Source organism: Hippopotamus amphibius, chromosome 10, assembly GCF_030028045.1.
Source record: "Hippopotamus amphibius kiboko isolate mHipAmp2 chromosome 10, mHipAmp2.hap2, whole genome shotgun sequence".
Taxonomy (NCBI): Eukaryota; Metazoa; Chordata; class Mammalia; order Artiodactyla; family Hippopotamidae; genus Hippopotamus; species Hippopotamus amphibius.
The window spans coordinates 66,840,763-66,984,941 of NC_080195.1; the positions used below are offsets into that span (position 1 = coordinate 66,840,763).

The 144,179-nt window shown below is 34.0% G+C and overlaps 1 pseudogene; it reads left to right on the plus strand.

The window, feature by feature from the left end:
* The first annotated feature begins 76,745 nt into the window (after positions 1 to 76,745).
* Positions 76,746 to 77,223, plus strand: LOC130830531 (ragulator complex protein LAMTOR3-like; annotated as a pseudogene).
* Positions 77,224 to 144,179: the final 66,956 nt, after the last annotated feature.

A 144,179-nucleotide genomic window follows, 5' to 3' on the forward strand; every position in this document is an offset into this window, starting at 1 on the left:
TCAGTTCCAACAAGATCTAGATTTTTAAAACTTTAACATGTGCATTCAATCTCCATCTTGTACATAAAACTATTTGAGTTTATTATATTAAGTAAAAAATATTCTTAAAAATTAGTTATTTATTGTGAAACCAGTTACCACTAGAGAAAAAAGAATCAATATGCTCCAGGCTAGCAGCCTGTAGCATTAAAAAAAGCAACAGGTAACAATAATTCATATTATAAAAGAGAATTCCAAATGTACTTTTCTTTAGATGATATAAACATTTCTAGATTTATTAGCCAGCTTGAAGTTACCTTTATTATACATTTTGTTTACTCTTTTACATAATTTTTAAAGACATATAAAGTAATACTTTCTTTTTTTAAGAACTTTTATTGAGATACATTTAACATACAATAAACTGCATATATTTAGAATGTACAATTTGGTACCCCAATCTCCCAATTCATTCCGCCCCAACCCTCCCCACTTTCCCCACTTGGTGTCCATATGTTTGTTCTCTACATCTATGTCTCTAAATACTTTTCTTTAAAACTTGCATTTTGTGTGTATGTGTGTGTGTGTGTTTTACAATATTGAAAAAAGTTAAATTTACTAGCTCACTTTGAAAGCAAATGTATGTTCAGTGCTTGGAAAATATACTTGAAATTGTGGGATGCCATCTGTCCAGAAATGTAACCAAATGTTTCCTAGGCAAATGTATAAAATGTATTGAATAGCTATAAGTTTGTATTGCTTTTATAAAATATAAATATTACTGATTGGTTCTTGTTTGATATTTGTACAGTGCATCCTATGTGTCTGGAATAGTTTAAAAATCATCTTATGTAATTTGCATAATAGCACTTTAGTTAGGTATTATCCCTATTTTACAAATTTAAGGATTGTAAAGACTGAATATATCTTGTTCAAAAAATACAAAGCTCATTAAGAGTTTTACTTCTGTTTCCAAGCATTAGCTCCTTCTAATGTTCATTTTATTCTGAGTAAGCTTTTTATTTCTTTCTGTTTTTGAATAGTTGCACAGATAATAGAAGACAGACACTACTTTCCATTGCTCTTATTTACAAATTGGCTGAAATTATAGTGTAGAAAAATGTGTAAATGGAGCATAGTTAAAAGGGAGGAAAACACACATCTAGCTAGCAATCGGGGCATATTAGTAATAATATTTTAAAAAATGAATTTATACTACTTCCTACATTTAAATACACTTCTAAAACATTTTCACAAAAAGCCTGTTAAAAAAAGGAACAGGCCCCAAATGTAGTCACTGTGTTAAGCCCATGTCACCAAATCAAGACAATACCTAACCTAACTGCAGTTTCAACCTTCCCCAAGAATGTAATCCTAACCAATCAACCTAAAGTTTCCTGGTCAGCAGCAGTGAGGTAATCCACCTAATAGACTCTTTTGACCCCCAAAGGAAGGTGACCTTGCCTGAAATAATCTTTTTTCACTTTGTGACTTCCTTGTTCCCCTTTCTGTCTCTAAAAACCTTTCCCTTTTCTGTAACTCTTTGGAACTCCTTTCTATGTGCTAGATGGGGTGCTGCCCAATTCATGATTTGTTTAATAAAGCAAATTAGTCTTCAAATTTACTTAGTTGAATTGTGTTTTTAACAAGCCTTTTAGAGAAAGAAGGACAACTTGATTTTAAAAGATAGTTATTTTTAAGGTTGATTACTGTCTACAGTAATGTGGTTTGGAAATCTGTCCCACCGTTTTCTTTCCTTGTGTCCATACTAGTCTCAACTTGTAAATAGTTCATTTGGGGTCAAGATTTATTAAAATGTCCTTGATTTTACTCACAAATCAGATTCACAGTGTAGCATGTCTTAACAACTGCCCAGGGATATTACCATAGAAATTTGGGTGGGGAAGGGAATTGGGAATAATGAAAGATTATTAAAAAAGAAGGCAGTAGTGAAGGAGAGTAAGCAGAAAGGAAAAAAAAAAAAAAGATTTGACTTGATAATAGTATAATTGAAAATGACCCAAACTCTGAAATTTGGGAAAGTGAAAATTAATCCAATTTCATTTCTGTCTCAAGATATCACTTATTGTTACAGAAAAGCTTATTTCTCCTTCCAATTACAGTGTATATTCATGCTCCTGTCTTTTACCACTTTAATTTTACAAGTCAATGGGCTAACAATTGCCTTATCTGCTTTAGTACAGATTGCCTGATGCCCTTAATGTTTTTTTTTTTAATATTTTCCTAACTATTCCTGCATTTTTCCGTATTAATTTTATTTATTTATTATTTTTGGGGGGTACACCAAGTTCAATCATCTGTTTTTATACACATATCCCCATATTCCCTCCCTTCCTTGACTCCCCCCCTTCGAGTCCCCCCACCCTCCCCGTCCCAGTCCTCTAAGGCATCTTCCATCCTCGAGTTGGACTCCCTTTGTTATACAACAACTTCCCACTGGCTATCTGTTTTACAGTTGGTAGTATATATATGTCTGTGCTACTCTCTTGCTTCGTCTCAGCTTCCCCTTCACACCCCGCCCCCTCCCATACCTCGAGTTCTCCAGTCCATTCTCTTCATCTGCATCCTTGTTCTTGTCACTGAGTTCATCAGTACCATTTTTAGATTCTGTATACATGAGTTAGCATACAGTATTTGTCTTTCTCTTTCTGACTTACTTCACTCTGTATGACAGACTCTAGGTCTATCCACCTCATGACATATAGCTCCATCTCATCCATTTTATAGCTGAGTAATATTCCATTGTATATATATGCCACATCCTCTTTATCCATTCATTTGTTGATGGGCATTTAGGTGGCTTCCATGTCCTGGCTATTGTAAATAGTGCTGCAATAAACATTATGGTACATGTTTCTTTTGGGATTATGGTTTTCTTTGGGTATATGCCCAGGAGTGGGATGACTGGATCATATGGTAGTTCTATTTGTAGTTTTTGAAGGAACCTGCAAACTGTTTTCCATAGTGGCTGTACCAACTTACATTCCCAGCAACAGTGCAGGAGAGTTCCCCTTTCTCCACACCCTCTCCAACATTTATTCTTTCCAGATTTTGTGATGATGGCCATTCCGATTGGTGTGAGGTGATACCTCATTGTGGCTTTGACTTGCATTTCTCTGATGATGAGTGATGTGGAGCATCTTTTCATGTGTTTGTTGGCCATCTGTATGTCTTCTTTGGAGAAATGACTATTTAGGTCTTCTGCCCATTTGTGGATTGGGTTATTTGCTTTTTTGGTGTTAAGCTTCATGAGCTGCTTGTATATTTTGGAGGTTAATCCTTTGTCCGTTGTTTCATAGGCAATTATTTTTTCCCATTCTGAGGGTTCCTTCTAGTCTTGTTTAAGGTTTCTTTCGCTGTGCCAAAGCTTTTAAGTTTCATGAGATCCCATTTGTTTATTCTTGATTTTATTTCCATGATTCTAGGAGGTGGGTCCAAAAGGATCTTGCTTTGATGGATGTCATAGAGTGTTTGGCCTCTGTTTTCCTCTAGGAGTTTTATAGTGTCTGGCCTTATATGTAGGTCTTTAATCCATTTGGAGTTTATTTTTGTGTATGGTGTTAGGAAGTGTTCTAATTTCATTCTTTTACATGTTGCTGTCCAATTTTCCCAGCACCACTTATTGAAGAGGCTGTCTTTTTTCCATTGTATATTCGTGCCTCCTTTGTCAAAGATAAGGTGCCCATATGTGTTTGGGCTTACTTCTGAGTTCTCTATTCTATTCCAGTGATCTTCCTTTCTATTTTTGTGCCAGTACCATACTGTCTTGATCACTGTGGCCTTGTAGTATAGTTTGAAGTCAGGAAGCCTGATTCCACCAACTCCATTTTTCCTTCTCAAGATTGCTTTGGCTATTCGGGTTCTTTTGCATTTCTTGCTCTAGTTCTGTGAAAAATGCCATTGGTAATTTGATGAGGATTGCATTGAATCTGTAAATTGCTTTGGGTAGTACAGTCATTTTCACGATGTTGATTCTTCCAATCCAGGAACATGGTATGTCCCTCCATCTGTTTCTGTCACCTTTGATTCTTTCATCAATGTCTTAAAGTTTTCTGCGTACAGATCTTTTGCCTCCTTAGGCAGGTTTATTCCTAGGTATTTTATTCTTTTTGTTGCAATGGTGAATGGGAGAGATTCCTTAATTTCTCTTTCTGCTCTTCCATTGTTAGTGTATAGGAATGCAAGAGATTTCTGTGCATTAATTTTGTATCCTGCTACTTGACTAAACTCATCAATTAGTGCTAGCAGTTTTCTGGTAGAGTCTTTAGGGTTTTCTATATATAATATCATGTCATCTGCAAAGAGGGACAATTTTACTTCTTCTTTTCCAATTTGGATTCCTTTGATTTCTTTTTCTTCTCTGATTGCTGTGGCTAAAACTTCTAAAACTATGTTGAATAATAATGGTGAGAATGGACACCCTTGTCTTGTTCCTGTTCTTAGAGGGAATTCTTCCAGTTTTTCCCCATTGAGAACGATGTTGGCTTTTGGTTTCTCATATATGGCTTTTATTATGTTGAGGTAATTTCCTTCTATGCCCATTTTCTGGAGAGCTTTTATCATAAATGGATGTTGAACTTTGTTAAAAGCTTTTTCTGCATCTATTGAGATGATCATATGGTTTTTATCCTTCAAGTTGTTGATATGATGTATCACATTGATTGATTTGCATATATTGAAGAATCCTTGCATCCCAGGGATAAACCCCACTTGATCATGGTGGATGATTTTTTTAATGTGCTGTTGGAGTCTGTTAGCTAGTATTTTGTTGAGGATTTTTGCATGCATATTCATCAGTGATATTGGTCTGTAGTTTTCTTTTTTTGTGACATCTTTGCCTGGTTTTGGTATCAGGGTGATGGTGGCCTCGTAGAATGAGTTTGGGAGTGTTCCACCTTCTGCAATATTTTGGAAGAGTTTGAGAAGGATAGGTGTTAGCTCTTCTCGAAATGTTTGATAGAATTCGCCCGTGAACCCATCTGGTCCTGGGCTTTTGTGTGTTGGGAGATTTTTAATCACTGCCTCAATTTCCGTACTTGTGATTGGTCTGTTCATAGTTTCTATTTCTTCCTGGTTCAGTCTTGGAAGATTGTATTTTTCTAAGAATGTATCCATTTCTTCCAGGTTATCCAATTGATTGGCATATGATTGCTTGTAATAGTCTCTCCTGATCTTTTGTATTTCTGAGGTGTCCGTTGTGACTTCTCCTTTTTCATTTCTAATTCTGTTGATTTGTGTCTTTTCCCTATTTTTCTTGATGAGTCTGGCTAATGGTTTATCAATTTTGTTAATCTTCTCAAAGAACCAGCTTTTAGTTTTATTTATTTTTGCTATGGCTCCCTTCCTTTCTTTTCCATTTATTTCTGCTCTGATCTTTATGATTTCTTTCCTTCTGCTCACTTTGGGGTTTCTTTGTTCTTCTTTTTCTGATTGTTTGAGGTGTAAGGTTCGGTTGTTTATTCGATAATTTTCTTGTTTCTTAAGGTAGGACTGTATCACTGTAAACTTCCCTCTTAGAACTGCTTTTGCTGCATCCCATAGGTTTTGGGTTGTTGTGTTTTCATTGTCCTTTCTTTCTAGATTTTTTTTATTTCTTCTTTGATTTCTTTAGTGATTTCTTGGTTCTTTAATAGTGAATTGTTTAGCCTCCATGTGTTTGTATTTTTTGCAGTTTTTTTCCTGTAATGGATATGTAGTCTCATGGTGTTGTGGTCTGAGAAGATGCTTGATATGATTTCAATTTTCTTGAATTTGCTGAGGTTTGATTTGTGACCCAAGATGTGATCTATCCTGGAAAATGTTCCATGTGCACTTGAGAAGAAAGTGTAGTCTGTCGTTTTTTGGAAGGAATGTCCTATAAATATCAATTAAGTCGAGATGGTCTAATGTGTCATTTAAAGCTTGTGTGTCTTTATTTTCTGTTTGGATGATCGGTCCATTGATGTAAGTGGGGTGTTCAAGTCTCCCACTATTATTGTGTTCCTGTCGATGTCCCCTTTTATAGCTGTTAGCATTTGCCTTATGTATTGAGGTGCTCCTATGTTGGGGGCATAGATATTTGCCATTGTGGTATGTTCTTCTTGGATGGATCCCTTGATCATTATGTAGTGTCCTTCCTTGTCTCTTTTAATAGTCTTTACTTTCAAGTCTAATTTGTCTCATATGAGTATTGCTACTCCAACTTTCTTTTGACTTCCATTTGCATGGAATATCTTTTTCCATCCCTTCACTTTCAGTCTATATACATCCCTTGGTCTGAAGTGGGTTTCTTGTAGGCAGCATATAGAAGGGTCTTGTTTTTGTATCCATTCAGCCAGTGTGTGTCTTTTGGTTGGAGCATTTAATCCATTTACATTGAAGGTGATTATTGATATATGTGTTCCAATTACCATTTTCTTAATTGTTTTGGGTTTGTATTTGTAGGTGTTTTCCTTTTCTTGTGTTTCCTACTTAGAGAAGTTCCTTTAGCACTTGTTGTAAGGCTGGTTTGGTGGTGCTGAATTCTCTTAACTTTTGTTTATCTGGAAAGCTTTTGATTTCTCCCTCCAATCTGAATGAGATTCTTGCTGGGTAGAGTCTTCTTGGCTGTAGGTTTCTCTCTTTCAGGACTTTCAGTATATCCTGCCATTCTTTTCTGGCCTGCAGAGTTTCTGTAGAAAGGTCAGCTGTTATCCTGATGGGTTTTCCCTTATATGTTATTTTTTGCTTTTCTCTTGCTGCTTTTAATATTTTTTCTTTGTGTTGAATTGTCGTTAGTTTGATTAATATGTGTCTTGGTGTATTTCTCCTTGGGTTTATTCTGTATGGGACTCTCTGTGCTTCTTGGACTTGGTTCATTATTTCCTTTCCCACGTTGGGGAAGTTTTCCACTATAACCCCTTCAAATATTTTCTCAGACCCTTTCTTGTTTTCTTCTTCTTCTGGGATGCCTATAATTCGAATGTTGGTATGCTTAATGTTATCACTGAGGTCTCTGAGACTGTCTTCTAATCTTTTTATTCTTTTTTCTTTTTCCTGCTCTGTGGCGTTTATTTCCCCCATTCGATCTTCCAACTCACTTATTCATTCTTCTGCCTCAGTCATTCTGCTGGTTATAGCATCTAGAGTATTTTAAATTTCAGTTATTTTGTTATCCATTGCTATTTGTTTTTCTGAGTTCTTATGAACTTTTTCTTGTACTTTCTCTATTTTGTTATCGAGATTTTGTATCATTTTTACTATCATTACTCTGAAATCTTTTTCAGGCATTTTTCCTATTTCCTCCTCATTTATTTGGTCTTGTCGGTTTTTTTCCTGCTCCTTTGCCTGCATGGTGTTTCTTTGTTTCCTCATGGTTGTCCAACCTTTTGGGGTTGCTTGTCCTGGTGATAAAGGTGTTTATAGAAGACTGTCCAAGCCTCAGACTAATGTTCAAGTGTTGGATTAAACAAATACTAAGTCTAGGAAACACATACATGTAAAAGACACACAATTACTGAATCCATTAGGACATAAGGCTCTAGAAAGACCTGACAGAACCCCAGTGTGCTATCAGATACTCAAAGAGAAACCCAACAGAAATTGACAACTGAAACAGAACAAATCAGAGACAAAAGCAAAAGCAAACAAACAATCTAATAACACCTTACACATACAAAGACTAATCCAGGGAGATTTGGTAAGCTAGGATCAAATATAGAAGAGAGCTAGAGTACCATCAGACAGAATGGAGATTCTCAGAATGAAATTAGACAATTGTACTAAGAACTAGGATAAAGACAAAAACCTAATATTAAATACCAAGGTGGTGCATCATCTGGAGAATAGAGCAAGGAATCTGAGCAGATCGATAGTGTTGCTTATAAGTATGTTAAGATAAAATAAACTAAAAATGGATGGAAGAAAAGGGAACAGAATAGCATAGTGTGGAAATATGCAAATAAAAAGAAAGGAATAGAAATGTATAAAAAATAGGGATGAAAGGAAAGTATGAGAGATATATTGTCCGTACTACCAAAAACTTAGCTAGAAATAGAAGTATACAAAAAGGCAAAAAAATAAAAATAGAATAAAAAATAACATTAAAAAGGTTATGTTATAAAACTTGTAGATCCCTTAGGACTAAGATTGTAAATAATAAAGGAAAAAAAAAAAGTCCAGAACTGATCCCAGAATGGACCAGTTCAATAGGATTGATACTAATATTTCTGTTTCCTTAGAATCTCATCTGTAAGTGTCCTTCTCCTTGCCTTGGGTTTTTTTGCATTATTCTGTGACCAGCTTAGCTTCCTTTATTGTTCGTCTGTAAGCATCGGTGTGTGGGGAGGGAGAGGGTACCACAGTGGCTCCTTTCCCTGGGAGTGAGTGAGCAGTGGCGCACTGTTGTTTCAGTCGGGCTTGGAGGTGCCTGTTGCAGAGGGACACTGGTGGCTCAGGCGTAAACAGAAAGTCTTAGAGTTGGGCCTCTCTTGGTTTTTTTTTTTTCTCGGCAGCCTCCCTGCTGCCCTGTTCAAAGGGGTTTTAATCTAGCCCTGCCCAAGTGCCTGAGGGTGCTTGTTATCCCTGAGCGCCTTAGATGGCCCACAGGGCGTCTCTCCACTGCCTGTTGCAGAGGCACCGAAAGAGAGGAGAGGGGCTACGGCCGTGGCTCCTCCCCACTGCCCGTGAGCCTGCAACATCCAGCAGCCATCATGGCCGGGCAGCTCTCAGGGGCTGGCGCTCCTCGCCGTGGATCTCTTCCCTCCTGTCCTCTGTCACCTTACTGGCAACAATGTTTCTCACCCTGAACCAACTCTTCAGTTCCCACGCTTCCGCTCCCAGACCCTCTGTTCAGCTGTGGATCGAAGTCTCGGTCCGGGAACGCTGAGCTGCGGTGCAGACCCTCCATGTGTTTCTCACTCCCTCCCATCTGCCACAGCTCCGCTTCACCCTCTTTGAGCCATCATAGATGAGTACCTACCAGTTATGTCGGGCTCCTTGCGGTCCTTTCTAGTGTCCGAGGCCATCTGCTGGTGTTCAGCTGGTTCTCTATGGGAATTATTGCATCCTTTGGTGCATTCCCAATGCATCTGTGGAGAGGGATGCATTCCACGTCCCTCTACTTCACCGCCATCTTTTTCTCCACCCTTAATATTATTCATGGATAATAGCTAGGCTGATGATGAGTCTTCCATTTGTTTTAATTCCTGCTATTGATACAAGGATTGCTTCTCTGGGCTGCTGGAGTGGCCTTTTCTCTCATTGTTACCACGTGGAGCTAAATCTGGCTCCATGTTAGATCTGTTTCTTTGACTTTAACCTTTGCTTTTCGTTGCTTTTGTTATTGTAATCATACATGATGGCCTGCCTCCAGGAACACTGCCCCTCTGCCTGAATATTGAACTAAAGCGCCTCTATACAGCCCACCTGCCGACAATCTGCCCTGCCCACCTGTGTGAATGGCTGAAATTAACATATCCCCTCACTGAGGCTGGTTATTCCCGGAGATCTTTTGTAAGACTGTTGGCCCTTTAACTTTACTTCCCCACAGCCCCTCCCTCTCTGGTTCTATAAAACAAACTAGCATCCAGACCCCAATAAGATGGTTTTTTGAGGAGACATTAGTCTGCCATCTTCTCAGTTTGCTGGCTTTCTGAATGAAGTCGTATTCCTTGCCTCAACACTTCGTCTCCCATGCATTGGCCTGTCGTGAGGTGAGCAGAACCAGCTTGGACTTGGTAACATCATCACAAAGATTAAGGTCCTCCATGATGACCATTTCTTCTTAGTTAACTAGAGACAGAGATACTACAGTCAACCTGTCAGTGAACTTTTCGGTTACTAGCCAGTTAATCACCAGCATGGAAATTCTGCTGTTTTTCTGTAGCATAACAAAGCCATAGTTTTAAAACACTGATTGCCTCTTTGTACCTCAAAATGTTACCTGACCTGTATTTTCAACATAAAAATTTCATTGATTTGTATAATAACAGCTTCCATTTTTAACAGAAAGGTATAGAAACACTTAATGGCATTTGCACATTAATCTATGTTAAACTGTGAAGAAATTCTTTTGGAATGGAAAATTGCAGCCATATTAATACCTTTCTCTTGTGCTATGAACAATAAATGCCAAGAGGCTTTTTCCCCCTTAATGATTAACTGCTTTTTGGAAAGTGCTGCCATTTACCACATGCAAATTTCTTGCTTTGTAGATCAGATGTGACTAAAAACCCTAGGTGGTTGGCTCCTGTGAATAGATTTAGAAAGTACTAATTATAAGACTAACATACTACAATCATGCTTAATTTGTGTAATTCCCTTAATGCGGGATGAGTGAACTCTGTGCAGCAAATTGAGATGGCAACAAAAGGATTTTTACCTTTTGTCTGTGTACATTGCTTGTAGGATAGGATTGAAGGTGGGGAACAAGAATTCTTTGACTATATAACCATTTAAAAAGTTATTTGTTACAGTCATACAAATAGAACTGGATTTTGTGTATCTTAAAGTAGATTTTTAATTTAATATTGTATTTTTAAAAGTACCTGGATGGCTAGTCACTGTGGATGATTATAATGGTTACCTCCATCACAATTTAAATATAATTTTCACTAATTTCCCCTTTTAAAGGTCATAATACAAAACACATAAATATTTTATGTTATAATTAATAATATACATGCTAGAAATTAAATATTTCTGAGTAGAATATGAAATGGAAATGTTATGGATTTTTGTTATAATTTTAGTAAGTATATAATTACATCAGCTAGAAGAGAGAAATGAGAGAATGAAAGATAAATATTCTGAATTGTAGTTTCATCAATATAATTTTTTATTTCATAAGAAAACAACCAAAACAACAATTATCAATTAAGTTGGGTGTTACAATTTCAAATGGGCTAAAACCTAATAAATTGTAGGAGAGTAAAGAATATGCTTTACTTAAAGGAGATAAAGGTATAGATTTTCATGTTATGGTAAAATTCAAATAAGCACATAGAACTGTGAATGCATTATTTCAGTGGAACTAAAGCTCCAAACATGGACATATGCCAAAAAGGCTCTTAAAAGCAGTAAAAACAAGCTAAGCAGTTGGCCAAAGCAAACATACAATGAGAAGATCCCAAAAATTAACTTAAAACAATTAATATTTAGATAGCATGATAGAGATGACATTTAGTGATTTCCAAACAAGAAATTTCTAAAAATAATAATATTTAAGCCAGGTCACATATTTTGTACAAAGGGAACACACAAACATGCACATACACAGATTATTTATAGTATATTTTCATATGGAGTTTATTATCTTTTGAGATTCAACTCCTTTAGAATTCTTTTTGAGATAAGCAATTATATGATGAGATGTCTAACCAAACTACTATACTGTTATAATGCAATAATTTTAGAATAATGTCTATTCTTAAAGACTGTCAACAGATTATTTTGCTTAGGATTTGTCACAAAAGGAGTTTGCCACATAAAAGAACTATTTTTAGAAATTACATAAGCCTTACAGTTGGGAGAAGTATTTCAAAAACATATTCATTTACTCAGTACATATTAAATTAGGGAGTACTGTATGTTATGCACTATGCTGGGGGCTAAATGCCAGAAAAAACTAAGGCATAATCACAATAGATAAAAGGTATTATGTATCAAATATGTGCTAGTCACTGTGTTAAGACCTTCATATATTTATTTTATTAAATTCATTATATCTTAACAATTCTGTATGTAGTCGGTATAATCATACTCCCATTCCAAATAAGAAATTTAAGACTTAGAGAAGTTAAATAATTTTCTCAAGATGAGCATGAAGAAAAGTCCAAGATAGAAAATGTAGGGTCCAGAAACGCAGGTTATAATTTCAAAGCAGAAAAGATTAAGAAATAGGGTGATCTAAGCAGATCTACTGGCAGTACAAATATAAGTTTAAAAGTATAAATCAATAACTTTATTTAATTCTATGAAAATTAAATACCTTTGACAAGATTATGTATAAACTTGTAACTGAGAAAAGGTCAATTTGAATGTTTCAAGAATTTTTTTTCAACCCACCATAAGGACTAGTACCCTTAAATAATATGCTGTCTCCACAACCTTGTCCTCTGGTGATCTGAAAAAGTCAATCCAGTTTCTAGGAAATAATTACTAATGCCACATGCCTTCAGTCTCTTAATAGCTGCTCATGAAAGTTCAAAGCTCTTTCCACCTGCTTTAAGATGGGAGGAGCAGAAGGATGAAAGATTACTGACTTTAGGTCACATAAAAGGAGGGTGGACACATGGACTTTCCCCTCAATTCCAACGGCACGCTTGCAACAGAATCACTGTATTATATATTCAACTCGCATATCATATCATACTGACCCACTCTGGTTTATTCCTTAGACATCTTGAAATTTGAGAAGCAACGTAAGAAATTACTGACAATATATCTTCTCCACCTTGTTATAACCACCTTCTCTTTCCATCTGGCCTCACATTTCCAACAGTAAATTCATTCCTTTGAGTTAGAGCACAATATAGGGGCATTCGTTGCCACCGCATGCATAGGTTAAAAAGGCCACACTTTGACAGATGAGAAGAAAACTCCTATTGGTAAGCTTTTAATCATTAACATGGATTATCTATCAAATTTTGAATAAATTACTTAAGTTTTAAATTTCTCTTTTCTCCACCTCAAATGAAATAATAGATGAAGGTGATCCCTTCAAGTATTTCTAGAAGTGATATAGCAATAATTCATGAAATTAGTTAGTAAACATAAAGGACCCAGGACTCACCATCTATTCATAAGAGATGAATGAAAGCAGGTTCTCTTTACTATTTGTAAGGGAAATACATAACACAAATGTTAATAGGGGTGTCCTCAGTGAGTTTATTTCAATAATATATAGGATGGGAGTAATAATCATAGAGACTCCTGTTTCTTTCAGGTGTCAGACTCTTAAAGATAAAACAGGAAAAGGTAGAATCTTTTGTGAAACAATCGAAAATGTGTTTGCCGCTTCTCCACACTTGGGAATAGAGTTTTATTCACCTACTTCCAAAGTATGAATAGCATTGGGGGTTGCTTGAGCCATCAAAGAGATGGAAGTGCTGCTGACCATTATAGACAGTAATTTTATTTGCTTTTACTGGCCACAATTCTGCAATATTATTAGTGAACAATTTGAAACTTTGAATGGACAGAATTGGACCCAGAATTAGGACTCAAATAGCAAAAGTTACAATTATGTCTTTTTTTGTATAGGTTTTTTGTCATAGTTCTTCTTATAGAAATTCAGACTACAGTAGAAAACACTAATTCCTTCTTTTAGAGATGGTTCAAGATGGCAGAGTAGAAGGACATGTGCTCACTCCCTCTTGCAAGAGCACCGCAATTACAACTGACTGCTGAGGCATGATGGACAAAAAGACACTGGAAGTCACCAAAAAAGACACCCCACAACCAGAGACAAAGGAGAAGCTGCAATGAGATGGTAAGAGGGGCACAATCGCAAGAAAATCAAATGCCATAACTGCTGGGTGAGAGACTCACAAATTGAGAGAACAGTTATACCACAGAAGTTCATTCACTGGAGTGAGGGTCTGAGCCCACGTCAGACTTCCCAACCTGGGGGTCTGGCAATGGGAGGAGGAATCCCCAGAGAATCAGACTTTGAAGGCCAGTGGGATTTGATTGCAGGACATCCACAGGACTGGGGAAACAAAGATTCCACTCTTGGAGGGCACACAAAAAGCAGTGTGTGCAACAGGACCCATAGGAGACTGAACCAGACCTACCTGTGTGTGTTGGAGGGTTGCTTGCAGCGGTGGGGGGCAGCTGTGGCTCACTGCAGGGACAGGGACACTGGCAGCAGGGGTTCTGGGAAGTGCTAATTGGTGTGAGCCCTCCTGGAGTCCCCCATCAGCCCCACCAAAGAGCCTGTAAGCTCCTGTGCTGGATCGCCTCAGGCCAAACAACGAACAGGGTGGGAATGCAGCCCCAGCCATTGGCAGACAAGCAGATTAAAGTTTTACTGAGCTCTGCCCACCAAAGCAATGACCAGCCCTACCCACCAGCAGTCCCTCCCATCAGGAAGCTCCCACAAGCCTCTTAGTTAGCTTCCTCCACTAGAGGGCAGACAGCAGTATCAACCAGCATCAGCAGTATTTTGTTGTATGGAACTGAAAACCACACCCACAGAAAGATAGAGAAAATGAAAAGGCAGAGGACTTTGTCCCAGATAAAGGGACAAGATAAAACCCCAGAAAAACAACTAAATGAAATGGGGATAAGCAACCTTCCAGAAAAAGAATTGAGAATAATGATAGTAAAGATGATCCAGGACTGTGAAAAAAGACTGGATCGAAAAAATGCAAGAAAAGTTTAACAAAGACCTAGAAGAATTAAAGAACAAACAAACAGAGATAAGAAATGCAATAACTGAAATGAAAAATACACTAGAAGGAACCAATAGCAGAATAACTGAGGCAGAAGAACGAATCAGTGACCTGGAAGACAGAATGGTGAAAAATCACTGATGCAGAAAAGAATAAAGAAAAAAAGAATGAAAAGAAATGAATACAGCCTAAGAGACCTTAGGATAAAGTTAAATGAACCAACATTCACATTATAGGGGCCCCAGAAGGAGAAGAGAGAGAAAAAGGACCCCAAAAAATATTGGAAGAGGTTGTAGTCAAACACTTCCCTAACATGAGAAAGGAAATAGCCACACAAGTCGAGGAAGCACAGATAGTCCCAGGCAGGATAAACCCAAGGAGAAACACACTAAGACATATAGTTGTCAAATTGACAAAAATTAAAGACAAAGAAAAATTATTAAAAACAACAAGTGAAAAGTGACAAATTACATACAAGGGAATGCCCATACGGTTAACAGCTGATTTCTCAGCAGAAACTCTACAAGCCAGAAGGGAGTGGCACATATATTCAATGGGATGAAAGGGAAGAACCTACAACCAGGAATACTCTACCCAGCAGGGATCTCATTCAGATTCGAGAGAGAAATCAAAAGTTCTACAAACAAGCAACAGCTTAGAGAATTCAGCACCACCAAACCAGCCCTACAGCAAATGCTAAAGGAAGTTCTCTAAGTGGGAAACACAAGAGAAGAAAAGGACCTACAAAAACAAAACCAAAACAATTAAGAAAATGGTAATAGGAACATACATATTGATGATTACCTTGAATGTAAATGGACTAAATGCACCAACCAAAAGACACAGACTGGCTGAATGGATACAAAAACAAGACCCATATATATGCTGTCTACAAGAGACCCACTTCAGACCTAGGGACACATACAGACTGAAAGTGAGGAGATGGGAAAAAATATTCCATGCAAATGGAAATCAAAAGAAAGCTGGAGTAGCAATACTAATATCAGATAAAATAGACTTAAAAAATGTTGCAAGAGACAAGAAAGACCACTACATAATGATCAAGGGATCAATCCAAGAAAAGGATGTAACAATTATGAATATATATGCACCCAATATAGGAGCACCTCAATACATAAGGCAAATGCTTACAACTATAAAAGAGGAAATGAACAGTAACACAATAATAGTGAGGGACTTTAACACCCCACTTACACCAATGGACAGATCTTCCAGACAGAAAATTAAAAAGGAAATGCAAGCTTTAAATGACACAATAAACCAGGTAGATTTAATAGATATCTATAGGACATTACATCCAAAAACAGCAGATTACAGTTTCTTCTCAAGTGTACATGGAACATTCTCCAGGATAGATCACATTTTGGGTCATAAATCAAGCCTAGGTAAATTTAAGAAAATTGAAATCATATCAAGCATCTTTTCCAGCCCAACACTATGAGATTAGAAATCAATTACAGGAAAAAAAAATTGAAAAAAACACAAACACATGGAGGCTAAACAATATGCTGCTAAATAACCAAGAGATCACTGAAGAAATAAAAAATACCCAGAGTCAAATGACAGAAAAAACACAACAATCCCAAACCTATGGGATGCAGCAAAGGCACTTCTAAGAGGGAAGGTTATAGCAATACTATCCTACCTCAAGAAACCAGAAAAATCCCAAATAAACAAGATAACCTTATACCTAAAGAAACTAGAGAAAGAAGGGCAAACAAAACCCAAAGTTAGTAGACGGAGAGAAATCATAAAGGTCATAGCAGAAATAAATTAAATAGAAACAAAGAAAAAAATAGCAAAAAATCAATAAAACTAAAAGCTGGTTCTTTGAGAAGATAAATAAAATTCATAAACCTCTAGCACGACTCATCAAGGAAAAGAGATGGAGGACTCAAATCAATAAAATTAGAAAGGAAACAGAAGAAGTTACAATGGACACCACAGAAATAAAAAGCACCATAAGAGACTCCTACATGCAACTATATGCCATTAAAATGGACAACCTGGATGAAATGGACAGATTCTTAGAAAGATATAACCTTCCAAGACTGAATCAGGAAGAAGTAGAAAATATGAACAGACCAATCACAAGTAATGAAATTGAAACTGTGATTAAAAATCTTCCAACAAACAAAGTCCAGGACCAGATGGATTCGCAGGTGAATTCTATCAAACATTTAGAGAAGAGCTAACACCTATCCTTCTCAAACTCTTCCAAAACATTGCAGAGGGAGGAACACTCCCAAACTCATTCTATGAGGCCACCATCACCCTGATACCAAAAGCATACAAAGATACTACAAAAAAAGAAAAGTACAGACCAATAAAAATGATGAATTTAGATGCAAAATTCCTCAACAAAATACTAGCCAACAGAATCCAACAACACATGAAAAGGATCATCCACCATAATCAAGTGGGGTTTATCCCTGGAATGCAAGGATTCCTCAATATACGCAAATCAGTCAATGTGATACACCATATTAATAAACTGAAGGATAAAAACCACATGATTATCTCAATAGATGCAGAAAAGGCTTTTGACAAAATTCAACACCCATTTATGATAAAAACTCTCCAGAAGGTGGGCATAGAGGGAACCTACCTCAACATAATAAAGGCCATATATGACAAACCCACAGCAGACATCATTCTCGATGGTGAAAAGCTGAAAACATTCCCGCTAAGATTAGGAACAAGACAAGGATGTCCACTCTTGCCACTACTTTTCAACATAGTTTTGGAAGTCCTTGCCACAACAATCAGAAAAGAAAGAGAAATAAAAGGAATCCAAATGGAAAAGAATAAGTAAAACTGTCACTCTTCACAGATTACATGATACTATACATAGAAAATCCTACAATGCCACCAGAAAACTACTTGAACTAATGAATGAACTTGGTAAATTTGCAGGATACAAAATTAATGCACAGAAATCTCTTGCATTTCTATACACTAACAATGAAAGATCAGAAAGAGAAATTAAGGAAACAATCCCATTCACCACTGCAACAGAAAGAATAAAATACCTAGGAATAAACCTAGCTAAGGAGGTAAAAGACGTATACTCAGAAAACTGTAAGACACTAATGAAAGAAATCAAAGATGACACAAACAGTTGGAGAGATATACCATGTTCTTGGATTGGAAGAATCAACATTGTGAAAATGACTAAAGCAATCTACATATTGAATGCAATCTGTATCAAATTACCAATGGCATTTTTTACAGAGCTAGAACAAAAAATCCTAAAATTTGTATGGAGACACAAAAGACCCCAAATAGCCAAAGCAATCTTGAGGGGAAAAAAAAGGGAGCTGAAGGAATCAGACTCCCCGACTTCAGACTGTACTACAAAGCTATAGTAATCAAGACAATATGGTACTGGCACAAAAACAGAAATATAGATCAATGGTACAGGATAGAAGGCCCAGAGATAAACTATGGTCAACTAATCTATGACAAAGGAGCCAAGGATATACAATGAAGAAAAGGCAGCCTCTTCAATAAGTGGTGCTGGGAAAACTGGACAGCTACATGGAAAAGAAAGAAATTAGAACACTCCCTATCACCATACACAAAAATAAAGTCAAAATGGATTAAAGACCTAAATGTAAGGCCAGGCACTATAAAACTCCTAGAGGAAAACACAGGAAGAACACTCTTTGACATAAATCACAGCAAGATCTTTTTTGATCCACCCCCTAGAGTAATGGAAATAAAAACAAAAATAAAGAAGTGGGACCTAATGAAACTTCAAAGCTTCTGCACAGCAAAGGAAACTATAAGGAAGACGAAAAGACAACCCTCAGAATGGGAGAAAATATTTGCAAATGAATCAACAGACAAAGGATTAATCTCCAAAATATATGAATAGTTCATGCAACTCAATATCAAGAAAATGAAGAACCCAATCAAAACATGGGCAGAAGACCTAAATAGGCATGTCTCCAAAGAAGACATACAGATGGGCAAGAGGCACATGAAAAGGTGCTCAACACCACTAATTATTACAGAAGTGCAAATTAAAACTGCCATGAGGTATCACTTCACATCAGTTAGAATTGGCATCATTGGAAAATCTACAAATAGTAAATGCTGGAGAGGGTATGGAGAAAAGAGAACCCTCTTGCACTGTTGGTGGGAATGTAAATTGATACAGCCACTATAGAGAACAGTATGGTGGTTCCTTGCAAAACTAAAAATAGAACTACCATATGACCCAGCAATCCCACTACTGGGCATATACCCAGAGAAACCATAATTCAAAAAGACACATGCACCCCAATGTTCATTGCAGCACTATTTACAATAGCCAGGACATGGAAGCAACCTAAATGTCCATCAACAGATGAATGGATAAAGAAGATGTGGTACATGTATACAATGGAATATTACTCAGCTGTAAAAAGGAACGAAACTGGGACCTTTCTAGAGACATGGAAGGACCTAGAGACTGTCATACAGAATGAAGTGAGTCAGAAAGAGAAAAACAAATATCGTATATTAACACATAAATGCAGAATATAGAAAAATGGTACAAATAACCAGTTTGCAAGGCAGAAATAGAGACACAGATATAGAGAACAAACATATGGACACCAAATTGGGAAAGCAGGGTGGGGGGTGGGCCTATTGGGGTGGCATGAATTGGGAGATTGGGATTGCCATACATACATTACTAATAAGAAAAATAACTCAAATTTTACACTTTAAATATATGCAGTTTATTGTATGTCAGTTGTATCTTAATAAAAGTTCTAAAAAATAAAAAAGACATGCTAAAACAAAAAACAAAAAAACTACCTCCTTTTTTTAATTGTAACCTTTGGGGCTGCTGCTTTTGGAAACATTCCAGTATTTAGTTGTCCTTTATTTTAATCTTATTTCTTATTTCTGTTATTCATATTCTGAAAACATGCTCCTCCTTTACTTCCACAAGTGCATCTAACTGTTATATCCATAAAAAACCCATATTTAGAAATAATGCTAAATAAACTTTTTAAATAGACTTCAGCTTGTTATCATATTGTGTGTTCCTGAGTAAACATCATCTTTTTTTTTTATTTTTTCAAAACAAATGTGTGTCTTGGTTGTGGCTGTTACTTTTATTATATAAAAATAGCCTATTATTTATATTCTATATTCGCACTGTTTCTCAGGCAGCTCTAGTTTTATTTATCTTATAAATAAATGGGATAGTTCATGCAGTGTACCTACGACTTATATAGAAACATTTTATTCCTAATTAAGTTTTTTTTCATTTTTCTAAATTAAGAAATTTTATACTATGTAAGCCAATGCTATCTTTCTATCCCACCAGGTAAAATAAAATTGAGAATAAAGATCTTCCATTCACAAAACTATGACACAATCTTCAGTTTTGAAAGTGGATGGTCATAAATTATTTGTGATTACTGATCGGGAGTGATACTACCTCTTCAAAATAGCATTATCAGTGTGCTTTACTTAATATACAGAATAAAAATGAAAAAGAAAAAGAATTCAGGCATAATTTATATACAGTAAAATTCATCTTTCTGTGTGTAATTCTTTGGGGTTTGGCAAACATAATGTTTGTCATTATTACTGTTAATATAGATATATGACATTTCTATCAACTTTAAAATTCTGTTTGCTACTATATACTCAATCATTCATCCTATCCCCAGCTAAGGAAAATACTAATACCTATAGTTTTGCTTTGAAAACTGTCATGTAAATAGAATCATACATTATCTAACTTTCTAAATTTGGCTTCTTATACTTAGCATAATTCATTTAAATTTTATTCATGTTATTGCACAAATTAAGATTGCTACTTTAAAAAAATTTTTTGTATATATATTTTAAATTTATTTTATTTATTGGCTGCATTGAGTGTTCATTGCTGCATGAGGGCTTTCTCTAGTTGTGGCGAGTGGGGGCTACTCTTCGTTGTGGGGCAAGGGCTTCTTATTGCCATGGCTTCTTTTGTTGCAGAGCACAGACTCTAGGTGCATGGGCTTCAGTAGTTGTGGCACATGAGCTCACTAGTTGTAGCTCATGGGTTCTACAACACAGGTTCAGCAGTTGTAGCACACAGGCTTAGTTGCTCCATGGCATGTGGGATCTTCCCAGAACAGGGATCGAACCCATGTCCCCTGCATTGGTAGATGGATTCTTAACCGCTGCACCACCAGGAAGTCCAAGCTTGCTACTTTTTTATTGCTGAATAGAATTCTTCCTGTGTATGTAACACAGTTTGTTTATCCTTCCTTAATGAGGGTATAGGGGACAAACATTTTTCCTCTGCCCTCCCAGTTTCTTTTGGCTGGTGCATTAATTAAATTGCCATAAGAGACGTTAACAGGTGAAAAGCAAATTTAATTATGTACGTATAGGAGCCCCATAAGAATATGAGACCCAAGGGCAATTTGGGCAATTGAGGCTAATAAGCCATCTTGAGCTAAGAAATGGTTTAAGGGCCTGAGTTTTCAAAGGGGAGGGAGGTAATCTGCAGGACAATAAGAAGAGGAGATGTTTAGTAATTAGATGTTTGCCCTGCCATGCAGATAGGTCATTTGGATAAAAGCTATCTCTGGTAATAGCGCTCTCTCTGAAAGAGCCAGGACCTCTGTCTAAGTTCTTTGAGGTAGCTAAGGTAGAGATAAATTTTTATTTGTTTTTTTGGTTTGTGTGTGCGTGTTTGTTTTGTTTGTTTGTTTGTTTGTTTTTGAATCTGCAGGGTTTTGATTGCCTTCAACTCAAAATAGTCCACATGCCAAAGCGGCATATTTAGGGGTCACTTATTCTGGTCCCCATCAAGGGACATTTGCATTGTTTCTAGTTTGGGATAAATATTAATATAACCTCTATAAACATCTGCATATCCATTTTTGAGAAACATAAATTTTTATTTTGTTTGAGTAAATTTCTGTGAGTGGGATTGTTAGTTCATATGGCAAGTGCTTGATTAACTTTATAAGAAACTCTCAAACTGTTTTCTCAAGTGGCTGTACCAGAAAAATCAATGGTCTTATTCATACTAATATCTCTAAATTACAAAGAAGTATAAGACTTCAACATTCATTCTACAGGTAGCTATCTAGCTATCTTTTTCTGAAACAAATGATCAGATCTATTTTCTTTATTTTTGTTGTGTAGATTTCTGAAAATATACTAAAATAGATTATTTTATTTTGGATTCCAAAATATATGTATACATATATACACTGATAGATTAGTTAATAATATATAAGTAATTGGTTTACATTTTAAAATTTATGCTTCTGAGGTTTCAGAATACTGATAATGTAAGACATATTCAACACTACTATATTATGCTTTATAAGTGTTGTTGATAATATTGAATTTCTTAAAAACACTACCAAGAAAGCGTTAACAGAATTCTTGACCAGTGCTGTTTCCATTAGATAATAGGGCATACTTGTCATATATGTCTTAAAGTAGTTATGATGCTATTTAATTGGATTGACTATTAAACATAACTCATTTAATATTTGGACAGAGATAAAACAGGATATTCTATCAAATTATAAAGCAACAAAAGAAGTAAAAACCTGGCCATAGCACCAATTGTCTTGGAACAATTACATCATGGTATATTTGCTTGAATTTTCCTTCTTTGAGATGCTGGAAAATGACTTTAGGAAGAACCTGGAATGAGGTTTAAGTGATAGTAAAGTTGGATTCAGTATAAGGTATTATGTGGCAGATGGGCCAGAGATGAGCTATGGAGAAAAAAATGAATAGGAGAGTGAGAAAGTAACCTTGGAATTTTAGGCATAGATTTTTTTTTATATATAGTATAAGAGCTGAAATTTATAGTTGATACACAATAAAACATGAACATTTGTAATATTTTATACAAAAATTTTTTGAGGTGGAGAATTTTTAAAAAATCACATTTCAAAATATTTGAATATTTTAGGAAACAGATATACTTTAAACTGAGCAGAATAATGAGAAAGGGCAGGGAGAGTGTCCTATAAATCCAGGCATGTAAAAGTGCAACCAAACTGCACTGAGTACCAATCTGATGAATTTAGGACCACTTGTCTTTGTGGTCCCCCTGCCACGTTCCAAGTGCTGACCCGCACTTAAACGTGGCAGCTGCAGCTATTCTGATATCTGTGTTTATGGAGAAAATCAGTATCTGGTCCCTCACCACAACCATAAGAACTTGTTTATAGTCTATACTACACCTATATTATGTTAGGCTCAGTTGCTTATAATCCTACAAGAGCATATCAAGATAAATTCACCCTCTCATATCTTTTTTTCCCTAGATAACTGAATGATGTGTGGGGTTCTACCCCTTCCATGAACAGTTGAGTATTTTCTGCTGTATAGTTATATTCACAATTCTCTACCTTTCATGATACTGACCTCTCATTTTCTCCCTTCTTTCCCCAAATCTACCACTCTGCTGTCTAAAACTTTTTCTCTAATTAACCACACCACTTACATCCATGATATCTCTCAGAGAGTTCTTCCATTTCTTTGTCATAAATAAACTTATATGTACCTCAAAGACCATTTCTCACATAGCACTGAAAATCAGCAGTTTATTTTCTTATCCTCATTACTCAGAGCTGAGAGCTCACTTAATTGCTCCCTGATACCTCTTTAAGATCTCTGTTCCATCAATTTCTTAGAAAAACTATTTTAACTCATAGTTTTTATCACCATCTCAACTTCTCTGTTCATATCACAGTCTCAACATGGACAACTCAGCCATGCACACTGGCCTCTAGTTCCCCAACCTTTTCCTATCTAACAACCATTTCCATTACACTTCAGCCACCTGCTTCCAATAGAGCGTCACTGATTCCATGAGCTCAAATATTCTGCTCTTTTCATAGCATTCCTCTTTCCTGCTTGTTTTGCCCAACCACTCTAATTACAACTGTTTCATAACATGATTGAAACTTTAGTTCATCTCATCTTAACACTTGCGTTACACCCTAAAGTACAGTGTCAGTTCTAATGGTCCTAGCTCAGGGTTGCTTCTTGACTTCTGTCTTCTCATTTTAACTATTTATCCAAAACCAAATGTGACTAAACCCAAATACCTGCCATCTTGCATTCTTTTCTCATACCACCAAAAGGAGTGACACTTAAAAGAAAAAAATAAATTATACTATGGGACAGACTGCTAACACCATGTGTTCATTCTTCACTTTATGCGATAGTGTATTAAACCTTCTCTTGTTTCTCACACATCCAAGTCTTTTCCATTCCTCACTGAGAAAAAGACCCTGTATTCAGAAACAACGGAAGCTGCCAGATGGGAACTACTTTAGCTTCCTATAAAGAGATCTGCCTCCTCACCTCACAGTCATCCATAAACTGTGTATTGCTTGGCACTGGAAACCCTTTGGTGAACAAAAGAAAGTCCATCCTCATCCTTATACATTTTACTTGAGAAAAAAGAAATTAAATGGACAACAAATATACACTTTTAATCATAAGTGCAACACATTAAAAAATACAGGTTCTATTGCAGAGTAACATAAAGGACCTTTCATAGATTGGGTGGTGATCCTATAAGTTTCTAGAGGAGTGACATTTAAATTTAGTCCTGAAGGATGAGTAAAAATAATCATGTGGCCAGTGGGAGGAAAAGCATATCAGAAAAATGAAACAGCATGTGGGAAGGCCTGAAAAGGAAAAAGTTTGATTCATTGTAGAAACATTTAAAATAGCAGTGTGGTTAGAGCATAGGAAGTGGAAGAGCTGCATTAGTTGCCTATAGAGAATTCTGCGGAGCAACAATCTGGGTAAAGCACGCAGATTAACATTGTCAATTCTGGGATAAGCCTGTGTTGGAATTCTGACACGAGCCATCCCTGGTCGTTTGGGCAAATACTTTAATCTTCTTGTGCCTATTCTGTGCTTTTATGAAATAATGATGATGATGATATTAGAAACTGCATAATATTAAGCATAAGGTAGCTATGAAATATAAATTATTTAATATATGTAGAGTACTTAGAATACATGCAGGTACTTAGTACCTGGCTTAAGTTAAAACTAACAACAAATGTTAGTTTTTGCTGTTATTTTTGTTGTTGTTTGAGTTCATGTTAAAGACTTCGGTTTTCATTTTCAAAGCCATGGACAGTCATCAATGAGTTTAAAGTTGGAAAGTAACATGATACTATTGACATTTTCAGATATCGCTTGGAATGATTATAAAGATTGGACTGAAGGAGGCAATGATAAAATCTAAGAGGATATTAGGGAATCGATGCAGTAATTCATCAGATAAATGATAGTGAGCCAACACAAATAATTTATGGGTTAGTGTAGAGTATGTACATTAGCTAATGATAACAGTTTAAAGGTTAATGTAGTGTATGTACCAATCAGAGAGAAATGAATTGATTTGAAATATATTTTTGTGCTAACAGGTACCAAACTTGGTGAATTATTAGATGTAGCAACTTAAGAGAGGTGATTTCAAAAAAATGATTTCCAGGTATTTTGTTAATGGAGGCACATTTATATAGATGGAAAAAAATAAGGCAACTCCTTGAGGGGCTTTTCCTGCAGAATTACCTCTTTGAAAATTGAAAAAAAATAAGGCTTATTTTCTATTCTTCGTGTTTGTTTCCAATTGCAAGTTCTTCTATATTTGTAATTATGAGCTGTTTTTCTTACTCTACCACTTTTGATGATTCTATATATCTACCATATTAGAATATGATGTCCTTTCTAATTAGAGAATGATTGCTATTCTTTATCTTTTCTCTTTTGTTCCAAATATATTCACAATAAAATTCAGGAAAGTGATATATGCCAAAGCCAATAGCCATTTAACTCCAATTCTATTTTTAAAATATATGTGTAACTGTGATTATTTTAGGTAATGATTTTGGTTTCCTGTTGCCTGTAGCTACTAACCTGGCCTCAAAACAAGATGACCAGAAGCCTAGAAAAACATAAACAGGGATGAACACAGAGGAAACTTGAGAAATACCTCCAGATACTGGATGGTGTCATCCCAACTCTATCACCAGAAACTTCTCTCACAGACATATATGTAGTCAGTATATTTGCAAGAGCAATTGGATTAGTTGTGTCCAATCAGGCGACAGAAACTTCACAATAATATGTATAGGGAAGGTTTAATATAAGAAATGATTAACACTAACAAGGGATTTGATTAATGAGGGCTTTCCTAGGGTATTAGTCATGATCCTCTGGAGAAACAGAATCAGTAGGCCACAGAGATAAAGACAATGAAAGATTTATTTTAAGGACTTGGATCATCAGATTGTGGGGGCTGCCATATCCAATATCTGTAGGGTAAGCCAGCAGGCAGGTAATAGTTTATGTTGCAGTTTTGAGTCCAAAGACTGAAAACTCAGGCAGAATTTTTCTTCTTCAGGAAATATCAGTCTTCTTGCCTTAAAGCCATCAACTGATTGGATGAGGCCCACCCACATTATGGAGAGCAATCTGCTTTACTTAAAGACAACTGATTGTAAATTCTAATTGTATCAAAAATACTTTTACAGGTACATCTAGAGCAGTGTTTGACTAAACATCAGGTCAGCATAGTCTAGCCAAGTTGACACACAAAATTAACCATTATGACCAGGAAGAAGTAATTGAGAACTCTAAAGAATATAGGAATAGCAGATATAAAAAGTAGCCAGTACCCTCTGAGATAAGATAGAACACCTGAAGAAGAGAGCTTTCTGTCCCAGGGCTGAGATCCAGACCTTGTTGATGAATGAATGGCTGTTCCTCACTGGATGGCAGAGAAACAGCAATGTTGCTGCATCAGTGGACCTTTCTTGAAGTTTGTCCTCTAGATTGCCATGGAACCTAGAGGCATGTCACATCAAAGTCATTCTACTGTGAAATTGCTGGAAGGGGAAGTCAGGGGAAGCTACAGGTTGCTGGTTGCAGCTGACTGCCATGTCTACAGGAGCTGGGTACTGTAGAAGCTGCCTGTGCAGCAGGAGCAGGGCACTGGAGAAACTGCTCTCCCCATGCAGTAGCCACATGCTAAAGAAACAGCTTGTGCTGCAGTGCCAGGCACTAGAAAACTGTCCACATGCTAGGAGTGGACACTGACAAAGCCTAATATACTGCAGGAGCCTGCCAAGAAAACTTTAGAACCATGAATGAAAGGCTCTGATTATTGTATTTATCTCTGTCACCCTTTACTGACAATGCTTTACACACTGCCAGCTGACAGAGAAAAGCATTTAAAAGGTTGAGATCCCTCTTTGCAATGATAAGTGGATTTGGAATTAAGATGCAATAAATTAAAAACTGTCATAAGCATTGTGTGTAGTGACTTGTGGAAGCTACTCCATGCAACAAGACCTGCAATTACAAAAGCAAATTTAATGAAGAGTTGCATGGAATTGGGTCAGCAAATGTGTGCCTTGTAACATTTTCTGTATTAGCTCAATATAACCAATATCTATATATCAGGATGTTTGACACAGGAAAGGGAAACTGATGCTGTCTGCAAGATTTTCCAGTGCAAGTATGTGGATACAGAGACTGGGATTTCCAACAGTGAATACTTGGATTATATTCCTATGGTCTCTGATTTCAAAATGCTGCAGTTCCACCCAGTGATCCTCGTGTCCATAGGATATATTAAGTAGAGCTGTCTATGGGAAAAAATATCAAAAAACATCACCAATGATGTCATTGTCTTTCAAATAGATCTGTATTTGAAAATATTGAGGCAGGCAGATACAAAGAGCTAAGATTATTAAACTGGAAGAACTAATTGAATTCAAAAAGAAAGAGATTATCAGAGTTAGAAAATACACAGCAAAGATTTCTCTCCTACTGACTCTTTAATTCAGAGTCAGGACATGGAATTGAACTCTCTTAACACAGGACTAAGGGGAACTGCTTTAAATTTATTTCAGCTAAAGAAGAATCCCATTAGTGGGAGATCATTCTCAAAGAAGCAAGCAAATTGAAGTGAGATTGAAGAAACAGAAATGGGGCTCTCCCACAGGACTAAGCAGATATAGAGCACCCTTTGAAATCCTCCTTTACATAGCCTCACTTTCCACAAGGATCAGTGGGTGGAACTGCGGCATTTTGAAATCAGAGACCATAGGAATATAATCCAAGTATTCACTGTTGGAAATCCCAGTCCCTGTATCCACATACTTGCACTGGAAAATCTTGCAGACAGCATCAGTTTCCCTTTCCTGTGTCAAACATCCTGATATATAGATATTGGTTATATTGAGCTAATACAGAAAATATTCATACAATTGAATTCTTTTTTTTTAATTTGTATTTATTTTTTTATTTATTTTGTCTGCATTGGGTTTTCATTGCTGCACGTGGGCTTTCTCTAGTTGCAGCGAGTGGGGGCTACTCTTTGTTGCACTGCACAGATTTCTCATTGCGGTGACTTCTCTTGTTGCGGAGCATGGGCTCTAGGCATGCGGGCTTCGGTAGTTGTGGCATGCAAGCTCAGCAGTTGTAGCTTGAGGGTTCTAGAGCACAGGCTCAACAGTTGTGGTATATGGGCTTAGTTGCTCCATGGCATGTGGGATCTTCCCGGAGCAGGAATTGAACCTGTGTCCCCTGCATTGGCAGGGAGATTCTTAACCACTGCACCACCAGGGCAGTCCCCATTCAATTGAATTCTTAAAGAATATTTTTAAAATCCACTAATGCACAAGCCCTGTATTTTTTTTATTTCCTTTCAGAGTCAGATATATTTAGCATTTTCCCATGGTATATGCACAGCTTCTCACATCAGGAACCTCTAGTTCCTGACCCCTGAAGACTAACAGCACAATTAGCAACAACACAACTCATAGACTGTTAGAGGGACAATATACTGGGTTGGCCAGAAAGTTTGTTCAGGCTTTTCCATAGCGTCTTACAAAAGCTGAATGAACTTTTTGGCCAACAGTATAAAATAGTATTTTACTTGCTGTAGCACAATACTGCACTTTCTCTTACTGCAAAACTAAATGTCAGTCCAGGATTTCTTGCCTTGTGGAATTAAGAAACTTTATTAAATGGAACATGAATAAAGTCATCTATATTTTAGTTTACCTTGGTTTTCTGGATGAGAAATGATAGCATTTGAAATAGTATTTGGCAGACTTTCCTTGAAGTGGATCATAGGTTTTCCTTTTTATCCCCCCCTCTTTAGAATATCTTTTTATTCATCAAAACACTCTACTTGTAACAGATCTGAAATTATGCTCATTGAAGTTACACAAAGTGGAGTGGGAAATGGATTGTGAAATCACTCGGCAGCACATAGTAGAATAGGGTGCAGATGGGGCTGTATAACAAGACACAGTTTTTAAAGCCAGATCTCAATGATCTATTTCCCTTTAACCTAGATTTTGGTTAAAATAAGAGTTTACATTCATGTGATTTTTTTTTAGTCCTAATATTCTAGGATATGTTTTGGTGATAAAATATTATTATTCTAGTATAAAAGTGGGAGAACAGATGAACTAAGGAATTAGTAACTTCTGATAAATTGTTCTACTGTTTGATACCTAGTTAATGAGATATAAGAAGAAGTTAGGAAAAAAAAAGTTAGGAAACAAAGATGTTAACTCTTTCTCAGTGAAGGTGAAATATAAGACACCAGGAAGAAATATCTTAGACATTGATGGAGGGACCCTTCTCTGTTATCAGTATTACTATTTTTATACTCCAAACTGCTACTACTCAAGAACAGTAGGAAGAGGTCTTCTCTCCAGTCTTTGACCTTATAGTCACAGCATTCTCCCATTCTCTGTAGATCTAAGTATTACTTTATTCTAAGTATGAGAATTTTCCAGTAATAGATAGTAGGAATAAACAGAATAATAGAGTCTAGATTCATTCAATTTAAGAGAATAAAATTTTCTGAGACTCTGCAGAGAGATTCATTGGCTCTGAAATATTTTATTGATTTTCCTCAGTTGCTTAATTCATAACCTAATATCATTCTGCCTATATCCCAGAGATGAACCAACATCCCTCTCCTCTTCCTTCCTTCCTTCCTTCCTTCCTTCCTTCCTTCCTTCCTTCCTTCTTTCCTTCCTTCTTCCTTCCCTCCCTCCCACCCTGCCTTTGTGCCTGTTTTTAGTCTAATTTTAACCCAGCTCTTTCTTAAAATTCTGTTTCTAAGCTCTTGAGTCATAAAGAGCTATGGCCCCTTTTTTTCCTTCTTATAAATTTTAGCGAAACTCAGATTAAGAGACATACAGATTAAAATACCTTTTATCGCTATGTCTCATACCTCACTGCTCTTTTCTGGAGGAATTCCGATGCCTGCTTCTCTCTTCTGAAATATCCAATTCACTTAATTTATATATCCCACACAAATGTGGCTATTTCAACCACATAACATAATGTAAAAGGTATAGTTAATGCAAAATATTCATTGTTACAAATCATGTAATACAAAAATTTCATTACATTAAATACTTCCTTAGTCACTACTTGTGATGCCTAACTCAATGTTTTCCAAAAGTTTTTCAACAAATTATTAATTCTCTGAGATGCTTTCTGGAAAATAAGTTCTACGTATAAATAATTTTGGGGAAAAAAATCCTGCCACATCCTCCTCTGGAGATTTACAATGCCGCTTAAAACATCTGATAAATACTGAAGAAAGGATAGTTTATCTCAAACATATTTGACCATCGAACACTTTTATTATTAATGCATATAAACAATGTATGACTCATTTCTTGAAATCTATTTATCTCATTTGATTCTTATCAAATTCCTGAAATAAGACTAATACTATAATCAATTTATGGATGGAAAGTGGGATTAATAGATATATCAAAATTCTATTCAAGGTGGATTTTAGTAAGTGGAAGAGGTAGGATCTGAAGCTTTATATGTGTAATTTTTGCTTCTTACCTTGTCTCCAAAGCAACCAAAAGCTACCACAATTAAGTTGAACTAAAATGTGAGATGATTTTTTCTTTTTCTATGATTAGATTCTGCTTAACCAACTGTTAGCCTTGAATATTCATTCGTCTCTTCTTACGAAGGGCTGACAAGTCACTTTCACTTCCCTTCCAGAGAGGAAGTCTTAATAAGTTCATTAGTCAAAGCCCAACACACTCTTTGAGCCAGGTTTGAGAATAATAATGTTCTTTAAAGAAAGGAGCATCACTCCACCCTTTCTGCCTCATACATTAGTCCTGGCTTCTAAGAATAGGCTTTGCTCTCCTAGGACAGTCATTCATGCATCCTATCCATGCAGCTAATGAGGAAGCTCAGGATCTGCTCTCTAGACTCAGTCACCTCTAGTTAAAGGAGAAGTATGTTATACCATGAGCCTGGCAAGACTTATGAGAGAGATCCTATACTGGGGCACACTGGAGTGCTTGTACAGATGTTAATAAAGAATATTTCACTACATTTTAGCTACTGCTTATTGTTCCAATGGCCACATTCAGGAGGGGCCAGTAGGATTTAAGAGTCAAATTTACACTTTGAATCTGAGCACATACTCACACCAGGCATTATGACCCAGGGTATGACAAAACTTAAATTATAATCATTGCCATTACTAATGAATAGTTATTATCTGCTTACTATGCATGAGGCAGCATGATAGATAATGTAAATAAATGACGTCCATTTAAATCAGAGCCTCTCAGCTCTATGCCTATCAGGATCACCAGGAGAAATTTTAAAATATGTTTGAATCCAGCTACGGTCAACTTGAAAATGATTGGTTTTTACTCAAAAACTACATTTAAGATAACTATCAATTCAAACTAACTTACAAATAACTCTGGTAACCCTTTTACTTACAAATTATAAACATATCTCTAATACAGCATCATTGAAGAAAATTAGTTACATTCCCTGAAATATTATACACAAAATGACTTTGTATATCTTTAGTTATAGTTACATATATATTTTCCTTATGGATAACTATTACTGAGATAGTTAGTAAGTTTGATCACTACTGTCCTGGGTCATGTTTGTAACAGTGCTGAAAAGTCAGATTATATATTTCCCATTACAAAGACCTTGAGCTTTACAACCCTTATCAACAACTTTAAAGTACTAGGATTTTACAGTAAACAAAAAAAGTTGACATGCTTTTATTCGTTCTGTTACTTACAGAATGCCAGGAAAATTTCAAAGTCATAATAATTATTATTGTGAAACAGAATAGGCAATAAAATAAGGCTTTATTACTGCAGAAAAAAACAAAGAATTGTACTTTCTGTAAACATCAGTCCTACTATTATTGCAACAAAAATGAAAAATAAAAAGTCACTGCCTCTGAAAAATAAAACAGTAGACATTACAGTCTTGAGACCCCACATTTAAATAATATATTTCAGCATACAAACATCTAAGTAGCAAGTACTTTACTTTCATGTACATGGTTTTCTTCAAAGATGTGAAGGTGCTTTATACTCATTATTTCTGTAGTCCCCTCAGATTGCATCTGAATTAACCCTCATTATTTACAAAAGTGATACAGTTAAATATGAGTCAACTGTGTGTTCACATAGGAGATTCATGAAATAGAAAAAAATGAAATTAATTTTTAAAATTTATCAAACAAAAATAGCAAAAAAATTCAATACAAGTGTATAAGTATATCACTTAGATATACTTATTATTAGATATTCAGAATTTACTTACATTAAACCCATTGTTAACAAGTAACAGTGAATATTAAAACATTAATTCTCAAGAACCAAAAACATATTCAAAGCAATTTTAGCACTCACTAAAGAGTATGTCTACTTTGTGCATATTATCTATGCATGTTTATTTTATTGACAAATCCATTAAGGAATTGAGAATTATTTATTTTCTCTGGACTGGGTATCTTTATTTATCAAGTTACAGAGTTATACTAAATTTATAAAGTCTAGTCCATTGCTAGGAATTACAGGATTGCAATGATGTGATTTGCATTGAAAATTGACAGTGTAGTAATCATAAAACTCTGGTATATACACCCTATAAAAATCTCAAAAAATGAAACCATTCCTGATCCTCACTGTGCTATAATCCTCACATTATGTGTCTTATGTTTTGTTATAACATTTATATCCATTCTCTTACCTCTGATCTTTACTGCCAAATTCCTCCTCTACTGTCTTATTCATTCCCATCCCAATTTCTACCTCCTGTATTGAACAATCATTATTTACTATGTGCTAGCTTTCATCTGTTACTAAGATAGACATAATAATAGTCCGAAGAGGAATGCAAACACTAAACATAAAAATAAATTATTTATTCAAATGTTGACAGTTGTTTTGAAGGAAAGTTAATCTGACCATGTCTAACAATTCTCAACTTATAGTTTAATGAGTATCGGGGGAGCTTCTCTCAGGGGATAATATTTAAACAACATTCCAAAGTATGAATTGGAATTAGCTAGGTAAAACAGGTTGAGAGAAGGGAGTGTTCCAAACAGAAAATAGTAGGTTCAAAGACCTTCAAACGAGAAGAAGTGGAGAAGGAAAGATGGAGGTGAAAGAGGACATAATAGACTGGAGAAAGTCTTTGAGAATTGTGATAATAGAACATTGATGATAAGTTTAGAAATTTAGGAATGACAAGCAAATAATAAAAGGATGGATGGTGGAAACAATGAATGGGGATGCATGCTTGTGTATAGCTAATTTAGTGGTTAATTAAATTTCATAATTAAAAGAGGTGAAATATTCTTATCCATGTGAAACTCTAATCAATGAATGAACAATTTTAGGAAAGATTATGATAGAATATTCTTGTAAGTAGAACTGCACATTTAGGTCATTCATGAACATGAATATTGATGAATAAATGTCCTACAAAATAATGGACATTTTAACAATACAGTTATGTATTTACTTGCAAATATGTAAAGTGTAAACTGTTTAGAAAGTATCATGCTAGTAAACTGTTTTCTCTGATTCTTTTTCACATGGCAATAACTGTTCATTTAATTTTTATGACTCATTCTTCCTTTGGTTATCTAATCTTTTCTCCTACTCAGTTTTCCCTCTGGTACATATACACATATTACCACATACCAAAAGGTATTTTTTGATCTATCCTGCTAAAATTTCCTGTGCTTGGTTGTTGTACAATACACTTACATTGGAACAATAATCATAAACTGATTTAGAAAGAATTTAAGCTTCTTTAAGTACCAATGGTAAATGAGTAATATGAGCAAATGCCAATGACACTTCTTTAGCAAATAGAGAACAATAGCATTTTATTTAAATTTTTAATGAATTAATTAATTAGTTAATTAATTAATTTATTTATTGCCTGAGCTGGGTCTTCATTCCTGTGGGGGGTGGAGCTTTCTCTAGTTGCAGCGAGTGGTGGCTACTCTTCATTGCAGTGCATGAGCTTCTCATTGTGGTGGCTTCTCTTGTTGTGGAGTATGGGCTCTAGGAGTGCAGACTTCAGTAGTTGCGGCACATGTGTGCAATAGTTGTAGATTGTGGGCTTTAGAGCACATGCTCAGTAGTTGTGGCACACAGGCTTAGTTGCTACACGGCATGTGGGACCTACCTGGAGCAGGAATCGAACCCATGTCCCCTGCATTGGTAGGCAGATTCTTAACCACTGAGCCACCAGGGAAGTCCTAATTTTAAGTTGTTTTAAAAAACAAGTGAGGACATCGAATGCTCTTTAAACAGGTATGTTTAAATAAATAGGTGCCAGGTCCCAAAGATGAAAATGAGAGAGGTAAGATACAAATGTGGAATTTTAACTTGCTATCAGTATTAGTGTTATCAAATGGGTGTAAAAGTAAAAATAATTATATTTACCTCCAATTATTTTTTCTAAATTTGTAGTTACAAAAATTAAGTGATTTTTAAAAAAATTAAATAGAAGTGGAAAGAAAATAATATTCATTTATACAATGAATTAAATAATGTAAAGGATTAAAGAAGTTCAAATTTGTTTTAGATCTTTTGTTAAAAGAAACTGACACTGAAGGTTGGTGACATAATAATTCATGAGGATTTCTTAAATGGTCAGAAAAATATAGAACAGCAAAAGCTTGTATGCTTCAGCAAAATTTGTCATTAAATGTTTTCATGAAAATAAGATTGATATTAAAGCAATATTGCATTTCAACCAAATTGCTATAATTGTCCAGAGGTAGTAGTCAGATCCAAAGGAGGAATCTGTATGTCCCTAAATTGGTCAAAAATTTTGAAAGAAGGATAGGTATCCTGTTTGAAACTATGTTATGTTAAATTTTGTCAAGGAACTGTCCTATGCTATGTGGACTACAGTAATAATGATGAAAAAAAAGAGAATATTTATACTGGTTCTGAAATTTGCTGATGAATAAAGAGGGAGCCTGTCCCGATTTCTTTCAGAGTTTTTGTCAAGAATGATGTTGAATTTTATTGATTTTTCCAAAAGATATGAACTAAATAGTCATATGAGTTCTTATATCTACTAATGTGATTAATTACATTAATAGATTTTCTTGTATTGAATCATTCTTACTTCCAACTTTATGCTATACAATTTTTCCTGTTTAGTAATACCCTAGTCAGGATTTTTCTTCATTATCTGTGAGTGAAATATCTGTAGAATTTTTTAGGGAGCTACTATATTCCTAAGATTTGGGTATTTATGGCTTGTTCTCATCAATATTGAAATCTGGAAATTTTTAAAAATCATTCCATGATCTGGAAAAGTTTAAGTACTTGGAAGTACTGGTCATTTGAGGACTCCAATTATGAGTGTGTTTGATCTCCTCTGGCCATGTTCAATACATATAAATTTATTTCTAAATTTGCTTTTATTTTTAACACCTTATTTTTATCATGTTTATCTTGTTTTAGTTTGAACTTCCACAAAAAGCAAACTTTGAGGCAAAATTTTGGGGGCAAGTCATCTATTCTCAGAAAATACAGTGAAGGAGTGGTAAAGTGAGATAGTGAAGGAAGCAAAAACAAAAGAAGTGTGCTGATGAGTGGGTTTCAACCATAGGCAACTGGGGCTTAATCTTTCAGCCAATCCTCTGAAAGACCGTGTAGAATATACCTCAGTGTGACTCAGTGTGGGTTGAAAAACCTGAGGTATTTTTCCACGTTTTTTTAATCTCTCCTTGGTTGAAGATATCTCCTGAAGTATTAACAGTCTGGCATGCTGGCCTGCCATAACCCAGGCACAACATGTTTCTGTGGCTAAGGAAAGCAGAGAGAGATGTACATGCTTGAGTTCAGGAGCCATAAGTCTACACTGGATCTGTCCACTAACCACAGGTGACCCATGTCTTCAGGCCCATGAGGTGAGGGTATGTGCTCCATCTCTTCATTTGTTTTCAGACGTCTATTCTTCTTTTGCTCCTCTGACCCCTTCCAATTAATTACCTTTCAATGCTGTGATTATTTTGTTTTTCTTTCCTATCATTTCTATGCACCTATTTCACTGTTAATTTATTGCTTATACTAGCTTGAGTGTTTTCTGTTAACTTCAAAGAAGCCCTGACTGATGCAAGGTGATATGAAACAATTATTACTGCTTTCTAGGTACACATTTTTCACCCTGATTCCAGGAAACAAAGTTCTTCTCAGTTACTTCCTACCCCATTTCTATTCTCCTTTGCTAGCTCTTTTTCTTCTTTACTATTAAGTAAGAGAACTCAGAGCTCTGCTCTCTGTCCCAATATACTTGCTACTTAAAATCACTTAATATGTGATTTCTACAGAAATTTTTGATATCTCAGCTAACTTTTCCCAACTCCATTACTTCCAGTCAACCCTGAAAGAATAAATGATACCACCCAGTGGCTTCAATTTTTAAAAAATCAAAGATTCATACTTCTTCTGTCTTGATAACCTATATATATTGCAGAACAAGTCCAGATACGCCACCTCCAAAAAAATCCACTTTTCTTCCTTCGGCACTACTATTACCACAGAGCAATCCCATCATCTACTTCCTAGACCATCACAATAGTTTCTTGATCAATTTTCCTTTTTTCATACTGATCCTTCCTGGAGTATATTTCAACACAGCAATGGAGTAATCTTTTTTAACCTTCTGCTCAAAACCCACCAGATCCCCATCATGCTCAAAAATATCATCCAAACCTCTTACCATGAACTACAACTCTGTAAATACTGTTCTCCTCCTGGTACACTCTGACCTTCTTTTGGCTTCTTCCTCAGTGACATCAGATTAAATTATATTACATTGCACCTGTCCTTGTAAAATACGTTATAGTACATCCATGTGAAATGTCAACAGAACTAACATGCATCACTCTGAGATTTAAGAGCCAACATGTGCTTCATGCGCAATTCTTTTTTTCCTGCCATATTGAGCACTGATGCTCCACATAATGGCTGCTAACTTAGCCTAGGTTCTAGAATTAAAAGAATATTGAGCAGAGGTTACCTACCCCATGATACATGTATAACATATGAATGAGAAATAGACCCCTATTCATGTAAGTCACAGCATAAACTTGTGTATATTGGTTGATAAAAAAAAATTTATTTCTGTCATAAGACACTGTATTTGCTATTCCATCTGTCTGGAACCATCTTCTCTTACAGGAGACATGAAGTTCTTCAGTGGGTTTTACATGAAAAATTTAAATGAAATTTAAATGAAAAAAACATATGCGCAAAAAGAAAATGACCTAAAAATGGCACTCACTCTCTTTAATGTAAAATCAGCACTAAACATTTTTACAGTTATGATTATAGGACGCAACATAAAAACTTGTGAAAAATGTAAAAAACTAAAAATTGGCAAAATTGAGACGTGGTTAGAAGGAGATAGGAAGAAATGGAAGAGTTTATAGTAAATTATTTTCATTTCAAAGCATCAGTTGTGGGACTTCCCTGGTGGCACAGTGGTTAAGAATCTGCCTGCCAATGCAGGGGACATGGGTTTGATCCCTAGGCCAGGAGGATCCCACATGCCGAGGAGCAACTGAGCCCTTGCACCACAACTACTGAACCTGCACTCTAGAGCCTGTGAGCCACAGCTACTGAGCTCATGCTCTGCAACTACTGAAGCATGTGCATCTAGAGCCCATGCTCTGCAACAAGAGAAGCCACTGCAATGAGAAACCTGAGTATTGCAATGAATAGTAGCCCCCGCTTGCCACAGCTAGAGAAAAGCCTGTGTGCAGCAACAAAGACCCAATGCAGCCAAAAATAAATTAACTAAATAATCAGTTGTTTCTAATTTTAAAAGGTGTCATTTAGAAAAATAATTATGCCACGTTATTTTTAAAATTATTATTATTAGTTTTCTTTAGTAGTAATTTTAAATTACTACTATTAGTTTTGAGAAGTAACATCCATCCTCTGAGATGAGGTTACAGTTATCTTGGGCAATTTTTAAAAGAAAAACATCATCAGTTTTTTTTTCTGACTTTAAGTTTTAAGTATTATGATACCTTTTTATGAGCACATTCATGTATTTTCCTTTTTCACTATCCATCTTTTTCAAAATATAAAAATGATACATTGATGAATGTATTATCAATTTCAGAGTGATTAGAAATCTTTTCTTATTGTTTTTCCTACTTAAATACCTTATAATGAGAATGTTTCCTGTTTGGAACAATAATGCAATGAGTTTTTTTTAACTGAAGTGAAAGAGAGAAGAGCGGAAGAGAGTCATGTGAGTTAAATCCCCATCTTTCATATGGTTAGTAGAATCTGTATACAGTCATTAAATACTTCTTAGAAATATAAAATTACCACCAGAGTACCCTTGCAAAATGATGTATATTGACAACAGGGAGTGGGATAATGGATTATTATTTTTATTATCTATAATTACTACTGTAGTATTTGATTTGCTTTTTCCCATGTACAGCTTATTGATTTCTTTGTAAATACATGTTCCTACCAAGAAAGTAAACATATAAACTTTCAGCCTATCACAGTAAGTATACGTGGAAAATAAGTTCACTTGGTGAAGTTGTACAAAAGGGAGTTAAATGCCAATGCTCCACCAAATACTTGTCTAGATCTGGGGGAAAAAATTAGGCTAATTTCTTATTCTAAGCAGGCTTGCTGTTGAGCATTACTCATGTCTATACATCCTCAGTTATCCCATACATGAGATAATTTCAGCTTTGCAAAACACCATGATTTTACAATGCTTCTATGAGAATGTATTCTTGCCCTTACTCTACTAGATCAATAATATATATGTGTGTGTGTGTGTATATATATATATATATACATGTGAGTTTATGCACTTTTTCTTATTGTAAAGTATCTAATAAAGTATACACATGTATATATTCATATAAATTTTAGGACAGTATGTGAAGTAATACCAATATTAAAATTAGCATCCGTTTTGTTATATTCACATATGAGTTTACTGACATTACAGACTATATTTGATAACATCAAATTCCTACAGTGTGTATTACTATTTGCATTTTGACTAATGATTCCATTACTAGTTTTATGCTGAGTATGATTTAGATGGTCTTGGAAGAGGAGTACAAAATGCAGGATGATCTGCATAGGGCCCAAATTGTTAGAGAGAAAAAGTCCTTCACTGAAAGTGAGGCAACCAAACCACAATATTCAGAAGTGGCAGAGGCACAAGGAGGGCGATCTCTACCTATGACTGTGGCATAGGAACAGTCATAAGGGGTGCAATTGCCCAACAGCAGTTATTATTGAAACATAATATTTTCCCACTAACCACCACATCCATTTGTCATGGCTAAGAATGACATAACAGTCTATGTCCTCTTGGTTTCAGGGTAACTAGTATGCACGCTTTATCTCCTTTTGTTTCATAACCTCAGGAAAGAACAACTATTAATATCTTTCTCCTAGAATAGTAGAGTGAAATATGGCTTTTAAAGTATGGTGGTAATATTAAGAGTTTCTGTTTAAGATGAAAGATGATGTCACTAAGAAATTCAGCAGTGGGTCTGATTGCCCTTTGCCCTTATCTATCTTATGAGGACAAAGTGATCAGTGTTACAATCTTCTGCCTATTAATATGGATTTTTCCTGATGAATTCCATGAACTAAAGAAAGTCTTTCTTTTCCTTTTTTCTGTTCTTCTTTTCTTTCTTTCTTCTTTTTTACTTTAAGGCATACACCATGATATAACATCTGTTATGTAATTCATGTTCACCCTGCCTGCTTCTGCCTTAATCTGCAATCACTCTTGTCCCACATACCATCCACATAATTATTAGTGTTGCCACATGAATAAAATATGTCTGCTAAACCTGACCACAGCTGATTGCTTTCCAGGGGAGAGAATCTGACTCAAGCATGGAAATGAGAGTCCTTTTCTGTGATGTTCATAAAGAGAATCTAAAAAGAAATGTCCATCTCTCTCTAGAAGTGAATTGACTGTAAAATTTCTACATGGGGGTTATTGGCAGCCGTATCTTCCATACAGTTTGAAGAAAATTTAATGAGTGGAAATTGAAGCAGTCTCACAGAGAGAATTAGTAAAGACTGAAAGAAAGACATGGTGATTTTAACTCATAACCATTGTTCCTAACTTTTAACTTCATCCCAATTCTCCTTATAATACATTTTCTTATTTCTTTAAGCTATTACAGGTCAGGCAACTGTTGTTTGCAGCCAAAGGAAAACTTACCATAAATTAGATGTATGCAGAATTATTTCCTCAAGAATAAGCTCTTAGAAGATAATTAAGAAATTTCCAGTTAAATTTTTAAAAGCGTGTCTTCCCACTATAGTACAGAAATCCTTAGTCATATAAGGAATACCTCAGTTAATAATGAAAAATATAGTAGCTATTAAGGTACATCTGGGTCAGATTCCCAGGAAACAGCTCTGAGATATAGATTTGTGTGAGGTTTATTGGAGGCTATTCTCAGGAATAATACTTAAAAGTGGGAGGGGAAAGGATGTTGGGATGGAGGAGAACTTGAACTGTATCGCAATTATGATATAGGCCTCCGCGGATCCCATGGGGAGCTATCGAGCCAGACGGTCTTCAGAATATCTCCAGTTGAGCTGAAGAATAGTTGGGGCTCATCCCCATGTCAACCAGTAATTGAATGCAGGCAGTGATTTTGGTTGAGGGCAGTTCCTAAAGCTGCATTCAGCTATGAGCTGTTAGTAGACGAAATGAGCAACTTATACAAAAATTAGTAGGTAGGTCCTGAAGCAGGGAATTTGGGGCAGCATATCACAGTACCCACTGCATTAGATACAGTAGCATCTCTAGTTCTTATTTAATTTCTATTTAGCTAATGATTTAAGATAATTGCTAATGTTAATTAGCAATACATTGTCCTGTATGACTCAGCCCAGTGTAGTAAAATGTGAATGGACGAGGGGTAGACAACCAACAATCAAGCAAATAAAAAAGAAATCATTTTGTCTAGCGGATCTTTTACTTTTTCATCTGATAATCAGGGATGGAATGTGTAGAGAGAGTGAGGGTCTGTAGATTGGCAAATATTTGGCATATCCAATGTCTAAATAATTGATGTTATCTGAACCTAGGATAATTTAATTCCTTAAGAAATGTAGAGACATGTAATTTTAAATAAGAGAGATTCCATAGTATATAGACCTTTACTGCTGCTTGTTTGACTGTAATGGCATTTATTGTAGGGCATATGTGAAAAGAGGGATGAGGGCCAGAATGGAAGTTAAATGTTGCACATATGTCCTGCAACATCCTCTGTACTCACTTCTTCAGCCAATCCAGCCTTGTGACACATAAAAAATTGTTTTATTTAATTAAAATGTGATTTCTTCTCTGACTTTTTCCCCATCTTGTATTTATTTATCAGGAAATATAGAATAGGAGCACAATGATTTTTCATGTTTTGCTCAAATGCACAAGTTCTATAATGGAAAAATTATGATAGTTTCCAGCATAAAAATTTCTTTGAACATTGGCTGGGTATTCTCACTAAACAGTCTTCACTGATATTCTCACTGAATATCATTACTTTAAAACTCCTCATGATTCAAAAACCAAATGGTGTAGAAACACTTCATTAGAACCATAAGGTCACTGTGTAAGAAATTTGCTTACCTGCATTTTGGCAATGGTGAAAGCATAATGATGGAAAGTAACATTTGCAAAGCATTAGAATGTAGTGGGAGAGTTCAGTCCAAAATTCATGGACTTTTAAGCTTTGCAAAATTAGTCATAAAAGTCTGAATTGTTCTTAATATTTTTGTAAAACTAAAACAAATTGCAGGGATTTTTTTAGTATTTTATGAACTAGAGGTGCATTTTCTTTTTAAATCAGAAATTAACTGATTTTAATGTCTAATTTTACCTGCTGATAAAATGTCTTATTAAGCAATATTGCTGTTGTTGTCATTATTTTTAACTAAAGAGCAAAAAAGCCTTTTGTTAGTTAAAAATCACTTTGTTTGATAGAAATGGCATTTCAAAGCATAAGACCTAGGGGCAAAATAATAAAAACCAGTTTGTTTTACAAGTTTGGAAATTGTGGATGTAAAAAAAAGGACTTTAAAATCTAAAAACTAGAGTTATAATTCTATTTCTGCTATGAAATAACTATGATTTGGCAGGTCACTTAAAACATTTGATCCTCTGTAAAGTTAGATAATAGGATAAGTCAACTTGAAAAATCTCTTTAAACTCTACTGTTTTTTGATTTTTCAATTTCTTTGGCATTCTGTTGTCCTTCTACACTCCAGTACCTCCCTCTGGCCCCAGATAAAGGAGTAAGGAGGAGATCATTTGGAACACCTCTGCTTTCATGCACACTTCAGCAGAACAATTAATTTTACAAGATTCAACAATGTCCATTTCTCACCATTCAGACTCATTTATTCATATAACAAATGTATCTTCAGTAACTTCTAATTATCATTGTACCTGCTAAACTCCAGGAACAAACCACAATTTCTTCTTAAGGTGCTTATAGTCATGTAGGGGAGTCAAATATGCATACATAAGTTATAGTACCCAGTACTCTATTTATAATTTGCAAGAATGGAAATGTGTGCAGCATTCATAAAAAGCACAGGAGAAATGTTGGTTAACTATGAAGAAGACATTTGGGGGATGTTGAGTGAGGAGACATAGGCTCCAGCTTCTAGGAGCATAACTCTTGCTTAAGGTCCTATTGGCATTTTCTTTCAGGGGAATATGAGATCCCAGCATAGTGCCAACTTCATCTCCAATTCTTATAGATTACCCACAATAGAGATTTGAAAGTTTGTTTTAGTCCTTGGTATTTAAAAAATATTTGCGGCAGAACCCAATCACAAATAAGAAAGAAAAAGAATGTGTTTTAAAATTATGATAGTTTCTGAGTAGCTTCTTTTAAACTTTTGAAAAGTAATTTCAGGTAATTTATTCTTTATGAAAAAAGTTGACATACTTTGAGAAAAATGCAGAGTATGGTGTAAAAGGACAATCCAGTCTGTTTTCATTAACTGTCTTTTTTATCACTTATAATGCTTCTTTGTATACACTCTTATCCATTTTCTTCTGTAGGTCCTCAAAACAAAAGCTCCTGTGTTCTGTATATTAACTCTGACAAAGGGTCCTGAAATTTCTGAAACATCCATGTTCTGGAATCCAGTTAGTGTTAAGTCATTTTACTCATTTTACCCAATCGCATAACATTGTGCTGTTCTGGATTCCATCTTAAGGGCATTTTAAGTTCTTCAAAAAAGTGGTTAGTATAAATAGAAAATAGAAAACAATGGCAACAAGTAAAACATTTTATTTTTAAGGAGAATTTAGATGTTAAGCATGTACATGAAAGCTAAGATATGTTAGGCGCAAGTCTTCAAATAAATTATAATTTTTATAAAGACTATCTTTGTGTCAATCCAACAAATTCAAACCTGGTGCATTTTCTAAGTATTTCATCTCTCTATTATTATTATTTTTTTAATTTAATCACTCTGCTTGGTGCTTCAAAAGATAAAAAAGAAACAAAAACATTATTCTGTATCTGAAGACTATATCAGTTTTTACATGAAACTCTGATTTTATATGAAACCTTGAATATTTGGCACCCAATCTATAGTGTATGTTTAAACTTTGTGAATGTATCTTTAGAATCTAGAGATGTCTTCTCACTTCATATTTCTCCTGAAGTCATCCAGTTCCATGACTTCACTCGCCATCTGTAAATACACGACTTCCAAGATTTTATCTCTAATACAGAAATGTGTTAAAAAATTCAATGCACTGTAGGTGACTACTTCACATCTTTACTTATATGTCTAAGAGACACACAAAGATTTCATTTATTGAAAGATGAACTCCTAGTAACTAATCCCAGATGTACACAAAGAAACATACACACCTGCGTAGAAACAGGCACACATACAACAAATGCTCAGCTGGTACAATGTTCTTTATGTCAGTAAGTATGGTGGCCATTAAAGCATTATGATTATAAAATAAATACATGATTGTTGTAGAAAAATTGCAAAGTGTAGAAAAGTATAAAAGCAGTGATATCACCTGTTATCCAACAATCTAATATTCAGCATTTTCAGGGTTTTCCTTTAGTACATTTAAACAGCTCTTTCTTGGTCCTTTATGCCTTAATTGTGGCATTTTCTTATTTTTTGGAGGCAACATATTTTCAACTCTTTTTTAAAAATATAAATATATGTTAATTATATCGATATAATTAAATATATTCTTTAAATATATGTTCGAATTAATTTTTTCTTTTTAATATTTTCTATCTCTTGTACTTGCTACATTCTCTTAAAGGGTCCAATAACCTCTGTCTATAATTTCATATTTAAAAACAAGATAATGGAATGATTAACTGAAATCTCCATTCAATAGTAGGATTCACTTAAGGACAGCAGATAAGAAATAAATTACTATTCAAAACAGGGATACCTCTAGACCATAAGTTGCCTTTGGGCAAATTAGAAAAAGACAGCCCTTTCTCTAAATAGAGGTAGCACTGGCACAAGGCTTAGGAAGCAGAGTGTGAGCAATGCTTTACTTTCACTTGCTTTCTTGTCCAAGCATGTTCTACAGGGCACAGCCTGCACAATGTATGCTATGGCCCTAAGGCTGTGGGAGCCTTAAATTCCAGAGTGACATTATGCCAACATTCACTTTAGCTGCTCCCTTCCCCCAAGAAATTTAATTAAATATCTTTACTGAAGAAGCCTCTGAATTATTTTCTATGTTGAGGACCTGACTACAAGTTTATTCTGTACTAAAGAATAAATGGAGGTGGGAAAGCAAAATAATTCATGAAGCAAACCACTTTGTCCTTTCATTTTCAGCCTCATTCTTTACATCTGCCATGCGTGATGCATGTGGCCTCAGGGTCTGGAGTCTCATGGGCAGATCTGCTCCATTCTATTTTGGAATGCCCCTCTAAGAAGTTGCTTTCCTCACTCTCCTTCATCTGTCACTTTTCCTTCCCAATTTTCCTCTTCCATAATTGGATGAAATAACTTACTGATATTCTTTCTTTATGGATATATATTTTTATTCCTCTATCAATCACTTTAATGAAGTTTTAGGAAAAAGAGAAAGTGTTTTGCTCAAATCACCTCTTCAACCAGAATCCCACTAGGCATTTTAAAATGTAATCATAAAAATTTTTCCCCAAATGTGCCATTCATAAATCTCCAGTGCAACATTGCCATCGATTTATTAAAGAGACATTCTATAATGACCATTTTTTAAACTTTTTTCATTGACTTAATTTTAAAAGTTTTATGAAGATATTTTGATTGGTCACAGGATGGGTTTACTTTCTTGGGCCCCTTCTCATGTTTGTTTGTTAGAATCTTTTGAGACTTTTAACAAGTTGTACATCTCCCTAATTTTTGCATATTCAGAAGTTATCTGGCAGTTTTCTGCTGTCTTCTGCCATTGTTACTGTTATATATGACAGTGTAACAAACGACCCAGGAACTTAGTCACTAAAACAGCAATCATATTATTGTTTCTCATGAGTCTGTGATTTGCCAGGTGCTCAGCTGAAAGTTTCTCCTAGATTTCCTTAAGGTTTCTCATGCAGTTGCACTTAGATAGTAAAGGCTGAGATATCCAAAATGGCTTCACTTACATATCTGACATCTTGGTGAGGATAGCTCAGAGGTTGGAACCTTCTTCAGTCTGCATGGGCTTTTTTTTTTTTTTTTAATATTTATTTATTTATTTACTTGGTTGCACTGGGGTCTTAGTTGCAGCAGGTGGGCTCCTTAGTTGCAGCTCACCAGTTCCTTAGTTGTGGCATGTGAACTCTTAGTTGTGGCATACATGTAGGATCTAGTTCCCCGACCAGGAATCGAACCAGGACCCTGCATTCGGAGCGTGGAGTCCTATCCACTGCACCACCAGGGAAGTCCCTTGTGTGGGCTTTCTAAATAGCTAGCTACATTTCTTTACTGCATGGCTGCTGGCTTCAAATGTGTGTGCAAGAAATCAAGCCCAATGTATAAACTCGTAATAGGCCTTTGTTTACATCTAGATTGCTATTGTCATGTTCCAGAGGCCAAAGCCAAGCCAGAGTTAGTGTGGGTGCAGACTAAACAAGGATATAACTATGAGGAGGTTTGGTTCATCAGGGTCCCTAATGGTAAGAGTCTACCCCAGCCAACTACTACCAACACAGATGTTCTTGTCATCTGGCTATTTGGAGATTATATTATTAATAACTTGAATCACTACCTTATTTATGTTTCAGGAGCAATGCATGAAACATCTTGATATAAAAAATAGAAAAAGGAAAAAATTAAATTCATCACTTTTACTATACTTCCTGCAATTTCTGCTTCCTAGTACTGAACTCACTTTCCAAAGTTCAAGATGCTACCTCTTGTACATTCTGCCCTTACTGTGTTGACCTCCTGGGAGTTAGATTTCACAGCAGACGTTATAGTACATCTTCTCATAGCCTTTCCCTAATCCTATGCAATATGTCAGCTGTACTCTCTCACTCCTTACCTCTCCATATTAAGTGCTTTTCTCATTATTCTTATTAATTATGAAAGCCTATTCATTCTTCAAAGCTCTGTGTAGATTCTTCTGTAGTCTATAAGACTGTCTTTGATCGACTGACCTGACAATGTCATCACTATCTCCTCTTCCTTGATCTACTATTATAATATTTATAACTCTGATAACTCCTCCAACTGTTAGATTCTAAATATATATTTGGATATTATATATGTACATATACATAATATTTCTTTTTAAGTGAAAATTGAAATCAAAGTGTAATGACTGTATCTTATTTTCATTTGCATAAGGCCATTGGCAAAATATCCTACAAATAACAGACTCCAAATTTATATTTATTGAATAATTATTGAATATAGTAATAATTGTAATTATTTAATTTTGAACACTTGTGTCAGGTACTTTTCTAAGTGCTTTACATGTCTTAATTCAGTTAATTCTCTCTTTCCCTTTCTCTCTCTCACATATACATACACACACACACATAAAGATGAAGTACTTTTTTAATCCCCACTAAACATGTAAGATAACTGAAGTTGAGAATATTTCTCAAAGTCTCATTATAAGTCAATAGTAGAATAAGAATTTGAAGTCAGTTCACCTTTAACCAGAGCCCATGATCTCAGTCACCTTGCTCTATTGAATCACTATTTGACCTGATTTTCTCAAGGAAAATGTGTTTTTTAGTAAAACTAAGGGTTTATAATTAATCTTTTCTTTTTTTTCTATTGTTTTATAGGATCATAGATATCCAAAGGTATATTCTCGTATTCACCTAGAATCTTTTCAAGAAAGAGGTAACATTAATGACTTGCTCAAGAAAGATTCAAGATGTGAGCTGAGATCTCTGATTCCCATACTAGCTTTTATATCTTACAACACAAATTTAATATCACAAAGACCCATTCATGTAGCAATTATGAATGTCGGATATGGGAGGGAAATAATTTAAGAGATTGGAACTAGTGGTTTAGAATAAGTTTAAACAAAAAAAATTCAGAAGATTTTGATATCAATTCAAAAGGTATACTTTATTCTGAAACTTGGTAAATGTTACTTTTGAAGTACAGCAGTAACTGATTAGTGGTAATGAGAATGTTAAAAACAACAACAACAAAATATGTATAGTCACATCAAAAGTCAACAATATGCATAGTGACAAATTTGGAAATCAAAAACACACCCAAAAAGATCATATTCGTTTTTCTGGATTAGCATGTGGGTGTATAGCACACCCTAAGGTCCTGGAATATCTAAATATATATTTTTTGATGAAATTAGGACTGTGAAAATATGAAAATGTTGGAAGAAAAAGTTTATGGAAAATAAGCAGTATATTAGAAAAATAGAGAACAGATTGCCAATAAAAAGAATTTTTCAGCCTTTTCTGTGATTTGCTTTAATTGAGCTTTTTAACCAAAATAAACTCTGATATAATTAGAAAATGTCTCAGAAACCATTCCATCTAATAAAAGCAAAATTTTATCATTGTTCTAAATGTCTCTGAGGATTTTTCTCATTTGTTAAGGGAATGTAATTATCCCCAATTTCCATCTTAGACTGACTTCTTAAATAAATCATGAGAACATTCAAATATTTTGCCATTGGAAAGTTTTTGAAAGCAACATATTAATTTCAGAACTCTCTTTATGGAAAAAAAAACATTTTATTTTTCATCTACTTAACCTCTCTTTTTTTCTTCTCAAAGGGTAACACTGAAAGGGACTTTAGCTGAAAGACCCCCTAAGGGATTCAGAAATGACTTCTGGGAAATTTTAGTTATTATAACTTCTATTTAGAACCTCAACATAAAAAAACCACAGTTATTTTGTTGTTGTTGTTGAATAGAGTAATTCTAAGTCATTTCTTATTCAACAAACATATAAAGTAAAAAATAAAGTAAGATTGCTTTTATTTTAAGCTGCTCATTTTTCTTCCATTCAGTGATTTTTGCCTTACAAACATTGTATAATATGCATCATTTTAAATCACATGGCTTATTAAAAACAAAAATTCATAACTTATTGGGATTAGTCTATGTATTAATCAGGATCTAGTCAGTAAAACAGAAATCACTCCAGTTTTTCAAAAAGTAAAGAAAAAGAAGGGGAGGGATTTAATACAGGGAACTAGTTAAACAGGTTTTTAAAGAGCTGAGAAGACACACAAGAGACACTCAGGAGACTGTAACCAGGAAGCTGTTAATTTGCATAGAGTTGAGAAACAAAGATGGAGGGGGTGTTACTAGGGCAGAGAAGCTAGGAATACCAAGAGGGAGCTAGAATCTTAGCAGGCAGAACTGAGACCATGCAGGGAGGGACCTACTGTGAAAGCCAGAGGAAGGGAGGCGATGCAGACACTGCAAGACCTGCCATGAAGTAAAGAAACTTCTCATCTGGGCCACACCTGACCCCATGCTAAAGGATAAGAGACCTGCTAAATGCAATTCTCTGACTTACAGAGTGAAAAGGGGGACTGATGTTATATGGATTTGAGAGCAAAAAGCACAGTTTAGGAATCTAATTTGTTTCAACTACATTTAAATATACACTTAAGACAGCTCTATAATTCGGGAATATTTTGAAAAGCTTTTTTAAAAGTAATTTTATCATAAAAATTCAAGAACTGTGCTTTCCTATAGTATTTTCTCTGATGATGGAAATAGTCTATATCTGCACTGTCCGATACTGTAGTTGCAAGTCATGTGTGGACATTGAGAATCTGAAATGTGGTCACTGTCACTGAGGAACTAAATTTTTTATTTCATTAAATTTTAGTTACTTTAAATTTAAAAAGTCACATGTGCATATTGATTACCATATTGTTATAGCACAGATCTAGACTTATTAAGATAACCAAATTGGTTCAAACTAGTTGATCTACATGTCTTTGTGATTTACCCTGATGTGTAATAACTAAAAACTGATTGATAAATGTGCCAAATCCCATTAGGAAAATATTTATAAAATGGAGTATATATTATGTAACTAAAGTAAATTCTTAAGTGTAATTACCTCAGCACTTCTTTACTCCAATTGCATGTTCCCAAGATTTAGAAAAATTGTATTCAGAGTTCAGGTTGGTTTATTCCACTCATAAATCTTTTTTTAGAACACAAATATTTTTCTTCTAAATTATTCCTTTGCTCCTGAAGTCATAAGAGAAAAATGTTTTTTTTTTTTCAGGGATATTGTATATGTATTCAAAATGATATTTTGACTGAAAAATGCATAGACAAAATTCAGTGAACCAGAATGTGTATATGTGTGAGAAAGAGAAACAAGCAAGAATTGAGAGAGAAGGTAAATATCTAAATGATCTCAAATTATGGTATCCATAATAATTATTATTTTGTATTTAGGTAAAATTAAAATAAGATCTTTTCTGCTGAAAGTGTTTTTAGATAGATAGTCAGTGGGAAGTTGTTGTATAACAAAGGGAGTCCAACTCGAGGATGGAAGATGCCTTAGAGGACTGGGACTGGGAAGGTGGGGGGGACTCGAGGGAGGGTGGGGGGGGTTTAGGGAGGGAGGGAATATGGGGATATGTGTATAAAAACAGATGATTGAACTTGGTGTACCCCCCAAAAAATAATAAATAAATAAATAATAAATAAATAACCTATAGTGAAAAGTCTGAAAAAAATACATACAAATATATATATAAATATGTACATAAGAAATACAAATATACATGTGTAACTGAATCACTTTGCTAAAACACCTGAAACTAACCCATTGTAAATCCAGTACACACACACACACACACAAAAAATTTGCTAAAATATAATTGATATACCAAGAACTGCACATGTTTAATGTGTACAATTTCATAAATTTAGACATATGGAAACCACAAGGCAATGGACATATCCAACACATCCAAGAGTTTCCTTGTATCCCCTTGTTTCTGGTTTTTATTGTGGTAAGAACATTTAACAGGAGATCAGCCCTCAACAAATTTTGAAGTACAAAATATCAATTTAATTTTTTTGTATGTGGATATCAAGTTTTCCCAATAACATTTGTTGAAGAGACTATCCTTTCTCCATTGTAAGTCTTTATTTACAACTATGATATTTACTCCCAATTTTTAGACTTGAGGCTATGTGTTTGTACATAATTAAAATCATCTACAAATCCATATCATTTTTTAAGTAATAATTTTAGACAAAGCATTTTCCCACGTCATCAAAATTTCATAAAACATAATTTTGACTAAAATATAGTATAGATAGATTTTAACTTACCTAATCAGTTTTATATTATTCATGATGTAGGTTGCTTTATAATTTTTGCTGCTTTTGATAATCTGATCTGAACATATTTTGAATTATTTTTATATAAGTTCCTATAATTACTAAATCAAATGTTAGAACTATTTTTTAGTCAGATATAGACTGCTAAACTGCCATCTGGAAATAGTGATTAATTTCAACTCTCATATGGACTATATGAGAATATATAATGAATCACTTTATTATAAATAAAGTAAGAACCTTAGCAATTCAAATTAAGGTTTATATAAGACATTGCAATACTAGTCACAATTGTAGAATTGGCATTGAGGAGAATTAATTTCAGCTGTCTTTAGGTTAAATAGTTTTCAAGCCTTTATTTTGTAAAAGTATCACCTGGAAAACTTGTTTAAAATTAAAACTCTTAAGTGTACACCAGAAAGAATATCATTCAAATAGTCAGAGCATCTGCATTTAACTACTCCTGTTAAATGTTATGCAAATACAAGAAAAACTCTTTGAGAAACATTGCTTTAAATAGTCACATAAGTTGAAAGTGCACCATGTTTTTGTCTAAATTTTCTGTCAGAGGATAAAATATGGTTTCACTGGAGATGAACAGATAAAATCCTGAAAATAAAATTTAGTTGTGATGGTCGGTTTTATGTATTAACTAGGCTAGGCTGTGGTCCTCAGTTGTTCAGTCACATGGTTCTTGGTTGTCATTAAGAAACTTTGTAGATGTGATTAACATTTACAATCAGTGGACTTTAAGTATAGAATATTATCCTTGATAATCTGGGTAGGCCTGATTCAATTAGTTGAAAGGCCTTAAGAGGAGAGCCGAAGAAGAATGAAATTCCATCTGTGGACTGCTGCATCAGCTCCTGCCTGAGTGTCCAGCCTATACTCCTGACTTCCCACCTTCTGGATTTAAGACTTTCCTGAAGAGTCCCCACAATTACCTACACCAATTTCTGGCCCTATATATATATTATATATCTATCTATGTTACTTGTTCCATTTCTATAGTGGAACCCTTATCATAAAGATGTTAATATCATTAATATTTACACAGTTATATATACCTTGGTAGGATAAATGTAAAGTTACATATATTTTCTACAATTGAATGTCTTTAGTTCAATTATCTTATTTTTGCATATTGTACAGTAATTTTTTAGAACTCAACCCTTGATAGTCTATACAACCATGTTTCACTTTTAGCCTTCTCCAGCATTATTCTTTATGATTCCACTCTTGTCTTTTCTGATTCTGGCTACAGTCAACTACAAACACAATTTTGTATACATTCTTTCTCAAAACCTTTCAGATTTACCCTACTGTATTTAAAATAAAATTTAATACCTATCATATGGCCTACGAGGTTCTCCATTATCTGGCCCTTGCCGCTTTCTGCAGTCATGTCACTTGTCCTGCTTACTTTCATTGTTTCAGCTAGACAGCCCTTTCTGTGTTACTCAACAGCTCACGGTCCAGTCCTTTACATGACTAACTCCAGATAATTCCTGAATTTTCAGTTTACATACCATTTCATTAAAGGACCTTTCCTGAAAAGTCCACCTAATTTATATGCTCATGGCATTTTATACTTTCCTTCATAACCATCATCACTATTTTAATGGTTTACTTATTCAAGTAATTATCAGTTTTATATGTTTCCTCAACTAGACAAAATGCAATGTGGGCAGAGACCATATCTGTTTTATTTATTCCTTTAGGCTAAGCTTCCTTAAAAATAAACTTTGAGTGAAAGGCTTGTGTACAGATAGCTATTAAGGAATGAGTTTTTTGGAGCAAGTGTAAGGGACAGAAGACCCAACACAATCAATAAATTAAAAAAAATCAAAAAAACAAACTAGGCTGGAATAATCAGAACACTTCTGCCAGATTTTCTGCTGTCAATTTTTTTCTGGCACTGTTTCTTCTCCATCTTCTTCCTCATCATCTGGCACTGGTTTGGAAGCACTCATCTTCATCAAATTGTCTTCTGTTAACTCCTCTGATGTGGTGTATATCAGCTCTTGAATTTCTCCAGGATCCATATCTTGAAACTCTTCATGACCACCCCCACCCTTTTTGCCATATCCACAATCTCTTTCATGGTTTCCTTGCTTGGCTTTGTTGTAAATCCTATGAAGTCATGCGCAACATCTGGACACAGTTTTCTCTAGCAGGAATTTATTGGTTTGAGATTGATGGCTTTCATGGCTTTTTAAATAACAAGACTGCATATTCAATGGTATAATCCTTCCAGATTTTCATGGTATTCTCTCTATCGGGGCTCTCCACAGTGTTAACAATCCTTTCCATAGAGTACCATGTATAATAAGCCTTAAAAGTCCTTATAATTCCTAGCTATAGGCTGAATTTGGCTCTGGCTTTAGTCCCTCCTTCTCTAGCCCCACCACTTACCAAGGTGATAGCTATCAGCACATCCTGATGAAAAATGTGACTTGTGTTCACATCACACCCAGCTCTTCCACAAAAGCCACTGGGCACACATAGACTGTATGGGGAGACTCCCTCATAAGGGCACCCATTCAAGACCACCATAGGTAACTGTATTACCTAATTTCATAGAGATAGAGAAAGATAAGTAAAATGAGGAGACAGACGAATTTTGTCTCAGTTGAAAGAGCAAGAGAAAACACCTCAAAAACAATGAATGAATCAAACAATTTACTAGATAAAGAATTCAAAGCATTAGTAATAAGAATGCTAACTGAATTAGGAAAAAGAATGGATGAACACAGTGATAATTTTAAGAAGGAAGTAGAAAATACAAAAAAGAACCAGTTAGAACTGAAGAATACAATAACTGAAATGAAAAACACACTAGAAAGAATGAACAGCAGGCTAGGTGATACAGAAGAATGCATAAATAATCTGGAAAATAGAATAATGGAAATCACCCAATCAGAACAGCAAGAAGAAAACAAATTTTTAAAAAGATGAAAACAGTTTAAAGATTTTGGGGACGACACCAAGTGTACCAACACTTGCATTATAAGGGTCCCAGAAGAAGAAGACAGATAGAAGGTTGTCAAAAATGTATTTAATGAAATTATGGCTGAAAAATTCCCAGCCTGAAGAAAGAAACATATATCTAGGCACAGGAATCACAAAGGATTCCAAACAAGATGAACCCGAACAGACACACACCAAGACATATAATTAAAATGGGAAAAGTTAAAGATGAAGAGAGAATTCTAAAGGCAGCAAGAGAAAAAACATAGAGTCATATATAAGGTAACCCCCATAAGGCTATCAGCTGACTTTTCTGCAGAGAGTTTGCAGCCCGAAGGGAGTGGCGTGGTATTTTTAAAGTGCTGAAAGGGAAAACCCTGCCAACTAGATACTCTACCCAGCAAGAATTGAAGGAGACATAAAGATCTTCTCAGACAAGCAAAAAATAAAAGAATTAATCAACACTAAACTGACCCTAAAAGAAATGTTGAAGGGTTTTCTCAAAGCGGAAAAGAAAAGGCTATAAGAATAAATAGGTATCTATAAGAAAGGAAAAACCCCACAGGTAAAGACAAATGTATAGTAAGGGCTGAGGATCAACCACTTATAAGCTAGTATGAAGATTAAAAGACAAAAAATTATAAAATCAAGTATAATTACAATAATCAGTAGAGGGAGAAGCATGAATACATAAAATGTGACATGAAAAACACAAAGCATGGGGGAAAGGGGTAAAAGGTGCAGATCTTTTAGAATGTGTTTGAACTTAAAGGACTATCTTTTTAGAACAAGTAGATACAGGTGAACATATATGAACACCATGGTAACCACAAATAAAAAAGCTTCAATAGATACACAAAAACAAGAGAGAAAAGAACACAAGCATACCACTAGAGAAAATCATCAGTCTACCAGGGAAGTAACTAGAAAAAAAGAACAGGGATGACCCACAAAACAACTGGAAAACAAGTAATATAATGGCAATAAGTACACACCTGTCAACAATTGCTTTAAATGTCAGTGAACTAAATGTTCCAATCCATAGGGTGGCTGATTGGATAAAACAAGATCCATGTGTATGATGTTTACAAGAGACTCACTTCAGACTAAAGACACACGCAGATTGAAAGTGGAAGGATGGGAAATGACATTTCATGTAAAAGGAAACAGCAAGAAAGTGGGGGTAGCGATACTCATATTAGACAAAATACACTTTAAAACAAAGGCCTATAACAAAATACAAAGATGGGCATTATATAATGATAGAAATGATCAGTACAAGAAGAGGATACTGTACTCATTAACATAATGCATCCAATACAGGAGTACCTAAGTATGTAAAGCAAATATTAATAGACATAAAAGGAGAAGGAGAATAGACATAAAAGGAGACCAGAAATACAATAGAAATGATCAATGAAATCAAGAGTTTTTTTCTTAAAAAGATAAACAAAATTGATAAACCTTTCCCCAGGCTCTTCAAGAAGAAAAGAGAGAGGACCCAGATAAACAAAACGAGAAACAAAAGAGGAGAAATAACAACCAATACAATACAGATACTAAGAAAGAGAGAGAGAGAGGGAGAGAGAGGAATAGGAACAGTTATATGACAACAAATTGGACAACCTAGAAGAAAATGGACAAATTTCTAGAGACATATAAATTTCCAAGACTGAATCAAGAAGAAACAAACAACCTGAACAGACCAATCACTAGTAGTGACATTGAATTTGTAATAAAAAACCTCCCAGCAAGTATTTTTATAACTACTGAAGCAATCATATTGCTGTTTCTTCATTATCAGTGCATGAATCATTATACCTGTAAAAAATGAGTTTATTTTATATTATCTTTTCATTTTTGATATCTAGTGTCAGTAATATATATAACGTCTACAGTGTTTTGTATCATAAGACAATATCAACGTAGGTACAGACAGAAAATTCATCTTGTAAAGAGACAACATAAGGTATTGATAAAGTACAGTACTGTACATGTATTGTCTCTACCTTGTGATTTCCTCAATAACATTATTCTTCCCTAGCTTACTTTATTGTAAGAATATAGTATATAGTATTTAATGTACAAAATGTGTGTTAATAGTCTGTTTAGGTTATCTATAAGACTTCTGGTCAGAAGTAGGCTATTAATAGTTAAGTTTTGGGGGAGCTGAAATTTATATGTGGAGTTTTGACTACGGAGGGGTTGGCGCCACTAACATCCACATTGTTCAAGAGTCAACTGTATTGTTAGCCTTCGGCACAATGCTGTATAGTAGATCTTCAGAACTGATTTGTCTTGTATAACATACTTTGGAAGGCAGCTATGCTCACCACTATACCACCAACACAGATGCATCACTGATACAGTGAACATTTTGACTACTGCTCCCCTCTCTCCCTACCTCCAGCTCCTGGAAATCACTATTCTACTCTCTGCTTCTATGAGTTTGACTATTTAAGATTCCACATGATAAATAATAATAATATTATTAATTGAAACCTTATTTAAATAGTCAGGAAGCCAGAAGGGGGGCTCTCATACCCTGCAGTGATAACTGAGTCCAACATGAAGAAAAAAGACTCTTCTTTCTTGGCAAGGTCTCAGCCAAAGAAAAGACATTGACTCCATTTATTAAAGCTCTCTCAATTTCCTTTTGTGCTTTATAAAAGAGTCCTTCCCTTGCTCCATGAGGAGTTGTACACAGCTTGTCATGGTTGTTGACTCTAAATTGCAATTCTCTGATGATCCTGGAATAAATCCATCTTTGCTGGAAAAGTATCTGGCAGTCTATTTGTTTTAGGTCAACAACATGTAGATGAGATCACACAGTGTTTACCTTTCTGTGTGTGGCTTATTTCACTTCACATAATATCCTCCAGGTCCATATGTGTTGTTGCAAATAGCGAGATTTCCTTCTTTTTAAAACTAAATAATATTCCATTGCATGTATAATGTATATACCACATAGTCTTTAATCATTCACCCATTAATGGACATTTAGGTTGTTTCTATACCTTGGTTATTGTGAATAATACTACATTAAACACAGGAGTACACATATTTCTCCAAGATCCTGATTTCAGTTCCTTGGATAAATAAAAATCATGTGATCACCTTAATAGATGGAAAAATACATTTAACAAAACTCAATGTCTGTTCACAATAAAAACTCTCAACAAACTAGGTATAGAAAGAATGCTCCTCAACTTAATAAAGGTCATATATGACAAACCCACAGGTAGCATCATACTCAAATGGCAAAAACCTGAAAGATTTTCCTCTAAGATCTGGAACAAGACTAGGATGCTGACTCTAGCCACTTTTATTCAACTTAGTACTGGAAGTCTTAGGCAGAGCAATTAAGCAAAACCAAAGAAATAAGAGGCATCCAAACAAGAAAGGAAGAAGTTAAATTCTCTCTCTTTGCAGGTGACATGATCTTATATAGAAGAAACCCTAAAGACGCTATGAAAAAAAAAACCTGTTAGAACTAATTATGATTCAGTAAAGTTATGGAATACAAAATCAACATAAAAAACAGTTATGTTTATGTACACAAAACCCATGCATATACAGTCAACTGCTCTTCAACAAGGACACTAGGAATACAAAATAGGGAAAGAATAGTCTCTTCAATAAATGGTATTGGGAAAATTGGATATCCACATGCAAAAGAATGAAACTGGACACATATCTTACACCATACACAAAAATCAACTCAAAATATATTAAAAACTTAACTACAAGACCTGAAACTGTAAAACTACCAGAAGGAAACATAAGGAAAAATTTGCTAGATATTGGACTTGACAATTTTTTTTTAATATGACACCAAAAGCACAGGAAACAAAACCAAACAAGTGAGATTATATCAAACTAAAATTCTAAGAAAAAAAATCAACAGAGTGAAGAGACAATCAATGAAATGAAAATATTTGCAAATTATGTATCTGATAAAGGGTTAATATCCAAAGTATGTAAAGAACTACCATGCAATAGGAAAAAAAATCCAATAATTTGATTAAAAAATGGACGAAGTACCTGAATAGACATTTCTCCAAAAAAAGACATATAATTGGCCAAAAGAAGTAGGAGGGTTTGCAACGGTGCACAGTATAATAATCATCAGGGAAATGCACATTTAAACCACAGTAAAATATCACCTCACAGCTCTTAGGATAGCTGTTATTAAAACAACAAGAGATAAGTGTTGGAGAGGATGTGGAGAAAAGGAAACCTTTGTGCACAGTTAGTGAGAATGTAAATTGCCTCAGACATTGTGCGGAACAGTGTGAAGTTTCCTTGAGTTATTTAGATGGCTGACCTAAGCCTCTTGTATATTTTTAAGGCTTCCAAAGAAGTTAACAAAGATCACACCATTGCACAGTCCTTATATAATCCTTACATCTGCTTTTAATTGCCGAAGCTTCCTTTTAACTCAACACTTTATTTTCTCCCTGCACCTAATCTCAGTCGTTTCGGGTGAAAGTCATGATCATTTTGATGCCACCACAAATACATGGTGATCATCATCCTGAATTACCAAAGTGATAGGGACCTTATTCCCTGCTGCCAGGTAAGCGATCCCACTTCAAAATCCTATCTGAAGGTTACCAATTACCTTCACCTAGGTAACCATGAAGGCAAAGATAAAAGCTTGAATGAAGATAGTCTATTGTCAATTTGATTTCAAAGAGTGAGTGAGTAACACTGGTGATCTGGAAAGTTTAGGAGGAAAAAGTGAAAACAAGGCTGCAAAATAAAGTTGCTTACTCCTATGAGAAATTGATGCTCAATTCCCATGGCAAATCTCAGGATTATTATGAAATGAATCTCAGAAACTACTAGTAGGAAGATAAAATAGGATAGATTTCTTCTTTAGTACTGTCCCTTATTGGTCAAAAGAGACCTTGTGTGCTCAGTTTCTGTATACAGCCATGTTGCTCATGTGCAAATGCTAAGTGATGTTCATTTTGCATTCCACGTTGAAGTAACAAAGAAACTCTTACAGGAATAAGAAGCACACAATGCAGCACACAAGTAAGAATCTATCTGGTTTTAACCATGTAAACTTTGTCAAAGCCTATGTAGAATTTATCCCTAAAACAGTGGCTGGAGTAAAAAAAATGGGGCGGAAAAGTAGTGGAATCATAAATAAGATACATTTGTGACTACCTCTGATTCTTAACACAAAAGAGGAAATCAATACACATCTTTTAAATGAATACATGAATGCATGTGCACGATTAAGATACAGTCGGTGGCTACATGTTTTAGGATAGAGTTCTTTACAGTTTTTTGTCAAAAAAAATTTTGTTAGTGTATTGATGAGTACAGTTTGCCCTCTGCTGTGCATTGCTACCTTCAACTACTACATCATTTAGACAAAAATAATATTAGTATGGGATATCAGTCAATAAATTATTTATATGTATCTAATGTATATCCAGGCATTTAGTTATATGGCTTGGGGAAGATGAAAATCTCAGTTTCCTCCAAGCACTTTTTTTCTAGGTTTTTCTTGTCCTCACATTATTTAAGTCCTCCATCTCCAAAGTTACAGACTGATTACCAAGGAAACCAGAAATTATGGTAACATAGACATTGTTATTTATCTTAGGGAAAGAAAATAAGTTCTGTTCATTCACTGACCTGTTAGCTCCATGCTCTGTTGGGGATAACATCTTCCTCTTCTCTTTGGAGAAGAGCTGCAAGAGTCTTGCCAAATCTTTTTATTTGTCTCTTTGGTAGGGTCTATATAATTTAAATATATTTGGGAACTTTGAAAGAGTGGATCTCCAGAATATCTAAGTATTAAAAAGTTTGCATTGTTTGGATCTGGCCCTGTGAGATGGTAATTTGCTCTCCAAGGACAGAGGGCATTTTGGAATTGCCTGTGTTTTCATGGGCATGTCAGATTTTCTTTCTGAGATTCAAGTTTGTTAGCAAAAAAGTTAGACTTTGGATGATAAATATCTTTAGATCTGTTTTTATTTTAAATTTATTGTTAGAAAATGCAGTCATTTTCTTTATCTTCACAGGTGCAAAATTTGCCAAGAAACAGTTTTTCTTTTAGTGGCATTTCAGTCATCGTTTACCTTTTGTTTATTTAACTTAGCTTCCAGCCCAGGATGCTTTGCTGAGACACTGGTAGGTACCTATATATGTTTGCAAGATTTGTTTCTTCTTAAGTGACTTCCAAGACATAGTGTTTTCATTCATAAATGCTGATTAGTCTTTAACTGCCAATCTATTTGAGCAAATTCTTATCTTTCTTAGGGGTAATTTCTCCTAACCATTCTCTTAAGATTAAGTATTGCACAACAAGTCTTCTATTTGTACAAAACAAACAAAAAGTTGCCTCTTTTTTTTATTCAGTAAACATGTACTAAAATCATCCTAAACTTTTTGTACTGTAACAGGCACTGAAGGGTAGTGAAAGAACAAATCCTTCACTGAGAAGCTGTTTTATCCATTACTTTTCCGTCTCTCATTTCCTCTCATATATTTTATGAGAATGCAAAATGATACATCCACTGTGAAGCAGAATTTGGCAATATCTTACAAAAATATGTTTATGTTAATACTTTGACATGGAAATCCCACTTTTAGTAGGAATCTATTCAAAAGTTATACTCCCCCAAATATAAAATGACATAGACACAAATTTATTCAAGTAGATATTATTTTTAACAAATTATTCAGAATGGCATAAGTATCCATCAATGAGAGATAGATTGCATAAACTATAATACATTCTCACAATGTAGTGGCAAACTCCAGTGAAGCAGAGTGAGTATATGGATTTATCTCAAAGGCATAATTAAGTGAAAGAATCTAGGTATAGAAATTTGCAGACTGCATGCAACATTTAGTGTAAGAAGTGGGGATATATGTGTACGTACATGTATATGTAATATTTGCAAACAAAGGTGATAGAAAGATTAAAAACAGTAAAAATAGTTTCCTTTAAAGGCAGGGAGGAATCAGAACAAGAATGAGTAGAGTAATGGAGCTGATATTTCTGGGAATGCACATGGTATATAATTTTTTCCTATACTTTAAAAATTTCTTATTAAAAATAATGCACATAGAGGAAAGTGAATCGAACATGAGTATAAGGCTTGAATTATCATGCAGTAAACATATACAGGTACCCAAATTCCAGTGTAGGAGTAGGACAATAGCAGAAAAGTATAACCCCCCCACCATGCCCACACGATAAGCTTGCATTGATTCTATCCTTCTGTGGCCAGTGATTTCAAGACCACCACTATCTTCTTTTCTGCCTCTCTCTTTCTCTCCCTGCTTCCCTCCCTCTCTCTCTTTCTCTCTCTCTCTCCTTGTCTCTCTCTCTTTCTGGAGGGTGAGCTATTTTTGATATTTAAATGAAATCAAAGCATATATCCTTTTGAATCCAGATTTATTTCTATCAAATTAGTGGTTGTGAGATTCAGATTGTATGCAATAGAACTTTAATCCTTTTTATACCATGTTTTAAATTACTGTAGATTATTACATTGAATGATTATATGATAATTCATCCATCTATTCTATTGCTGAAATTCTCTGAGTGTTGCCAGATTTGGGCTATTTTGAGCACTGCTTCGATAAACATTCTTCTACATGTACTTTCCTCCACATATGCAAACAGTTCTTTTAGCTTTTCACCTAGGAATAAAATGTCGATGTAATATGGCATGGACACTTTCCTCTTGAGTAGATAATGCTAAACAGTTTTGTAATCTGTTTTAATTTATAGCCACACCAGGAATGTGTGAGAGTTTTTTTCTTCTTATTGCTCCTTAACTTTGCTAACATGTGAGACTGATATGATTTTCACCTATCTTCCATCAATTATTGAAATATACACACAGGGAAAAATGCACAACTTGATATAATATCACAAATTGAACACACTTCTGAAACTACCGCACAGATCAAGATACCTAATATTAGCAGTGGCCCTAGAGGAGTTCTCATGATCTGTACTGGGTTTAATACTGTCCCCCTCAAATTCATGTTCACCCAGAACCTCAGAATATGACCTTATTTGGAAATAAATTCATTGCAGATTATCATTACTTAAAATAAGGTCATACTGGATTAGGATGTGCCCTAATCCAATGTCTAGTGTCCTTATAAGAAGAGAAAACAAAGACACAGAGATACACAGGGTAGAATACCCTTTGAAGATGGAGGCAGAAATTGTGGTGATGTGTCTGCAAGTCAAAGTACACCAAGAGTTACCAGCAACCACCAGATGCTAGGAGAAAAGCATAGAATATATTCTCCCTCAGATCCTCCAGGAAGAACCAAATGGATTTCAGACTTCTATCTCTAGAACTGTGAGAGAATAAATTTCTGTTGTTTTAAACCATCCAGTTTGTGGTGCTTTTTTAAGGCAGTCCTAAGAAACTAACACATGACCGTATTCTCCTCTCCAAATTTAATACTGTACAGATTTTGTGTAAATAGAATCTTATGGTATGTATTATTTGTATGATTTCTGTCACAACATTTTGTCCGATTTGTACATAAATTGTGTGCAGAATTAGTTTGTTATATTTCATTGTTATACAGAATTCATTATATGAATATGCCACCATTTATCATCCCACGTTTCTTAATCTTACTGTTTTTGTTCTGGCTGCAGCTGTTTTTCATATATGTTTTGGTTCACACATGTGTTTACACACCTTCTGGGCATATAATAAGGAGTAAACCTGAGGACTTGAAGGTAATTAAACTATTGTTTCTAAACTCCAAACTGACACTTTATAGTCTGCCTTGTGACTCTAGGTCCAGAATTCAGCAATTTACTGTTATCCTTTGTCAGCCAACGTCTTGTTAGCTTCTGCCAATAGGGGGCACTGGATAGGCACTGGAAGGCAGGGTCAGGGAAAATAAACTTTCTTTTTGTTTGGCTTGCTGCTTCTTTCAACTTATAGCCAGCAATAACTCTTCAACCCTGAAGAGTTTGTTGTCTTGAGGCTAGTAGTTCACTATTTTAATTTTTATGGCATTGGTAAATATATTTTTATTTGGATTGCATTGAAAATACAAATAATTTTAAGGAGAACCTACATTTTAAAAATTTTTAAATTTTAATTCAGGGAACCTAGTATATTACTCATTTATATTTGATACGCCTGAATATCTTTAGCATTTCCTTTAGGAGGGATTAACTTTTGATTAATACTCTTGGGGTTTTTTTGTTTGTTTTGTTTTAGTCTGAAAATACCTTTAAATTTCTATATTTTTGGAGAATATTTATGCTGGGCATAGAATTCTAGGTTGACTGCTTTGCTATTATTTTTTACTTTGGGCTTTTATTGTTTTTGCTGTTTAGTGAGTCTTATTATTGTCCTTAAAAGTTAACATTTTATTTTCTCTGGATGATGATTCTTCTATCTATCTGTTTTTGCTTTTGTTTTTGAAGTTTTATCATGGTTTATCTAGGTATAGCTTTCTTTGTATTTATTCTGCTTGTGGTTTATAGCGCCTGCTCAATCTGTTGCTTGGTTTTTCTCAACATATTTTGAATATCTGAAGGTATTTTGCCTTAAAATGTTGCTTCTTCTCCATCCTCCCTCTTCTCTCTTTCTAGGACTCTTATAAAATGTGTGATAGAACTTTACACAATATTTCATATGGATTTTGTTATCTTTTGATATTTTCCATCCTATTTTTCCCTGCTTCTGTCTTCAAACCAACTTTCCAGTTATTAATTTCTTTTCATATCTATCTAATCTTAAACCATCCATTAAATTATGTATTTCAATTATTATATTTCCTACTTTAGTCTTTATGTTTTATAGTTTCCAGTCTTTTCCAAAATGTTTGACCTATATTTATTCTTTTAAAATATAGTAATATCGTTATTTTCAAGTCTTTAACATCCGTATTATGTGAATTATTATTAAGACTCTATATCTTTTGTTCCTCTGGATTTTGTTTACATTGTCTTGATCATTTCACACCTGTAATTTTTTATTGAGTGTTGGGCATTGTATAAGAAAAATTGTAGCAACATTTTGAGTCTCTGGATAAATTTATCTCACTGTATAAAGCATTTCTGTCATCACTGTGGTGTATCAACAATCCCAGATAATATTAAGCAAAAAACTGATGATGATTATTTGATTTGTTTCAAATCACCTGAGGGCTGGTCCTGTTTAATCTCAATTTTAGGTTCTAAATCTAAGTTTCTGGTATTTATCACAGATCTTCTCTCTTAGCAACTTCTGAATTTCAACCCCTCTGAGTCTAGTGAAAGCTTTTATCATATTCTCAGCTGAATTTTAAACTTGGCATTTCTCCTATAAGGAAAAATAATTCACAAAACAGGCAGATTCATCTTTTTCCTCTCCTCTCCTTCATTTTGACCACACATTTTATGTGCATTTGTAGCTTACTGGTGTCTTCAAATAATGTATGTTTAAAATATTTTATACAGCTTTGGTAAGAGTTGACATTAAGAATGTTTCTAAATTTCAGCTTTTGTCTTTATAGAATCTGAACTTGTATTTTATAATCATAACTTTGAAATTATCCAAACATTTTCAATAATCAAAATATTAAATTAAAAAGGAAGCAATTACCTAAACTGAAAAACCATTAAAATAAATGACATAACTTTTTATCAAGTTGGAGAAATATCTAACCACAAAAAAAAAAAATAGCATTTGACTATGCATTATAAGGAATAATTTTCAAAGAAGTTAAAAGCATGGCTCTCATAGCTATAAAGTTTTTTTTAAGTTATTATTTAATGAGACCTGGAAGACATTACAACCAATTCAAAGGAGAAGTCAAAGAATCACATATCTGTATTCAGTAAAGAAACAGTTAAATCAATTCTTAAAAACTGATTTATTCATTGGGCAATAAATACTTAGATTCTACTAGACACAAGTAATTTGTATTTATATGTATAATAATTATTTTCATTGCTGTCAGTTTTCTACAAGTTAATTTCTATTTCTACAGACTTTTAAAGCAGCCTGTAACCCCAGGACCCTATAGGGCCTTCCTAGAACAGACTCCTCCCTCCAGGTTCTGTGCCTTTGCAGAAAAGCTGTAGTTTCCCAGGCCTCCCCTGAGTCATAAAAGCTTGGCTCAAAAATTAATGATTGAAAGATTGTAAACATGCAGTGACAATAATAGCAGTTGGGCCAGGAGAACTGGTAACAATTTAAACAGTAATTCAGCTAAAAGCTATATAGTAGTCACAGAATCTTTAGTTCCTTACTGAAGTGCATAGATAACAGCATCTGATGCACATTCCCCAGTTGTTTTACAGGTACTAAAGCCCCCACCAGATGGAAGAAGTTAATTACTTGATGACCATGAGCACATAGCCCTCAGCCAGCTGGAGCCTGAGGATTGATAATGTTAACCCCCATGACACTGTCCTGTTACCTCACCATCAGCCAATCAGAGAATTGTGCAAGAGCTGGTCATACGCCCTGAAACTCCCCTCCCTCACTTTGCCTTTAAAAATGCTTCCCTGAAAGCCATCTGGAAGTTCAGGACCTTTGAGCATCAGCTGCCTGGACTGCCTGCTTGGCACCTGCAGTAAACACTGCACTTTGCTTCACCACAACCCAGTGTCAGTAGGTTGGCTTTACTGCTAACAGGCAAGTAGACCCAAATTTGGCTTGGCACAAACATAGTCAAAGACAAAGATGCACATCTCAATGGCATCAAATAATCCCCAGAGGCTCCAGTATTCTGTTGGAAAAACAACCACTACTGTTGTTTTGCCAATTCCAAATTCTTAATTTTTCTCTATAGTTGGATATTATCTAAGGACCAAAAAAAAAAAAAAGGAACTAGTTTATATTCAATGATATCCTTTTTTTAAAATAGTTCTAGCATCTAATCTTAATGTAAGTATTTTATAGTTATGTTATCATATAATGTTGGTATTGTTATTTTGAAAGATCTTATTGTAGAATGAATAAAATAATAATTATAACCATGTTCTTAGGAACCTTCTCAACATAAAAGAGACACCATGTAAAATAAAGCAAGTTATGTAAAATATCTATAATGTTACATGTGAATAAGAATTATTGGTGGGATCATGTGGTTTGTTTCTAAAAATATGTATTTCATATATAAATACACACACACACACAAAAGTACTGGCTATCATAGCATTTACATCATTATACAAATTAATTAACTTCAGACAAATAGTTTATTCCAGTGGAGTAGGAGATTAAAATACACACACATACTCCACCTGACTGTAACCTTGCCTTTAGATACAACTTTGTCAATCTTCAAGTCAATAAAATAAAAAGAAAAAGGTCAAGGAAATCTTTCTAAATTAAATAATACCTAAATTAAATAATACCTTATGATACAAAAGATATAATTGTTTCGGACAAATGAAACTGTTTCCTTATTTGTATCCTCTTTCAAAGACTAATGATCTATAAAAATTCATGTATTAGTTATTCAGGGAATTTATATATCAGCTGGATAATAGGTGATACTACATAATTATTTTAGGTTTTTTTAGATATAATAACAATATTTAGCTATGTAATGAAGTGGGTTTTTTGAGATGCATAATCTAAATTTATGGATGAAATTTTGTCTTGAATTCACTTTAAAGTATTCCAACAACAAAAGGGTGCTTGCAAAATAGATGAAACAAGCATGGCAAAATGTTGACAGTTGTTGAAGCAGAATGGTAAGTACACGTGTTCACTGTTCTTTGTTCTTTTTCAGTAAAAGTTGAATGGAAATAAATATGCATGTATTAATGAAGTGTTCTCAGCAGGGGAATAAGAAACATATTGTTTTAAATGTTTCCCAGTGCACAGTTCTGGGTTTGGCAAAAATTACTCACTCCTCAAATGTTGGAGGAAAAAAATGAATAAAGTCTACAAAACCAAAGCCATTGTTCTGATAAATATCAGTACCTGCTTATTCATGGCAGAATTATATTGTAACAAGATCAACAAATCAGTGCCATATGGTACATCTGCCAGACACAGAAACAGTTTAATCAATGGGACTTTCTTTCTCAAAACTATTCATCATAATGGGTGTTTGCCTCAAATATCAGTGCATATTTTGTGGGTTGAAATCAAATAAAATGGGATTTTATTCCACTGGGGATCCATTAAGCAAATTACATGGAGGCAGTTCATTATGTATTTCCTAAGAGAAAGTGAGAGGAACAAGGGATCAGACAGCTTCCACAGTGAAGAAGCCATATCTTGTTTGTCTCTCTAACCTCAAAGCTTGGAGCAGCTCTCAATCTTAGATATAATCACCTATAAAATATTAAAAAAAGATAGCAAGATACATACTAGGTCAATTAAATTGGTGTTTCTGTAGGATTAGTTTAGGCATTATTTGAAAGTTCAACATTTGTTTCTTTTTATTTTTTTCAAATCTTTATTGGGGTATAATTACTTTGTAATGTTGTGTTAGTTTCTGCTGCACAACATAGTTTCTGATATGATCTAAGTTTGAAAACAACATATCTAGAAGTTGAAAGTCATTCAGTAAATGCTTAGTGAATGAATAGAGAGTAAGTGCTATTGTTTTAATAAAGAACAGTGACATTATACAAAAATGTAAGTGAATTGTACATGTGAGGGTAAGAAATTACAATATAAGGTAAGTAAGAGGTAATGGTTTAAAGCATTTTATGGCTAACAGACATTTAACACTCAAAATTAAATGAGATACATGAAAAATTATTTTATTTATTTTTTAAATTTTTATTGGAATGTAGTTTCTTTACAATGTTGTGTCAGTTTCTACTGTACAGCAAAGTGAATCAGCCATACATATACACATATCCCCTCTTTTTTGGATTTTCTTCCCATTTAGGTCACCACAGAGCATTGAGTAGAGTTCCCTGTGCTATACGCTAGATTCTCATTAGTTATCTATTTTATATATAGTATCAGCAGTGTATATATGAGAATCCCAATCTCCCAATTCATTCCACTTCCCCCTTTCTCTCTTGGTGTCCATACGTTTATTCTCCACATCTATGTCTCTGTTTCTGCTTTGTAAATAAGATTGTCTATACCAATTTTTTCAGATTCCACATATATGTGTTAATATACGTTATTTGTTTTTCTCTTTCTGACTTACTTCACTCTGTATGACAGTCTCTAGGTCCACCTAAATGTCTATCAACAGAGGAATGCATAAAGAAGATGTGGTACATATACACAGTGGAATATTACTAAGCCATAAAAAGGAATGAAATTGGGTCATTTGTAGAGACTTGGATAGACCTAGAGACTGAAAACTTATTTTCTTTATTGTAATGAATTATAATCATTATTTTGAGGCCAATATCTAAAATATAAGAATACTATGCCAAATGCTGATGATAAATCAAATAAGACTGACGCTCCAAAGAGGGTCCTTGAATTAACCAATGAGATCACTTTATGGCTTAGCAAAAAAATGTGTTTTTTTGTATTGGTGAGAGACAGACAACAGACTGTAGTGTGATGAAGAATGAATAGAAGATGAAGAGGTGGATATAATACACTATAAATGAAATATCCTGGTAGACTGACAGTAAATTTGGACAGCAGTTAAGTTTTGTTCAGCCTACATGGTTGTTTTTGTTGTCCTTTTATTGCCTTTGGTTATGGAAGTAATCCCCAGGTTCTCAGAATTCCTTCTGCTCTGTAATTTTAGATATCAATTGAGACCACTTGAATGAGTCAGTTCATTGGGACTCATGCCTAAGGCCACCAATGTCACTGAGAGTTTTCTCTTTCTGGACAACTTTTGCCCAGGAAGATAAGTAAATAAACCACTAAAGAATCTCACCATTTGCTTTGGACAATTTTTGCCAATCAATTATCTGGACAAAGAGTTTACCCATATAGACAAAAGAGAAGTTACAAAATCTGAATAGACTAATAATAATTCTCGAGGGAAAAAAATTAATACATATGTATGTTTGTGTGTGATATGTCTAAATTTTTGTTTCAAGGATAGGTCTTGAAAAATAGTTTCAATTCATTTTATAGAGCTAGTATAACCTATATAACTCTCTGACAGAATTATTACAATAGAACAAATATGTGGACCTATCTCATTTATAGAAATAGATATACAATATTTGGACTTTATTGTGATTAGTTAAGTTAATAGATTATTTAATGTAAACGTCCCTTGAATTCATGATCATAATTTATTATTAATATGACCTTAAAATTTTAGATATTTTGTAGATAAAGATCCATGGACTCATTTTCTTCCATTTCTGTGCTACTTAGAATTCTTCTCACATGTTGCTGTTGGACCAGCATACTCAATTATTGGTAACTGGGGAGAGTAACTAGAAATTCATCAGAAGCAGATGGGGCTAAGCTTGGTAAAATGAACTAGAGTAATTGTTAAAGCTGTGAGACTTCAGGCTAGACACCTCTGTAAAATGAAGATATTAATTTTCTATCCTAATTATATAATGATGATAATGCCCAAACTTTTATGCTAGCTATTAAACTCTTCTGCAAGCCACGTCTCATCAAAACAAACATTAACTTAGAGTTGCTATCACTATCCAATGTGATAATGAAGCCATTTATCTATCAGCAAACAAGGTCCATATATGAAGTATTATTATGAAATCATTTTCTGGTTTAAGTAATTTGACAGATCTTGATTCAAAATGTAGAAATCTAATTGTCAACTTAATGTAGGCTACAAAAAGAAAACTTCGAATTTTTTGAACGTATGTAGTTCGTAGCTATTTTATTTTTTTCTAGAATTACAAACTTCCATGAAACAAATTCTAGCTTGCATGTATTCTATTAGCATTAGGAATGAGAAGTATATGGGAAATGGATAAAGGAAAAGTTTAAGGGGACAGGGGTGATGGGGATGGCTTGGACTGTATCATATCCAAAGCAATCTTTACTACAAATGTGAGCCTAGCAAGACTAAGTTTAGTTTTCTCCTGTGATTATATTAGGGACGATAATACATTATTGCATGTATATATATGAAATAATGCATGTCAGAAATACTTGAAAAATCCATTATGTGTTACACAATCATTAGGTGATATTATGTAAACAGTGGATGTTTCATTAATAACTGCCAAATAATTGCATCTTGAACCAATAAAATCATGACACATTAAATATGAAAATGCCTACATTATCAGCAAACGTTGATGTTTGAAATTATGACGTATATCTATTTTAAGTTTTTAAAAATTTTTCCATAGAAAAGAGGATATAGTTATCCACCAAGGTTAAATCAGAAAAAATATCCAGTGTCTAAGGAGACAAAATACCACCTAGATGGTACTACACAGAGAAAGAAAAATACATGCAAAAAGTGAAAATAACAACAACAACAAAAAATCTTTCCTGCACGTCCCGAAGTGAATAGTAGAGAATTTTTCTAATTTAAAGAGGCATGTTCTCAGAATAAAAGAAATCCTCTTTCTTCTTCTAATTCTTAAATGTTTCCGCTTTTATCAGGAGAATATTAGATTGATGGATGCTTTTATAGTTTGCTATTGATTTTGGTCATTTCAGTACCCATTAAAAGCAAGATGCATCTTGACTGTTATTCCCACTAAGGCAACCTGGCATGTGTAAATGAACTAAACAATCTATCCTATATTTGCACTCTAGAGATACAGCCATGGATAATGACAATGACGCATATTCCTTTCTATTTTGGCCACATTTAAAGCTACTCGAAATGCTCAATATACCTCATAAGTCTGTTGCATGAACCAAGCAAACTTTGAAACTATTAGAACTATTATTCCATGTAGAATATTATTTTTATTAATATTATAAACACATTCACAGAGACAGGAAAAAAAAATTGTAGCTCTCAGTTCTTTAACATTACCTAAAAGAATCCCACTCAAAAGCTAATTTTAAAAACCTCCTCTGAGCTGTATTTTTTTAAAGTAGGGAGAGACTCAGAGATCAGCAAAATAATGGGAAAAGACTGCATATTTAGAAGTCTGAAATTCTCATCAGCAAGATCTTATAATCAACTTAATAATTAGATATATAGTTTTTAAATGCATGAAAATGAATATTGGAGGTAAGCAGTGGTCAAAGTGCTTCACAGAGACAAAGGCAGATCGGTTTTTTTTAAAAAGTATATCCAGAAAATCCATTCTTCTGTAATGTTTTAGACAGCCAGATTCTATAAGTCTCTTTGCTTAAATAAATCTTCAGACTAACCTCCCCTACTCTTCCAAATAAGACTGAAACAGAGTAACGTTTCCTCTAGACTCAAAGGCTAAATATAGCTCTATCTTTTTCCAAATGATTAATTAATATGAGTTTAAATACTCAGTGAATCTCCCACTGATAGAAAACCCTTCATCAGCATACCCATTTTATGTATCTCCTTTCATCTCCTTGTACAAGCTCAAATATCTCATCTACTTACCTCATGTAGAAGTCTACTTTCCTGGAATAGTAACCCAGGCTTGAAATACTTGGCTGCATCAGTCTAACTAAACACACTATCCCGCCTTCCCTAAAGATTGCCTAGAAAGCTCAGAGAATTTACCAACAATTTCTGCTTCTCAGTTCATTCATCTGTACTGCACACCTCTCCAATGTACTTACATAATACACTGAACTTCAGTATAATATCCTTATGAGCTACATAAATTAGAAATTGACTTACATTACTTGCAAGTAATGGCTTTTATTCTCCAGGTTATTAGTTACTGTAGTCTCTATGTGATTACAGGCTCCTTGAAAACTGGGACAATGTCTATTCTCCTTCACCTGGTACAGTAAATTAGTACAATAACATGCAAATTGAAGTACTTAACTATGTGATATAAACACACAATACCCACTTAATTTAGATTTCAACATGCCTTAAACAATTTGATTCTGATGTAACAATTTCCTTTAGTTTTTAATCTAATTAGTAGGATTTATTATAGATTTGAATATAATTTAAAACAATTTTCTGCAGAAACCAAAATTGTCTTCTTTGATCTGAGTCATTCAGAAATGGACAACTTATCCAATTCATATGTATATGTTGTTTACTAAGCTTCACAGTTTCAGAAGGAAATGGTCAAAAGGAGGCCTAGAGACTAGCAGGGGAGATGAAAAGGGAAATCCATGAGGCAGTTAATACCAGAGAGTGATAATTAACGCATGTAAAGGCGATGGTTGGAGGCAGGAAATCAAGCCCTGAGAGTATCACTGAGAGGAGTCCAGAAGCAGGCAGCTGACAGTGGGGAAAGGCTTAAAGATATCATGAGGAAACATTCTAGTTTTTGGACAATACTTGTTTTTATGGTAGATTGAGGTATACGTCACATTCAGCTGCTACCTATGCTTTCCACATAATGCTCAATTTGCTTTGTATATTTTTTTTTCATTCAATATCCCGTGGTATTTGACATCAGTTGTGAGATATTCCTTGATATATTTGTACCAACCTCAAGTTCAAACATTAATTTTCCCATCTTATTGTTCTCTGTAAACACAATGATATTCTAACCACATTAGAACTGGGCCTTACGCTAAGAGATCAGTGACAGAACCATACAGTGTGAACGAACAGCAGAAGCTGAGCTTGCTACCTACTGGCGGAGGTGAATAAGTAAAAAGGAAATAAAATAAGAGTAAACATCTCCACTGGCTTAAGGACATTTTTCTTAAAATAAAACATTGAACCCAGTTCTGAAGATTGAACACAGTCAACTCTTCCTGATAGTTACACACATCCCAAAATCCCATTAAATTACCACTTCAGTCTTCATTTTTACCTAACTTCTAAGCACTTTATATTTGTGCTCACAAGAAACCTATCAGCAATTAATTTTTACTCCCATTTTACAGATGAGGAAACTGAGATACAACAAGCATAGTAAACATGACTGAGATCACATAAATAATGTTATTCATTCCAGTTATTCCAGTATTCAAACCCAAGCAATCTTGCTCTAACAGTGCACTGTCTTATCCAGTACTCCATATCATCTTTGATAAATTGTTACATACTTTTCATAATGCCACCTCATAATTACATTAGTATGATACTTTAGGATCACAAAATGAAAGTTATGAAATGCCTGTGAAAATCAGAAGGGATGATACACTTCTGCTTAGGTTAAAATCGAGAATAGTGACAGTGTTAGAAAATGTGGATAACTACAGTTTTCATAAAAAAGTATAGCGTAACTTAGTAAAGTCTCCAGGATAAATTGTAAAAGTGAACAATTTATCCACCCTTGTGGACTATAACAGAAGTTTCTCTATGGGGGTGGTGGCACCCAGGCAGTCTTCCGCTGCAATATGCATTTCCCCAAACCTAGGGTCTCCATACAGGAATCCCAGGTTACTTTGAGCAGGGAGGGAGGCAGCCTCCACGGTGCTTGAACAAACACAAAAATCCCATGGCTTTTTATTTAAATCCAAATCTCTTGCATCATTAGGTGAAATCTAAGTTTTGTGTGCTTGCTTCCACGCAAACCTCTCCCCAGTAGAGTGCTACGTAGAGCCTTGTTTCCTGCACTGTTTTTGTACTCGGTAAACTTATGTACTGATTATACGTTCCACCAAGATTACTGATGGGACAAAGACATAGAAATAGAAAGTGCTATTTGTGCCATGGACCCTTACAAAGAAAGAGGACCATAGATGCAGATAGGAGAAGTGTAGGCACATGAGGTCTTCTTTATGAAATAGAGCTAAGTTGTTTGAGTGCTTCTTCCTTTCATACTTACAGCTAAACTTGCTCTGAATTTTCTTAGAGTTATGATGTTCTACACCTTTTTTTTTTTTTTCTACTGTAAAGTATCTACTGACTCGTATTAATATGCAGCCTCCAGTCTGTCAAAGACTGTGTTGATGAGCATCGCTTGGGGCTCCTGGGAGTGGTGTGGAGGGTGATGTTCAATTAATGGACTCCTCCTACGGGCTGTAGAGAGGCAGATGGAATGCTCAAGAATCAAACAGATCTGAGTTTAAATTCTGCTCTCACACTTCCCAGTTTTTGCAAATGATTTTTTTTTTTTTTACCTAAATGTATTTCTGCCTCTGGGAAATGTTGTTAGTAAAGGCTCTTGCCTCAAGGAGTTGTTGGGGAGCACGGAGTGAAATAACTAATGAAGGTACTTAGCACCAAGTCAGGCACCCATTAGTTATACAAACATAAAAATGCATGTGAAGATGTCGCATCCATATTAATATATTGCATTCATAACTAGGGGACATAGAGGTAGGGTCTGGATTTCTGATGTATGCATTTGCACATATATAGGATTTCTTCTTGTAGTTTCAGTCTCTATTCTCTGCAGTGAAATCAAACAAAAATCCCTGTCAGGGCAGAGATTTACACTTTGGCATGCAAACTACTCATAATTAGGGTATTATAGTTCTGTCTTTAGCATCCTAAATGAGTACTAGAATTTTCTAAGATACAAGTTTTCAGAAAGTCATCATTAAAATATTAGAAGAAATGAAGCAAGAATGATTTTTTTCTAAATTGAGATTGGAACATTTTATTATTGAGAGGGTAGAGAAGTATAAAAAAAATCAAATTTTGACAAACTTTCAAAACCTCAAAAATTCAGGATTACTTTCATTTGAGGTAAGAGAAGAAATGAACTCAGAAAACAGAAAAAAAGATATTGAATTGATAAATTTCCATTGCAAAATGAAATAATAATGGATAACAAATGATGATTTGCAGTACTTCAAGATCTTTTACGCAGCGTGAATCATGCATTGTAATTTGAGTTTTCAGATTAAACTATTATTATTGTCCACTATGGCATGATTGGACCAAACCCAGCTCCTGCCAATTGAAAGAAAGGCTAATTAAGAAAATAGATATACTAAGCAAATTTTGGGAATTGTAATATGTTAAGAGAAAAAAGTATACTAACCCTTTAAAATTGACTATTTACAAATTGCTTTATACCATTTGCAGATGATTTTTATGTAAATTAAGTATGTTTTACATTTTTTAATTTCACAATTTTCCTATCATGGAACTATTTTAATTCATGTTAACTTCCCTGTTAAGCCAAATTTGAATGTTTTGGTGGGTTCATTTATGGGATAGTTTGTGAACCCAGTTTCTTAGCTTTATATTTAAACCCAAATCTCTAAACTTCCAAACTCCATAACAGAATATATAAACTGAAAGTTTACCCCTAAATCACTGGGGAATAAATTTGTTATGTCATTCACTGGGAAATAATTTTCTTATTACTTCCATTTTAAAATATTATTTTAAAAATTGGTTTTTAAATTTGAAATTATTAATTAAATTATCAAAATCCATTTAAAATATCATTATTTAAAAAATTGGTTTTTAAATTTGAAATTATTAATTATCTTCAAAAGAGAAAATGATGGTGACATTCTTAATTGAGAAAGAGTTTAAGAATTAACATTTTGAGTATCATTAGGAAAACTTTATTTGTGTTTTGGAATGGGAACAGATTTCTAATGCATTATTTACACAGCCAACTGTAACCACTCCTTCTGTGCTTGCTCAGTCTCTTTTGATCAATGCTCACAGAACTCATTTTTCAAAATACATATTATTTTTCCCAATAAATCAAGCAAGCTCTATGGGAGCATATTACAACATTTCATGTAGAACAAGTACAGGGAAACAATATTTAAAACTTACTGGGTGTAACTGATAAACTCTCATCACCCCTGTAGATTTATAATTATCAGGTTATGGCTATTTTCTGAACCATGTTTTCTATTATCCAAATACCAATGATTATTTCATACTCATACTTTTCATTACTAGAGTCTCTTTCAATACACTTTTTCTTTCGCTTGCTCTGACAAGGTCTGGGTAGATTCAAGAAAAATAAAACAGAAAACTTAGAAAGTGGTAAGTATTCCTGAGATATAGAAAGTGATGAAAAATCTCATATGGAAAAATAACAGACTTTAAAAATTTCAAGTTATTCAAGTTTAATTCCTCAGAATTTAAACTATTCTAAAACAAGTCCCTTGATTGGATCCAGCTAGTATAACATCCACAGTAACTCAATAAGGAGACTGATGATTCATCCCAGAATGACAGAACTAGCCAAGGGATCCAAGGTTGGTTCCCTGTTGTAGTAATGAACCAGACCCCTTGCCCCTGAGAGGTAGTGATGGGATCATGCTGTGTGGTTCAAATTCTGACCAGCTCAATTTTAGGCTTAGGTTTTACGCTGGTTACTAGAAGGAAAGTCATTATTACTATATGGAGGAGGAAAAGTTTGGAAGAATTGTTTTTAGGTGAAAACAGACACCTCATTAGGATGTAAACAATTGTTTTGGTTATCTTGGAGCTCTGCTATCTACCGTTACAATCACTAGACATATTGTTTAGGAAATATTAATAATGTTAATCTTACCTATTTGGGTGTAAGTAAAGTATTAGAGATATGCCAGCATCTCTTTATGAACAGGAACTACATAGCTTTTTGATGATAGATCTTGAACCTATCAGTATGAACTCCAGGGGAACTATTTTTTCTATCAAGATTTCTGATGAGGCTATTTTATCTGTACTTAGAAGTTTTATTTTGCCATAGGAAGATGGTTACTAGAAATATGGTTATTGGCTCTTATTTTTTCAAATGAATAACATGAATGTGAAGTACTGGGAACTTGATTCAGTTTCTTGATGTGATTCCTTACTTCCAAAGTAGAGCCAAATTTCATTGAGGAAAAATATGATTTTCATAGAAATAATACAGAAAGTTGTTCTGTCCTCAAATTCTTATTTCTCTGTTGCATTTATATAAATATTTTCATAAAGTATAAAGTTTTTTGTCAGTGATCCAACTGTCTGGTAGGTATTATCCTTGTCTACTCAGTAATATCCTCTCTCTTGTATTTAATCAAAATTATGGAGGACAAATGAAAAGCCTATTTCAGGACTTATACAATGTTTGCCATTCCAATCTATAAACAACTCCCTTTATTTTATTTAATTTGAATCTCAATGAAATTGTGGGTTACAGCTCAGGATTTTAACCAGGTAATCTTGAGGGACTTGATGGTTAAAGTGTTATATGTGAATTGATATAAAAAGACAGCGATAGAAATGATATCTGTGGATCTAAGTTTTATTATAAATGAAAACATAGGGGAGAACATATGGAAAGATAAAACTCCATTCCAAAGAACCTAAATTGATTACTTTGAAATGCTTAAAAATTAGATGAGCTGGGCTTTTAGAGGAACCTGTCTCAGAAGCTGTCCCTGAAGTGACAGCTTAGAGAACCAGGCAGCCCAGAAACCCAGGCGTGGAGTTGATCCTGTGGGAGAAAGGGGTTCATCATGGTGGATGACCTAAAACTATTTCTGTATAAAAAATTACCAAGTGTTGAGGGACTCCATGCTATTGTTGTGTCAGATAGCGATGGAGTGCCTGTCATTAAAGTGGCCAATGCAATGCTCCAGAGCATGCATTGAGACCTGGCTTCTAGCCTACTTTTGCCCTTGCCACAGACCAAGGGAGCAAACTTGGACTTTCAAAAAATAAAAGTATCACCTGTTACTATAACACCTACCGGGTGGTTCAATTCAGTCATTTACTTTGGTGGTGAGTTTCATAGCCAGCAGCAATGCTAATACAGGACTAAATGTCAGCCTAGAAAAGGAACTTGCTCCATTATTTAAAGAATTGAGACAAGTTGTGGAAGTTTCTTAATCTGGCAGTGGTTTCATTGTATACCTTATCTTCATTATATCAGACACTGTATCAATCCAGCAATCTTTAGACCATAACAACACTTGTATCCATGTACTCAAGAAAGGGCCCCCTTTTCCACCTTCTGCTAGAGAAAGAGCCAGTAGATAGAATTTATGGACAGATCGACTGTTATCTTTTCTTGTGTATGGCTTTTTCTTATTTAGTGTGGTCTGGGGATACCCCAGAAATGGTTCTATCTATCACAGCTCCTATGGAGTTCGTCCAGTCACCAAATATGCGTGAGATTCTGTTCGGTGGCTCAGAATCAAAATGATACTTTGATCCACTTGAGCCGTGGACTGCTCCTTATTGTACAATATCCCAGGCCGGCAGAATGAAGCAGATTCTTTTTATTGTGAATAATGAGGACATATTTTTCTTCATATTATTTTCTTTGCATTGAATGTGAGGAAGGTAAAATGGCTTAGTAAAAGTAATAAAATCAGTACGATCACTAACTGTCCTTTGTAAAATGTTATTTTGCGGCATAGGTAAGTATCACTAAATAATTTGATTCTTCTCAGAGGGTGCTGCTCTTTAATGGAGATAAAAATGATAGCTAATGGTTTTTTCTTCCACTCTGCTTTCTATAACCAATCAGTGTTTTTTAATGTTTGTGTATTCTTTATAAAATTCAGATGTGATTCATTATTGAATTCTTTTTCCAATATTGGTATGGATGTAAACGTGGTAGTATAGCCCTTTTTTAATACATAAATAAAATAGTATTTTTAAAAGTAGAAAAAAAATTCGATGAGCAAATGTGGGGTATAAAATCTGGGATACATTGAAAGAGGTGTTCACTCTTTCACTTTATGTCTAAGGGAGTAATATTGGACTAATGGCAGTAATCAAGAGAATCTAATGTCATTGAAGAAGGGAATATTAGAATCCTTCACTTTAAGAGACTTAAATGATCCAAATGATTTTCTAGTTGAAATTTAATGACAGTGATAATTATGTGCTGGTCATAATGTCATCTAAAGAATCTGTGATGAAGTCAGGAGTAAGAGACAAGTCATTGGGTCCATTATCACTATTCTTGCTTTCTGATTGTGATAGTTTCATAATTCTTTAATTGTTAAAGTTTCAAAAAATTAAAAAGTGAGGATGACACATGACTAATTTAATATTGTTGGTTTAATAAAAACAGGTATGTCTACTGTTATCAGTGTTAAACATAACACAAGCATACATTCTTGTTCTATACTCTAAATTTACTTAAGTCCTAAAGATGGTTCACAGCTCCCTTATTTGTATGGCATGTTCTCACCCTTTAGTTCTTGGCTTAGTCAGTTCTTTAGTGAGTACTTGCCTAGTACCCTAACTAACAGACAAAGCCACCGAGACACTCTTTATTTCTGACATTGTTTGTATCATAGTAGTTATGTGAAATTAAATTTGTAAAATTGAGTTGCTATTTATTTTTAATCTTTTTCAATCAGCAAATAAGAGCTCAATGATAGTAGAGACTGTGTCAAACTTGTTTAACCATGGCCAGTCATAGTAGCTGACCATTTATTGCATAAATGTGAGAAAATACTTTACTTTAAAGGATAATATAATTTTTATTTTAAAATCATAATTTAGTAAAAATTATTTTTTAGTAAAGCAGATGAAGCTTGGTGATTTGGAATAAAAAATTACAACTGAGAAACAGTCTGAAGGCAATTTAATATTAATGCAAGCAACGTACTTAGGAGAAACAAAACAAAAGTTGTTTGATTCCTATCTGTGCAAACTTTGACTAGAAAAGTGACAATAAATAGCATAAGAGTAATTCAGTCAAAGCAATCAAGTTAGTTGTACATGTAGATGTAGGCATAATTGCTTTTTTGCCTTGTCATTTTTAATCATAGTTTTGAAAGCTGCAAACTTTCTACCACTACCATATAAGCTTTCAGAGAATCAATTATTGAAAAAAAAAATCTAATTTCCTAAAATAAATCTTGAAGCAATAGATTGGATTTGATCTTCTCCACCCATTACAAATTCAAAAGTTTAATGATGACTTCTCTCAATCTGATGCGCTGCTGAAAGAATTATCAGTTTTGTTGTGAGAATCATATGATTTTTCTTTCTGTAATATTAGTAGAACAGTCACTGAACAACTGTTGAGCTGATAACAGACTATATATTTATTGGCAAATATGTGCAATCCTTTTAATTATTATTTTATTGTTGACATAAAGAAATTAAAATATGACAGAATATATTCTAGTAAAAAGCATCATTATGATTTTATATAGTATTTTATAACTGTCATAGTTTAGGTATCATTCCTAAATCTCTGATAGGAAGAGTAATAACTGACCTATATCTGTTTCAGAAGGATGTTGCATACATCAATTAGATAATTGATTATTGGGATAGGGAGGTTGGGAAGGAGTCTCGGGATGGAGGGGATATGGGGTATATGTATAAATACAGCTGATTCACTTTGTTGTACAGCAAAAACTGTCACAACAGTGTAAATTATATTCCAATAAAGAGCTTTAAAAAAAAGAAAATATCAAATTGAGTTTATTGCAAGGCAGTAGAGAATTAAGAGTATAAATTACTTTTATGGGAAAGACTAAATAGGAAAAACCAAGTAGAAAGATAATGAAGTAGCTTTCAGTGAAAAGAGAAATATAACTCCAAATTTCTTTACATACTTTAAAATTTTGAAGGTCCCAAATTACTTCCTTTATATGAATTATATCTAACAATGTTCAGTATGTTAAAATTTGAAATGAGAAAATGTTTAAGTAACTATTTATATTTAAGAAAAAATAAACCCGTTACATGATTGCATACATAACAATTTTTTTAAATAACTATAGTTTTCAAAAAATTAATTTTGAGAATTATGGCATTGTCTTATACTTTTTAAAACTTCTGTAATGGGCAGCTTAATGGAAGACAGCTGGATTATTTTATTTGCTTCCATATATAATGTATTGTAACAGGCTATTTTGTTGATATGAGGTGAAAATCCTATCTTACACATGTATATAGTTTGCCCTCTGCCCACACTTGGAGAAGTACCACTCTAGGTTATAATAGCATCACCAAATTTGGAGAAATTTAAGCCATTGCTTTATGTCAAAAATCTTTTAATTAGAGGAATTTGAAGTACACAAGGTGAGTTTTTGAAGAGCATACAGTTTCTAAAAGAGCTAGAATTAGAAGTCAGATACTATACTATTTTTTCTAATGCTCTTTCCAGAATAACACAGAGACCAGCATGGACAATTCCTTCTGTATCTAATTAACAAATAATATAATTTCACAAAATACAAGATTGACCGTGCTCCTAGAGCATTCCCAATTTAACTAACAAAATTAGAAATCAGTCTGTAATATTGCAAGTGAAATTATTTTCTGACCCCAAACTGGATTCTAACATTTTATTCTTTCCTTGCTTCCAATAAAGCACATTAAACTTATGCACTGTATTAGTGCACTGCATTATCTAGCATTCATTCTATTTTCATTTTCAGAACCTTTCTTCCATCATTTTAGAATGACTGAATTGTTGACATTATCTATAGCAATACTGAAATATTTCTTACAGGTACACACAGACTTGACGTACAAGGTGATTGTTTACATCACATCCAGTCACAGTATAAAAAAAATCGAAGAGTTATAGCACAAAGAACTAATTTAGTGACTAAGTTAAATACTAAAAGTAGTAATGTTTAAGATGCTTACTGTGTGGCAGACAATGAGCTAAAAGCTTTTAAAAATTACCAAATTTATTTCTCATAATGACCCTGTGATGCAAATACTTTTCTCATATATTTTCTGGATGAGGAAACCAAACAAAGAGGAGGAACCCTTTATCACTGTGTAAGATAAATCTACACATCAAAACCATGATGCCAAATCTGACTACAGAATCAACAAATTCCAATATACTAAATTGTCTTCTAAAAGAAAAAGGAATATTTTATTTAATGACTTGTGTTCACCTTGTGTGTCATCCTTATTCATTTTTCCATGAGTTGATATTAATGTCTTTACAGATTGTCCATTGAAAACTATATGTGGCTCCATCTGTTCTGTGTCACCACTGAAAAAAAAAAAAACCTTGCACACTCTACCTATATTTCAACATTTAAAATCAGCAAGAAACTTGAAATGTTAGAATATCAGAGGGTGTGTTAATGAAAACCTCTTGTTTTATTTTTTAGTAATGTGATGCTTTAGTCAAGTTAGAAACATTGAGCTTTAGATAAAAAGATGAGAATAGATAATAAATTGGGCACAGTGAAAGATATTCATTTGGGGAATTAATTTACAATGTTGAAAACATAATTACAGCCTGATTGAAATACATTTTTCTCTTATGGACATTTATTTTTAATTTATTGATTTCAATGCTCATTACAGTCTGATTATACTCTCTTTCTGGAGGAAATAAGATTTGAAGTGCCTTGCATTGTATTTATTATTTTTTATACAGAAATTATAGATTTACTTAAATCCATTGTACTTTCTCTTCAGTTTCTATTTTAAGTTGATTGTGTTTGGAAGGAAAAAAAGAAAAAGAAAAAGAAGGACACTCAGTTGCAAATCAGTCCCTGAATTATGAGAGCTTATTTAAAATATCATGAGTGGTGTATCTACTGTGAAAGCTTTATTTTTCATGAAATAACCAATGTGCCATGTGAATCATGGTAAATACACAACACGTATATGCATTCATAACTATCTTCCCATGATTTCTTCGTCATTTAATATTGATAATCAAGAATTCATTATGTATTATTTTGTAGATAAATTAATTTATTAGACATTAGAGAAGACATAAAAAGTAAAAGCAAACTTCCTATTTTTTTAGATTGAATTGTCCCACAACCTATACCTCTTTGTACTACACATATGTAAGATGCCTCACCGAGGCAAAATTTGGACTTTGATTCTTCCACCGAGCAATGAACTTTTTGAGTAAGGCATCATGTTAGCACTTGACAGCTGATTAATTTTTACACATATTGACTTTCTTATACCTTATTAGGAATAATATGCGGGTATGTGTATACATGCTCACAGAAAATATGTAGTGTAGTATATAATGAGAAGTGTTATGGGCATTAAGAATTAAGTATAACAAAAATCACTAAGAGCTAAAGTGTTCAGGAAATGATTTGAAAAGCTGGTAGGCAGACCCTGTTGAGGACTAAGAAGATGGAAGGCATTCTAGGAGGAACAAATGACATAAAGTCATGAAAATAGATTTAGGAAATAAATAGCAGACAGCACTGAAAAGTGGGGAAAACAGAGGAAAACCAAATCTACTTTTTACATAATAAAAACAGATTTAATATTCTTCATCTGATCATCAACCCAATTTTATTCTGTAAACAGTAAAAATTTAATATCACCAAATGTACAGAGGTATACAGGGGAAAACAGTTTACTGTTAAGCTTTTTCCCTATGGATAATCACTCTCAACATTTTGGAGTACACCCTGCTTGTCCTGTATTTTGTTCCCTGTAGGACCAAGGTGGGTAACTTAACGAAGAAAACGACTAAAGTGGAGGGCACAAACTTGTAAAACCTTATTATTCTTTCAAAGCCAAGTAACCATGGGGGCAAACAGGGAAATAACTTAAACCTGTATCAAAGATTTGTATTTTTCTTGAAGACATACATAGAGTTCAGAAAGTTTTCTTTCATTTTCTTTCATTCTCACAATTTTAGCCAGCATCAACACTCGTTCAATGGTGGAAACTTAAGGGCTGGGCTAGCAGTGGAGGGATCAAGAAACTCTGCCTCAAATCTATAGGTAGAATTCTAAGGTTTTAAAAAATTCCCTGGCATGTGGTCATTTTTCATACTTATTCATAAGCATTCAGTGATTTGGGACTTACTTGATATTTTAGCTCTTAGCATATAGTATGATTCCTCAGTCCTCATCAGATCAATTTAAACAATGATATGATTTTATGCATCAACTACATTGAAAATTAGGGAAAATTCTAAAGTTTTCCAAGACCATAAGGAAATGCAAGTTATAAATAAATAATTATGTTTAGTAGATGACAAGCGAAAACAAGAGAATATCCAATTCCACTGCGTGTGAACAGACCACAAAAACACATCTGCATAAACATATATATTCACATTCACGTACATGCTTTTTAGTTCATTTATTATATATGGTTCTGTACCTTCCATGTTTGCTTTTCCAATTCAATAAATATAAATTTATGGCATTATTTTAAATAAACCTAAAATCTAATTTATGGATATAAATAACATCTTTTTCTAATTCTATTCCAATAAACATCACATATTTCTTACGTTCCATATTGTAAATGCTACTGCAGTAAACAAACGTGATTGTAATTTGAACACATAATTTTCCTAGGATAAATTGCTAGAATAATTTGCCATGTCAAAGTGTTAGATTATTTACAACTTTTTGAAATATATTACAAAATTCTTTTCCAAAAAAAGTGCCATTCAGTAGGTCCCAGGGTGTAATTTTCTTTCGGCCTCACTAAGAGTGAGTACTCTTCTTTCTTAGCATTACTTATCTGAAAAGAAATGTTTAAAACATTAAAATGCTATTTTAAATATATCATATAATTATTTTATCACAATATTGTTTTATACTACTTATGAAATGGAAGAAGCTTAAAGGTCAACAATGTAGAAGTGGATACATCATTTTCAGTGCAGATATAAAGTGGAATAGTATACAGTCAATACAAATTACGTCTTTGAAGCATATTGAATGTTAGTAAACTTTCTCACATAAATGGAAAAAAGATTATCCTAGTCATCATCAATAGATACATCAATATCTATATATCCTTACCTCTGTGTGTCTACATACCACATATGGAAGAAAATATGCCAGTTTGCTAGCTGGATAATAACATCACAGGAGACTCTTACTTTCATTTTTATACTTACTGTTTTTCAATTTTCTACATTAATTAAAATCACTTGTGAAAAAAATCATCAAATATTTGGTATATGGATTATTTTATATTTCCTTTTCCATTTTGGAAGGTAATAACAATACATTATTTAGCGACGTGTTTATGAGATTGTCATTCTGAATGTTCATGTGTTTGATATTAAGGATGTTTAATTTCATATAGACAGACATTTTTGTCATTTTCTGTGAATTTCTCTTACAAGTTCTTTTGCTTTTTTTCTATTATGATATTTGTCTTCTTGTTTATTTTTAGAGTTCGGAACATAGGAAAATAGTCATCTTTTTTCATTTGTCTAAGTTTCTTGTTTGGCTTTTAATAACACTGTGTGGACCTTAGTACTATTTGCCTTAATATCCATTCTTGCCCTGTCATTTTCCAAGATGAATGGGTGATAGGAGAGAACACTGACCTCTGATAACCCCATTTCTAAGCCCACTGTGTCATTTGGCTTCAGGCTGGTTTTGGAAATATGTGACACTGGTTAGAGAATAAAATTGGTTCCAGCTTTTCCTGAGGGACCTCAGCCCTTGTGGTCCAATAATACCTCTTCCTCCTTTTGTCCCTCAAGCCTGGCAGTGGCATTGATTCTATGCTCTTGAGCATTTCTGGGTTTCTACTTTGTCTCTTACAGTATCTTAGCAGCTGCATTACTTTAGGCCCCTTCATTTACTTTGTTGAAATTATTAACACTTGAAGTGGTTTCTATTTCCCTGATGCAGCTTCATTGATACACTGTTCATGGAATAAGGGTGCTCTGGTATTTCCAAGTATGACATCTCAGTTAATCCTCACAACTTGTAAAATGCACAGTACAAAGATGAGAAAAATTGAATCCCAGACAGATTAAATGACTTCTTTAGACCACAAGGTTAAAGAGTACAGATCCATGACTTGAGGCCAGGTCCTCATGGTTCCAGGACCACATACCTAAGTAGTAGAATAGGTCTACAGAGGTGACTTGGATCAGATTGTGGAGGCCTTGAGTGCTAGGATTAATAATACAGTAATAAAATTTTGATGATATTTTTTGTTTTTATCATATACTTTCTTAGAAATAATGCTGAAAAATAAAGGTTATAAGGTTAAACTATGGAAGCAGACCTAGATGAAGATTTCTGCTAATTATCTGGTCATTTGTGAAATACATTTTACTAGTGAATTCTTAATACTGAAGAATGGTGCTGAGAGGAAAGTTTTGTCCTTGTGATTAGAATAATGATTTTCATTCATTCTACTCACATGCAACTGCTTTTCACCATTATCAGTGTTTCCTTGGTCGTTCATCCCAGTAATTCCAATGGATATTTTAGGCTCCAGAGTAAGTTATGTTAGTTTCTGAAAGATGAGACTTCTGTAGGTAAATGTGCCTTTTTTTTTCTTTCTTTCTTTCTTTCTTTCTTTCTTTTTTTTTTTTTTTTTTTTGTTTAGAGGGAGCATGCTTCCACTAGCACTTTCATTCAAAGGAATTCAGTGGTTACACGAGAGAGAAAGAACATCTATGTTAAAAGTCAAGATAATTATAAGAAATCACGAAATGGCACTTAAAACATTTTATTAACAAAATAGTTCGAGAGTAGAGAACGATATAATGACCATCTACATAAGCAATACTCAGCTAAATCAAATATAACCAGTTACCATGTTTAATTCAGAAGTTTTTGATAAATAAAACTAAAAAATTGAATGAGATTTGCACATGTAATCATCCTCAATCCAATATTCCTTGTTTCGTTCCTGATATAAACACTGTCAAATTTAATGTTTATAATTACCATGTATATTGTAATAGTTTTCATTAATAATCACTTTATAGCATGTTGCATGTTTAATACCTTATTTAAATAAAATCATACCAAATATATTATGGAAGTAGGTAGCTTCCTTTGAAAATCACATTATATTATGAGATATATTTATTTTGATAGATCATTCATTTTAAACTGCTATAGAGAATTCCATTTTTCTATGGGCATTTAAGATTTTTTTTCCATTTTTTTTTTCTTTTGTAAACAGTAATTCAGTAAACTAAATCATGCATATCTGCATGAGCATGTGTGCATGAGAGTCACTGGAATATGTATTTAGTCCTGGAAATATCTGACCTAGAGTGAGTGTACCTTCAGAGCTAATTGATATTGCTGAAGGATTCCCAGCGTGGATATACAATGGTGCCGTGGAAGTGTATGAGGGTTTCCTTTCCCCATCAAAGCACCAACTTAGTATCCTTGGTATTAGCAGACTTAAATGCTTTGTTAATAGATAACATTGAAATGGTATTGCATTGATGTTTTAATTTTTTTGGCTCTGGATAACCAAAATTTTTTAAGTGGTTATTGGCCATTGGTTAATGGCATTTAGTCTTTTTTTTCTATTAAAATGTTAATCTTAGATAATGTGTAATTTAGATAATTTTCATATATTCTGGATAGTAATAATTTTGTCATGTATAAGTTCTAAACAATTTCTCTTACCTATATCCTGTTTTACCACATTTTAAGATGTACTTTCATGGTAGAGAATTTTTTATTTCATTGTAATTTTACCTTTTAATCTTATTTTGTGCATTTTGTGATTACTTTAAGAAATTTTCCTGTACCTACTGCGAACTATTTTGCCTTCTCACAAACATTTTAAAGTTTTGCTTTTAATATACATATATTTAATATGTATATATATATAGAAACCCATTTTTTGTATGATGTAAAATAGGGATCCAGTGTTACATTTTAACATATAAATACAAAAATCTCAATAAACTACATTTAGTGAATAATCTATTTTTTCCAGTGATTCTGGATGCCACCTAGCTCTCAAGTTAGATTTCATATAAGGTTGGGCTTATTTCTAGAATCTCTATTCTGTACTATTAAGTAATTGTCTACAATTGTCCAAAATGTACACTATTATAATATAGGTTTGCATAACCTATATTTTATGTTGTTATTTGTACAGTAAGACTTAACTGCTTTTTTTCCTTTCTCTTCCATGAAAATTTTATAAGATTGTCAATTTATTTGAGGAAATGTTGAATTTTTAGTGGATTTAACTAAATTAAAAGATTAATTTGAGATGAATATTTTCTTTATAATATTTAATCTTCACAAGAATAGGGTATAATTTTTTCATTTAGTAATTTTTATATGTCTTTAAATAAAATCTTCTAATCATTTTAATAGTTGTATACAATATTTTTCCATTTTTATTTATTGGCAGCTCAGAGTATTGCTTCTTAACATTTTAAAAATGTATGTTTTCTATCTTGTATTGTCTGTATCTAGAAACAAAACTAATTTTCAGCAACTGCTCCATTTTATTTTAATAGTTTTCTTGTGTAGATTTTTTCACATTAAGTTCAATCATATAAATTTGTCATTTTTTTATAAATAAAAAGTGGTTAAATGAGAAATTATTTACTTCCTATATTTACAATTAAATTATCAAAAAAAACACAGCAGTTTTCTCTCATCTACATATTTCTTTCCACAAATCAATGAGTACGTGATTTGGAGTCATTTCTTAAGTATAATTCTATGTAAAATTGTCCTTTTTATATACAGTTTCTATATTGGCTTCTCCATACTTTTAAAATATTCTTATATAAAATTTGTGTTCAGCTACAGTTTAATCTTTTTATCTTTATATTTCTCATTTTTACTTTCTGCTTTTATTAATCAAATGTGCTAGAAGTTTGTCATTCATTTTTTGAAGAACTTTCAAAATTTTCTAATATGCCATGTTTTTCTATTGCAAGAATTTCCACTCTTGTCTTTTTTATATTTCCTATGCAGTTTCCTTTAATCTTCTATTTTCTAATCTCTATGCCTGAGTGTTTAGCCTTTAATTTTATTGTTTTTATCTTTTCTATTACAATCATGTAAAGCAAAAAACTTTATTACAAACATTACTTAAGTTTAATTCATCAACTTTTGATAGGTATATATGATTGAATACTAAGGGTTTTCTGAATTCCATGGTTTCCATGCAATTATTTAGTATATTCTAATAGTTACTTTAAAGGAATTTTGTTGGGTATTTGATTCTATGGATACATTAAAAAGTACAGTAAGTCCCCTACATACAAATGAGTTCTGTTCCAAGAGCACATTCATAAGTCCAATTTGTTTCTTAAGTCCAACAAAGTCAGGTACCCAGCTAACACAATTGGCTATATAGTACTATACTGTAATAAGTTTATAATATTTGTCACACAAAACATTTTAATCTCACGGTACAGTACCTTGAAAAGTACAGTAGTACAGTACAACAGCTGGCATACAGGGGCTGGCATCGAGTGGACAGGCAAGAAAAGTTACTGACTGGAGAAGGGAGAGGAGGTGGGAGATGGTACAGCTGAAGGATTGTCTGCGACAGGAGTTGAAGGGCAAGCTTCAATTTCACTCACGCCTGACGTTGATGGCGCAGGTTCTGGTTCCTTGCGGCATTCAATTCTATCTACACTCTTGAAAAAATGATCTAGTGATGTCTGGGTAGTAGCTCTTTTTTTCTTGACATAGATGACACGGTAGAACTGGATTGCATTCTAAACGGCAGCTGCAACCTTCATGTACCGTGCTATGTTTGGGTCCTCTGCCTCAAAAACTAGCAGTGTCTCCTCAAATAAAGAAAATCCTCTTGCCATTTCCTGCATCGTGAATCTCTTCAGTTCTTCAGTTATTTCTTCTTCCTCTTGTCTCTCTTCATCCTTTCTCTGGGCCTCCAATTGCATCAGGTCTTCATTAGTAAGCCTCTCACGTTGCACAGCAACAGTAGTGTACAGTAAAGTACACAAAAGCACAACCACTTGTAGAGGATACGTGCACATGACAATGTATGCCAGACAAGTGAATTAATTTATGTGATTGGGCATGCGAACACACGTTTGCATCTTTGAACGTTCACAACTTGAAGGTTCGTATGTTGGGGACTTACTGTATTCATAGTAATATTTCAGTCATCTTCTTAATTCTATCCAGGTTGCATTAAGTCAGAGAACATGATCATCATATATAGCCTTTTTGGGGTTTTTTTGTTTGCTTTTTTAAGGACAATAAAACATATCCATTTATTGGTGTTAAGCCATTGTTGGTGTTAAGATTAAATTTTATCTTTTAAATCCATGTAAGTTTTTTCATATATTTGAGTGGTAAATTTGTTTAGCATATAAGTAAATAATCTCTAGATGGTACAGCATGTGAATTAAAAGAATCATCAAATGATTATGCTGCTGACATGTAGGATACAAATAATCACTATTCATATACATATGAATATATGTATGTAGAGTGTACATATGAACATATACATGGATAGTACATATAAATTTATTTTTGTAAGAAACATTGGTATACATAATGTAATTATTCTTTGTAGCAGTAGAAAGTAAATTCACTCATAATATTGTAGAGTGTATTGTCCCTTGAAGTATTTGTTTCCTCCATGCCTTATTAAAGAATCTCAATTACCTTTTGCTAAGTAAAGTTAATTGAAAGCCCAGCTACTGTTCTGATGCCCAAACAAGGTGCCTGTGCTCCACCCATCAGAACCCATTTTTTAAAAAAATTTATTCCTTTAAATTTTTATTGGACTATAGTTGATTTACAGTGTTGTGTTAGTTTCAGGTGTACAGCAAAGTGAATCAGTTATACATATACATATATCCACTCTTTTTTTAGATTCTTTTCCCATATAGGCCATTATAGAATATTGAGTAGAGTTCCCTGTGCTATACAGTAGGTTCTTATTAGTTATCTATTTTATATACAGTAGTTTGTATATGTCAATCCCAATCTCCCAATTTACCCCTCCCCCGTATAGTTCTTAATAAAGGCTAGTGTATGACTCTGCAAAATGTTGAGGGATGCACTCATTTAGGACTTTATTTTGAAATATTTTTGTTGGTTGATTTTTTGTAGTTTTTTTATTATAGTATGTAAGAGTGCTATTAATTTCCTACTTGTAAGGGAAAAAAAAATCTGCCTATGATTGCCTTTTCAAGTAAAACATTTCTATGGTATTTTCCCCCAGGACATTTTTCTTGAATCTCAGTTGTGCATATTTCCAAGTGAGAACAATAAATCTAGAGTCTGTGATAATCACAATGTAGGTTTCATGTTGAAATGTTATCTGTCTGCTTTTATTTAACTCAAGTAGTATAATTATCTTGTGCTGTTAATCTTATATTCCACAGAATACAGGGAGGGAGTATTATGGAGGAATCCATATCACATTCTGTATGACCTGCTAGGATGCTCTTTCATTACCTTTGAGCAGTAATTTCCTAAACTCTACCTAGGTTCAAAGTACCCTGTAAGAACTTCATGTTTTTGTGGCATAATATATGCAGTTAAGGGTAACTTTTGACACATTAAAGAATAAATGTATTTATTGGAAATCTTATGCAGTTATCAGCATCTTAAAGTTTTAGAGAACTTTGAAATGAGGCACCGTATGTAAAACCAACCAATAAAAACTCTCTCCCCACTAAAAAAGAAAAATAAAAAAATGCAGTTTTTATTAAAGTTGACTGCATTTTAATAAAATTCACTTAGGAATTTTTATACTAAGAAACCAAGTAGATGAAATACTGTTCTTTGATCTAGCTAGAGCTGGAAATTGGCAAAACAAACAAACAAAAAGACACTCTATACTCAAGGGAAGGTGACTAGACTGTGTAAAACTGCTACTGGTACTGAAATGCAAGATTTTTGTTCTAAAACCAGTGTGTTCTGACTCAAGCACAAAAAGTATCATCTGGCCAATGCTCAAATCTGGTAGCCATGTTAGTATGAAGCAAGGACTAGGGAATTCACCTGTGGATACTTATGAAGAAATGTGAAGATGAAATGTGTTTGCATCTTTTACGTGATGATACACACAGTGCCAAGTTTGCCCTGCTGGGTCTATACCATCCCTTCAAGCAATAAGAAATTCTAATTTATATCAGTTGCATCTTGTAAAATAAATACGGTTCTAATTTTATTCTTCAAGCTTCCCTATAGTAAAATTAGCACCGAAAAGGCTGTTTTTCATCTACCCCCTTGCTGTCTTATTTTTTTAATGTTTTTGGCAAAGGAAAAAAAAATATTTTATTTTTGATTGGAAAAAAGAATGAATTTGGCATTTTGATATAATAAAGTAAAGCTTTAAATGTGCTGTGTATCTCATCAAGATTAATCAAGCCTTTCTAATATGCATGGCCCAATCAAAGTTCCTCTTTGGTCTAAATAATTTTAATTAAGCAATTCTACCTTCTGTAGCGGTCATTACCAGGAGATAATTGAATGAATCAGCAATGAAGCATTCGATGGATGCTAAACAAACAGCAAGGTTAATTATCTGGCAGTGATGTCTGTTACGGAAGTGCAGTGCTGGCCTTCCAAGTTTCCTAATCCCCTGCAGCACTTCTTAGTAAATTATAATAATCCTCATTCAAATATATTGTGCAACTGCAGTTGCTGTGCACCACATAGGGTCAAATCAAGTGATTGAAAACCTCATTTAAATGTAATAATGGTGAAATGTTCTTTTAAAATTAGCCTATTTCTTTGGGCAGCATGTATCCTTTCTCTTATTTAATTGTTCCTTCAATTTTAAATTTTGGAATAATTCTCCAAATTTTGTAGCTTGGTACCAGCAGAACTAAGAACAAAGATATATTTTGCTTGGAGACACAGTCCAGAAGGTTTATATGATGCAATATCTAATCTCATAGCTTATCTGGTATTTTTATATTCACTCAGCTATTGTCTTTCCCCTTCTTTCCGTCTTGCCAATAAATCACTTGTCCTGGGTTGCCTGATAAACCAGATTGTTTTTAAGAAGCACACAAGTGCATTTTGCATTTAACTCCATTCACTTTAAAAAATTAATAGTAATTGTGTCAATATTTTTATGTAGCAAAACATAGTATTTGAAATTCACACCAATAGAGTTTCTTTTTAAAGGTAAAAATAAAATATTAATAAATACAATCTTGAGCTAAGATGATTTGCTCTTTAACCTAAAGAAGTGTAAAAAGTCTTTTTTGTTGTTGTTACATTATGTTTGCTAAGAGTCTGAGCATAATTTTCTAAACTATTTTCCTAGGTCACTGGATTCCTGTGTTTTTAAATTTTCTAAACTTATAGAATTTTAGACATTATAATTGAATCCCTGTTATCTAAATATTCTAAAATATAAATAGAAGAAAACTAAATTTTATTAGGAGGCATCCAGCAAGTAGTATAGTCTTTTTTTCTTTTCTCTTAATATAAAAGCCAACTTAATATATGTACCTTGTAGAAATGTTGAACAACATAAAAAATAATTGACTAGAAATATATTCATACAGATAGTGTTGGGAATATTATTTTACTTTAAGCATCTATTCTTGTGAGAGTATAACGTTTAATGCACAGCACCTGACACATGGTAAGTCACCATATGTGCTGATTATCTACCAACGTCACTATTATTGTTTCCCCTTATTATGCAAGAGTTAGAGCAAAATGTGAAGACTTCAAAGGAGCTTAGACTTTTAAATTCCACATGTTGGGGAGGCAGAAATTTTCTTCTGTCCTTCTAGGATCTTCTGGCTACTCTAAGAACTAAATTGACATGAGACAGATTTACAGGAGACAACCAAATATGTGTGCACAGGAAAGACCCAGGAAAACAGTATAAATGCCACCTTCAGTCAAAGACAAAAGAGATTGTTGGGGTAGTGGCTTGGGACTTCAAACCGCAGGGAGGAAGGCAATCCACATGGAGGTGGAAAAGCAGATGATTAGTAAATAAACATTCTCTAGGCCCTGCAGACAACAGACAGCGTGGACCCTGACCTCCAGGCCCTGCCTATATTCTCCCCTCCCACACTTAGCCCATATTCTTTGCAGCTCTCTCTGGTGATAGCTCTACTCTGGAAACAGACCCTCTATCTAAATTTCTTAAGCAGTTAAAGGGAAGGTCAGAGTTTCTTCCTGAGACTTTTGGGCTGTGATTTTTTTCAGCCCCAAATGATACACATGCCAAAGAGGTATTTTGAGGTGATAAGTTTTGTTTCTCTACATGTACATTTTCACACATTGTAACCTGGCATACACGTGAAATAGAGACATGAATTACATTAGTTCCAGCTGGTTTTGATAACATTTCTAATGAGCTAATTTTTTAGTGATCTGAAAGCCAAAGGATAAAATTTTGTTCATAAAAAAAAAGCTGCTGCATATGACTATGGACTTTGTTGGAATCCCTTTGGTACCTAAGTCAACATGATACAGTTTTGTTTGTTTGTTTTTTCTTATAGGAATTAAAGAACAACATGGCACTTCAAAACACAAATCCAAACTCCACTACAAAGATGGTACTGCTAGTTTTCTGAAGTAGAGATGAATTAATAAAATTCCTTATAGCTGTAATGAAGAAAATGTCTATGAAATTAAAGAAAGGTTGTTTTTGTTTTTGTTTTTGTTTGAACATGCTTCCTTTCCTAGAAAAAATTTTTTTGGTGGCTTTTACTTTCTTTTCTTTTTTTTTGCCACTGGCCCATCTTAACAAATATAACTAAATAAGAAATCTGATGTAGCAAAAAGCAGCAACAAAAATCTTCCAAGGGATCTTGGATGTTTCCCAGCTATAATGAAAAGCAAAATATAGCAGAAATCAGAAAAAAATAGTCATGAGTTAAATCTCAAAAGTTTAAATTATGTTTTATTAAATTTATTTAAGTTTCAAGATGAAATATTTCTCAAACTTTAATTTTAATTTTTTAATACATCTTATAGTATTTTGTTCTCTCTTTTATCTATGCATGGCATCATAAACTGCATTCTATGCATGGAGTTCTTAGTTAAGGCTCTTGACAAATGCCTATCTCATCTGACATAGTGATTGTTGATAGTAATAGTTCATTTACTTTTACCAAGTTCATTCACACAGATTTTTCTCTCAGGAACAGTGGCAATCTCAACTTAATAAGCTTTAAGAAATACATACTTTTGTAAGGTAATCTTACTTTATGTGCAAAGTTGACACAAATATTTTGGCCAACCTGGCAGCACACAACAGTACATTTTTAGAAAATCTAGTGTTGACTTAATTTATAAATTATTTTAAATGTATGTGCTGTTATTAAAAATAATTTAAGGCTTTGTACTTTCTATTTTGATTTTTCTTCCAAATACATAGTGCTGTCATAAATTCAAGTCATGTTTTGTTTCTCAAAAAATTACCCCACACAAAAAATCATATCAGATGACCTATACTCTTCATCTTTCATATGACTCATGGAATTATGAGTTAATTTAAGTTAGAATTATTAGAAGAATTTTGAGAAAGTTAGAGATGGACTTGACCATCTATATACATACATTTCTATATACATCAACATAAAATTTAGGAACAGGATATTTGGCAAATATTTTAACGGATATTCATACAGTTGAAGTTTCTCAAATCTATTCACATAAAACACTAAGCAGAATTAATCCATTAATAATCAAACCAAACTTACTTTAAAGATTTAAAATGCCAAGAATTTTAAAAAGAATCAAAATCAGAAAGGAATATAGAAATTCCAGCCACAGAAATCAAACTAACACACTTTGAAGTGCAGAAAATCACATTCTACATGATAAAAACCATGGAGAACACAGGTTTTCATGGTATCCCATCTGACTAGATCCCCAGCTCCATCATGTTTATATGTGGCACTAGGAGAAATCTCTTGCAGGGATTCTTGCCCTGGAGAGTCGTGAGTGAGTCTCAAGCCAAAAAGAAGGGAAGCTTTAATTTCCTATGAATGTATTCAAGGAAGAGACAACTACTCAACAATTAGCAATAAAATAGGCAACAGGGAAAAGATGGAGAATGCAGGATATAAAAAAACTTCAAAGCATCTTATCTAGATGGGATTATTGTAGATGCTTGACTTTGGCCAGATGTATTTCCCCATAAGGTCACTATTTAGAAGCCCTCATTTTGTTAGACATTTTATCTGCTTCAGATATTGTTTTGCTAAATAAAATATTTAAGTCTCTGCAAAAAAAAAAAAAATGAATTAAAGTGTTGAAGTCAACCTAATACTTTTGATGCAAATGAACAGCCAAGTAGAAAAGATGAAACAAATTTTGAAAACCTGCCTACTTTTGGAAAGAGAATTATCAAGTTAAACCTTTATGGAAATGATGGGACAACATTTGAAGCTTTATGTCTGCCTTTGCTTCATAAATGCATATTTTTACCTGTGGTTCCCAGATCAAAATTTTAAAAGATGCTCTAAATTGAACTAAGTCACCCATAGGGAACCCCCATAGCAGGTGTGTGCGTGCACACACACACACACACACACACACACACACACACGACAAAAGCATTGTTCTCAAATGGCCTCTCTTTCTCAGTGCATATCTGCTAGAATGCATATCTGCTAGAAAAGTATCACTGGTTTAAATCCCAAGAAAATGACAAATATCCATCAACCTGGCCAAAGCAACTTATTAACTTTACTGAAGTTTGTAATGTATTTCTAATAATATTTAACATATTACTTTTTCTCTAATTCTAAAAATGGAAGCAAAGAGAATTATATTCAATGATCACCAAATGTAGTATTATATTAAAATAGATGAAAGTTCCTTTTCTACATATTCCTTCAGTCTTTCAACCATTTTATTGATATTTGGCATCTCTTTTAGACTTAAGTCCAGAAGAGAAACCCAATCAGTTTTCAGGACTGATTCCAAAGTTTCACATTAGTCATATACCTTTCAGAATTATTTGAAAGCTTTCCTCCCTGGTCCTCCTGAGTTCAATAAAAGAGATAAATATTTCCCAGTAGAAGTTATTTTTATGTAACATATAACAAACGTAAAGTTAAGAAAAGTTTCAAGAACAAATTCAGCCTTTTACTATTTTTTAAAGGAATTTATCTTCTTTTTTTTATTTGGATTGCTGTCATAGCTGCAAGGAAATTTCAATGTTTATTATTTCTCTGCTCTGTAAAAACTATTTCATTTTCTTCTATTCTATGTTATTTGTAATACATGAACTATGATGAATTTTGCAGTTATAAATGTTTAAAATGAAGAATTAATAGTTTCTACATTAAATTACAACGTGCAGATTACATTGATGATCTGTAGTTTTCATTACTTTGTCTCTGTCCTGGCTAATCATGATCTGGCTGGCATTAGAGATAGTCCAAATCATTGCAACTACTATAATTTTGGAAAGCATATTGAAAACTAATCATTTTAACTCAAAAGCATGTTTGTGTTATTTTTTTTTTCTTTAGAACATCTCAATTGTTCAGTTCATTCCTAATATTGCTTTCATACCTACTACATGCAAGTAGCTGACAATACAGACATTACTGAAATACTATCAAATATTTTATGATACTGTAGAGAAAGTAAGACCAATGTTATAAAAAGATATGAGAAGTTTAAATCAGATTATGCCTAGGGGTGCTATGGCTGTATAGAAGTATGATTAACCCAGCATGACAAGTAGGGAGTGAGAAGATAGGCACACTCTTCTTATTGAAGAAGTTTTCTTCTGCCTGAAGTTAGAGAAGTCAGAAGGTGATCGATTGAGCAATCGGGAGGAATGTTGTTGAGAATATTTCAGGCAACTTACGCTACATATGCAATGGCACAAAGGTACAAAATAAAGGAGCAAAAGAACATATTCTGGGAACTGGGATGCAGGTTGTTATGCAGAGAGTTGGGAATTTGGCAATGAGGGGGAGGAATTGAAAATGAAGAAACATAAAGGCGAAAATCAATTAAAATTTCTGTAAGTGACTCTAAAAAGTTTGGACTTCATAAAGGATGCCACATTCTCCTTTAATTCTATCAGCCTGAGGGATGCAGCTGCTTACTGCTGTTGCTTATCTCTTGGTTGGCTCACGGTTTGTTTGATTTGGAGGGGTTTTAGCACTTCCCACACTAACTTAAGAATCTCTCTATTTTAAAATCCCTTTATCAGGTCACTGCCATGGACCCTGTTTTACTGACTCAGTCCTGATCAATATAGACTATAAATAACAGACGGTATGAACATTCTTGTATATGCTTCCTGATGCATGAAAGTATTTTCTAAGGTTGTATGTCCATTATAGTACACACTAATCACATGTGGCTATTAAGTACTTGAAATGTGGGGTTTTTTTTCAATTTGGATGTGCTCTAAGTATAAAATAGACAACTGATTTTGAAGACAATACCAAAAGAAAAAAGAATGTAGAATATTTTATACTTTTAAATTGATTACCTGTTAAAATAATATTGTAGATATAGTGAGTTAAAAAAATACATTATTAAAATGTGTATCACCTATTAACTTTTATTTAGAAAATTTAAATTTATATATGGGCTTGCATTATATTTCTATTCAACAGAGTTGCTCTAAGGTATATGACTAGGGATTGAATTGTTAAGTTATGGTTGTACATGTATCTTCATCTTTACTTGAAAACATTAAATGGTTTTCAAAAGTGTAACAATTTTACTTTCATTAGTAGGGCGTAGGAGTTACAGTTTTTTCCACGTCCTTCCTTATGGTTTCTATTTTCACAGTAGCTTTTGTTAAACTGGTGAATAAATAATGATAGCTCAATGCATTTATCTGGTCACAAGTAATTTGTGTGCATTTTCATATTTGTTAGTCTATGTGCTATTTTTCATAGCATTTTCTGCTAACAGTCTACATTTCTACAAATATTGACAAGTGAATGCTTATAGATCATGGAACACTCCAGAGCAAAGATTCTCTATACACTTCTATTTTTATATGAAGTTGTACTTTTAGTAAAAATACCTGGTGAATCTCCCCCAAAATTAAACACACAAATATTCAAACAGAATAAAAATAGGGTCATCAAATATTTTAGTCAGATTTATATAGTTTTAGATTTATATTGGGCTGGAGTAAGTACTTTAGACCAGGTAAGTATATTTGAAATAGGTCTGATGCTTTTTCTTTTCAAAGAAGAATGTTAATCCTTTTACAGATATAAATGTAAAGTATGAATTCCTTTCCAATGCCAAAGCTTTAAAACATAGCTTATACAGCCAGAGTCCTATTTCACCTGTCTCAGGGCTTTAGAGACAGGGAGCAGATGTTTGCTGGAGAGCTTGTTTTATAGCAAATCTTTGTTTCAAGGTGCTGAATCTCTTATGAGAAAAACAAAGCAATTTGGATATATTTACCATTGAAAGAAGTGCTTACAATTTAAAGCTGTCAGCAAATTATCCTTCACACTCATCATAAATTCAATTTATTGAAGTTCACATTGTCATTGCTTTCAGACTTTTATAATCTCAAATTGAACAGGGCACTGAAAGCAATGGTAAAGTCCGCAAAGGAGGGGCAAATCCAATCATAAATCATTTGCTCAGAAACTTGCATTCAGCCAGCTGCTGCATGTGCAACTGCATTTCTTGGCAGAAGATACATAGATGTAGTTTTTCCTCTTTATGTGGGTCTGGTTGGTAAGCATACAAAAGTCTGAGAAGAAGGGCAGTCATCATGGAAGTCTGAGAAAAACAAAGTTGACCTCAACATACTTAACTGAAACATTATTGATGAGATAAAGTAAACTGGACAGAGTGAAATGCATGTTTGAGCACGTGAGCCATAAAAAGAGTAAGTAAATATAAATATTAAAAGAGACATCATCTCTCAACCCTCATCTATGCCAATTTGAACATTAACTATTAATATATTGAGACTCTGTCATGAACATTATTAATTTTCAAACATAACTTCATGAGTTATTCTAGGCACAAAGTAACCAGATAACTGAAATTATAAATTTTAGATTCTTAGCTTTAAGATAAGAAAAATGTATCAAAACTAAGAACATATGTTTAAAATATTAGAGTTTCAATATTGTCTATAAATCATTCAACACTTTTATGAGATGTAAATTTAGCAGTTAAAATAAGCAACTAGACTAAACTTAATAGTCAATATCTCTGTAAGAGATATATTTCTGTTTCTTTTAGAACCCTTAAAGAAAGAAAATTATGTAACAATAAATAATTAAAATTATAATTAAAATGTTCATATAGTTTATATAACATAATCCCTTTTTAAATCCATTTATTCTCTTCCTCTCTTCCTTGAGCTTGAATAGCACTTTTGACATGTAACACTATATATTTGCCATTAATATAGCTTACTTTTCTCAAAGTTGTGTTTTATACCAGACTATGCATTCCCTAGGGAAGGAACCGTGTCTTATTTTCAGTTGACACTAGAAGCTCAAAAATTTAAATGACAAAATAAATGAATAAGTAAACAAATTTGCAGCTATGCAATCACTAATTTCTGGGGATCTAATGAATAGCATGGTGACTACAGTTATATATATGTATATAAATGTGTACATACATATATATATAACTGTGAGATAATGGATGTGTAAACTATGTTGTAGTAATCATTTTACAGTCTATACATGTATCAAATCCTCACATTGCGTGCTTTGTATTTATACAATTTTATTTATTAATTGTATCTTGATGAAGGTGGAAAAAAATAAAGAGGTATATATAGATAAGTATGTATAATAAAGTACTACATTGAAATTCGTATAGTCAGTGATCTATTGTTTTAGTTCCAATTTTAAATCTCTACATGTTCTTTTATTTTATTCATGTATTTTGCATAAAGCCTTTACTCCTAGCCGTGGCATGAACAAAGAAACTATTCACAGGATTTAATCTGGTTATAAGATCTAGAGGCACAGTATTGAGTGTATTACAAAACTCTGGCTTTCAAAAGCCTGAGAAAATTAAAGAAATTGAATAATATTCTGTAGAACAGAACATCTTAAGAACTATAAAATGCATTGAAAATAAGTAGAAATAAAGTGATAATACTTCCCAGATGTGGTGGGAAAAAAAACAATAATGTTGATTTGTTCAGTTAGTGGAGATTTGCTATAATGCATCACACACAAATCTATAATGGGGATACATAACCCATTATAGATGACCATAGTGTCACTTAGTCACTATAAAACATGCCAGGACAACAGCCGGTGTCCACTGGTGTAAGGAATGAACCAGAGTTCACACATGTTCAACTAGAACATACAACATTCATTCTTTTTATCTTCTCAAAGGGCAGCTACTAAAGGATGGAGGAAGCATCAGATAAATTGATTATAGGAGGAAATAATAAGAAAAAAATATGTTTAACCACTGAAAATAATTAAAACTGTGAATTAGATTTCACTGAAATGATTGCTTCTGCTATTTTGCCTCTGAATTTGCTTGCACACATTAGATATATTACAGATTGTTCTAAAATATCTAATAAATGAGAAATTTTTGCAAGGCTTCCCCCACTCCATATCTCATTTTTATTGTGAATTTATATAGTAGTTTAGAAAGTTATTTTTCCATGCAATTGGGAACCAGTTTTGGAATTAAAATATGCACTGATATAAATAAAGTTGTTGCCTAATTTAGTTCCATATTGCTACTGAAGTTCAGGAATCAGTTAACTTTCCCAAGCTCTGCACAGTCATCATCTTTCTGAGGGCTGAATACCTGATGGTGCTTATCTTCAAAAGCAGTATTTCAGGAAGTGACCAAACTGTGTGACAATTTGGGGAGTTAATTCAGGCTTTAGATTTGTGCTATTTAATCCTGAAAATATTCCAAAAGATCTCATCCACAATCACCAACTTCATGAATTAAATAAATAGATATGAATAAGTAGAAACACTAACATGACACGTATTTGGTTAAGAAGATGAGTAAAAGTGATGATTGTTTTACAAAGGAAAAATTATCATTCTTATTCTCAAGTTGGAATCAGGAAAAAAAAAGAAAAATAAATAGGTCATAAAGGAAAAAATTACTCCTGTGTTTGTATGAGCAATCCAGCCCAGTTTAATGAATAATTTTCTCTGGGATCTGTGTGTTTTATCAAAGTACTTTGTAACATTTCAAAATATTTTAATAAACATTTTTTAGAATAGATTTATATTTATAGATGTTATGAAGGTAATACAGAAAGTTCTCATACCCCACACTAAGTTTCTGCCCTGTAATCAACATCTCACATTCATATGGCATATTTGTTTAAATAATTTAAGTGAATTGATATGTAATGATTAACTAACAACTGTAATTTATTCAGATTTCATTGGATTTTTCCTGAGGCCTTTTTCTTTTCTAGGATCCTATCCAGGATGTCATATTATATTTAGTCATCTTATCTCCTTAGACTCCTCTTGGCTGGGACAATTTCTCTGACTTCTCATGTTTTTGATGACCTTAACAGTTTTGAGGAGTAGCGATCACTTATTTTGTGTAATGTCCCTCAATTTGGAATCGTTTACAATTTTTTTCAATATTAGATTGATGTTATGAGTTTTGAGGAGCAAAACTTTCATCACATAGACTTAAGTGCCACTTTCATCACATCATATCAAGGGCATACAGTGTTACCATGATGTCACCATTTATGTTAATCACTGGCTTAGGTAGCTTTTGTCAGGTTTCTCCACTCTAAAGATACTCTTTCTTCCCTCCTCCCATACTGTGTGCTTTACAGGTAAATCACTCAGTGTAGCCCACGTTTAATGGGTGGGGAATTATGTTCAAATTCCTTGAGAAAGAATATCTACATATGTTACTTGGCATTTTTCTGCATAGAAGATATGTCTAGCCTGTACCATTGATTATTTATTTATTCAGTCACATATTGTAGCAACATAAACTAATGGATGTTTGTATTATACCTTGGGTTGTAATATAATTTTGTTATTCAAATTGTTCCAGCTTTGGCCATTGAGAGCTTTCTCAGTTAGCTTCTGACTTCCTTTTGACATAGCCCTCATCACTGTGATTGGTTGGTTGGTTTGGTTTTTAGGGTTTTTTCCTTTTTATTTTTTAATTTTTTTTAATTTTTAGCATAATAAGATTTTCCAGGCTTATCTTATATATTCCCTGCCCCAGTCCTAGAATCAGTCATTTCTCCAAGGAGAATTCGTTCCTTATGTTGGAATTTGGTATAGAATGGGGCATTCAGTGGGCTTATTGTTATTGGGTTGTCATTGTTTCTAGGCTCTTTCAGCTAAAAGAAGGAAGAAATATATGTATGCACACTAACCACATATGCACACATATCTATACTTATATCATCTATATCTATGTAATCTCCATCTGTATTTATATTAATTCAAACATGATTTCAAAACAATGTCTCCAGCTCTAACTCAAATGACTCATTCCAGTCTCCTTACTTATCTACTAACTCCCACTACAATGGTGAGAAAACTAACTCCCTTCATCTGACATCCATTTATCTAATTTTTCAATTCCAGTATAGATATATAGAGGTTTTAAAATTATTAACCTCTACCCCAAAGGGAACCAACTGTATCACCTAGTTCTTATATGCAGTTACAAGTGTCTTTAATCTCACAGATTCCATTTATTTCCAAACTCATTTAGGTTGATGCCCTTTTTTTTTTTTTAAGTACTTTTATTGAGATAGAGTTAACATACAATACACTACATATATTTAGAGTGTACAATTTGGTATCCCAATCTCCCAGTTCATTCCCCCCCAACCCTCCCCGCTTTCCCCACTTGGTGTCCATATGTTTGTTCTATACATCTGTGTCTCTATTTCTGCCTTGCAAACTGGTTGGTTTGTACCATTTTTCTATATTCCGCATATATGTGTTTTAATATACGATATTTGTTTTTCTCTTTCTGACTCACTTCACTCTGTATGACAGTCTCTAGGTCCATCCATGTCTCTACAAATGGCACCCTTTTTTATCAATCATTTAGTGATAGTCTGCTAACCGTTTTGTTATAATATGCTTTTTTTAAAGGTATTTTTTAAAAATTTGCACACATTGAGCCACACTCTTTCTGCTGTAAAGTCCTCTGAATTTTGACAAATGTTACCTGTTGTGTATCTACCACTGTAGTATCACACAGAACTGTTTCACTGAACTAAAAAATCCCCTGTGCTTCACCCATTCAGTTGACCTTCTCTCCAAATATCTGGTAATGACTCATCCATGTAATATATACAAAAGTTCACTTTTTCCAGCTTATCATATAAATGGAATCAAACAGTAGGTGGTCTTTTTTGACTAGCCACTTTCACTTATCAAGTAGTTTACCCATATTTTTGGGCAGCTTGATATCTCATTTATTTTTTAATTCCTAAACAGTATATCCTTGTATGGATATACCTAGTTTATTGATTCACCTATTGAAGGATATCTTAGTTACGACCACTTTGGGGCAATTATGAATAAAGTTGCTACAGACATTCGTGTGTAGGTTTTTGGGTTGACATACATTTTGAAGTGAGTTTGGTAAAACCTAGAAGCACAATTAATGGATAGTAGGATAAGGCTCTTTTTAGCTTTATATAACACCACAGAAATGTTTCCCAAACATTTTGTATCATTTTGCATTCTCACCAGCAATGATTCTGTGATTCAACTGTTCCACTTTATTGTCAGGCATTGGATTGTTGGTTTTTCTTTATTTACTTTTTAATATTTTAGCAATTCTAAGAAGTATATAGTGGCATTTTACAATATGTGTTTTCAACTAATTTAATTCCACTTGCAAGAAACACTGTACTACTTTATATGTAGCTTATAATTGAGTATTCCCAATTCCTCACTCTCATCCCTTGTGATGTTATTGTTATGCATTTCAATTATCCATATACTATAATCACCTAATACATTACTACTATTTTCAAGAGATAACTGTTGTGATTATTAAGAAATTCTTTTAAAACCTGTATAATAATTTATTTTTACTTATTCCTTCTTTATTACTCTGCTATTCTTTATGTAGATCCAAATTTCTGACCTGTATTTTTTTTTTTTTTTCTGCCTGGAGAACTTCTTTTAACATTTCTTTTAAGTCAGGCCATTGGTGGTGAATTTCCTCACTTTCTGTTGGGGAAAGTCTTTATTACTCCTGCATTTTGAAGAATAAATTTGCTGGACCCAGAATTCTAATTTGGAGGGATTTCTCTTCCAAAACTTTAAATATTTCAATCCATTCTCTTAATGCATTCTTTCTGAGAAGTTCACTGTAATTTTTATCCTTATTCCTCCATAAGTAAGTTCCTTTTTCCTCTGTTTTTTTGTTTGTTTTGTATTTTTGTTTTTCAAGATTTGTCATTGTCTTTGGTTTGATACAGTTTTACTATGATAAGGATAGGTGTGCTTTTTTATTTATCCTGCTTGGTATTCTCTGAGCTTCTTGGACATATGTTTTCATGCCTTTCACTAATTTTTTAATATTATTTGCCATTATTGCTTGTAATACTTCCTCTAGTCCATTCTGTCTTCCCCTTCAGTTATTCAGATTATATATGTTACATTATTTGAAATTGTACCACAGTTCTTTGATACTCTGCTCATTTGTTTTCATTCTTTTTTCACTTAGCATTTCAGTTTGGAAGTGACTATTGATCTATGTTCAGGCTCACTGATTCTTTCTTTGACTATGCCCAGTGTACAGCTGTGCCCATCAGAGGCCGTCTTCATTTCTGTTACAGTGTATTGATTTCTAGTATTTCCTCTTGAATGTTTGTTCGAGTCTCCATATCTCTGCTTTCATTGTTCATTTGTTTTTGCATGCTGTCTACATTATGATTATAGTTATTAACATATCAAAGTTATTTTAAATTCCTCGTCTGATCATTTCAACATCTGTAGTAAAGCTGAGTCTTGTGCTGATGCTTACTTTGTCTTTTAAGACTGTTTTTCTTACCTTTTAGGATGCCTTATAATTTTTTCTTAAAAGTATGTATGATTTATTGGGTATAGGAAAAGAAGTAAATATCCACTTAATGTGAGATACTTTTCCAATCTGGCTAGGAGTTGAGCTGCGTTAAGTATTTTATGCAGCTGTAGGTGGCACAGGCTAGAAATTTTGCTGTGTCCTTCTTCTTGTGTCCCCTGTTATCTATGAGCTTCCCCAAGAACACCTCTTTAGATAAGTCTGTGTTGTGCAGTATTTTCAGCTGTAATTCACAGTCATATAGGAGCCCTTTTGGTGTGGTAATAAGGTATGAGTGAGGAAAATCACTCTGTAATTTTATGACCAAATCTTAATCTTTTACTGGGACTATGGCTATTTCTTAGCTTCCCCGCATAAGAAGGTTAATTATGCAAAACTCAGAAATAAAAGAAATTACTGGTTTGGTCATGACTCTTTTGTTTTTTCTGGGCAATATACATATGTGCAGGGGCAGTTTAATGTGTATATTTTGTTTGGTTGAGATGCAAATAACCATAGTGATTGTGGTCTTTGGGTCCATTAGTCAATAACAAGTTTTATATCTAAGTCACTATGCTTTTCCAAACATGACTTTATTAAATTGCTTATATATCCCTAGCTTTAAAAATATGTTTTAGATCAGCTTAACATGTTCCTGGTTCCCTTACAAATGAATGTTCGTTAAAATCTTTGAAAAGTTTTTATGTATGTTTGCTTTTTACCTTCTTTGAAAATCATACTCTAAAAACTTCCAGAAAACTTAAAGAAATACCATAATATCAACCATATTTTCCAACAGAAGCATAAATAAAACCTAGGTGGAACTTTAAAAATAACACCCTCCCCAAATAACTCTTCTGTTAAATAGGAAATTCAATGGCACGTTATAGACTACTCTGCAAAGAAAATGATAATCATATAAAATTATTGTATATCATAAGAGATCTAATGCAAGCATTTGCTATAGAAAAGTGCATATATTAAATACTCATTGAAAGAAGCTTACAGGAATAAAAGGTCAGTTTGAGTACTTCAAAAATGATCATCTAAATAAATGGGAAAAGAAAGAAAAATACTTAAAAAGAGAAGACATTGGTAAGAATATACAAAATTTAGTATTTATGTAAATTCAAAAGACTAAGAAAATAGAAACAAGCAATAAGCTGTTAAGTTTAATTATAAAATTAAAAAGGAATAAAATCTCTGATTAGCAGTAAGAAAGACTTTAACAACACACATATGTCTTTGAGAAAGAACTTTTAATATTATGTTAGGCCACTCACAATGCTGGAAAATTTAAATGTTAATGGCATGAATTACTTTCAAAGAGATATAAACTATTAAACATTTAAAATTGATAAAAAAATCCCTTTGTACAGGGAACGATGAGGGGATTTGAAGGAAAAGAAAGAGGAATACTAGATAGGATAGTGGTTAAGAATGGCCTCTTTAACATGATAAAATTAAAGCAGACCTCTGAGTGAAGTTGTTGCCAGGGGTAGGAACCCCTTCAAGGCCCCAAGAGTGAACTCCTGTCTAACACTGCTAAATGAATTGTCAGAGGAGACACAAGTTCTAACAAAGCAAAAGGCTTTATTGAAAAGGAGCGCTTGAACAGAGAACAGCAGGTTAAGGGAAACTAGAACTGCTGTGCTTCCGGGCTCGCAGTCTCAGAGTTTATTGTGGTGGGGTTAGCTTTCTGGGTTGTCCGTGGCCAATCATCTTGCTCATGCCCATAGCTGGTCCCTTCCTATTGGTGCACGCATCTTTCAATCAAGATGGATTGCAGCGCAAGGGTTTTTGGGAGGTTGGCAGGAAGTATTATAGGCTGGCGTCTCCTCCCTCCTTCTGGCGCCTTCCGAATTCTTCTGGTTGGTTTTATACTGCTGTGTTCCTTATCCGGATCTCCCGTTGTGAGACAACTCACACAAGCGGTTTTTATTCGTGCCTGGCCGGAGTGGGCAGCTTTGGACAGCCGGTCTCTAACAAAGTAAGTGAGCTACTCTAATACAGGTAGAGATAAAATGTACATGTAGAGGTAAGAGCAATTGCAGACAGTATAACATAGAATGACTTGACGTATTAAGAAATAACAAAAAGGCCATTATGGCTTGAGTGAGTGAACAAATGATAGAGGGATAGATATGATATTATAGATTGGAAATTTAATAGCATAATTGTTGCACAAATTGTTATAGACTTATAAGAAAAATTTCTGGGCTAAGTGATTACAAATCTTTTTAAATAACTAATTCTTAAGTTATTTAAGCATTTCCAGACTATAGAAAAAATTGAGAATCTAAGATATTGTAAATGAAATAGATACTACAAAAAATATAATTTCTTAATATTGATGTAAATATTACATACAACCTTAGCAAACAGAAGCTAACAGAAATATTCAAAAACTATGAAAATATATTTATTTAAGAAGTTCAAAGACTGTTCAAGATTAAGAAACATATAAATATAATCCACAGGTAGTAATGTCAAAGAAAAAAATGAACCATCTCTGTAGTTCCTGAAAAAGTATTTGATAAAATTTAAAATTTGTCTTAAAAACTGACAACAAAAGCTAATAAAATAAACATTAATAATACAGACTAAAAAGAATAAAATTAAATCAGTCAACATTTTCTTCACAGTAAATATCTCAAAACATTTCAGTTACTTTCAGAAACAAAAGAAATTTTCCATTAGTATTACTGACATTGACATTATTTGACATTTCTAATCAATGACATTAAATCAAAACACAGGTATTATGGTGTTACTTCTAAAAAAGAAAAACATTATTCCTTGCAGATGTTACAGTTGCAAACATGTTATTACTAGAGGTGTAATGAAAATTTAGTAAGGTAGTTAGAAATAAATACATAGAAATGTTTTTCTACCCTATAGTAAAAAATTAGGTCCCTGAGAATATAATGTGGAAACAGATGCCATTTCCAAAAGCAAGAATATGTCTAGGACTTAGTTTAAGAAAACACATACAAAACCTATATAGAAGTTATAAAATATATGGCACAAATGAAGTATTTAATACATAAATATTTTATTATTAAATTGGAAGACTCACTATCTAATGGATCTCCATTAGTTGCCTGCAAATTTTCTATGCATAAATAGTAATTTTACTTGAAATTCCATTATGTTTATTTTGCAACATGCCAAAAATTTCTAAAATTAATCACTGTGAATAAATGTGTAAAAATAACCACAAACTTAAAAAAAATTAGAATTTGGGGAACAGTATTTTTCTTCTCAATAATTATAACAATGTAATGCTGGCACAGGAAAAGACAGACAAGACAGACATAGCAATTAAACTTAATTGAAATTTGTTATAAAGTTGCTTTTTTGAAGGTTCAGATATGGATTTTTTAGTGTTTTAAAAGTCCAGCTAAAACAGAACTGTCTGTGTACCTGCATTTAGAGCATCCAAAAACAAAATTCCAGTCCACCTGTGAAGAGGTAAGTGCAGTGGAGGATGCCATTTAACAGGGTGCAGAAAAACAAAGACAGTAAGATAGAATAATTATAAAATAGATACCTAGAGTCATTTTGTCAAAGAAATTGAAGGCAGTAAAAACATAGGCATGCTAGATTGATAGAACTAGGATATGAGATCACATGTGGTGTTTTACCCACTTGGATGTTAAAGTCACCTAATAGGTTTATAGAACTTGGGGTGAAGATTGTGAAAGAGGGAAAACTGTTTAATGAATGAAGAAAAATAATCATGGATTAAATAGATGATAGTAATAAAAATGGTTGAAGAGGTATTTTGGCACCATTGGAAATGGAGAATCAGTTTTAAGTTGAAGAAAAAGTGAATCAAGGGCAGTGAGGACAGGCAAGAAGTTACCTGTCCTTGACTCTTCATTGTCATTTATGTTTTCTGTCTCCTTCCCCTTTATTTTTTGTCTCTACTTTGCCACTTTTCCTTTTGTTGACTTTAAAAAAATAACAGGCATTTCCCTGGTGGCGCAGTGGTTAAGAATCCCCCTGCCCATGCAGGGGACATAGGTTTGATCCCTGGTGCAGCAAGATCCCACATGCCACAGAGCAACTAAGCCCGTGTGCCACAACTACTGAGTCTGTGCTCTAGAGCCTGTGAGCCACAATTACTGAGCCCAAGTGCCACAACTACTGAAGCCCATGTGCCTGGAGCCTGTGCTCTGCAACAAGAGAAGCCACCGCAATGATGAGTAGTCCCCGCTCACGGCAACTAGAGAAAGCCAGCGCGCAGCAATGAAGACCCAACAGCAACGAAGACCAAACGCAGCCAATAAAAAAAGGAAGGAAGGAAAGAAAGAAAGAGAAAGAAAGGCATTTATAAAAAAAAATAATGACTCTCTCTACATGAAATTATTGACAGACTTTATAGTTTGTTACGAAACATAATTAGCCCTTCCTCAGAGAACTCCAGTTAACTAACTTGGGCCTTAAATTCTTAATCTCATGAGTTTTTAGTTTGACTCCTAAAAAAGATTAAAATGTTTATTAGTCCAATCAGATATAAACTAAAAAGAAAATTGCAACTAATATGATATATAGCTTTCTAAAGAAAACAAACTTCTTAATATCCAAGTTTAATATGACATGACACACTCAAACATACATATTGATATTATTAGTACAAAATACAAAATATGAAGTTATAATTATAGCTAAGTTCATGAAGACAGAGTTGTGTGTGTGTTGTACACTTTTATAGGTTTGCATGTAGAAATGTTTTATAATCAGTCAGGCAGAGGGGGAATCTATTATACACACATTAATGTGACTTAGGCTCCATCTGCAGTAAATGGGGCCCACTGAATAGCAAATGAAGCATGATTCATATTCAGATGTCTGTTCTTTCTCTCATGGCCCCGGAAAATTCATCTGTTGTTTTTCTCAAGGCTTTTCATAGGAAAAGAAACATTTTATTCAATTTAAATAGTATCCATCATGTGGTTTCTAAACATGAAAATTTTAGGAGGATTGAAAAAGCAATTACTCTGGTGATGTATAAATTATTTTGAGATTCATTTTTTGGATGTTGCAACAACAAAACTTGGTGGCAGTGGTCTGGTGACATATTTCCGTTTTAGAGATAGATGGAGGTATTAGATAACAGTGTCTTCATTGTGTTGAGAAAATTCACAGATTATTCTTAGAAAGCAATAACTTATCCTGAGGAGAAATTCTTGTAGATATACAAAGTAAATATAGTAAAAACAAGTTAAAGATTGAAATAATTTTAGCTTTTACTTGGGTTTTTCAGTTATCTTAGTATTTTGCATTACACTGAGTAATTTAATAATTTATAGTTCAAAGCCAGCATATTAGGTGCTGATATTTTATTACCATAGACATAATTCATTCACTGTCAAACCATAATTTAAATTTTAGTTTCAAAAGAATGGAATTTATAAAAACTTTACCAAAATTGCTGTATCTATCCTATTATGTTTAACACGTTAGCATATGAGTTTGGGAGTGCCGACAGGTAAAATTTTCACTGTGAAATGTCCAGAAAGAATAATTCAAAATGCTCCCAAGCATAATAGTTATAGACTTAATAAGATTCACTGAGATGAAATGTGGAAAATGAATAGCATAAATATAGTAACTATTGGAATTATATTTTGTCAGATTATAGCAGTTTATTTGACCATTAGTTTATTAAACATTACTTGTTTAATAGAAGTCCATCAGGTTAAACAAGCAGGGAACAGACTTAGGAATTGGATAAAATCTCACTGAAATTCCATACACTGGTCTAAAAGGGAGGGTTATTCATTAGACTGTACACTTGATAACCGTCTCCAGGTGCCAGCACTTTCTGAGCTCGTCCTCTCTCCCTGCCTCCATGCCTAGAGCCCAGTGTGATGGTTTGCTCTACCTCCTTTCAGTGGTCAAAACAGTCTAGATCTCACTGCTTTGGAAAGCAGGTGATTTCAAATATGATGTTCAGAGTTAAACAGCAATTTCAGAAATCATTCAAACCAGCTCAATTATTTGAGAAAACCATAAGCCACAGTGTTGAAGGGACTACCTCAAAGTCACACAGCACAAACTTGTAAGAAATATAAAAACATATAGTATATATAATTACTGTATCTTTAAGGCACTTTTTTTAGTATAATTGCTTTACAATGTTGTGTTAGTTTCTGCAGTACTACGAAGTGAATCAGCTATATGTATACATATATCCCCTCCCTCTTCACTCTCCCTCCTACCTACCCCACCCCTCCCATCTAGGTCATCACAGAGCACTGAGCTGAGCTCCTTGTGTGATACAGCAGATTCACACTAGCTATGTATTTTACACATGGTAGTGTACATATGTCAGTCCTAATCTCCCAATTCATCCCACCCTTCCCTTCCCCTACTGTGTCCACATGTCCAGTCTCTATGTCTGCATCTCTATTCCTGCCCTGGAAATAGGTTCATCTGTACCATTTTTCTAGATTCCACATATATGTGTTAATATACTATATATTTTTTTCTCTTTCTGACTTACTTCACTCTGTATGACAGACTCTAGGTCCACCCATGTCTCTACAAATGTCCCAATTTTGTTCCTATTTACATCCAAGTAATATTCCATTGTACACGTACACCACATCTTCTTTATGTATTCATTTGTCGATGGACATTTAGGTTGCTTCCATGTCCTGGCTATTGTAAATAGTGCTGCAGTGAACATTGGGGTACGTGTGTCATTTTGCATTATGGTTTTCTCAGGGTATGTGCCCAGTAGTGGGATTGATGGGTCATATGGTAGTTCTATTTTTAGTTTTTTAAGGAACTCCCATACGGTTCTCCATAGTGGCTACATCAATTTACATGTCTACCAACGGTGCAAAATGGTTCCCTTTTCTCCACACCCTCTCTAGCATTTATAGTTTGTAGATTTTTGGATGATGGCCATTCTGACTGTGTGAGGTGATACCTCATTGTAGTTTTGATGTACATTTTGCTAATAATTAGTGATGTTAAACATCTTTTCATGTGTTTGTTGGCCATCTGTATGTCTTCTTTGGATAAATGTCTATTTAGGTCTTTAAAGAAATATAAAAATATATAGTACATGTAATTACTATATCTTTTAAGGCACTTTTTATCATCATCCCAGTTAGTGACCTCTTATTTTAATTCCTTTTTAACTCTTTCCTTCTACATTTCTTGTGAAATGTACAATTTGCCACTTCCTGGTGTAATTATGTCTACATATAAAGTATCTCCCTCTTAATGTGTAAAATCCTTGAGAAGAGTGAGTGTGGTTAATCTTTATATACTGTATAGGATGGAACTCAGTTCCTCTTACAGAGATGAAAGTTTTATGAGAGTTTAGTGGATGAATACCCTTCCAAAACATTTATAGTCTGAACTACGTATGTTGGCTCTCATTTATATGTTGATTTGCCCTGTTTCCTAATAACTGCATTTGTGTAGAACTCTTCCTAGTTGCCCACCTTTTATGTCCAAGTCATATATCATAGTAGCTCTTGGACTAGATGTTCAGTCAAATGGAGTGTATGCTGATTTTTCAGGAAATCATGTTAATAACTTCCAAAAAAAGGAATCAGCAGTCACCCTTAGTCAATTCCATTTCTTCCCTTCATTTTCTCTAATAAGAAATCAAATTATTTTCCTCCAAAATTTATTTCATGCAAAAAGTAGTTTAAGGAATTTTTACTTTTGCTATAATTTTACACAACCAGATTTATTAAAAATTAGATTGACCTGCATGACTTGTACTTAATTATAAGAGTAGATTAAAGATTTTCCAGTATGAATTCAGGCCATTGTTTCAGCTAACGTTCACTTTGAACTTCAAGAACGATAACTGAATATTTGACCTTATACTAAAAAGAGAAACCAGGATCATAGAGGAAAAAATTATCCCCAGATAGTATTCATCCTCTTTTGTTTCCCTCCGTCATACATTATAATGTTTCTATTTCTTCGTATGTGTCTAAGCAATGTCAGAAAAAGATAGAAATTAAAAGTTTTGTCAAAATAGCCTTATATTTAATTGAAAGTTTTAAGATTTGTTTTTAAATTGGTCTTCTCTAAAATCTCTTTCAAGATGTATAATTACATTTTTAAAATAGTTTTTGTTTTTATATTTTAAAGTGAATTTGGCTAAAGCCAAATGGTGCATAGACACCATTCAATAATGTGTTTACTTACGGTGTGAGAAAAATTAATTTTCTAAATCACCTCAAACCTCCTATAAGAAACCATATATTCCATCTTTATTATTCACAGTGGCCCTCTACCAGTATGACATTCCTTTCCTTAAAGTACATAGTAGGTGATGCATTAGTATTGAACCAATTTTCCAGTCAAACAGGTATGCTTACAAGAGAGCTGATGGAAGTCTCAGTAATAATAATACAGACAATTAATAGTATGGAAGGGCCTATTAGTCTGTATTGTGGTTTTGATATATTTAACTACTAACCTTCAAATTAATTTGTGGTTCTGCTTATATTAATGTATTCTAAATCAGGCTCGATTCATTGATGCTAAAAAAGTATTATGATGTAATACAAAACAATGTAATGATCAACATTGTATTTTCAGTTGCATTTATATAGAGTGAGATTAAAATCATAATTAATATTCATAAAATAAACACGCTCACATAAAATTATAAATACATGGCATTAGGATATTTCTGCAAAATATATCTGCTTTCATGGTAAGTTCATAGTCATAAATACTAATGATTTTGAGAAAATATGTGTGTATGTAGATCTATTATATATTAAACAAACTGAAAGAAATAATTTTGTTTTTCCATGACTGTTTACATCCATTTATCCTTTTTATTTTCTTAGTGAAACTAAGAGTTATTTTATTCAATAACTTCAGTGTATTTTCCCATTTTAAAATATATTTAGCAAAAATTAATTCCATTTCTGTAGTGTTGCAAAACAATAGGCTAGAGCTGCAAAGAAACATAAATTTATAAGACACAGTATCTGCCACTTCTAAATCTTACATCTAGTGAGGAAAAAGGCATTTGTTTCCGTAATACAGGGTGGTGAACCATATCCAAGAGGGGAAGTGGAACTGGAGATCATCTGTACTAGCTTGCTAGTAACTAGGCTGCCAGGGCCAAGTGGCACAAACGAGATGGCTTAAACAACAGAAATTTATTGTGTCACACGTTTGGAGACTAGACACTCCATATGAAAGTGTTGGCAGGGTTGGTTAATTCTGAGGGCTGGGGGGAAGAATCTGTTCCATGCCACTCTCCTAACTTCTGATGGTTTGCTGGCCATCTTTGGTGCTAGATGCATCACTCCAATCTCTGTCATTATCTTTACATGGTGTTTTCCCTGTATCTTTTCACATCATTCTCCCTTTGTTCATGTCTATTTCTATGTACAGATTTTCCCTTTTCATAAAGATGGCAGTCATAGTTTAGGACCCACCCTAATGACCTCACTTTAAATTGATTACCTCTGAGAACATTCTATTTCCAAGTAAGGCCACATTCTGAAGTCCTGGTGGCTTGAATTTCAACATATCTTTTTGGGGAGACACAGTGTAACCCATATCATCTATCTATATTTTGTTTCTGTGTTACTTTGTGATTTCAGTCATTCCTTGTTATAGTCAGTTTGTGGCCTGATGATAATCTATTGACATGAGGGATAAAGGAGCCTTCTGGAAGTGAGCTGAACATCTAGGGAAACAAACTAGGCATAATGAGCTTAGTTTCTCTCTCTGATTTCCCAGTAAATTGTCAAGCATCTTTAGAACCAGGAGAGTTCTTGTGTGTTTGCAACAGCAAGGAATAAAAGTTCCTTGTGGAAATCTGGAAGATCTAATGGCTCTTTTCATCTCAGGTGGAGAGAGTTCTGGGGTCCAGCCAAATTGTGCTCTTGCTTAACAGAAAGAGCAGAGGTATCCAAGGCACATATCAGTACCCAGAGGAAAGGAGACAAGAAGAAGAGGAGAAAAGGAAAGAAGTGTGTCTCATGGTAGCCTATTCAATCTGAGATTATGGAAAGCACCCCCATGGGTGGGGATTTTGCGTTTGCAGATCAGGACAAAGGGCAGGAAACAAAGGATTACATACAGAAGGTAAAATGGATTATGGATGCGATTATAAGGGGTACCTAGGAGGGAAATGGGTATGTGGCATAGGTCAGTGTTGTAGATGTGGGAGTACAGCATATCCTGTTTTGAAAAGTCAATTTCAAGTGTAATTATAGCCAGGTACCTGTGAGTATGGGAGAGGGGAGAGTGTGTATCAGTCAGTTGCTCTGCTCCTATTTTTTGAAACTCACACTAGCTTTTTACTCACTTGACCTTGATACTGCTGGGGTTATATCTTTATGGCAGTCAGTGCTAAAAGTTCATTTCAGTTTTACAGTTAGAACCCTGGCCAGAATTCTTGCTTTGGCTGGCATGCTCTACTCAAATCTTCAAGACCCAATTCAGATGTTGCCTTCTCTGTAAAATCACCTCTGCCTCATCTTTGTATTACAGAGTTATGAGCTGCCTGATTGGTGTTCTTATGGTACTCTTATTTGCTGTTTTTATATTTCTCTCTCCCAGAAGAATATGATCTTCCTGAAGACCAGGAATGCATCATATTTCTCTTTAAATGCCTAATGCCTAGAATAGGGTCTAATAACTAATGAATAAAGGTTTTCTATGTATAATGAATAAACTTCTGATATAATGAATGAAAAGATGTGAATAAAATTCATCCCCCAAATAGCATAAATAATAATAGAATGTAAAAACTGGAATATATTTCCATATATTCTTTTCATTTTTAATTATTAGTAGTTGTAAGGTAAATAATAGCACATGATATAAATTAAAGCCTTGTGAAACTAATATATATTAAATATGCACAGGTACACGACTATACATGTGCATAGATTTGTATGTTTTTATTTGTAAAATCTCAGCACCTGTTTGTAATTGTGCAAGTGGTGTTCCTCATCATTGTTGAGTTTGCAACATACCATCGTTGTTCAAGTCAGCCATATAGTGTATATAAAGGAATTCAGCAACAGCAGATAACTATTTCTATGTTGGAAATAATAGTTACATTTGGACTATTCTATGGATGCATTAATACAGGATTCTGAATATTTAATACATTTTTATAAAAGGCAAAAGAGACAAATAATGTTAATTCACATGCAAACATCAAATGTTTTTAAATGATTATTAATGCTCTTATTGACAGGCGTAATGCCATCTCCATTACCAGATGGTGGTGGGCAAAGTATCCTGTGATGCCTCGTCAGTACTTTTATCTGAGAGCAGGTGAATGTTATGTTATCTGTTACATGTTGTATGTGCAGGGAGCCCATGCCTTTGATTTTGTGATGGATACACATCCTAGCGTGGGCACTTTGGAATAAGCAGCGCTCTCCCTTCAGCATTACAGATGTGATCATAAATCCAGCAGAGATTTCTTCAGGGTCTGTCATCCCCATGCACTGTTAAACATGAATCTGTTTCAGTGACAGGAGACGTGAACCCCACAGAACCAGATCATCGTTAACATTTCTAAAATGCTTGGAGGCTCCTTTGAGATAAAAGAAATGTTATAAATATTGCTATGATTATCTTTTTTTTTCTTTGAGAAAGACAGAGAGATTGTTATTCACAGAATATACCTTTTTTTCCCTCCTGGAAAATATTTGTTATGTTGATGCATTCTCCAGCCACTGCCAATGAAGAAAAATGTTTGCATCTCTTTCTCTACAAACTGTGGGTGGGGAGAGACTTCAAATTGAATTAAGAACACATCAGTGAGCTCCACATAAATGATTCAGCCTGAAGGCTGAAGTGTTACCTTTTATTCTGCAGTCTATAATTGACACAAAATGTGTGTACAGTAATTTATAAAACACAGACTATGCAATAGAGGAATATTTTATTATAATGAAGAATCATTATTTTTTATGCTAATAGAGAAGCAAAAACACCCTGATCATTAAGCAACATTACATATTCTAAATTGAAGAGTAAGATTATGCGCTGAGAGCTCATTTTAATAGAATTTGATAACTTAGTATTTACTGTTTTCTAAACCCTAAGAGACTGAAAGTTTCTCTTAATGAAGTCTGTATTATTTTTATTCTATCTTGGACTTATCAACAGTGAGAAATACTGGTACCAATCTTAAAGGAAATTATAAAATTTGTAGATTTAGAGAGGAGAACACTAAAAATGATCTAGTCCAACAAAAATTTAAATGGTAATAATAGTTTACACACTCCCTATTAAGTACACTACTTAGCTTGCTAAACTGCTAAATTTTCTAATGAAATAGCTGAATGAGTCCCACAGAATTTATAAGCTTTGCTCAAGGTCAGCAGAAGTTGTCAGTGCTGATCCAGACCTAGAATCCAGGTGCAGCAGGTCTTTGTAAGAGGTTTGTGCTTCACTACACTGCTACAGTGCAGTTGAGCCTTCCAGTCTGCCAGAATAGTAATATTTTTAATGATTCAAGGTACTTCTCGTTATTAGATTTTTTAATGCTCTTAGCCTCCCCCCCAAAGTTATTTAATATAAACAATGTCAAGATTCTTAAATCATGAAAATAGATGGACAGAAACCAATAATTGATAATGGATGTAGAAGCAGCTGGCATGATTTTCCTTCTGTTGATTCCATACTAGCTTAGGTTTCATTGGGAATGTTTCACAATGGGAGAAAGAATTTAGTTTGGGTGTTCTTTGTTGTTTTAACCATTAAGTTCATAAATAAAATAAACATGATCAAGATATTATTTCAGAATATAGCAGCTCTTCTATTTGCAGTTGAGCTAAATTTTAACCTGTATAGGTTTCATTTGCCACAGAAGCAATTAATTACCATGCTAAAGGCAGCTATGGAAAGTCTGAATAGAAAAAAGGGTTATCTCTGTGTTACCATAAATAAAATTCAAAACAACATAAAAAGAGGGAAAAAAGCATGTTATCAACAGTATAACTTTTTTACTTTTTATTTCTCTTTCTCATAATTTCTCCTACAGTTCACATTTTTCACTACCCAAGTTATGATTCTTTGGTTAAAACTCATATATATTTCACATTGACATTATTTATCTAACATGCGAGACTTTGGGTGAGCTATACTTTCAAATTCATGATTATACTTTTTTCAAGCATTCATATCCTCTGGATTCTTTTCAGGTCTAAAATTCCATGAGATCCCAGTGACACTATACCGTATAGAAAGTGTATTGAATTAAGATTTAGTGAATCTTAAAAGTTTGAGAGAATCATACCAATAGTAATGATGATAATAAGCAACTTTTTGCACATATATATGCAATGTATATAAATGTAATGTATATCTATAAATTTATATACACAAATCTACTCTGTGTAGGTTGTTTATAAATATATACATTTTGTATATGTATATATACATATGATTAAAATATATTTTAAATATTTATATATTATATGTTTAATAATACATAAATTTTAGATATATTAAAAATCTCAAATAATCTACCCAAATAGTTTTAGGAACTTTATATAAATGAGATTTCAGGTTTCACCTCTTACACAGTCAGCTTTACTTTAATTAACTGATTTGGGGGAATGAGGGAACAAATTGCTGTAGAAATATTGGGACCTTATCTCTAAGCTGCAGGTACCTGGTTGGTAGAGGTGAGAAGCAGAGAAGAACACAGGATTATTTGAAGGTTTATATAGACATGGGGTAACTGATCCTTGTATGACACTTCCATCATATTATTCTCACATTGCATCTATAACAATCCTTATATAACACCCCTCCACTCTATCCCCAGTCGATACCTAGGACATATATGTTATTTCCTGGAGACTACACCCAGGAAAAAACTAGGCCTTTTCTTGGATGAAGACATGGGTTTCAGGAAATGACAAATACAATGTGGGGTGGCCAGGATGTTGTGTCCAGAATGAGAGCTCTGCAGCAGACCTAGAGGGCAACACATAGAGCAGGGAGGTGTGGTCTAGGGAACAGAAATGGGAGATTAAGAATAGAGAGAATCTGTAGTATGTTTAAGAGCTTTAACATTTGGAGGATGTGACATTGGTAAGTAATGCAAAAAATATAATTAAAAACTCTAAGGAAAATAAATGATTTACTAGAAGATCATGACCCAATTATTTTAACTGATCTTAGTAAAATAAATGCTCTACTTAGTGGCAGTTTTCATGAATTTAGACCATGTATTAGTTTGCTAGGTCTGTCATAACAAAACACTACAGTTTGGGTAGTTTAAGCAACAGAAATTTATTTTCTCAGTTCTGGAAGCTGGAAGTCCAAGATCAAGGTGTTGGCAGATTTGGCTTCTTCTAAGTCCTATCTTTTTGGCTAGCAGATGGCTGCCTTCTTGCAGTGTCCATACATGGTCTTCCCTTTGTACAGGCACATCCCTTGTGTCTCTTTGTGTGTTCAAATTTCATCTTCTTATAAGGATATCAGTCAGATTGGATTAGGGCCTAGCCTCATGACTTCATTTTAAAATAATTTCCTCTTTAAAGGACTGTCTTCAAATACAGTCACATCCTAAAGGACTGAGGGTTAAGGCTTCAACATATGTATTTTGGGGGTATCAAAATTTAGTCCATAAGAGACTTTTAGCAAACAAAATGTAATCCTCCCACATTAATGCAAAATAAAAATTTTAAGAATTTAAGTCATTTTATGGTCAAAACTTAGAAGATATGTTTGTGTTTCCACTAAGAGAATTTTAGCCTTAAGAATAGGAAATCACAAGGATATTACGAAAATTGATGAAAATGATAGTGACAATGAATAATTCAAAGACAATAGAAAAACAAAATAAATATACACTATCATATATTGAATAGAAGAGAGGAGAGATGGTATCAGTTAAAACATTATTTTCACATTGGAGAGTAAATGAATATTTTCTATGGTTGATGAATCAATAAATAGCGTGTGGTACTTTTTTGCGGGTTTTGAAAAAACTTCTTGAGAAAAAAATGTGATAAGACTCTCTGGAATGAGTTTGAGAGTAGGAAAATGTGGGATGGGATATTTATTTATACCAAAAACAGTTCTGAACATTTTGATTCATTGCTGTGTAACTGTGATAAATACAGAAAACAGTACTGTTAGCACTCCATTATTATGTAATACATGGCTAGGGTTTACTGTCAGCACATATTATTACCTTTAATTTTAACATATATCATTTTGGATTTAAAATATTTTAGGCTCAATAGGCATGAATTTAATACCCTTATAAATGAACCAAAGTTTCAAAAAAGAAAAGAAAAAAAGGGAAAAAAAAAACACATAAAATGCTATTTGGTGTACCCTAGAACACTTAAAAACTTGGCTAATGGTTGATTATATCCTAGGAAAATATATAGAAAATATCATGACAAATATGTCACAGCATAATTAAACATACTTTTTTTATAGTGTTCATATTTTTTTGTTAAAAATGTGATTAGATTGCTATCAAGAGCAACCTTAATATTTAAAAATATTTTCTCTTGCAGTATTTAATTTTTACTACCATCTGTTCTTTCTATGCCCACCCCTTAATCATTTACCTCTTATTTCTCTTCATTAGCTTCATGTGAAATTCTTAATGGTTAAAAAAATTAATTAAATTATTTGTTTTAAAACCCTCTAGGTTTTACCTTTTATAAAGTCCCAAGCCTTTAATTCATAGGTTATCATATTCTTGTTATATAACATCTGAGTTAAAATCAGTTTAATAAATAAAGAATTAAAATAAAAAGCATAAAGCATTTACAGCTGAGATATAATCCACTTGAGATATTCATTGCACTCAGTAATCAGTTATAAAATGTTAATTCCTAATTTCTGCATTTCAAGTTGTACAAGCTCAGTCCATCCTAATTACCCAGAGTTACCTCAAAGTGCTCTCTTGTGCCATTTTCAAAGTTATGAACCCTCTGTTGAAAAGGATTTTTTAGATTCTTTTTTTATTCATTCACTTGTTTATATTAACATTACTAGAGTCTCTTTAATGATCCTTGTTTGTGTCTCTCTAACAAATACAGAAAGTACCAAAATTCAAGCTGTAAGAGCAGGTTAATTTGAGAATCAATACACTATTGACAGAAGCACTACCTCACCCTTGGTGTTAAGTGCTGCCCTTTCCTCAACAAAGTAACAGATGCAATCTCTGTTTTAACATACAAATGTATAGTGTACTCCAAATCCATTAAATTCTTATCAATTAAGCCAATACTCATTACAGTTTTTGTCAAACCCCTTGCACAGTTTCCAGCATTTAATTTCACCTTTGCTCATGTCTTTGCCCTGCTTCCTTACCACAAGCATGCCCTTGCTTTGCTTTCCTTTCTCTGTCACTATATTTCCTTGTTACTGTTGATTCTTATTCCTTAGTGAAACAAGTCATATCTCTCCTGGTACTATTTCAGAATGATTTACTAGAGGAATTTGAAGATAAAAATGAAATAAGAGGGAGAAAAAAAGGAAGATGAGAAGATGAAAATGAGAGAAAGAGAGAGAGGAGAAGGGAGAAGAAAAAGAGAAAATGGTAGGAAACAGAGGGGACTTTAAAAAAGAGAGAGAGAGGCAGAGATTGTAGGAGACAGAGAGACATAAAGGCTCCAGTTGTTGAAAGGCAGTGTCTTCTCATTTCACCCACTCTATAGATTCACCACATTATCGTGCTAAGGAAATATTTTTGAGCTTCATTTGGTATGGTCAAAAATGTAGCCCAAATGATGACTTTAAAAGATAACAGTTTCCATAAAACAAGCAACATCCACCTCTTATTTTATTTTATGATCAATTAAATATTACTAGTGAGTCAAACTTTGAGTAAATTGCTTAAACAGCTTAATAATAAGGAATTAAAATCTGTATTATTTTCAAGTTACAAAGATAACTTCAGATTGCAACAAGTAGAAGATTGCAATGGGAGCAATTGAACTCAGGCCAAGTATTAATCAAATGACACTTCCAGGGGTATGAAAAGGTTATCTCATAATGTGAGGGCATTTGCATTGGGATAAATTTGTTCACACCTATTGAATCGCTCATCCCATTATATTACTTTTAGTAATTTAGGTTCACTGGAGCAGGGAAAGAATTAGATTGATAATGATAGCAGCCCAAAAGAGAAGATTGTTTCTGTTTCCCATTTTCAGGCTTAACTTCTGATAAGGAGAATGAATTATAACAAAAAGTTAAGTTAATCATGTTGGCAATGCCTTAGTGTCTCAATTTCCCATCTAAAATGTTCTCTTTTGGTTCAGAAAAGTAGAGGATGACAGGATTTTTTGTACTGACATTTTGTTTTATTCGATTACTATTTCTTTCACTATAAAAAACACATTTTTGTAATCTCCAAAGCTTTCCCAGTTTCTACTGTGGATTATGGAGACACTAGGAAGCAAACTGTATTGTCTTAGTTCACCTTGATCTTCAGTGTCATAATACTTTATAGCGCTACAAAACTAAAAAAATGAAAACACCTTAACCCTTTTTCTTAGAAGATCTTTCTGTTTCCATCTACACATTAGATGACCTGATATATTTGAAAGGAAACTCCAAGAGAAAGTTTTAGATATGAAGACACAGGCTTTGTAATTATGAAAAATAGCTGACTTAATATAGTGGACTCAGGGGGAAGGAGCAGTGACCCCATAGGAGACTGAACCAGACCACCTGCTGGTGTTAGAGGGTTGCCTACAGAGGTGGGGGGCAGCTGTGGCTCACCGAGGAGATGGGCACTGGCAGCAGGGGTTCTGGGAAGTGCTCATTGGCGTGAACCATCCCAGAGTCCACCATTAGTAGCACCAAAGAGTCTATAAACTCCAGTGCTAAGTAGCCTCAGGCCAAAAAACCAACAAGGTGTGAACACAGCCCCACCCATTAACAGACAAGCAGATTAAAGTTTTACTGAGCTCTATCCACCAAATCAGATTAAAGTCTTACAGAGCTCTGCCCACCCAGCCCTACCCACCATCAGTCCCTCCCATCAGGAAGCACCCACGAGCCTCCTAGATAGCTTCCTCCACAAGAGGGCAGACAGCAGTATCAAGCAGTATCAAGCAGTATCAGTAGTATTTCGTCTTGTGGAACTGAAAACCACAGCCACAGAAAGACAGAGAAAATGAAAAAGCAGAGGACTTTGGACCAGTTGAAGGGACAGGATAAAACCTCTGAAAAACAGCTAAATGACGAGGAGGTAGGCACCCTTCCAGAAAAAGAGTTCAGAATAATGATGGTGAAGATGATCCAGGACTTTGAAAAAAGACTGGATGCAAAGATCAAAAAGTTTACCAAAGACCTAGAAGAATTAAAGAGCAAACAAACAGAGATATGCAACACAATAACTGAAATGAAAAATACACTAGAAGGAACCAATAGCAGATTAACTGAGGCAGAAAGGCGAATAAGTGTCCTAGAAGACAGAATGGTGAAAATCACTGATGCAGAAAAGAATAAGGAAAAAAGAATGAAAAGAACTGAAGACAGCCTAAGAGACCTCTGGGACAATGTTAAATGCACCAACGTTCGCATAATAGGGGTCCCAGAAGGAGAAGAGAGAGAGAAAGGACCCGAGAAAATATTGTAAGAGATTATAGTTGAAAACTTCCCTAACATGGGAAAGGAAATAGCTCCTAAAGTGCAGGAAGCACAGAGAGTCCCAGGCAGGATAAACCCAAGGAGAAACACGCCAAGACATATAGTAGTCAAATTGACACAAATTAAAGACAGAGAAATGTTATTAAAAGCAACAACGGAAAAACGACAAATAATATACAAGGGAACCCCCATAAGGTTAACAGCTGATTTCTCAGCAGAAACTCTGCAAGCCAGAGGGGAGTGGCATGATATGTTTCAAGTGATGAAAGGGAAGAACCTACAACCAAGAATACTCTACCCAGCAAGGATCTCATTCGGATTCGACGGAGAAATCAAAAGCTTTACAGACAAGCAAGAGCTGGGAGAATTCAGCACCACGAAACCAGCCCTACAACAAATGCTAAAGGAACTTCTCTAAGTGGGAAACATAAGAGAAGAAAAGGACCTACAAAAACAAAAACAAAACAATTAAGAAAATGGTAATAGGAACATACATATCAATAATTACCTTGAATGGAAATGGACTAAATGCACCAACCAAAAGACACAGACTGGCTGAATGGATACAAAAACAAGACCCATATATATGCTGTCTACAAGAGACCCACTTCAGACCTAGGGACACATACAGACTGAAAATGAGGGGATGGAAAAAGCTATTCCATGCAAATGAAAATCAAAAGAAAGCTGGAGTAGCAATAGTCATATCAGATAAAATAGGCTTTAAAATAAAAAATGTTACAAGAGACAAGAAAGGACATTACATAAAGATCAAGGGATCCATCCAAGAAGAGGAGATAACAATTATAAATATATATGCACCCATTATAGGAGCACCTCAATCCATAAGGCAAATGCTAACAACTATGAAAGAGGAAATGCAAGGCAGAAATAGAGACACAGATGTAGAGAACAAACACATGGACACCAAGTAGGGAAAGTGGGGGGGGTTGGGGGGGATGAATTGGGAGATTGGGATACCAAATTGTATACTCTGAATATATGCTGTTTATTGTCTGTTAACTGTATCTCAATAAAAGTACTGAAAAAAAAAAAAGGCAGTGGAGTTAAAAATAATTGGGGGGGAGGGATAAATTGGGAAATTGGGATTGATGTATATATGATACTATATATGAAATAGATAACTAATAATCACCTACTGTATAGAACAAGGAACTCTACTCAGTACTCTGTAATGACCTATATGGGGAAAGATTCTAAGAAAGAGTAGATATATGTATATGTATAATGGATTCACTTTGTTGTACAGCAGAAAATAACACAACATTTTAAATCAACTCTGCTCCACTAAAAGTTAAAAAAAAGAATTGCCGTGTGTGTCAGTAAGGAATAACTGTGTGTGTATATATACACACAAACACATTTTATTCCTAATTTCATGTAGTTTATAATTAAACAATTGATATATAAATATATAGATAATACATGGGTGAGTCAAAAATTATCCTCACTCCAGTTATATTAAAACTTCTGTTGTCCACACTATCTTATCAGCACTTTCCGTTCAAGGCTACAGTCTCCCCTGTCACAGCTATGTAGGTGTGAATATGTTACATCAGTTCATTTGTAACTGTGGTGCGAGCAAAAATGGATGCCCCACTTGTGATTTGCATGAAAGAAGAGCAGCATGCAGTGATTCGTTTTTTGTGGTCTGAGGGCATACCTGGTGCCGTTATTTATTGAAGACTTTGTACGCAGTATGGAGAAAGTGTTTTGTCGTTGAAGAAGTGTGTATGAATGGATAGAGAAGTTCAAGGAAGGTTGCACTAGTGTTAGCAGCCCTACGAGGACAAAGATTCACTTCTGTTGAAGTGAAGACAGCGGTGCATTCATGGCTCGCAGCTCAGCCTAAAACATTTTTTAATGAGGGACTATGAAAGCTTATTGACAGATGGACAAGGTGCTATTGAAAAGCAAGGAGATTATGTCGAAAAATGATGTATTTGTCTTTTCTAAAAGTTAATTAAAATAAATGCTACAGCCAGAATGTGGATAATTTTTGACTCACCCTCGTACATATTTATGTATATCTATACAGAAATATGCATATGTTTATTTATACTTTGTTACTATTATTTTACATATGTTGATGTATCTCCAGATGTTAACATCACTGTATTCTTCCTTTCTAGTAGTTAGAGCAGTGTTCTTTTCTCTGCTTATTTCCTCCTGGTGTCTTAGTACCTCCATATATTCATGCTAATTGCATTAATACTGTTTCCACCAAAAGTGATAAATATGTTGGAAAATGACCAATTCTGAAAAGTTAAAAATAATTAAGATACTTTTTTAATGTTTTTAGCATTGTGCCTAAAAATATTGCAAGTATGCAACTACATTTAAGTGTAACAGAATTGTCACTCAGTAATTTTCCTTGGAGAAGGAGAACTATTAGTGGAATTCTAGGAAGTAAGAAACACAGAGGTTTAACTTACAAAAGATGTGCCAATAGAAAAGAGGTTTCCTCATTAGCTCACTGGTTTTCCGGTTTTATCACCAAAGGGGAGAATGGCCAAAGAAGCCATCAAATATGAGCCAATTTAGAATAGCCCTCCAAGCTAAGCATAAACAGAGACTTTGCAAACAACAATATACTATTCTGATCATCTGTGTATTTTTTGAAAACTGGAGATGGTGCCACAACCAAGAACTGGGAATTATGCTTCCTTCAGTCAGGGGTGAGGTTAAGTGCATCCACCAGATAACATTTAAGTAGTATGAAGAATTTTGGCTTATATATAAAATTAGTGATTTGACAGCTGTCAAATTCTATTCATAATTAATTATTAGATGCATTTTCGTGCTATTCTCTGGTTCTGGGAGGATTTATAAATGTCAAGATATGTTTTGAGCCAGGAAATATTCGAATAATACTCAGCTTCTTCTTTGGTTGAATCACCTGGTCTCCCTGTAAGGATTCTGAGGCAAGTATATATGTAAGTGAGAAACAAAGCAATCTTAGCAGATGGGCCAGTATTCTGATGTCACCTCCACAGGACTCTCTGATCTCTAGGGGACCATTTCTTCTCCCCCAAGTCACATTCATATCACTAGTATAAGAGCTGTTAATATTCCTGGTATTTGAAACATAGGTAGTGAGAGAAAACAACACAGATAGACTATCTCAATGATCCTGGTCCTAAATGCTCATCTAGAAGTAGAGGATGCAAGGGCTTAGAAGAGGAGAAAATGTGGAGGGAGGGCAAATGATGAGAAGGGCGTTCACCAAGCTCTTACCCTCCGCTACATTTACATTAGTCACTCTCTCCAAAACTAAACTACCTAGTTAGATGTAACTACCTGGAACTGACACCAGTGCTAGGTGAGTTTATTCAAAATATGACCTTATAAAATTGGATTGTTCAAGAAATGACTCCATAATGGGGAAATATTAGAATCATCTCAGGAACATGTCAAGGAAGTCTTAGTCTTTACTGATATATAATCTTGATTTGGAAGTGGTAGTCAATGCAATTAGATGAAAAAAACTTTGGAGTGAAAAAGGTAAAATTATCTCTACTGGTAGATATTATTTATAAATATTTTGAAAACAAACAGAATCAATGAAAAAAACTATTATAAACAACATGAAAATTTAGTTAGGTAACAGTATGTCAAATTGTTGTAATCAGAAGCCTCTATTTAAAAACAATCTGAGAAAATATAATGGTGAAAAGTGCTTATTTAATAAAACTCAAAAACAACTTTCAGTATAAACATATGAATTGAGTGAAATCAATGTGAGAAAATTATAAAATATTTTTTTAAGGAACAAAGGTAAACTAGAGCAGATATAAAGCATACTCAGTTTTGTACTCAAAATCATATACTTAAATTAAATTATAAAGATTAGATAATCCCAGGACTTCCCTGGTGGTGCAGTGGTTGAGAATCCACCTGTCAATGCAGGGGACACAGGTTCAATCTCTGGTCCAGGAAGATCCCATATGCCGCGGAGCAACTAAGCCTGTGTGCCACAACTAATGAGCCTGTGCTCTAGAGCCCACGAGCCACAACTGCCGAGCCTGTGTGCTGCAGCTAGTGAAGCCCACGCACCAAGAGCCCGTACTCTGCAAGAGATGCCACCACAATGAGAAGCCCATGCACTGCAACAAAGAGTAGCTCCCTCTTGCCACAACAAGAGAAGGCCCGCGCGCAGCAACAAAGACCCAACGCAGCTGGGAAAAAAAATTAAAAAAAGAAAAGTTAGATAATCCCAATAAAAAGAGACCATTAGTTTGTTGTTTGTTTCTTTTTTGTTTTGTTTTGTTCTGAGCTAAGTACTTTGGAAGATTGGAAGATGAGAATTATAGCCAGGATGATGGTGGGAGATCAAAATAAGAAAGAGAAAGAGCACACTGATGACCATAGTTAGTGCTACCAAAAAGAAAAAAAAATCAAAATTGGAGAAAAAAGAGTTTATCAAACCAAGAGAAAAATGAACAAAGACTGAAGTATAAAGAAGAAAAAAAAGAGAAATCTATAAACATATAAATAGATGGTCAACTTCACTCAAAGTGAGTTAAATTCAATTCTAAACTTAACTGAGATGTCTTATATATCTGTTTGGCAAACTCCAAGAGATTGAATGCCTACCCTACCGGCACACAATCCAAAAGAAATTACCTATTTGGTGATATCTAGTAATATTTCATGAGAATTATCCTTTGATTCAGAATTTTAGAAATTTATCCCAATTCAAAATATAATAGTATAGTATCATGAGTATATATGGATATATTGTTGAGTGAAAAACCAATCTGCTGAATGCTTGAACAATATGCTAAGTCTGTGTAAGAGGGGGATAAAACATAGATGTGTATTATGTGTATACATTTTTTGTATTATATTCATTTGCTTTTATTTTCAAAAGGAAGAATTAAAGGATAAACCAAAAACTAATAAAAGTGTTTACCTATAGGATGCAGGGAATAGATGCTAGATGTCTCTGAATATAATTAATTTATAATTTAGGCTTTGGAACCACTTAAATATTTAGATATATTGTGTATGTATTTTAAATATACTTAAATTAATAAAGAAGGGAAAAATCTTCCCTTAATAAAATTCATATAGAAATAGATGACCCCAGTTGTATATAAAGTTGGTGACATAATGACAGAAAGGAATAATGTTCCCTGTATGTTAGCTAGACATACATTTTCAGGTAAATGCTAATGACAGGGAATACCCAAACTGCATTTATTGCTCTTTTTATTAGTGGTAAAATTGATATTGCTATTTGAAATTATTATATTCATCTTGAATATAAAGGAAGTAGGTAATTATGTTACTGTAATTAGAATTCAGATATTCTGTGAAAGTAAAGAGACACAAATATAAAATTAAGCTAAGTAAAATACCTGCAATCTTAATTTTCATTTGGAAACCAGAATATAAACTTCCAATTTTCTCTCTAAATTGAGTACATGCTATTCTATAGTTATCTTTATTTTAAAAAATGTATATGTGTATGTTATCTATATCTAGTGTCATCTCTAAGAAGAACACTGAAAACATAATGTATCTGTTATGAGCTGTTTCACAGTTAGAACTCTCTCCTGTTTCCCCCTCCACATTTCAGATTCTCTTTCAGATCGTCTTTCAAAACACTACGGTCTGATGGTTTTTTCCCTCAAATTTTTTTCATTCCTCATTTTCCAAGAGTCTATGGACTCTCCAACAGAATGCCAGCAGAATGTCCTTTAATTCCTTCCATTCACTGAGCGGATGAACTCATTATCTCCCTTGCTGCCCACATGCCCTTTCAGTGGTACCCATCTTAGATAATGTTTGACTGACAGGATGGTGATGCAGTTAGCTTTTATTTTCCCTTGCCCTCAAATTGAATCAGTTTAAAAATCTTCACATTCTTTTTCCATAAAATGTCTTGAGTCTGTTTTATCTTCTCCATTTTCATAGCCATATGACGAAATCTGTTTCCTTCATTACTGCTTCAATATTTCATTTTTTCTGTCCCAGCTCTCCTCCTGCTACCAATTCTAATTCATCATATCCCCTATGGCTGTCTTGCGAGTATTTTCAAAACACCACTCAACTTGTGTCATTCCATTCTCAGAAATCTGCAACTTAGTATTTAATAATGCATACAAACTCCTTTTCTTGGTGTTTCAAGAAGCCATAGTATGGCTCCAAACTATCCTGGGTGAGGACACTGTTTATGCCCTGTCGTATGGAAACCTCCTTTCTTGCAAAACTCTGTTTTTGATCTAGTGCCTAACATTTTCCTGTCTTGAGAGCATGGTTCATTTTAGACTCTAAGCAAATCACTGTGGAATACCTCACCAACAGTTACTAGCCCTGGAAAGTCAAGAGATGTAAATTGAGCCATGAAGACTAGAGGGAAGAATTTGCATTTCATGGTTAAGTGTGAGGTTCCCCACCCCACTTCTTCCAGAGATAAATAACAAGCAAGTTTAATGTCCCAGGCACTGATAGCCACCACTTTGTAGCCATAAAAGAGTCCCAACATCTGGAAAAAGGCAGAACTGAAAAACTTGCATAGAAATATAACTGAAACATGAAATTCCTCTAGCTGGAGCCTGCTTACCTCTGGACACTTTATTATGTGAAGCAGTAAATCCCCTTATGGTTTAGTCATATGGCTTGAATATAGTTTTTTGTTACTGCAGCTTGAGGCATCCTCATAGACACCCCTTATTCACTCTTTGCTGTGATTATCATTACTGCTTTACCCCTGGGGTCCCTGCCTCCTAAATTGTTCCCTGCTACCTCTGCTGTTTCAGTCCTATTGATTCAAACCTTGTTGACTCATTGATTTTCTTGATCTTCCCAGGTAGAATTCCTCCCCACTCTAGACGCCTGTAACATTTATAGGGTCAGGGCCATTATGTGTATTCATTTTCTTCTGATACGTTATATATTATATATTTCTTAAAGTTTGATCTGTATCCAGTTCATTTTGTTTTTTCTTAAGAAATTCTGATGAAATGACTGGTTTATGTACATGCTCAAGACCTACTCACTGAATTTCTCCTAAACAAATGTATAATTCAGTCAGTTATTTAGCTAATCAGTGTGCAAGGAAACTTTAGGGTGGGGTTTATATATCATCCATCTATCTATCATCTATCTATCTATCTATCTATCTATCATCTATCTATCTATTGTAAAACCATTTATCATGTCTGTTTTCTAGGGTGTCCTCCTATATTCAACTTCTTTCCTCTTTGCAAGTGCTCATCCTATTCTTCCTCCATTTTAAAGATCCTCCATCTACTCTAACAGTCTACAGTATTCTTCTAAAATACTTGCTACAGGCTCACTGTCCCCTCTTTTACATTGTTGAATAGTATATCAAAGATGAAAGAATTTGAACTTCTCTTCAAATACTGCTACCTGGACAATATGTAATGATGTTTCATGGTTTCTATTTCTTTGTATTGGCAGATCCATTTTTTTCCATTAGACTCAGCAATAACAGCCTTTCCGTCAAAATAAGTGCTTTAAAGCATTTTTTTCTCATCAAAGATTGCAGAAAACAGCTAGTCTAATAGAAAAAAGGGTAGTTACCAAAAGGGAAGAATTGTATTATGAATGTTCAGCTTAGAATAAGATGTATAGCATCAGAGGGCTACTGTACAAAGAAAGTAAAAGAAAAAGAGAAAAAGAGAAGCATGTTGGAGAAAAGACTGAGAAACCTTCCAATGTATTCAGTTGTATATACTCCAATAGCCATACTTTGATGCAGAAAGACAGTACAAATTTCAATATGAGACCAAGAGAAGAAAGAATTGGCCAATTAGCAAGAATTACTTTTGCCACTTCAGGAAAGGACTGTCACCATTTCTTTGGCTAACAATTAGACCCAGTTAAGTGTGTAATGAGATAAAATATATAAATACATTAACATAAAAATAGCTACAAAAATCTGCTCTCCACCATCTCCCTCACTGGTCCAAAGAGAACATTGTAATTAGCAATTTAGCTGAACAACTCAACCATTTCTATTCCCATTTCCACCTTTCTGCAAGAAGGGTCTAAACTTTTATCTTGATGTATAGTAGACAAAAACACATAGAATTTGGGATAAAGAACTAATGATTTTGTAAAAAGAGTTAATCTACGTAATAAAGATCTGAAGAAAAGAGTAAAATCTAACAGGCTGGGCAGAGAAGGAGTTTGTTTTGTTTCAAGGGGTGAGGTGGTGGATGAGAATTTATAGAGTGTAGGATGCATGCGAGTTAAAGAGAATAGAAAGAAAGATAGAAAAGATTATTGGGGAGGCAGGAATATTGAATTGGATTTTCTTTAATAAATGAGAAAAGATGGAAGTAAGCAGTGATTTCTTTTTCTTTTTGAATAGATTTTATTTTTTAGAGTAGTTTTATGTTCACAGCAAAATTAAGTGAAAAGTACAGAGAGTTGCCTTATATCCACTGCTCTCACACACACACAGCCTCCCCCACTGTCAAAGTCCTGAACCAAAGTACATTTGTTAGAACAATGAACCTACATAGTTTACATTAGGGTTTACTTCTGGTGTTGTGAATTCTGTAGATTTTGAGAAATGTATGATGACAGGTATCCACCACTATAGTATCATATCAGAATACTTTCAATGACCTAAAAATCCTCTGTGCTCTGCCTAGTCATCCCTCCCTACCCTCCTAACACCTGGCAACCACTAATCTTTTTACTGTCATCAATGAAATTTTAATTGATGCATTTTGCATATTTTATTCATTTTAAAATATGACAACATTATAACATTGTACTGTATAACCACATGGTCCATGCTTTCACAGGGTTAAAGTAATACTTTCAAACAATCTTTTTGTTTTAGAAATAAAATTTTGTGTTAAATACCTTCAAATATTACTACATCAACACACTGGGATTTGATGTATTCTACTGGGGTAGAAAGAATAATTACCATCCAAAGACATCCATGTCCTCATCCCCCAGAACTTGTGAGTTACGTTATTTTACATCACAAAAGAAATTTTGCAGATGCAAATTTGGTTAAGAACTTTGAAATAGGTGTATTAGCCTGGAATTTAATGGGTTGCCCAATCTAATTATATGAGTCCTTAGTAGCCTCTCCAGTTGCAGTCAGAGAGAGATATGATGACTGTGGTAGTGTCAGAGAGCTTGTGAGGCTGCTGTCTTTAATGACAGAGGAAGGTGGCCAAGAACCAAGGAATGCAGGCAGCCTCTAAAATTTGAAAGGCATGGAAAGAGATTCATTTTTAGAGTCTCCAAAGGAGTGTGACCCTGCCACCATATTGATTTTAGCCCAATAAGTCCTGGATTGGATATCTGACTTACAGAAGAGTGAGATTTTTTTTATTCTCTTAAAACACTAGATTTGTGATAATTTGTTAGATCAGCAATAGAAGACTGATATACCTACTTTCTAGGCAAAGGTCTGCTGACAAGAATACACAAAACCAGGTGTATAATGGTGTCTTATAGAGTTCTCTGTGGAATTAGAGCAGGATTAGTTCTTAACTTTCTTCCCCCATAGTATTTTATGGTATTATGATATTCTGGTTGAGAAGAGTTGTAAAGATAATTCATAGATGGCAGTGAGGGATGAACTATTTTGATTGAATTAAATTCCTTGTTTGTTGTTTTGCTCCTGATATTGAAATGTGATTTGGATTAAACTGACTTTTTGTTTACAAAAATATACAAACGAATGAAAAGATAAAGACCAAACCAATGGAAGTTTGTGAAAGATGATCTTGAAAACTATATTGATAAAATTTAAGCTCAATTTTAAGCAATTTATAGAAGTTTAAAAATTGAGTGACCTTTCAATCAAAAATGATATGTACTGGAAATTATTGCACTGACTGATTGCTGGTTATTGTTGTTGATATAGACAAAACAAATTCTCCACAGGCCTTTTCAAGCCAAACAATAAAATTTTAAAAAAAGGAGATTAATTTATATGGAGGATGCTAGAAAAGGAGTTATTTTTCAAAAATACCATATTCTGGAAGAGATGTAATCAGAACATTTTATTTGCCCTCTTATGCTCAAGAGAGGTATTCTCACAGAGACAGAGGATCCATTTTCAATAAATTTACCAGAATTTATAGAGCCATATTTGAGTAAACTACTCAACTACCCATAGTTCACTAACTACCCAAGAGTTAGTCTCCCATGTAGAGAAAAAAAAACCCTATTAAACCTCCATGAATCTCTATTAAGAGTGCTGGAAGTTACACAAAGTCACTTATTTCACTATGGAATATTTGAGCTTTGTCCAACAAAGAACAAGTACAAAGGACAAAAAATTCAGATAAAAATTGGAAGAGGAAGAAAAATGTGATTTTCAATCAGGTAGCATATACTGATAGTGAGTTAATTATGAATCAAATGAAGCAGGCCAAAAAGGACCAGAAACCTTTCTCAGGTCCAGGATAGGTCTCCAAGAAACATCATGTGCCCTCTGTGCATCTATTCTTTCTTCTTTTTTTCTTGTGATCCTACTTGATGCCTACGTAAAGTCTCCTACATAGCTGTTCTCTTTTTAAATAATTTCTTTACAAGTTGTCCATTTTTTTTCACTGTCAAGTCTTTCTATTTATGTTGGTGCACATTTGTGATTTATAATTTTTCCCATTATTCCTTCTCCCAGCTTAGTTCACATATTCCCCCCAAAGCATTTAAATATCTTCACCTTATGCTTTAATGCATGTTGACTTCATATCACACATTGCTGACAAGAAACAAGTTGTAATCTCATTATCAGTAATTCTAGTATGAGAAATTTGCTCATTGGAAAAGGGAAAATTGGGAAACTGCAAAAAAATCCAGTAGATTTTTTGTGAAAGTAGTAGTATATGTGAGTAATTAAAAAGAAAAGATATCCAAAAAAGAAAAAAGAGCCTGATGTATCTTTCCATGGAAGGTACATATGTACTCATTAAATTGGAGAACTAGGAGAGTTATATGAATTGTCTAAAGTAAACAAGTTTATCAGTGTATTTTAAGATTAAGTTTGATAGGTGTATTATAACATCATTTCTGTTTCTGGATATAAATTGATTTTCAAGTTAAATGTTTCATAGCATTTAAATGAGCAAACAATCCCTCATTTGCCTCAATGTGTTTGATTTTGAAGACAGTAAATATCTACATGTATCTTTTTTCACAGTTGTTATTATTTCTAATATAACTTATTAAAAATGTAGTTCATTTCAGAGTTTATTTTTTGTTAAACAATCTTTCAGAGACCAAAATCAATCAATGCTCTGAAACATGGCTACAAGTACGCTCTAAACTGCTTTTAAGGTATAAATTATTTACATTTAATTTTACTTTACTAAGTAGTCATGCTACCTGTGTAAATGGAATTTTCTCCAAAGTGTAATTCAAGCCTGACATGTTTAATATTTTGTATGGATTTTTAAAATTCCACTATGTATCTTGCATCACACACACAGTGTACCTAGCTTATAAACTGCTCTGGCTGTAGTCACATGGAAGAAAAGAACTATTATTTGTCAAGTTGTAACATTTTCTGTGATTTAGAAATTGGAAATTTTATATCAATACTTAAGATTTTTGGTTATTTTATGGTTATTTAAAAGAAAACCATAAAGTGCTTGCAAATTATGGAGATTCACGGATAATAATTTTCATATTAAAGTTCCCTATATTTAAAAGAACACAGAAATTGTTTTAGAATCCCGTATAAAAAATTAAAAATAGCATAATTATCTGTGGATAATAGTAATGACTATTAAAGAGATATGCTCAAGTATTTATAGTTAAAACTGCTTTAGTGCATCGCCCCATACTAAGCATCAGGAGGAAAGTTAAATGATATGATCTGTGAATTTTAGATTTTCTCAGGAGTAGGAACAGTTCTATTCACAATATGTTCTTTTTTAATCTTATTCCATTTGCCTATAGGGCACATTCTCTATTGTCCACTCTCCCTTTTGCTTTCTAGCACACACATTCTAGTCCTGTACATTGAGTGTTTCTTCCCAACTTGACTGCATTTTCCCTTTAAAATGACACCACATATTAAACCTGCCATTTTTTAAAGAATATTCTGCCATGAAAGAACATGTAAGTTTCACTAGCAGTAGAAATTATACATTCATTATTTGTCAGATTTTCTAACAGAAGAACTGAAGGGTGGGAGAAATGTATAAGAACATAAGGTTTAGTACCAAGCCCCGCACTTTCAAGAGATGATTTGACAGGTTTGTGGAAGACTCAAGAGCCATCCATAAATTAGCAATTTTATTTATGAATTTGCATTGATTCAGTACCATTTAATTAAATAAATCACCTTTATATTTTATGTGCAATACAAGTCACAGAATACACATCTTAATAACAGCTTCTTTAAGTGTCATAAAATGGAAGTTTTCTCTGAGTATCTTAATTTTTAAAAGCGGTAATCCCACTGGTATGAGTGCTGATGAGAAAAATACACATTTCATGCCTCCAGAATTTTAAGGAAAGCAGTTGTTGGATTTAACACTTCATTAGTCACCTCATACATCACAGGCTCATTATTACTTTCTTTCCATATCTAGAAGGATTTCCATAGCAAGTGAGAAAAGGCATAAAAGAATATCAGGGATTTGTGGCACGCATGAAAGGAAAAAGCACATAAAGGGAGAAAGAAAAAAGACATAAACAGGATGGAAGCAACACTTCAGATGACACAGTGGTAATGACTATTAACATTGTGAGAAGGTACCAGTCATCCAACCATCTGCCACAGACAGGCAGCACAGCAAACAAGGTTAAAGTAAATAAAATGCATAGGAATGAATATTTTGCTTGATTTTCATTAAATGTCTCTTCAATTCACATACTCTTTGTTCAAAGGAGAAGGGATCTTCAAAAGCTAAACTGATGTGTGAGAGGGGTTCAAGATCCCACCAGGATATGATAGTGCCGTAGGTATCATCAACCTTAGAAGCACAAATGAGTCATGACAATGCAGCCTTTTCCGCACACCCCCACCCAATCTATTCAGTGAAGGAGCTGAGATCTGGGGACTATCTCTTGACTCTCTAAGGTCTAGAACAATAAGATTCTGTCCATTTATAATCAGAGTGTCTTAAAAATATCAGTCTGTCTGAATAAGCCTGGAGAACCTTCATAACTTTCCTCCTCAGGGATTCTTCTAGAGCGTGATAGCATTTTCCTGAAGTCCTTTCTGACTTAAAGACCATCATCTCTGTCCTTGATTCTTAGGCTCTTAAAATCTATCCTCTTATTCAAATCTGATGCTAAAAATGTCCATCTTCCCTGCCCTGCATGTACCTGATATGCAAGCTGTTTACTTGTTCAGATTGGGGCAAAGCATACTCTTGACTAATGAAAGAACCAGACATTTCTAAATGTCACTTACCTTTAATCTCTTCCTAGACTTTCACAGTGCACCGTGTCCCAAAATACCATCAAAATCAAGACACAGAACTATTTGAGCAACAAAACTACCTCCTTTTACTACCCCTTTACAGCCACACCAACCAACCTGTCACCCGCCTTCACTCTTTAAACCCTGGCAATCACTAATATATTCTCCATTTCTATAATGTTGTCATTTTAAGAATTTTATATAAATGAAATTTATAAGATATGACTTTTTGGTCTTTTTTTTTTACTTAACATTATGTCCCTGAAATCAGTCCAACTTGTTGTGTGTAACAATAGTTCATTTTTTTGCTATTGCTGAGTAGTATTCTATGGTATAAGTGTACTATAGTTATTATAATCATTCATGTACTGAGGTCGTTTGAGTTATTTACAGTTATTAGCCATTACAAAAATGCTGTAAGCATTCATGCACAGGCTTGTGTGTGTGTGTGTGTGTGTGTAAATAAGTTTTCATTTATCTGGTATAAATGTTCAGAAGTGCTAGTGCTGGGCTGTATGTTAAGAGGATATTTAGTTACTTAAGAAAAGCTCAAAACATTTTCAAAAGTGTATAAACAAGTTAGCATTCCCACCAGCCATTTATGAGTGACTCAGTTTCTCTGCATTCATGCTAGCACTTAGTACTGTCACTTTTTTTATATGTGTAACAATATCTCATTATGGTCTTAATTTGCTTTTCTCTACTGGCCAGTCATGAACATCTTTTTCTGTGCTTATTTGCCATCCACATAACCTCTTTGGTGAAATGTCTTTTTATTTATTTTGCCCAACTTCTAATTGGATTATTTGGTTTTGTTGTTGCTTTGTTTGCTTGTTTACTGTTGAATATTAAGAGTATTTTATATGTTATAGATACAACACTTTGTCAAATATGTGGTTTGTCTTTCATCCTCTTAACAGGGACTTCTCAAGTCCAAATTATCAATTTTTTTTTAAATTTTAAATATCCTGCTTCAGTGTCATATCTAAGAATTCTTCTTGAAGCCCTAAGTCTTAAAGATTTTCCTCTATATTTTTTTCAAAAAGTTGTGTATGTTTATATTCTACATTTAAATCTATGAACTTTTTTTGGCCTATGGTATCCAATTGCTACATTCCTGTTAGTTAAAAATTATCCTTCTTCCACTGAACTAGTTTTGCACCTTTTGTATTTTTTATACTTGTGTAGGCCTATATCTGGGTTTATATATCTATCTCTCTGCCAATATCACATGATCCTGATCACTGTATCTTTATATTAATTCTTAATATTAGATACATTCATACCTTCTATTATATTCTTTTTCCACTTTTTTTAAGTCAGTCTAATTCCTTTGCTTTTCCATATAAATTTTAGGATAATTTTGTTCATATTCATAAAAATTTGCTAGGATTCTGATAGGAATTACATTAAATTTATATGTCATTTTGAACAATTGAAATCTCTACTCTGCTTTGTCTTCCAGTCCATAAACATAATATGTCTCTCTATTTGTTTTCTCTTGATTTCTTTCATCAGTACTTTGTAATTCTCTGGACACATGTTCTGTTACTTTTCTTTAGATTTATTATATCATTTATGTATGTTTTGCTATATTTATAGCTACATGTTTCATTTTTATGAGTAATTATAAATGGTACTGTATTTTAATTTTGGTTTTCACATATTCGTTACTAGTATACAGATGCACAATTGATTTTTAAATTCTTACCTTATATCTGTGATCTTGTTGAACTCATTTATTAGTTCCATGAATTTTTTTTATAGTTTCTTTAGATTTTCTACATATACTAGGATTTCATCTGCAAATACAGATACTTCCATTTGTTCATCTGCAAATATACATACAGTGTTATTTCTTCATTTTGGATATGTATGCATTTTACTTACTTTTCTTGCTTTATTCACTGTTTAGAATATCCGTACTGTATTTAATAAGACTGGCAAATGTGGGCACACTTGCTTGTTTCCAATAATAGAAGGAAAGCATTCAGTCTTAGTCCTTTAAGTATTTGTTAGATGTAAGTTTTTCTTTAGAAGTTCATTATCAAATTGAGGAAATTCTCCTCTATTCCTAGAGTTTCTGAGAGTTTTTATTATGAATGGTAAATTTTATTAAATGATTTTTCTGTGTCAATTGATATTTCATGTGATTTTAGTCTGTTAATATGATGGATTGCATTGACTGATTTTCAAACATTGACCAAGTAGTATAGGGATAGAAGTCCCAGCTCCCTGCCTAATCTTCTCTGACTCTACTGTAGTGAAGAAGAGAGGTGACTTGTGATAGCCAGGCAAGTGGGAATGTCTAGGTCTCCCTTCTTCTCTTGTTTATGGAGATGAGAGTATGGGGTCCACTGTTTTTCTACGGTGTTTTTTAGAGTTGAACGGCTATTATTAGGCTGCCCTTTTCCTTGTCTTTTGGCTGTTGAGACCAGGCAATCCTTAAGGATTTGTTTTGGTCCACATCATTGCTGTTTCCAGTTTGCTACTTCTCCAATACCTGGTGGAATATAAGGAAAACCTAGGACCCAGGGAACTTACTGCTCTACCATTCCTCAGGTCCTAGCCAATATGCCTTCTTCTCCCTCTCTCTCATAGGCATCTTAAATTTGTTTTATATGTGATGTCCAGGGTTTTTAGCTATACTTATTGACGGGAGAGACTTGTCTACTCCATCTTGTTTAGAAGTGGAAGTCAGCACGCTCTTTAAACAATTTAAGTCACATTAACTTTTATGCATTGTTTTTCTAGTAAATCTAGAGCATTTTTCTAAGTCACCAGATATTTTAATCCTTTAAGAAATAAAATGTCTTTCATGAGAAGCAAATGTTAGAATCATTTATATGGAAAATAGAGATAAGAACACCACTTTACAAATTTATCTTAGACAAATATCTCCCCTAGAATTTGACAGAAAATCTACTAGTCACTAGAGGATATATAAATTAAGGAACAGACAGTCATTTCCCTGAAAAAGGTGCAGGAGGGTTGATGAGTAAATACAGAAGAAATAAACAGCTATTATAAATGAAATGTGTCAGATAAGATGAGTGAAATATACACATGAAAATACTAGAACATAAAGGAGGAAAATATAATCTAGATCAGCAGTTCCCAAACTGTATCAGAATTTATCTAGAGGCCTTTTTAAAACTCTGGGCAATAACTCAGAGTTTCTGATTCAGTAAACTGAGACAAGGTACAAAATTTCATTTTTAACAAGTTTTCAGGTATTGCAAAGGTGCTGGTCCAGAGACCATATTTTGAGAATTACTAGGCTAAGGAGTCTGAAGAGAGTAATTCTTGTATGGTTCTTAGAATTGAATAAGAATTCCCTGGGGAACTCAGAATAAAATGGTTAGCTGTCAGAGATGTTCTAAGATGGAAGATGCGTAGTAATTAAACATTTTGTTTAGTTATTCTCACTCTTAGTTGCAGTTCAGAAACGTTGGCTGAGAGGTAAATATTGCTATTCATATACATAGAAATAAGAAATCATTTCAGTTTAGGACTCTTGGGTGGAAAGGACAAAGGTCAGGTTTCATCAAATGGCATCAGGGATTTAAGAAAGAATGACATCATTCCTAACATATTAGTAGAAAAAATGGTACAGGTCTTTAAACATAAATAAATTTTTATTCATTTAAACTTCACTTAAGTCTATTTTCATCTGACCCACCTAATTAGAACTAGGTGGATCTATGAAGGTAAAGGCAGTGGTAGATTTGCTAAGTAAATTTCCCTTCCTATCTCTGAACCTCAGTGTTTTCTGTAATATTTCATTGTATTGTGACCTATAATTAAAAATTTCTATCAGATATTTCATTTTGTTTTCTTTTTTACTAACAAACAGCCTGACTAGATAGTTTATCTTTCCCTCTGCCACAAATCAGATATGAGTACCACTAAAGCCTGGATACATAAAAAAGTTATTTTGTTCCACTGTCATAAATCTCAAGTTCTTATACTATCTATTTTTTAGACCATTTTACTCAAATTCTCTATCTTCTCTTTCTTAATTTACCTCTTCAGTATGTAGCTATCTCTAAAATGATATTTTACTGATGTTAAATTTTTATTATTTTTTCACTTGTTTTACTTAAATGTTAAAAAAGACAAAGATATCTTTATCTTAGTCATATTATCATTCTGATTATTATTTATAAAGGAAATTTATTTGCATAGGTTATTGGCCAGATATAAAATGGCCAGTAATGAAACATAAAACTTGCCACAAAGTAGGCATAAAACAGGTATTTATAAAGTAAGTGACTTAATTAATTTTATCTAGTAATTCCATAGACACTCCACCTTTAAGTTTCCTGAGAAAAGTTACCGAGAAGTCAAGGTCTGTCAAATGTACGCTCTGTTTATGGAGAAGGATTACAGTGCAGAAATTGAGTGTGGAATGAGGAGCCAGACTACTTTTCCTGCAATTCAAATACGCTTAACAGTTTTATGAAATTGAGCACATTACTTAGTCTTCTGCCTCAAAATACTGAAAATAAAATAAGGATTATGATGAGGATAGAAGTTTTGTCCATAGGTACATTGAGATGATAAAATTAGGTCAATGAATGTAAAGCACATATGTAATACACTTTATAAGTGTTCACTAATGTTATTTATTACCATAAGAGAGCTCTTCCAAACTGCAGTCCATCATGTGTTTTGCTAAACCACATGGAGAACTCCTTTGACTTGCGTCATTAATGATGCAAAGAAATTACATAACTAAAAGTAGGTCAAATGGCCTCCTCATGACCCTTCCCTTCTAGCCCCCACCTAAATTCCAGACTAACATTCTGACTGTGTATAAAAGAAGATTTAGAGGTGGCTTAGAGCCACAGGGGTTAAAGCCACAGAAGAAGAAGCTAGAAAGAGACAAATATACTTTGTTTTGGAGTAGAATAGCCCCAGTACTTCCCCCTGGGACTTTTAAGGCAGAGAGGATTCTGAAGAGGCACTATGTCTATTAAGTCTAATGTCTCAGTCTTGTTGAGAAACCCACTCATCTGAGAGTGCCAACCCATACAGGGGCTAAAATGTTCAATTTCAGCCCTCAGCACTCTGATAGATCCAACCAGTAGAAAGAGACCCCATCAATGGCCTTAGTTTTTACCTGCTCGCTACCTTCTTTCTCCTTCTTTGGGTGAAATGAGTGAAAGGGTTCAAGGAGGAAATAAGTGGAAAGGAGGCAGAATTTGAGTTCCAGTTAGGGACTATAGAATTCCCTGATCTCTTTCATATTTTGCTAGGTTTTTAAATGGTTTTTTCCTCAAATTTAATTTTAATGGAATGTACACACTCCTGCTAACACAGTATGATGGTAAGAGAACCACTTACAGCCTAAAGATTATGTCACCAAAATTATTAACATTGTTCCAGAAGAATAATGTTACCCTTTCAAACTGAATTAATTCATTCCTCTGTTTATTTATTTAGTCACATATCAAATATTTACTGTCCACTATTTCTGTGCTAGCAAACTCTAGGCAACATAAATAAATAGATATATATGACAAAGTTTTTCTCTCTGTTAAAATTTCTCTCCCAGCAAGAAAAGGCTCTACAGTGCTGAGCCTGGCTGGAAAAATGGGAGGCTGGATTGATTTGTAGTAAATAGTGGAGTGACCTATGACTTGAGAATCTAAGAAAAAAGAACACCTATATAGTATTCAGGGTGAAGACTGATTTTAGAACAAAAGAAGTGTTTTAACCTAAGCATCCATGCAAATGTTCAAGACTGTGGTGGGGGGGGGAGCAGTGGGGAACAGGTTTCAGAGAAGAATGATACAACCTGGGACAACAGATTGGCAAAGATAAATAAGAAGGAACTCCTAAAAGAATTCTATTCACAAGGAAAAATGCAAAATGTTCTATAAGAAGTTTGTTACGTTTCTGCTTTCACTGATATAACTTTTGATTATATCAAAATTGACAGATACTTAAAAAATTTGTCCCACATCCAGCTCCAAATTTGTCTCATTCTCATGGCCAACATCCCAAAACACCATTCAGTCTCTAAGGAAGGAAACAAGATATTAGACAAACTGTGATTGGCAATGGGACTCCATCTGCTCCTTCTCTGGCCATGCCAATATGGGCATTATTTTTTTCAACTTCTCCTCTGGAATCTGAGCAGCATCGCTAGCACAGTATACACGTGGGCACTTCAGCACAGTGCGCTATCTCAGGATTGCTCTCTGAGTTCAGAGTAGTGTATACTGAGTATACAAAAAAAAAGTATTACTGATGGACATAAGCATCTTGTCATTCGTCTCTCATTCAGCTATAAACAAGTTTAGGGTGAGCCGACCATTGTAGCACAATATTCCACAAAGCAACATTAGCAAGCTATAAATGTTTTCCAAATAGATCTTGAAGAGGAAGGCAGGTATACAGTGAGAAGCATACAAAGGAGCTGAGTCAGTCATATGCAGACTAATTAAAAAACAAACAGCAAAAAACTTTAATTGTACTTTTGACACATCAAAGGAGGGAGTTAAAGCCATTACTTGCTATACTACTCAGGAAGGAGAGATCCTGATATATAGGTCTACAGATTTCCACAAACCCAACCTCTGTTTATACCCAAGGTTCTAAAATATAGAACTAAAAATAGATATAGGTGTCCTTTCATAGAGCAGCCTGTAGGTGGTCATTGACGTGAGAAATAACAGTCTGCACACTTTTTGCCCACTACCACTATACACATTCCCAAACGTTGCCTTCAATCTTCCATTTTTGCTGCTTCCCAAGTCCTGATCTATCAGCCAAGCTCTTTCAACTGCCCAGACGTTCACTTACTATATTGCTGACTCAGGACACTTCTCCTTTCATACCAGGTTATGACCTCATAAATTGCTCAAAGCCAACACTATCTTTCAGGATCATTTTCTTCTGAGGCTGTAATATAGCAACAACAATCCATTTTCAGTTGTCATCAATATATCAAGTCATCTAAACCACGAACCAGGTTCAGATTTTTATTCCAACTCCATCAGTCTACAGCTTGGTTGTAGATTACACTCCATAGAGCTATAGGTTTATATTGAGCGAGAGGCTCAAACAGTGGTAGCTGGCTTGGAATCCCATGGCCACCTCTCTTTTAACTTACTTATGTCCTCTGGGCCAGCTCAGAGCCAATCCTGAATAAACCACTTCTACCA